Below are 112,013 nucleotides of genomic sequence, written 5' to 3'. Positions count from 1 at the left end.
AGTGAAGGTTAAACAAATATAATTATGAAATATTGTATATGAAACAGTAAAAATTAGAAGTTTGATGTCCAAGAATGCCATGTTTATTATTGTAATTATTATTATTATTATTATTATTATTATTATTATTATTATTATTATTATTATTATGCATAACATGAATTTGAATAAAATATAGATATAGGGATGAGGTTCAGCAGTTACCATAGATATGTGGTGAATCTCTGGGATTCCGAAAGTTTGGGAATCACAAACTTTTGGCTAAATTATTTTCAGGTTCACCACAAAACACAAGGAATGGATGAAGGAATAGATGAAGGAATGGATGAAGGAATAGATGAAGGAATAGATTAAGGAATAGATGAAGGAATTGATGAATTATCGATGGATGGGTGGGGGTCACAGCAGTTTTATTATCTGTGTTGTTAGAGACAGCTGATAATTCTGTGTAGAGAGAGATTATTATTTTTATTTATTTTTCATCAATATGTCTCCCATGGCGGTGCATAAATCAGAACAATCATGTGTTACTGCCAATCTGCTCTTCAAGCTGACTTTCGTTTGAAGTTGCAACTGGATCATTTGAAAGACTAAGTGCAAGAACAGTGTGCACGTAAACCATCGCCAATCATTCACCAAACCCCCTATCCCAACTGATAAGATAAAAGTTGGAATATACCATTTAGGCCTATTATCCCTGATTAAAACTATCCTCCTGCTGGGCAATTTTACATTCCTAATGAGAATTTGACAATTTTAAATCAATATAGAAACCTTTCTATGTGAAACGCCAAGGTTTCCATATTGATGTCTGACTGTTTGTGTCTTCTACGTTTTTTTTTTTTTATTTCATATCACATTGTGTAGTGGGACAAGGTCCACAAGCTGAAATGTTCTGCTGCAGAGGCAGAAACGAGCCGCAATACGTGATCGGCTCGACTTGTTGACCAAAAAAAGATCTGTCGAAAAGTTTCCCCAGGATTCGACCGAACCAATAAAAATTATCACCTCATTTGGATCACAATGGGAATTGGTTTGCTCCATCCTTGACAAAAACTGGGCTATTTTGACCATCACACCAACCCTGGCCACCATAGTCGGTGACTCACCCAAACTAGTGGCACGTCGTGCCAGAAGTATTGGCGACATGCTGATAAAGTCGGAATTTATACGCGAACCCGACACCACCTGGCTTTCTAACTACCCGCGAACTCTTGGGATGTACCCATATAATAAGTTCCAGATTTGCCCTTATGTTCATCGAACTTCCACATTCACTGATGCTCTAGAAAAAGAATCCTATGAGATCAGAGACTTGATCAATTGTTCATCCACACGTATAATCGACGTCATCACTTGTCCATGCCCAAAAATGTATGTAGGGAAAACAAAACGTTCACTTAAAATTCGAATAGGGGAACATCTTAGGGAAATTAATGAAAAAGAAAAAACTCCTGAAAAACCGTTAGCAAAACATTTTGCACAGTACCACCACAGGTGCTCAGAGGGCCTGACTGTTAAAGGCATATATGCCCTCAAGTTACCCACAAGACGTGGCGACTTTGATTGCATTCTCCTCCAAAAGGAGAAATGGTGGGTGTACCGCTTAAAATCTTTAGTACCCACCGGCCTCAACACCGAGCTTAATTTACAGATTTTTCTTGACCCTTGATTTTTTCCATCTACTTTTTCATTTATATATACTAAAAATAAACTTTTCTTTTCCCCCCCTCCCCCTGCTCCCTACTAACTACGCACTTTGCGTTATCACATTACTGTATGTGCTCTCCTCTGTGTAACTAACCGATTAACTATAGAGTATCAAGCACAACATGACAAGTACTGATATATCAGACCCAATACTGCACATCATAAATATGAGTGATCCACTTTTATCATGTGCATTGGTTGATGCATAGTACTCATTGGCGAAATCCATACTGCTAGTAGTGTTTATCAGATATGTGTTCCCCCTGTCTTCCCTCCATGTAATCTCCCCTTGTGTTTCCCTGTATTTCAAGTATGAGCTAAAATCTCTCTATCTGAACTAATAGGAATGAACTTTAAATGTCCTCATTACATAGTCCCAATAGCCCTGTTGAAATCAGCAGTGACAGCTTGGAACTTAACAAACTACCTTTTCTCCCCTTCTTTCCCTCCTGGATTGTCTCCCCGCCTTAAACGGATCTATTATTACTCTGAACTTTAAAGGAGGAGAGTAAAGAACCTTTACTACGGAGTACTTAGGCTACTCCCACGACAGGACACAATAAACCTTTTCACAATAAATCACCCATCTCCTTTTCTGGTGATAATTACTGACCGCCCAGTGTGTATATATACGTATGGTCACTGGGGGCCAGTATATCGTCCGAGATGAAGCTACGCTATCTGCCAAGCGAAACGCGTTGACGTCACCACCCGGCCTCGTCACGTGACATCCACTGTGTGTGAGAGGAACGACGAGGAACGACAAAGTCAAGCGTGGGGCTCCGAGGATTCAAACTAACATCGAAAAGCCGCCCAGGTGTCAGTGTATGGTGTGCTCTCACATCCACCATACGGACGCCATTACAGGCCATCCATCCCTAATTGTGGATCTTCTAGATCGGGTGACTGACTGACAAGCCTAGGAATCCATCTACCGTCATCCCAACTAAGATGACAGGAATTTGATTACAAGCAAGGAGTTGGTAATGTACAAACATTGGCTATAAGTTGTAGCCTGCTATTACTTGTGCTTTAGGATGCTTAACCATTTGTGGTCAGACTCATACCTAGCGCCAGCACACAACTAAAATACCTTCATTGTTTTGTACATGCTTACCAAATTAACTTTATACCAACATAGGCAATTTCCTATGTTATACCAGCACAAGCTGTCACATACTAATCATCTCACCTTGCTCCTTGCTAATCAATTCATCTACTTGGATTCAGCATAATTGCTCCAATCAGTACCTCCTCAAAAAAAAAACCATACAGGACTTCATATCTCCAAGTGGCTCCACCATCTTTTTCCTTTTTTTGGAACTACATACATTTTTTACAGCTGTACTGCCCCCTTTTTTTCATAAACATTGTTTATGATCGATCAATCTCCAATTCAGGCACTGTTGTAACTTTCCGTTGCCACTTGTCATTCCTCCCACCGTTCCTTCACCCTCCATCCCTCACACCCTGTATTCAGCCCTCCCTAACCAGCATCTATTCGGCATTAACTATTAGGGGGCATCTAGATAGTTGAGACATGACTATCTTCCCCCTTTCTTTATTTAAAATAGCCACAATTTGATTACCATGCAGGATTGTTGGTGCTGAATACAAGAATGTCCGGACTTGTGCCTTGAGTTTTCTGTTTTTGTTTTTGTCTAATTGTTTGTCCTGTCTGTCATGCTGTATGTCTTTTCAGTGATAATTAGATTATTGTATATAATTATCCACCTCCTCTTAAAAGTTCACTTGATCACTGTACTCTTTTATACATATGTTCTTGATATTAATATTAATTAATAAATAATTTTGTATATTTATACCATCTGAACATCTCTTCACTCTCTGCTGCTAGTAGTAACCTCTTCTGGTCAGCCCTTGGCCATCCTCCCTTTCTTTCCCCACCCCACCTTTTAAACAATATACCATTTAGCAATTTTACATTCCTAATGAGAATTTGACAATTTTAAATCAATATAGAAACCTTTCTATGTGAAACGCCAAGGTTTCCATATTGATGTCTGAATGTTTGTGTCTTCTACGTTTTTTTTTTTTTTATTTCATATCACATTGTGTAGTGGGACAAGGCAAGGTCCACAAGCTGAAATCTTCTGCTGCAGAGGCAGAAAAACATATTAATGCCAAAATAAAAAATCTCTCCTTACACAGAATTCACTCAAAGGTCCCTAACAATTCTGACACACACTGACAATATGGCTGCTGTAAGGCCATCCTTATATAAGAAGAGGTCTGGGTCAGATGAGAGGCTTTACACACTTTCCCTCCATCCGGTAACAGTTGCATGCTGATTTGCCAAGCGTATCCCTGACTGTCATTAAGGGAAAGGCAGGACTATAACAATATGCCCAATTCCAATTTACCTGCTTGAACAGCTTACCCCTCCAGATCGGATACCACAATACTCAATGCCTTCTCCCCTACATACACGTACAACCTGCATGCAGCAAAAGACACACCACAATTCCGAATCCTCATACAGCATGGTTCCTGGAAATAACTTTCTTCCATAATACCCGACATGTATAATTTAAGCACCCGCTATCTGGAAGGAACACACGATAGGCAGAAACAACCAAACATAAAATATACATCTTCCTCTGAAAGATTAAATTTTCATACCCCTCCGGACATCATATGACTGTAAAGTTATATCTCTCTCCACCTGTTGCACTTGATGTTGGCGTGGAACATGTAATCCACAACGTCACTTGAAGGGTATCTTCCTTTCATCTCCCATCATACAGGAGTTTTCTCCAATTCAATTCGACACGCCTCCGTGCATCCGCAATGAACCCGGAGTCCTCCCTCTCTTCAATATTTTAGAACTGTTTTGTTTCGATCGGAGGAAGAACCAAACCCACACGAGACCCCCAATAGTCCTCTCACTATTATTTAGAAAATTCGTTCATCAATTGTTATATGTTTATGTTGTACTCTTTAACATGGCTGTATGATCCATGACTTTAACACTGCTTAGACACCCTGTCACCATTCTGGTCTACCCATGCCGATATACGGTGCTCCAGCATTGAGACAAACACCACAGGAATGCAATTGAACCAAATCTGTAATATGTACAGCACACCCGTATCAGCTCAGGCATTTCTTTAGCTCACCCATCCCCTTACCTGATATATTCAAGTTTCGCACTGTATATCCCCCTTCCCTTTTCTCTACCAGGGGATGTACATCTTCTTTAACCAAATAGGTCAACTTGGGGTGGCGGGCCACCTCACATATCTTTGGATATTCTTTATAGCTCACACAGTAGCGTATAGTGTTGCTGGTGCTCTGGCAGGTGTGCGAATACCCTCTACGCTCTGTACCTCTCCGATTTGAACCCCTCTTTGAGGAAGTTGGATGAATTCCTCCCCCTCATCGGTATATCCTTTGCAACTACAATACACTACTGATTCCCAACGTACCCATAGTTGCCCTCCCTTTCCTGACTCAGCCCCCCCTCTATCCCCTTCCCTTAACCATGATGGATAACACCAACCCTTCCATTTTAAGTCAACAGCATACGCAAATTCCAATATAAATTAAACTATACTCATTAAACATTTTCAGACTCAACACCCCTGAAAACGATCACAGTTGCTGTTTACTAGACATGTGCACTGCCAAAAAATTCGTTTTTTTCGTTTATGTTATTTTCGTTTTTTTTATTTTTTCGTAAATTCGTAAATTCGGGAAATTCGAAAAAAAAAATTTCCGTTTTTGTTTCATTCGTTTTTTTTTATTTTTTCGGAAATTCGTAAATTTTGAATTTTTTTTTTTCGTTTTTTTGCTTTTTTCGTAAATTCGTAAATTCGGGAAATTTTCGGATTTCCGAAAAAGCAAAAAAACGAAAAAAACGAATGAAACGAAAAAAACGAATGAAACGAAAAAAAAAAAGAATTTTCGGAAATTCGGAAAAATTTCTAATTTTTTCAATTTTCGTAATTTCGAAATTTTGTATTTTCGAAATTTCGAAATTTCGTATTTTTCGTTTTCGAATTTTTCAATTTTTGAATTTCGAATTTTCCAATTTTCGAAATTTCGAATTTTTCAATTTTCGAAATTTCGATTTTCGAATTTTTCAATTTTCGAAATTTCGATTTTTGACATTTCGAATTTTTCAATTTTCAAATTTCGAATTTTTCCATTTTCGAAATTTCGAAATGTATTTTCGAAATTTCGTATTTCGAATTTTTCAGTTTTCGAATTTTCTAATTTTCTAATTTTTCGAATTTTTCAATTTTTGAATTTCGAATTTTTCAATTTTCGAATTTTTCAATTTTTGACATTTCGAACTTTTCAATTTTCGAAATTTCGAATTTTCGAAATTTGAAAAATTCCACATTTCGAAATTTCTGAAAAATTCGAAATTGGAAAAGTGATTGTTAAAATTCGAAAATGGAGAAATTTCGAAATTTTGTATTTTCGAAATTTCGAAATGTCATAATTTCGTATTTCGAATTTTTCAATTTTCGAATTTTCGAATTTTTCAGTTTTCGAAATTTCGAATTTCGAATTTGTCAATTTTCGAAATTTCGAATTTCGAATTTTTCGAAATTTCGAATTCTTCGAAATTTCGAATTTCAAATTTTTCAATTTCAAATTTTTCAATTTTCGAAATACGAAAATTCGGAAATACGAAAATATTCGGAAATACGAAAATTCGGAAATACGAATTTCGAATTTCGAAAATTGGAAAATTCGAAATTCGAAATTTCTGAAAAATTCGAAAATGGAGAAATTGGAAATTTAAAAAAAATAAATTGAAAAAATCGAAGTTCGAAAATTGAAAAAATTGAAGTTCGAAAATTGTAAAATTTTTCAATTTTAGCATTTTTAAATTTTCGAATTTTTCGGAAATACGAAAATTCGAAAATTCGAAATTCGGAAATTGAAAAATTCGAAATTTGAAACATTTTTCAATTTCCGAAATTTCGAATTTTCGAAATTCGGAAATACGAAAATTCGAAATTTGAAAAATTCGAAATTTGGAAAATTCGAAATTTGGAAAATTCGAAAATTGAAACATTGAAAATTCGAAAATTGAAAATTTCGAAAATTCGAAAATTCAAAAATTCGAAAATTCAAAAATTCGAAAATTCAAAAATTCGAAAATTCAAAAATTCGAAAATTCAAAAATTCGAAAATTCAAAAATTCGAAATTGGAAAATTCGAAATTCAAAAATTCGAAAATTGAAAAATTCGAAAATTGAAAAATTCGAAAATTGAAAAATTCGAAAATTGAAAAATTGAAAAATTGAAAAATTGAAAAATTTGAATTTTCGAATTTTCGAATTTTCTAATTTTCTAAAATTCGAAAATTCAAAAATTCGAAATTCAAAAATTCGAAATTGAAAAATTCGAAAATTGAAAAATTCGAAAATTGAAAAATTCGAAAATTCTAAAAATTCTAAAATTGAAAAATTGAAAAATTCGAAAATTCGAAAATTGAAAAATTCGAACATTCGAAAATTGAAAAATTCGAAAATTCGAAAAAATCTAAAATTGAAAAATTGAAAAATTCGAAAATTCGAAAATTCGAAAATTGAAAAATTGAAAAATTGAAAAATTGAAAAATTCGAAAATTCGAAAATTCGAAAATTGAAAAATTCGAAAAATTCGAAAATTCGAAAATTCAGAATTTCGAAAATTCTAAAATTCAGAATTTCCGAAAATACGAATTTCCGAAATTCGTAAAAAAAACGGAAATACGAAAATTCGTAAATTCGTAAATTCGAATTTTCGGAAATACGAAAATTCGTAAATTCGTAAATTCAAAATTTTCGGAAATACGAAAATTCGTAAATTCAAAATTTTCGGAAGTCCGAAAATTCGTAAATAAAAAATTCGTAAATACGAAAATTCGTAATTCACGAATTTCCGAATTTTCGTAAAAAAAGAATTAGAAACAGAACGAATTGCACATGTCTACTGTTTACTATACAGAAAACCAAGACACACATTGCTCTTATGCAAGAAACTCACTTCCGAACGGATAGTATCCCCAAGCTCCATAACCATCATTTCCCGACGGTTTATCACGCTCCCAATGAGGCAGCAAAATCTAAAGGTGTCTCTATCTTGATCTCGAAGCACTGCCCTAGTCAGATCTCAAAGAGACGTCCAGGGTAGATATCTCTTCCTTAAAGGAACATTTCATGACAGACCCATCACCATCACAAACATACTGCATATGCCTCAAACTCGCAACAAGTAACCTTATTTCGCAAAACCTTTCATCAACTTACCGCCTTTCAATCAGGCACTCTAATTGTAGGCAGGGATTTCAATGTTCCACTGACACCCTCCCAAGACACATCCAACAGGTCCTCCTGTCTAACGTACAGTAGGTGTTTGCGATATTGTGTTTTTAGCATGACAGCATCGCGCTGATTCTCGGCGACATGGTGCCGAGATCTCGCCGACATCTCGCACTCACTGGAATAGTGACAGCACATTCCAACGTGCGTGTCATAGAAGCGACGGGAGATCCGACTTGGATTCCCACCAATTCTACACATGAATGAATGAATGAATGAAAAACTTATAAAGCGCGGCGCATGCGAACTGAATCGCTTCTGGGCGCTAGTTGTTCGTGTCTCATGTCATCAAAAGAGCAGAGTTTTGATTCGTCTTCTGAAAGTCAGGTGGTTTTCCTCCAACCGAATGCTGGTTGGTAAAGCGTTCCATAGTCTAGGACCCTGAAAAGCAAACCTTCTTTCTCCTTTGGACTTGTATTTGGTTTTTGGTACCCTGACCAGATTTTGGTCGGTGGATCGCAGAACGCGATTCGAATTGTGAGGTTCTATCTTGTCGCAAAGATATTGGGGAGCCTTCCCATGGATGCACTTATGTGTCAGGCAGAGTGCTTTAAATGCAATTCTGTCTTTTACTGGCAGCCAGTGAAGGGTTCTCAACGAAGGTGAGATTGATTCCCATTTTTTTTTCCCAGTCACAAGTCTGGCGGCCGTATTCTGTACGACTTGCAGACGAGAGATTTGGTACTTTGGGAGTCCGAGGTAAAGGGCATTTGCATAGTCCAGTCTGGAATTCACGATTGTTCCCACCACGACTGCTACGTCTTCTTTGGATGCGGCGGCGTTTGTTATGAATCCTGAGGGGGAAGTCCCCGCCGGATTTTAAATAAAAATTTGGCATGGGTTCCCCCCTCAGGAGCATACCGGGCCCTTAGGTCTGTTATGGGTTGTAAGGAGAGCCCCCCCTACGCGTCAAAGAAGAAGCCCCCCCTGGTAAAGAGCTAAAGAAGACAGGGGGCGGCCTCCGGAGCAGACTAATAAAATATTTTAATACCCTGTGTTTTTTATTTGTGTTTTTACCACTTTTCCTCCAGGTGAATGGGTAGGGGTACGATGTACCCCATATCCATTCACTTAGGGTGGGGGGCCGGTATCTGGGGGCCCCTTATTAAAGGGGGCTCCCAGATTCCGATAAGCCTCCCGCCCGCATACCCCGACAACCAACGGCCAGGGTTGTCGGGAAGGGGCCCTGTCCTCATCAACATGGGGACAGGGTGCTCTGGGGTGGGGGGGCCGCAGTGCGCCCCCCTGCCCCAGAGCACCCAACCCCCCCCATGTTGAGGGCATGCAGCCTGGTACGGCTCAGGAGGGGGGGGGCGCTCGCTCGTCCCCACTCCCTTCCTGACCGGCCGGGTAGCGTGCTTTGGATACGGGTCTGGTATGGATTGTAGGGGGACCCCCTATGCCGTTTTTTTCGGCATAGGGGGGGCTCTCCTTACAACCCATAACAGACCTAAGGGCCCGGTATGCTCCTGAGGGGGGAACCCATGCCGAATTTTTATTTAAAATCCGGCGGGGACTTCCCCCTCAGGATTCATAACAAACGCCGCACACGTGTAGAATTGGCGGGAATCCAAGTCGGATCTCCCGTCGCTTCTATGACGGCTCTGTCTCCATCGCGGCAAGCCAGCTCGGCGCTGGCTCCCGCGATGGGGCTCGTAGGTGCTCAATCTCGCCGAGAAAGGGAGCGAGATTGACACAATATCGCATTCACCTACTGTATAGAGCCCTCCGCGCAATAAAATCCCAACTTAGCACCTTGATCCTCCATGATACTTGGTGCACACTATACCTGAACGTAAAAGATTTCACCTTTTTCCCCCCTCCGCATAAAAAATATTCCAGAATTGATAATTTCTTCATTACACAAGACGACCTTACATTACTCACATAGGCCACAATTGAACCCATGTTACTCTCGGACCATCACCTCATAACAATGACTCTGACACTCCTGTTGAGGCGCATTAGATCTAAGATCTGGCGCCTAGATGATTCCATACTGTTAGATATGGAAAATACCCCAAAGTTACCTGAACGCCTTTCTCAATATTTCACAGAAAATGTCACTGGGGATACCTAACCTACTGTTACATGGGCCGCACATAAATGTGTCATTAGAGGCAAACTTATCTCCTTATCATCCAAAATAAACAAATTCATAAAGGCCCGTATTAAGGAAATTGCCCAAACATATAAAATCACTCGAACATGCGCACACACTATCCCTAGCTAATAATTGTCTCACTGACCTTTTGAAAGCAAGGGAAGAATTATTAGAGGAACTTTAAAAGACACTGAAATGTAAATACACTCTAACCAAAAAATGATTTTATTAATTTGGCAATAAGGCTGGAAAATTACTGGCGAGAGCCCTACAAAAGAAAAAAAATGGCTTACACCATACATGCTATCAAGACCCCATCCGTAAATAATATAGCCAATACAGAAGACATAGCTAGCCACTTTGTGACTCATTTTTCCAAATTGTATAATTTACCCAAAGCACATTCAAGTGACCCCTCCCCTGACCAATCCAGGATCATAAATACATTTTTTATCCAGATATAGCCCATCTCCACTTAACTCAGACAAACTGACAGACTTAGACCTATCTATCTCAACAGAGGAGGCCCTCAGGGCATTGAAACAGTTAAAGGCAGACAAGAGCCCGGGCCCGGATGGTCTATCGACAAGTTATTATAAATCTTTCTCTGAAATACTGATCCCTCAATTTGTCAAAGCTTTTAATGATCTACCCTCCTCCCCCCTAAATAAAAACAATATCTTGGAAGCCTACATTTCACTAATTCCGAAACCGGGTAAAGACACCATGGTGGTATCAAATTACCACCCCATCTCCCTACTTAACGTAGACGTGAAGCTCTACACAAAATTCTTGGCAAACCATCTATTCCCCCTGTTCCCCAGATTAATCTCAGTTGACCAAGTTGGCTTTATCCCTGGCAGAGAAGCCAGGGATAACTCCACAAAGGCCATAAACATACACCATTGGCAAACATCCACTGCAACTAAAGGTTTCTTTTGTTCCCTTGATACAGAGAAGGTGATCAAAAGGGTGGCCTGGGACTATATGTCCGCTGCATTACAAGCACTAGGACTTCACTAGGACTTCTACAAATGATCATGGCTCTATACTCGTCAAAATGTTCGCTCTATTTTTGTTTATAGCACAAAAATTAAAAACCGCAGAGATGATCAAATACCACCAAAAGAAAGTTCTATTTGTGAGAAAAATTCAATTTTGTTTGGAAACCACGTCGCACGACCGTGCAATTGTCAGTGAGCGACGCAGTGCCGAATCGCAAAAAGTGGCCTGGTCATTTAGCAACAAAATGGTCCGGGGCTTAAGTGGTTAAAGACCCCCCAATCCATATCTTTTCTGAAATTACATGACCTGTAGAATAAAAAGAAGGTGCTACTGATTTTAATGCACTTCGATATTTGCGCAAATGTATATCAAAACAATCTATTCGCTATAAATTCTCTAAAATCATTATTAGTGGATGTAAACACAGCAAATTTTACAAACATTCCTGCTACATTCCTACTAAATATAAAAGATAAAACGGTATTGAGTTAACCACTACCGGGCATTTTCACCCCTTCCTGCCCCGCCAATTTTCAGTTTTCAGCACTGTCACGCTTTGAATGACAATTGCGCAGTCGTGCGATGTGGCTCCCAAACAATATCCTTTTTTTCCCACAAATAAAGCTTTTTTTGGTGGTATTTGGTCACCTCTGCAGTTTTTTATTTTTGCGCTATAAACAAAAATAGGGCGACAATTTTGAAAAAAAAAACACAATGGGCCAGATTCACAGAAGAAATCCGCCGGAGTATCTACTAATACTCCGGCGTATTTTCAAATTTGCCGCGTCGTATCTTAATTTGTGATTCACAAACAAGATACAACGGCATTTGGCTAAGATCCAACAGGCTTACGGCTTCGTACGCCTTCGGATCTTAGGATGCAATACTTCGGCCGCCGCTGGGTGTAGTTTGCGTCGTTTTCCTGCGTCGGGTATGCAAATTAGCTTTTATGGCGATCCACAAAGGTACTCGCGTGCGTTACGTTGTCGCAAGTCGTTTTTTCCCATCGCAAAGTTAAGCCTGCTATTTCATGGCTTAACTTTAGATGAGCCATGTTAATGTATGGCCGTCGTTCCCGCGTCAATTTTTTTTTTGCGTAAGTACGTTACGCACGTCGCCATTCACAAACACGTCGGGGCGCCGTAATTTCGCGCAAAGCACGGCGGGAAATTTCCAAACGGAGCATGCGCAGAACATTCGGCGCGGGAACGCACCTAATTTAAATGGTACACGCCTCATGGCTTGCGCCGGACGGCTTTGCGCTACGCCGCCGAAAGTTTACACGCAAGTGCTTGGTGAATCAGGCACCTGCGCTGAAAGATGATACGTTGAGACGTAAAGATGATACGTTACGCCGCCGCTTTTGTACCTGAATCTGGCCCAATATTTTTTACTTTTTGCTATAATAAATATCCCAATTAAAAAAAAAATATATATATATATATATATATATATATATATTTTTTTTTTTCCTTAGTTTAGGTCGATATGTATTCTTCTACATATTTTTGGTAAAAAAAACGCAATAAGTGTATTGGCGAAGAAGAGAACAGAGGGCGCCTCCTGGTTAAGCGTTATAAAGCTTTAATAATACATAGATGACAGTGTAGACTTACATATAAAATAGTAGAATGCAGTGTAGAGATTCGATTGGTAGGTCCTGAGGGGGATGTGACGTCTAGCCGAGCTAGTTGTTAAGCCGATCGTGCTCCCGGGTAGACCTCCTATGTCGGACCGTCCATGTAGGAAGTAGAACCAGCTGGTACAGAGGACTAGTTGGAAACGAGGCCCGGAGCTCAGCGTGAGCCACGGTGACGTCACTGTAGTGCGACGACGTTTCGAAGCGGGCGCTTGCCAATGACTAAAGGTTCGTACACACGGTCGGACATCCAACAAAATTTCCCTTGGATTTTTGTCTTAATTGATTTGTCCGATCACACCCATAGCATACACACGCTCGGACTTTTCTGCAAACTTTTCTAACACTTTCCCAACATCACGTGGTTTTACTTGCTCTTTACCGCCACCCTTTGGTTAACTTCTGCTATTGTTGGTTGAGTTTAACATTGGTTATGAGCATGCGCATTTGTACTTTGTCCAAAAGTCCGATGGTTTGCTGTACACACGGTCGGACAAGGCACCATCGGACTTTTGTTGCCAGAAAGTTGGTCCGTTCGCAGACCCAACTTTTTGTCCGATGAAAGCCAAAAAAGTTGGTCCGATGGAACGTACACACGGTCGGACAAATACGAAAAGTGCCGGATTTTGAAGTTGGTTGGGCAAAAGTCCGACCGTGTGTACGGGGCTTTAGCCCGCTCCTTTCTCAAGCATAGGGGAATGAGAGTGAGACAATGTCTATTTGTAAGCAGAAAACAGTGTGCCATCTAGTGGAAGAAAACAGGAACTGATCCTAAAAATTCAAAAAGAAGAATACACACTCAGGGCTAGGGATAAGGGCTTGTTTCCAAAGGTATAGGGTGAGAATAAAAACTATTTATCTTTAGATTTCTTTGGGAGTACAAAATGACTGATAATAATATGGAAAAATTAATGATTAAAATACTTATATTAAAAAATATTTTTTTGGTTGTAAAAAAGGAAATAGTATATATTTTATAAATATGGGGGATACTGTATATTTTTATATTTTAAGAATTGTTTTAAAAAAATATTATTATTATGGTATCACTAGTGTTGTATAAATATGTGTATATACATGAATATATGCATATACACTCGATACAGAAAACAGATAAAAATCAATATTATATAAAATGGAGGAAATATATAAAAAGAGAAAGAAGGGACTCATAAATATATATCGAATATATATATATATATATATATATATATATATATATATATATATATATATATATATATATATATATGGTACATATGTATACATACGGACATGTACTCATGGGGATGCTCACATACACTTTTTAAAAAAATTGTTGGTATGGATTTAAAGGGCCAGATGCATGGAACTTAATGATGTGGCTACATATATATAGAAGAACTACATGTATGTAGAGGAATTGGAGAAAGGTATAAAAGTATACTAATGGCAAAATTAGAGAAGAGTGGATATTTCTAACATTTCGTTCAAGCTTCCTGGTGAGAGGGTTTCCAAAGTATAGATCCAATATTTTTCACGTTCGCATAGTTTAAAAAACCTTTTGGCCTCGGTAAGATTTTTTGGGATCTGTTCTACTATCCATACTTCAAGGTTATCGGTGCAGCCCTTATGAAATTTAGCAAAATGTTGAGGGACGCTATGTTTGTCTATGCCGCCTTCTATCTTTCTACGGTGCTGCCCAAACCTCTGTCTGAGAGGGCGAATGGTACGGCCTACATAAAGCTGTTGGCAGGGGCAGCAAAGGCAGTAGACGACATGGTCAGAAGAGCAATTGTGGAATTCATTAAAAGTATAGGTTTTTCCTTTTTCAATAAAATTATTTTGGCTGTGTTTCACAAAGCTGCACATTTTACATAAAGCTTTTTTACATTGGAACATGCCTACCAAAGGTATTAGGCAGGACTCATGCAATTTGTCTGTAGAGATAGATTTAGCTTACTGGGAGCTATTTTATTTTTAATATTAGGGGCTCTCCTGTATGTGACTTTGGGCAATTTTGGCAATACAGATTTTAAATGAGCATCTTCCAAAAGGATAGGCCAATGTTTTCTCAGAATGAATTCCATCTTTTTATGATCATGGTGGAACCTAGTAGTGAAGCGAACCGAATGATCAGAACTCAAGGGCTTTTTTCTTTCTTTAGGGGGGTCCTGTGCATATTGGGTATATGCCTCTCTGATTAGGGATTCGGGATACCCTTTTTCCCGTAATTTTTTAGTAAGTGTCTGACTTTGCTCTACATAATCTGTTGTAGTGGTACAATTACGCCGTAAGCGGCAAAATTGGCCCCTTGGTATGTTATTTTTCCATTTTAGGTAATGACAACTTTTGAAATGTAAAAGTGAATTGCCAGCAGTGGGTTTAGAGTAATTTTTTGCGTGGATGGTATTGTCAAGATGCTATAGTTCCAGGTCTATAAATGCCAATGTTTCAGGGTCTGTAACATAGGTAAAGTTTAGACCATACTCATTGGCATTGCAATATTTGACAAAATCTTCGTAATCCCCTTGTGTACCGTTCCATATAATAATTATATCATCTATATACCTGCCATAGAAGACTAGATTTTTTTGAGTGGGGGTTGTTGGTCCAAATATGTCTTTCTTCCCATAGGCCCATTGATAGGTTTGCATAAGAGGGAGTAAAATGTGCTCCCATGGCCGTGCACTTTTGCTGCACATAAAAATGACCATCAAAGGAAAAATAATTATGTGTAAGACAATATTCTGTACAGTCCAAGATGAACGATGCCTGTCTGTTATTCATACAAGGATTTTGGAATAGAAAGTGTTTATGGCAGAAAGGCCAAAAGTGTGGGGTATGGATGTGTAGAGGGAGCTCACATCCAGAGACATCCACATATAGTCTTCCTCCCACAAATAGGGGTTTAGAAGTTCTAAAAAATGAGTGCCATCTCTGATGTATGATGGCAGGGCCTGGGCTAAGGGCTGTAAATAAAAGTCTACATATTGTGACAATCCTGATACTGTCCATGGCAGCTATTATAGGTCTACCAGGTGGATCAGTAAGGTTCTTATGGTAAAAATCCGGAACACAGTAAAAATCTTTGACCAGATAAGAAACTTCTGATTTTTCTAGGATCTGTAAATGGGTGGCATGTTTAATTAGGGTGTTGATTTATATTTTGTAATCTGGGAGAGGATCTCTAGTTAGTTTTTTATATGTAGACTGATCAGCCAATAGGCGATGAGCTTCTTTTAGATAATCTTCATGATTTTGAATAACTATGCCACCCCCTTTATCTGCTGTTTTTATGATTAGATCATCATTAGCAGCAAGAGCAGAGAGAGCTTTTTTCTCAAGGGGGGGCAAAAAACCTAGATTGGTCGAATGAGAGGATGAATGTGCACATAATCTTTTAATATCTGCAAATACCATATTATAGAAAGTAGTAAGGTGAGGACCTTTTGATTGGTATGGATAAAAAGAGGATTTTGCTTTCAAGGTGGAATGTACTACTGGCGGTGATGTGTGAAGGTGTTGTGTGAAATTTTCTAATTGGTCTTGTGTACTTTCACTGTACAGTTCTTCCAATATTTCAATGAGATCACTATCAAAGTCAAAACAACAGTAAACTCTGGTACTATGGGGAGCAATACATCAGGTTGTTTTTTCTTTTGTATTTCAAAAAAACGCTTTAGAGTAAGATTCCTTATGTATTTATTCAAATCTTTAAACAATAAATAGGGATCTGGTTTGTATGAAGGGGCAAAATTTAGTCCTCTACTGAGCAGAGTGGTTTCTTCTGACGTAAGGACATGGTTAGAGAGGTTAAAGATTTTAACTGTTTTCGTGGCTTGGGGTGATTTACCTTTTTGCTGTTTTCTTCCCCCTCTACAGCCTCTCCATCGTGCTTTGTTTTTTGTGCGGCGGCTGTGGAGGGGTTCATTACTAAAAAAGAGGCCTGCATTTGGGAATCTTGACTAGATTCTAGTGGAGACTGGGAACCATATATAAGAGGATGATTATTAATAGGAGACAACATGTTGGGCCTGATTTTGGAAGAGGTTTCTATTTGAATGGGACTGAGAAGGACCTCAGCAACACAATAGGTCGGGAAGGGGGTAGTTTCTACGCCTCCAGAGTCCATAGGTGAAAGGGATGGATTAATAACTGGTGAATTGATTGCTGGGGTAGATGGGGCTGTAGGTGCAGAAAGTGTAATATTGCTCTTACTTCTGTTATAGAATTTCTGAAGATCAGAGTAGGTTTTATTACGAGGGATACTTTGATGGGTGTTAGTCTTAATTTTAGAATTGTTTTTTAGTTGTTGATCTATATATGAATTCTTATTGGAAACAGGAAAAATATTTTTGTTTTTATTTTTATTTTTATGGTCTCTAAAGTAGGAGGTGCTGGGAACTGGACTTAGAACCAGAGAGAGTAAAGATGGAATTTTTTGTATACTCAGACTTGTGGGTATTTTTGTGCCTGGATTAGGTGGCTCCGGGGCACCCGATAAAGACCAGGATAAGGTGTTATATTGTCTCTGGGCTGGCGGAACAGTAGTTTTGGGTTGATGTAGAACAGCAAATTTTTGTATCCACGTGTAGACTCTGTCATTGGTATAATCATTCAGATCACGACTGAATTTTCCTAACTTATTTTTAATAAGGAGAGATTCTTCTCTTTTGGTATTTTTATGTAGGGTATCTAGCCAAGTAGTTGGTACAATTTTATCTGCATTTTGAATTTCTATAGCTAGAGTTGTTACTAAGCTAGTAAGTTTTTCAAGTTTGGCAGTCCTATGTTCAATCAAAATATTGATCCATTTGGCTGTCCCAAACTCTGAAATTTCATGCCATTCTTTTAGTTGGTCAGGAAATCACACTATTTGACATGTGTATACAGATATACATATGTTTTATGTAAGGAACATGGGATGCAATAAAACATTTACCGTAGTAACACTATCAACGGGTGACTTATTACATGCAGTAACAAAACAGCATGAAAAGATTAATATTAATCTGTGTACAAAGGGGTTTTAAAATGTTATTAATATGCTCCCATCAAACACTATTCACATTTTAAAATGAGTATTAAAATGTCGATAATCCCATTAGGGCGGGATGGACAGGTGTTTAATATTTTAATATTTTAATCATTTTTTATGTTGTATATATATATACTGTTTATATATATAATCATGTCATATGTTTTTATACATGCGAATGCTGGTTATATTCTCTATGATTTACAACAAATTGGTGCTCTAAGTAATGATTTTATGATGTAAGGTGCCAGTAATATTGCTCACTGCTTTGCCATAGAAAGTAGGGATGGTGACTGGCCTGATTCACAAATTTGCATACCGTCCTTCTCCCGCCCACTACCATAGGAAGTTAAATGTCTATACTATGGAGGGGTGATGTCGTCGAGCGCACGCGAGTGTGTCTGACGTCACGCAACGGCCGGAAGGGACAGATGCTTAAAGCCGATTGTCATGGTTAATAGTCACGCCCTCAGACAAAGTCAGGAAGTTATGAAACGCATCAGTGCGTGACTACCCATCGGACAACCGTAAGTGACGCGTGTGCTCCACGCACTGGGAACCAGGAAGGCGCTGGAGGAACTAGACACCAGATGTCCTCAGGGTCACGGTCTGAGCGTTCATTATTAATTTTTCTGCATTATTATGATTTATTCATGGTACGCATATTATTAAGGGGGTATCAAGGGTTTGCGGCAATAAACTTTTAAAACGGTACTACTCTATGTGGCCATTTATTCCCTCATATGTACTGCGGATCTGGTATCATTGGTGGATATTGCAGAGTTATCAGCGGAGGTGACATTGATTTGATGAACATTTTATTTACATCTTTGTGGTGAGTGCATCCCCAAAAGGGGATTTTGGATCCCCCCACGTGGTAATCAATCCCCTGGTGAAAGAAGCACTACTTTAAAGACTTTACGATCCATCACAAATCATCCCTTTCTACTGCACAGATTACCTCTGGTTTACACGTTCTGAATCTTTCAAACGATGGTTTGATTGCAGCGCTGCTACAGTGATATTTTCTTGAGTTTTTATGACTGTTTATATGTGCAAATATCACAGTGCTTTAAAAATCAGTAGCACCTTCTTTTTATTCTACTGGCCATGTGCTTTCAGAAAATGTATGGTTTACTGGGTCTTTTACAAACTCTGAAAGCTGTAAATAAAAAAAAGGAAAACCTCCAGATTTTTTGCGAATTTTTTGTATAAGTCCAATTTTCACTAGTTCTCAAAAAGGCAACATTTTTAATTTACAAATATTTGTTATTTATTAACTCAATTCAAGTTTAGCTTTTATAGTTAGAAGGAACTTGGAAGGCATTTTATAAAATGTGCTGTGTTTGTATCTGCTAATAATGATTTTAGTGCATTTTTACAAAAATATTGTTTGGTAAACATTTGCGCAAATATACAGGACCTTAAAAATCAGTAGCAACTCCCTTGTTTCTACTGCTCCTATGCTTTCAGAAAACGTAAAGCTTGGGGGGTCTTTTACAAATTCGGAAAGCTGTAAGTGAAAAATTAAAACCTCCAGATTTTTTGAGAAATTTAGTTATTTATCATGTTGTTCAGTTTTCACCATTTCGCAAAAAGTTTCAATTTAAAATGTACAAATATTTATTATTGATTAACTCAATACAGGTTTAGTTTTTAAATTTAGTAGGAATTTAGCAGGAATTTTGTAAAATTTGCTGTGTTTCTGCTAATAATTATTTTAGTGTCTTTTTAGCAAAAATATTGCTTTGTAAACATTTGCACAAATATCGTGGGGCCTTAAAAGTCAAATCGGTAACCCCTTCTTTATATTCTACTGGTCCTATACTTTCATAAAATATATGTTTTGGTTTTTAATTTACAAACTCTGAAAGCTGTAAAGGTAAAATGAAAACCTTCCGATGTTTTTGAGAAATGTGGTTATTTACATTTTTGCGTACATGAAATTTTCACCATTTTTGGCATCATTTAAAAATTACAAATAATTGTTATTTATTAACCACTTCAATAACGACGTATTGTCAAATTACGTCCACAAGGTGGCTCTGCCATCCTGGGTGGACGTCATAGGGGGTATCCCGCGGGTGACGATACGCATGCCTGGCCGCTGCAATGTCTGCCAGGTACCCGCGATCGCCAGTCACAGAGCCAGGGATGTGGATCTATGTGTGTAAACACAGAGATCCATGTCCTGTCAGGGAGAGGGGAGTGATGGTGTGTCTCTTGTACATACGGACAACGATCGGTCACCTCCCCCAGTCAGTCCCCTTCCCCCACAGTTATAATCACTAACTAGGGAACACATTTAACCCCTTGAGCGCCCTCTGGTGTTAACCCCTTCCCTGCCAGTCACATGTATACAGTTATCAGTGCATATTAATAGCACTGTTCGCTGTATAAATGTGAATGGTCCCAAAATAGTGTCAACAGTGTCTGAACTGTCTGCTACAATATCCCAGTCCTGACAAATATTGCAGATAACTGCCATTACTAGTAAAAAATAAATAAATACAAATCATAAATCTATCCCCTATTTTGTAAGCGCTATAACTTTTGTGCAAACCAATCACTATACGCTTATTGCGTTTTTTTTTTTTTTTTTACCAAAAATATGTAGATGAATAAGTATCAGGCTAAACTAAAAAAAAAAAAATATATATATTTTTTTTTTTATTGAGATATTTATTATAGCAAAAAGTAAAAAATATTGTGTTTTTTTTTTCTAAATTGTCGCCCTATTTTTGCATTTTGTTAGCACAACAATAAAAAAAACTGCAGAGTTGACCAAATACCACCAAAAAAAAGTGGGAAAAAAAGGATGTCAATATTGTTTGAGAGCCACATCGCACAACTGCGCAATTGTCATTCAAAGCATGACAGTGCTGAAAGCTGAAAATTGGCCGAGCAGGAAGGGGTGAAAATGCCCGGTAGTGGTTAACTCAATACAGTTTTATCTTTCATATTTAGTAGGAATGTAGCAGGGATGTTTGTAAAATTTGCTGTGTTTACATCCACTAATAATGATTTTAGAGAATTTTTTGCGAATAGATTGTTTTGATACATTTGCACACATTTTAAAATCAGTAGCACCTTCTTTTTATTCTACAGGTCATGTGATTTCAGAAAATATATGGATTGGAGGGTCTTTAACCACTTAAGCCCTGGACCATTTTGTTGCTAAATGACCAGGCCACTTTTTTGCGATTCGGCACTGCGTCGCTCACTGACAATTGAGCAGTCGTGCGACATGGTTTCCAAACAAAATTGACGTCCTTTTTTTCTCACAAATAGAACTTTCTTTTGGTGGTAATTGATCATCTCTGCATTTTTTTGTGCTATAAACAAAAATAGAGCGACAATTTTGATGAGTATAGAGCCATGATCATTTGTAGAAGACATGTGGGAAGTCCTAGTGCTTGTAATGCAGCGGACATATAGTCCCAGGCCACCCTTTTGATCACCTTCTCTGTATCAAGGGAAAGAAAGAAACCTTTAGTTGCAGTGGATGTTTTCCAATGGTGTATGTTTATGGCCTTTGTGGTGTTATCCCTGGCTTCTCTGCCAGGGATAAAGCCAACTTGGTCAACTGAGATTAATCTGGGGAGCAGGGGGAGTAGACGGTTTGCCAAGAATTTTGTGTAGAGCTTCACGTCTACGTTAAGCAGAGAGATGGGGCGGTAATTTCATACTATCATGGTGTCTTTACCCGGTTTCGTACTTAGTGTAATGTAGGCTTCTAAGATATGTTTATTATTTAGGGAGGAGGAGGGTAGATCATTAAAAGCTTTGACAAATTGAGGGATCGGTATTTTAGAGAAAGATTTATAATAACTTGTCGATAGACCGTCTTGTCTGCCTTTAACTGTTTCAATGCCATGAGGGCCTCCTCTGTTGAGATAGGTAGGTCTAAGTGGAGACGGGCTATATCTGGCTAAAAATGTATTTATGATCCTGGGTTGGTCAGGGGAGGGGGTCACTTGAATGTGCTTTGGGGAAGCTATACAATTTGGAAAAATATGTCACAAAGTGGCTAGCTATGTCTTCTGAGTTGGCTATATTATTTCTGGATGGGGTCTTGATAGCATGTATGGTGTAAGCCATTTTTTTTCTTGTGTAGGGCTCTCGCCAGTAATTTTCCAGCCTTATTACCAAATTAATAAAATCATTTTTGGGTTAGAGCATATTTACATTTCAGTGTCTTTTGAAGTTTCTCTAATAATTCTTCCCTTGCTTTCAAAAGGTCAGGGAGACAATTATTAGCTAGGGATAGTTTGTGCGCATGTTCGAGTGATTTTATACGTTCAGACAATTCCTCAATACGGGCCTTTCTGAATTTGTTTATTTTGGCCGACAAGGAGATAAGTTTGCCTCTAATGACACATTTATGGGCGGCCCATGTAACAGTAGGTGAGGTATCCCCAGTGACATTTTCTGTGAAATATTGAGAAAGGCGTTCAGGTAACTTTGGGGTATTTTACATAGCTAACAGTAGAGAATCATCTAAGCGCCAGATCGTAGATCTAATGCGCCTCAACGGGAGTGTCAGAGTCATTGTTATGAGGTGATGGTCCGAGAGTAATATGGGTTCAATTGTGGCCTCTGTAAGTAATGTAAGGTCGTCTTGTGTAATGAAGAAATTATCAATTCTGGAATATTTTTTATGCGGAGGGGAGAAGAAGGTGAAATATTTTACGTTTGGGTATAGTGTGCACCAGGTATCATGGAGGATCAATGTGCTAAGTTGGGATTTTATTGCGCGGAGGGCTCTATACGTTAGACAGGAGGACCTGTTGGATGTGTCTTGGGAGGGTGTCAGTGGAACATTGAAATCCCTGCCTACAGAGTGCCTGATTGAAAGGCGGTAAGTTGATGAAAGGTTTTGCGAAAGAAGGTTACTTGTTGCGAGTTTGAGGCATATATGTTTGTGATGGTGATGGGTCTGTCATGAAATGTTCCTTTAAGGAAGAGATATCTACCCTGGACGTCTCCTTGAGATCTGACTAGGGCAGTGCTTCGAGATCAAGATAGAGACACCTTTAGATTTTGCTGCCTCATTGGGAGCGTGATAAACCGTCGGGAAATTATGGTTATGGAGCTTGGGGATACTATCCGTTCGGAAGTGAGTTTCTTGTATAAGAGCAATGTGTGTCTTGGTTTTCTGTAGAGTAAACAGCAACTGTGATCGTGTTCAGGGGTGTTGAGTTCGCAAATGTTTAATGAGTATAGTTTAATTTGTATTGGAAGTTGTGTATTCTATTGACTTAAAATGGAAGGGTTGGTGTTGTCCATCATGGTTAAGGGAAGGGGATAGAGGGGGGGCTGAGTCAGGAAAGGGGGGGCAACTATGTAGTGTATTGTAGTTGCAAAGGATATACCGATGAGGGGGAGGAATTCATCCAACTTCCTCAGAGGGGGGTTAAAATTGGAGAGGTACAGAGCATATGGGGGGAATTCGCACACCTGCCAGAGCACCAGCACCACTATACGCTACTGTGTGGGGGTTGACCAGTACCAAGCTATAAAGAATATCCAAATATATGTGAGGTGGCCCGCGACGCCAAGTTGACCTATTTGGTTAAAGAGGAGGTACATCCCGTGGTAGAGATAAGGGAAGGGGGATATACAGTGCGAAACTAGAATATATCAGGTAAGGAGAGGGGTGAGCTAAAGAAATGCCTGAGCTGATATGGTGTGCGGTACATATTACAGATTTGGTTCAATTACATTCCTATGGTGTTTGTCTCAATGCTGGAGCACCGGCCGTATATTAAAGATCTGGATCATAGAACCATGTTAAAGAGTTCAACATAAACATATAAAAGATGATAAACTATGAACAAATAATCTAAATAATAAAGAGTAAAGAGTAACCAAGGTTCCTAACATTCCCTATCAAATATTACGCACAGATTATATACCAACTGAAAAACTCCCTGCTTCAAGAACTGAGAAAGTCTTTGAGCCTGCTTGTCTTGTGTTAACCAATGAGCGGTGATGATCAAGCACCAAAAAGGCAAGTGAGAGGACTATCGGGGGTCTCGTGTGGGTTTGGTTCTGCCTCCGATCGAAACAAAACAGTTCTAGAATATTGAAGAGAGGGAGGACTCCGGGTTCATTGCGGATGCACGGAGGCGTGCCGAATTGAAAGGGAGAAAATTCCTGTACGAAGGGAGATGAAAGGAAGATACCCTTCAAGTGATGTTGTGGATTACATGATCCACACCAACATCTAGTGCAACAGGTGGAGAGAGATATAACTTTAGAGTCCTATGATGTCCGGAGAGGTATGAAAATTTCATCTTTCAGAGGAAGATGTATATTTTATCTTTAGTTGTTTCTGCCTATTGTGTGTTCCTTCCAGATAGCGGGTGCTTAAAGTATCCATGTCGGGTATTATGGAAGAAAGTTATTTCCAGGAACCATGCTGTATGAGGATTCGGAATTGTGGTGTGTCTTTTGCTGCATGCAGGTTGTACGTGTATGTAGGGGAGAAGGCATTGAGTATTGTGGTATGCGATCTGGAGGGGTAAGCTGTTCAAGCAGGTAAATTGGAATTGGGCATATTACTATAGTCCTGCCTTTCCCTTAATGACAGTCAGGGATACGCTTGGCAAATCTGCATGCTACTGTTACCGGATGGAGGGAAAGTGTGTAAAGCCTCTCATCTGACCCAGACCTCTTCTTATATAAGGATGGCCTTACAGCAGCCATATTGTCAGTGTGTGTGTCAGAATTGTTAGGGACCTTTGAGTGAATTCTGTGTAAGGAGGGAATTTTTATTTTGGCATTAATATGTTTTCCTGCCTTTGCAGCAGAACATTTCAGCTTGTGGACCTTGCCTTGTCCCACTACACAATGTGATATGAAATTAAAAAAAAATGTAGAAGACACAAACATTCAGACATCAATATGGAAACCTTGGCGCTTCACATAGAAAGGTTTCTATATTGATTTCAAATTGTCAAATTCTCATTAGGAATGTAAAATTGTCCAGCAGGAGGATAGTTTTAATCAGGGATAATAGGCCTAAATGGTATATTCCAACTTTTATCTTATCAGTTGGGATAGGGGGTTTGGTGAATGGAAGGTGGTGGTTTAGGTGCACACTGTTCTCACACTTAGTCTTTCAAATGATCCAGTTGCAACTTCAAACAAAAGTCAGCTTGAAGAGCAGATTGGCAGTAACACATGAATGGTCTGATTTAACAACACAGACAATAAAACTGCTCCATCGATAGGTCATCCATTCCTTCATCCATTCATTCATCCATTCTTTCATCCATTTCTTCATCTATTCCTTCATCTATTCCTTCATCCATTCCTTGTGTACTGCATTAGAGGTTGTTCTCTATTTTTTGTGGTGAACCTGAAAATATTTTAGCCAAAAGTTTGTGATTTCCAAACTTTTGGAATCCCAGAGATTCACCACATATCTATGGTAACTGCTGAACCTAATCCCTATATCTATATTTTTTTCAAATTCATGTTATGCATAATAATAATAATAATAATAATAATAATAATAATAATAATAATAATAATAATAATAATAATAAACATGACATTCTTGGACATCAAACTTCTAATTTTTACTGTTTCATGTACAATATGTCATAATTATATTTGTTTAATCTTCACTTTTTACAGTGCTGATGGATTCTGTGTATTTTAGGTTTGGCCTTTTTTTTCCTACTCTATAAGCAGATTCATATTCCAGTCTATCAGTAATAAATAACAGAATTATTCTTTATAAACCTGACACTCTCACAGCCTTTGCCTGAGCCATGAAGTCAGTGTCAGGATCCTGGGCTGCTGTCAGTGATGATGAGGTCGGGAGAAGAGGAAGAACTCATTGGAGTCTATCAGAGACTCGGCCATGTTGTCTTCAGATATCTACTTAGAATATTGTGGTTGTTGTCTTTGTGTGTGACCCCCTGCACATCTGACACCCAGAACTCTGCTCACCGCTGTGATATGACTATGAGGAATTATACATTTGAGTACAAGTATTCTCAGGATGGAGACATCATTATAGGAGGGATATTCGCTGTACATTCTGTAGTGTCACGGTGGAGTGAGAAAGGAAGTCTTATTAAAAATCTCATGTGTTCTGCGTAAGTGAAATATGAAGTGTAAAGCTTCCAATCTGATCTACAGAGCTGTGTCTTTAGGAGAGATGTGTGATAATGTGCAGGACTCATTCAGTCTGTTACACGGCATTTATATCAAATCAAAGTATATCCTTCAATGTGTTCATGAAAATCTCGTATGGCCCATTCTATTGCCGGGTGTTAATAGTCACATTCATTCATTATGAATAGCTGCCAATGTAACACAATGGATGAAAAAACATGCAGGATCCTTTTTTAATAAGGCAGCACAGCTTAGAGTTACAATGAATTGGGGGCAATTTACAATGAATGACATCACATTGCACTGCCCATAGAGAAGGTGCTTTGCCATGCATTGTTATGTGTTAAGGTGTGCATTATCACCACAATACACAAGTGTGAATGGGACCTTGAATGACTTTGGCCCTTAATGACTCCATATTGTTTTTTTCACTTTTGAATAGAGTTGGGAAGGATACAGAATCCCTGTCAGGTTTTTACTGATATCTGGGGCTCCATAAAAGAGATTCCCCTCACAGAAATACTATATAATGTTATTGTGGTACCTTAAAATGCATGCCTCGTAAATTTCCAACCACGGCTATAACTCACATAAATTCAGGAACGATTGAATTTCATTATAAGTTTCATGCAGCAATACACACGGCCACCAATCCCACCATAGATCTGTAGTTGAAATGTGTTATACATTTTGCCATAAAGAATTTCTGCTTGAATCCTTGTACTGTAGACCAATTCTAAACTCTCCATTGTCTGCAGGGTTTACCAGAGAGAATACAGACATCTCCTGGCTTTTATATTTGCTATTGATGAAATAAACCGCAGTCCAGACATTCTGCCCAACATAACTCTGGGATATCATGTGTATGATTCTTGTGGACATGTGAATAAAGCTATAAAAGACGTTCTACAGATATTGTCTGGACATACAAAGGGAGCTCCAAATTATTCCTGTATGGAGCGGGGTGCCCTGGCTGGTTTCATTGGAGATCTCAATTCTGACACCACTCTCCAAATGGCCCAGCTGCTGAGTCTATATGGTTACACCCAGGTAAGAAAAGCAGAATTTTCTATATTATGTAACGTCAGGACAGCAAGTCGTCTTATGGTGAGGTGGGTCAAAAGGGTACAAATAACCTTGGTGGTAAAGTATAAGGTTGTTCTAAAAAAAGAAGGCAGTGCTCTGTAGGGATGGACCAATGGTTCAGTCCAATCTTTGGCAGTTATGACATTTGAAAAATGCCTGAACTTTTTTCCCCATTCAGCCCCCTGAAGGTCATTTATAAAATAAATATTTCAGGAAGCTAGAAATCACCAAAGTCACCAATATCATTGGCTTACATGACCTATAATCCCTGGCCATGGTCATACTTGGTCAATGGTGTCATTGCCATCCCCATCCCTTTCCTGTCAAGTGTACCGGGTCTGTTGGGTTTTTAGTGTTGACAATTTCTCAGGCGGCAGACATCATAAATAAGGATGCATTTACAATGAGGAGCTTTTCTTGGGTTCTTTTTTTTTTAAGTAAAAGACTTGTCAAACATTTGTGTGTCTTTATTTATAGGTTACTTTTTTGTCAAAGAGTAGGAGTGCTATGTCCCTCTTACTCATTCACATAGGGGGGCCTGCAGACCCCCCACAACTACCGGGCAAGGGTTGTGGAGATAAGAACTATCTATTGGTAGATCTTAAATCTCACATATAATTGAAAGAGGACTTTTAACACAAGTTTGTTTTGTTATTGAATTATTGTATTATTTTATATTCCATTGAACAGTCGGGGAGATTACTGAGCACATGTTGATGTTATTGATATATTGTACATGTTGAAGCACTGCATAATTCTATCATGTATACTGTATACAGTATATAGAGTATCAAGCCTTATAGGGCTGAATCTTATATGTACTGTAGTTGCTGTCAACGTTGTTTTTGGGGATTGATATAATGTTTGTACACAGTGCGAGGAAGGTACTGAGAAGACTGATCAAAGTAGATAGAAGTGTGTTTTATTTTAGTTTTGTCTATAACTGTAATACAATATTTTTTTGCAAGACAATTTAGCATTTTTTTTGCCCAAAAATTATATATATATATATATATATATACACACAGTATAAAAAGTATATCACAGATTTGTTATCTGAAGAAATGAGAGTTCTGGTTGAATAGACAGACCCATAGTGGAAATGTAAACATTGATCTGGTCTATAAAGGATATACAGGTTCAGGGGCTGAGCTGGTGATTGTGTTTATACTCGGTTGTCCACCTCCAGCTAAAGCCAAAATCAGTCTTGCAGTGGGAGTGTCTGTCCAGAAAACTGATGATCAGGAGACCCCTAGGTGGGATTACAGGAGGAAGAACTCTTAGAGGGGAATTTATCAAAACTGGAGCAGCCAGAATCTGGGCAGTTGTGTATGACAACCAATCAGCTTCCATATTTCATCTTCAAAACTTAACTAAACAAGCTGAAGATAGAGGCTGATTGGTTGCTCCAGATTCTGGCTGCTCCAGTTTTGACAAATCCCCCTTTAATGCCATATTATCAGCCTTCACTGCAGATTCTAATCATTTATGAAATTATACATTTTCTCTTGTATCTTTATCTGATCAGTCTGGTGAAATAAAAGCACCACTAAAATCTGCTTATAGATCTATTATAGACAGATCAGACGACACTTTGTTGCTCTCTAAAAAACATTTAAACTTTTTCTAAGGTTTTTTTCTATCCATTTGGATATTAAGAGTTCCACATTATTTATACAGACTGTTTTCTTTCTTTCTAGATTAGTTATGGAGCCAGAGATACTTTGCTGAGTGATAGAAAGATGTATCCAAACTTTTTCCGGACAGTTCCGGATGATGAGATGCAATATGTGGCCATAGCAAAGTTACTGGAAAGGTTGAAGTGGAACTGGGTCGGGATCCTTACATCTGATGATGAATACGGAGAGAGGGAGATCCGACATCTCAGCAAACATTTATCTGATCATGGAATTTGTATTGAATTCAAGATTCTGGTGTCTATAAAGAATTATAATAAAATTCCTCCAGAGCTGCGGACCTCAACCACGGAAGTTCTTATTATTTGTGGCTCATTTAGTCTGATTTATTACAAGTTTTTGTATCATAATGTCCCTTATTACACGGAGAAAACTTTTATTATACCAGATTCTTGGTCAATGAGTGAAATATTTTTTTCTCTCAGTAACTGCAGCTTGGCGTTTACATTCCCCCCTCTCTACATAAAGGGATTGCTGGAATATTTTTATAGTATTCATCCATCCAGCCGCCCAAATGACCCCCTGATGGAGGATATTCTCATATCTGAATTTCAATGCTTTTCAGAAAACCAAATGAAAAATGTCCTTATTCCAATTATACATAGACGTCCTCTTAGGAACTGCAGTTTGGGGAAAATTCCACTTGATTTATATTTTCCTGATGAGAAAACATCCTATAGAGTGTATATCTCAGTCTACATTTTGGCTCAAGCATTACATGACATGGATTTATGTTTAAAAATAAATAACGGAAAATCTGAAATAAATCCACACACACTAAAGTATAAGGTGAGAGCGTCCAATGAAAGTTTACTCGTATCTTTTTATACTCGGTCAGTTCAGTACTGGAACACAATGGGGGTTATTTACGAAAGGCAAATCCACTTTGCACTACAAGTGCAAACTACAAGTGCAAAGTGCACATGCAATTGCAGTGAAAATGCACTTAGAAGTTGCTGTAAATCTGAGGGGTAGATCTGAAATGAGGGGAAGCTCTGATGATTTTATTATCCAATCATGTGCAAGCTAAAATGCTGTTTTTTATTATCCTTGCATGCCCCCCCGGATCTACAGAAACTGCACTTCCAAGTGCTGTTGCAATTTCACCTTGCACTTGTAGTTTGCACTTGTAGTGCAAAGTGGATTTGCCTTTAGTAAATCACCCCCAATGTGTCTAGACAAAAAATAGGATTTTTATAACAGCTTACCTGTAAAATCATTTTCTTGGAGTACATCATGGGACACAGAGCTGCATAGCCATTACATGTGGGTTATAGAGTCTACCTTCAGGTGATGGACACTGGTGTAATCAATTAAACAGGAAGTTCCCTCCCTATATAACCCCTCCGCTACTGGGAGTACCTCAGTTTTTGTAGCAAAGCAATAAGTGTCCCAATATCCCCAAACAAGAGGGGTGGGAGCTCTGTGTCCCGTGATGTACTCCAAGAAAAGGATTTTACAGGTAAGTTGTTATAAAAATCCTATTTTCTTTATCGTACATCACGGGACACAGAGCTGCATAGCCATTACATGTGGGATGTCCCAAAGCAATGCTTACTGAGGGGAGGGAGACACCAACAACGCAGACCACCATCAGACGTGAGGACCTATAATGCTGCCTGCAGCATACTGCGCCAAAAAGCTGCATCCTCTTGCCGTCTTATGTTCACCTGATAGGAGTTAGTGAACGTAAGCACAGATGACCAAGTTGCGGCCTTGAAAATCTGCGTCATAAAGGCTTGGAAATGCATTGCGCATAAAGCGCTTAGCATCCTGGTAGGGAGCACCCCCACAAAAAAACAGGGGGAATCCTACTCTAACCACAAGCCTGAATAATAACCTGATGAATCAACCTTAAAAACAGTTGATTTTAGACGCTGCATGCCCTTTCCTGGGGCCTCCTGGTAGCGCAACAACATCAGTTTTCCGTATCCGAGCAGCCGCTTCAGATAGGCCTAGACCCTTCTTACTCCAACGAGAGAGAGAGTGTAACCATTTTAATAGCTGACCTGAACACTGCCTGCCCATCTAGGGTCTTCTGGCAGCCCAATAAAAACGTCAGCTTTCTATATCTGAAACCTTCAGATAGGTATTTAACTGCTCTCATCTCAATTGAGAGAAAAGCAATAACTTTTCCTTCCGCGAAACAAGGTTTTGAAAAAAGGGAAGGTAAGAATATCTAGATTCAAATGAATACTAGATCCTTCTAGTAAATAAGGTTGGGTGAGGATGAAAATCACTCTACTTGTAAGAATAATGGAGTATGGCTCTATACCAAGAAAGTTGCCAATACTGAAACTCTCTTGGAGGCTACCACAACCAAGAACACCAATTCCTTGTTAAAGGATGAAGAGAAATATGATGCATCGGCCCAAGGAGCTGACCCTGTAAGCCGACAAAACTAGAGCCAATCCTCCGAGCACAAGGGCGACCCAACTGGTGGACTTATGCACGTCACCCCTTGTATAACAGCCCGGACCAAAGAGTGTGAGTAAGCGACCTTTGGAAGCAAGGCCGAGATCGGATCCTTGATATAACTTAAGGCTAGCTCCGTCTCCTTTCCAAATGTAGGAAGGCAGGAATTTTACCTTTGACAAACTTCCACGGATGCCACCATCTGGTTTCACACCAGGAACATGGGTCTTCCAGACTGTAGGATATCTGGTCCTGGAGGCCAGCTCTCTTGTATGAATCAAGGGAATTGCCGCTGATTCTGAAAGCCCCGATCCTCGAGAATGTGGGCTATAATAGCCAGACCATTAATTCACCTGTTGCAAGGCAGGATGTAATACCCACTGCAAAGTAGGCCTGGACAAGATGTAAGGGACTGTGGGTCCTCTACTACCACCCTTACTGTTCCTGCACCGAGAGGTCGTCAGGGTTATGCCGGAGTAATCAGGCCAGCTTCCGTTCTCCTGTTGCATAGAAGCCACAAAAGTCGCGGCACTGGGGGGAGAGACACAACCAGTGACAACTGGTCCCCCCGGATTACAAACACATCTGCCCCGCATGCGGGTGGATCCTTTATACTTGACCCCAAGCTGTTCAATCTCTTGTTGAGCCTGGACGCCAATACATCTTATGTACAGGGTACTATTTCTGTGACATTTGGTCAGGAAAACAGTCGGGGTGTAGAGGTCATTCTCCCGGAGACACTTGTTGACGGCTCCAGCGAATCGCCTGCCAATTCTGCATTTCATGAAATTACGAATGTCAATAGGCAAGGCACAAGCTCCTCCTTGGTAAATTAAGTAAATCACTAGTATGGCATAGTCTGATTGTACTCTGACAGAACCAACCTGCCACCTGAATGTTCAGGCCCCTAAGCCAGATGCTCCATCGGTAGCTCTAGCTGACAGATAAGGCTCCCTTGGAGCTTGACTACTTCCCCTGGGCCATGGTCTCTTCCTGACCTGGCAAACCCTTTTAGTTAAGAATCACCAAGAGGAATTCCAGCATATCTCTGGGACCGGGTTCTTTGGATAATGCTAGGTCAAGATCCACTCTTTCTAGGCCGACAAAATACTGTTTATAACAGCCCTGAATAAAAGTTAGTATAGGGAACTGTCTTGAATGAAGCCAGCATCTTTCCTAGTGCCTTAATCAAAAGGCCAAAAGTAAGAAACTGTTCCTTGCCGTGACCACATAGACCAGTTTTCTTATAGCGATGGTCTTGTCTGAGGCCAAAAAACTCTCCTTTTTGGACTGTGCCAAACATACCCAGCTTCTTGTCAAATGAAAGAATGTATCTTTAGAGTTCCAGATACTTGACCATGCTGGACACCCTTAGGTCCAGCCATGCTACTGACTGACCCATCAGCAGGAGTTTGCTTCGGTATGCCATTACTGCTATACCCTGGGCCTACAGACCTGCTAGAGGCGGGCCCTAGCACCCTGACAACCCAGGCACGGAGGCTAACCCAAAAGGGCAAGACCACCAACTGGAGATAGTGCTGTTCCCCTGCGAAACGCAGACAACCTCTGCAGACCCAAGTAAATAAACACATATGCAACTGGCTCCCCATGTGTGTATGTGGCAAGTGTTAAAGCCATATGCCTCAATGGAAGTGTGTGTACATGGCAGCGTGTGTTCCTGGAAGCATGAATTCATATAAATATGTTTTAAGCAAAACATGCATATAGCATGTGTGCTCTGGAACAAGCATCCTGCAAGCAAGCATGCGCTATAAACGTGTTATGCAACAATGTGCAACATTAACCCATGCAGACACGTATTTCTATGCAAACACAAGGAATCCTGTATTGCTTAATTAGGCCGCCATGTGCAACTTTAAAGTAATCATGCATCCTTATGCGATTCAGCATCTTCCATGCGATCAACATCTTATGCATTTTACGCACTACTGTGCGGACAAGAACCCTTGTGTTACCAAGGACTCTTGTGTGACCAAGCACCCCTGTGCGATCCAGAATCCTTATGCACTCAAGCATCTTAATGCGACTTTAGGCATTTCTGTGAAACAAGCCTCTCTATGTGATCAAGTATCCTTGGGTAATCCAGGACGCTGTTGATCCGACAACCATGTGTGATCCAGCTTCTTTTTGCATTCAAGCATCTTTAAGCGATCTTTAGGCATTCTTGTAGAAACAAGCCTCTCTGTGCGACCAAAATATCCTCGAGTAATCAAGGACTTGGGTGATCGGGTAATCATGTGTGATTCAGCATTTTTATGCCTTCAAGCCTCTTTATGCGATTCTAGGCCTTTCTGTGGAAACAAGCCTCTTTGTGTGACCAAATATCCTTGGGGAATCAAGGACTTGGGTGATCAGGTAATCATGTGTGATTCCAGCATTTTAATGCATACAAGCATCTTTATGCGAACTTAGGCACTTCTGTGGAAACAAGCCTCTCTGTGTGACCAAATATCCTTGGGTAATCCAGGACGCGGATGATCAGGTAACCATGTGTGATCCAGCATCTTTTTTGCATCCAAGAAACTTTATGCGATTTTAGGCATTTCTGTGGAAACAAACCACTTCTGTGTGACCAAACATCCTTGGGTAATCAAGGATTTGGGTGATCAGGTAACCATGTGTGATCCAGCATTTTTATACATACAAACGTCTTTATGCGATTTTAGGCCTTTCTGTGGAAACAAGTCTCTCTGTGTGACCAAATATCCTTGGGTAATCCAGGACTTGAGTGATCAGGTAACTAGCATCTTTATGCACTCAAGCATTTCTATGCAACTCTAACAAACATGCAACACCATACAGACAGAAACATGTATCCTTATGCGATCCACAATAAAACATGCTCTGTTACTTGTTTTTATCCCACATGCATTCCAAACTCATGTCAACATGCGGACTGGTAAAGAGGAAGTTATCCTCTGTAGATGTGCGTTTCCTCAATTAAGAGACGTTAGCAATGTGTACCAGCAACTGTGCATCCCTCAGATGTGCATTTGGTTAGCCTGAAGCCGACACCAGGCTGATGACCATATGGAGGTCTTACTAGCCACCTATAGGAAAACCTCTCTTTACACTCTAAGGAGAAGATAGAGGCTTTGGCCAAGTAGGCAGAGGGAAGTTATATGCATCATGAATCTCTGAAAAGACTGCTGGTGCAATCAGAACCTGTAGGGCTTTTGATAGCTTCTCCCCGTTAGGCTGCAGCTCCTGTCTCCTGTCCTCTGACAATGAACCTTCATCCCCAGCTCTTCTAATCCCCTTGTTTAAGGATTAAAGCAGGAAAAGGGACACACCCTGCTTTTTTTTTTTTTTTTTGCTTCTTGTGAGGATGCTGCGAACATAGCAGTTAACCTCTTGTAGAACAACAAATGTGATGCAAAAAACAAAACACATGCAGAGTGGCTGCAATGTTGGGGGAGGCTGCATTGATTGCCTGACAGGTCTGATGGCTCAATCTGTGAGCTGTCTCTACAGGGGAGAATAAGGGGCCACCAGGTTCAGGTGGCGATTCCTTTTTATATTCCTACCCCTGACCTTATTCAATGGGGAGACCAAAGTCCTAAGCTAAAAGCAGAGGAGCTTAACCCAGGTGCATCAACAGCTGAACTTAGTCTGGCAGCAACAATGCCTGCTAATCTGCACAGCTAGATGCGGAGTAGGCGTCTTAGATGAATCTGTATCCAACTCACACAAGGTGCTTGCATTTGTGTCCCCCTAGCTTTACAGAGCTCTGACGTCTGGGCCTTTTTGAAGAGCCCTCTCTGCGACTGCACTGAGCCGGTGAGCACGTGCGACATGGTAGAGCCTGAAGCTGAGGAAGTGGGACGCACAATAGACCAGCTAACACTTAAGCTTCTGTCTTTGGAAAGCATGGTAAGCGAAAACATCAGGCATGTCTTTTACTGCCCATAGTAGTGGAAAAACAGATAAGACTTGCAGCTACTCATGGAAGACAATGCTTTGCATAGGATTAAGGGCATTTTTTTTTTTTTTTTATGTACCAGCCCCTTCAAGGGGAGATATATGGGTACTACAGCCATCCTGTCTGAACAGACATAGTGGCCCAGGCTACATGCCGGCTAGGGGAGGTATATGGGTGCCCTGAGCCATCCCGTCTCAGAAGACATCGTGGTTTACATTGCCCATGCATAAAAACATAATATAGGCGAGACCCATAGTCCCCTACAGAAGACCTACTGTCGAACCAAGTCTCGTAGGTCCCTCTCTTACCTTTCCACGCTGCAGGGTATTGCCAAGCAAGAGGCCCAATCTTCCCCCTTCACCGTGGGTATAGTCCTAGACCTTCAGGGACCGGGGTCCATGGCAGGAACACCACACCCCTGGACCTATATAGCACCCTGGCAGCAGAAAAAACATTTGGTCCTTAGAAGGCACAAAGTTCTGGAACCCAGGATCCAGCCCTCCGCAGAGAGGCATTATAGGCTAAACTTCGTTCTTCGTACCGAGGCCCGGGTACCGTCCACTTTGGCTATGAAGCACCTTGGACGGATCCGGATTTATGGAGGCTTTTTACATCCAGCATGGATCCCTCCAGTGGAGCTCCTAAGAGCACATGTTAACTCGTGACCAACACCTTAGACACTGATGAAAAAACTGAGGTACTCCCAGTAGGGGAGGGGTTATATAGGGAGGGAACTTCCTGTTTAATTGATTACACCAGTGTCCATCACCTGAAGGTAGACTCTATAACCCACATGTAATGGCTATGCAGCTCTGTGTCCCGTGATGTACGATAAAGAAATTACACCCAGTGTAGGTTCATGTTTATTTATTTTTTATTATCAAAATTTGTATTAGTTTTTTACCATTTCCATTTAACATTATGTCACATATCAAAACAATAACATGGTACATACATCCTTATCAATATCCTACATCCTTCCCTAATAGAAGAAAAAAAGGTTCTCTCTATTCCCTTCGTCCCCCCTCCCCCTAGAGTTCCCCATGACTCCCCCCCCAAGGAAAGAAAAAAAGCTGTTCCCCTTTAACTGCTTGCCGACTGCCCACCGCCATATTACGGCGGCAAGTCGGCTCTCCTGCGCGAGAGCCCGTAGCTCTACGTCGTCTCTCGCGCCACCAGAGGCGCGCGTGCGCGCCCCGCGCTCGCCCCCGGCTCCTGTGCGCGTACCCTGCGGGTGCGATCGCAGCCAGGCACCGCGATTACTCATTACACAGCGGGGACCGGGAGCTCTGTGTGTAAACACACAGCTCCCGATCCTGTCAGGGGGGAAAATGCTGATCTTCTGTCCATACAATGTATGAACAGCGATCAGTGATTTCCCCTAGTGAGGCCACCCCCTCTACAGTTAAAACACACCCAGGGGCATACTTAACCCCTTTCCCGCCCCCTAGTGTTAACCCCTTCACTGCCAGGGGCATTTTTATAGTAATCCAATGCATTTGTATAGCACTGATCGCTATAAAAATGCCAATGGTCCCACAAATGTGTCAAAAGTGTCCGATGTGTTGGCCATAATGTCGCAGTACCGAAAAAAAAACGCTGATCGCCGCCACTACTAGTAAAAAAATATTAATAAAAATGCCATAAAAATACCCCCTATTTTGTAAACGCTATAACATTTGCGCAAACCAATCAATAAACGCTTATTGCGATTTTTTTTAATGAAAAATATGTAGAAGAATACGTATCGGCCTAAACTGAGGAAAAAAATGTTTTTTTTATATATTTTTGGGGGATATTTATTATAGAAAAAAGTTAAAAATATTCATTTATTTTTCAAAATTGTCGCTCTATTTTTGTTTATAGTGCAAAAACTAAAAACCGCAGAGGTGATCAAAAAAGAAAACTCTGTTTGTGGGAAAAAAAGGATGGCAATTTTGTTTGGGAGCCACGTTCCACGACTGCGCAATTACATAGTTACATAGTTACATAGTTAGTCAGGTTGAAAAAAGACACAAGTCCATCCAGTTCAACCACAAAAAATAAACAAACAAAATAAAAAACACAGTACAATCCCATACACCCAACTCCATACCCACAGTTGATCCAGAAAAAGGCAAAAAAACCCAGCAGAGCATGATCCAATTTGCTACAGCAGGGGAAAAAATTCCTTCCTGATCCCCCGAGAGGCAATCGGATTTACCCTGGATCAACTTTACCTACAAATCTTAGTACTCAATTATTTTATGTACATTTATAAATAAATTCAGTTCCTCTAATCTTTCCTCATAGCTGAGCTCCTCCATGCCTCTTATCAGTTTGGTTGCCCTTCTCTGCACTTTCTCCAGTTCTCCGATATCCTTTTTGAGAACTGGTGCCCAAAACTGAACTGCATATTCCAGATGAGGTCTTACTAATGATTTGTACAGGGGGGCAAAATTATATCTCTGTCTCTGGAATCCATACCTCTCTTAATACAAGAAAGGACTTTGCTCGCTTTGGAAACCGCAGCTTGGCATTGCATGCCATTATTGAGCTTATGATCAACTAAAACCCCCAGATCCTTCTCCACTACAGATCCCCCCAGTTGTACTCCCCCTGGCATGTATGATGCATATTCTTATTCCCCAAGTGCATAATTTTACATTTATCTACATTAAACCTCATCTGCCACATAGTCACCCAATTAGACAGAGCATTGAGGTCGGCTTGTAAATTGGAGACATCCTGCAAGGACGTTATTCCACTGCATAGCTTGGTGTCATCTGCAAAGACAGAAATGTTACTTTTGATCTCAGACCCAATATCATTTATAAATATATTGAAAAGTAAGGGTCCCAGCACTGAACCTTGGGGTACACCACTGATAATCTTGGACCATTCAGAGTAAGAATCATTAACCACGACTCTCTGAATTCTGTCTTTCAGCCAGTTTTCTATCCATTTACAAACTGATATATCCAATCCTGTAGACCTTACCTTACACATGAGCCTTGTGTGCGGAACTGTATCGAACGCTTTTGCAAAATCCAAATATACCACGTCCACAGCCACTCCTCTGTCCAGGGTTTTACTTACCTCTTCATAAAAGGAAATCAGGTTTGTCTGACAACTTCTGTCTTTCATGAATCCATGTTGTCTGCTGCTTAAATAGTTTTTTTTCCAGCAAGAACTCATCCATGTGGTCTTTTATTAAACGTTCCAGTATCTTCCCAACTATAGAAGTTAGACTAACAGGTCTATAGTTACTTGGTAAAGACTTTGTTCCCTTTTTGAATATGGGCACCACATTGGCCCTGCGCCAATCCAGTGGTACTATTCCTGTCATTAATGAGTCCCTAAATATTAGATACAGCAGCTTTGAAATGACAGAGCTCAACTCACCTAGGATCCGTGGATGGATGCCATCAGGTCCAGGTGCTTTATCCACCTTTATTCTGTCTAAATTTTTCTGGACCAGATTACTTTTGAGCCATTGTGGATTTGGGGCTGTGTCACTCCCACCCCCATTTTGGACATGTGCTCCCCCATGCACCATTGTATACACAGAGCTGAAGAAAGCATTTAATACATTTGCCTTCTCTTTGTCTCCAGTCACCCACTCTAGATTATTTTGTAAGGGGCCTACATGCTGAGACTTCACCTTTTTACTATTAATATATATACATTGATGGTATAGCATTGGCATGGATGACCTCATTTCTGCTGGACAGGGTTCAGAGAGTAAGGCTGGGACTGCACTGCTCTTCTGATAGTCCCCTGTTCTGTGGAGTCCCTCAAGGGTCGGCGTTATCGCCGCTCCTGTTCAACATCTATCTGAGGCCTCTGCTATATATCATCCGCCGCCACAACCTATCTTTTCATGTCTACGCTGACGACACCCAGTTCTACATTCCTCTGCCCAGGGATGGGGGGGCACAGATAACTCTGGCCACCTGCCTGGAGGAAATTCAAGCCTGGATGGGGGCCAATTATCTTATGCTCAATGGCTCCAAGACTGAGTGCATGGTTTTATGCAATCGGCCATGGTTGGGCGGTTTCCCTACCTGGCCGGACTCGTTTTCATCGGTCCCAGTTCCAGTCACCCAGGTCAGGGATTTGGGAATCATCTTGGACGAGAGATTGACGCTACAACCACAGGTAAACCAGGTGGTGAGTTCTTGTCACTTCCACTTGAAACTCCTGAGGTCGACTTTTCGCTTCATTGAAGAATCGCATAAGATCTCCGTGGTCAATGCCATTATTGGAAGTCGATTAGATTATTGTAATGCTTTGTACCTGGGTTTACCTAATAACATCATGCACAAATTACAGCTTATTCAGAATGCCGCTGCCAGGCTACTCACGGGTGTTGGTCGTCGTGACCACATCACGCCATCGCTGAGAGCCCTGCATTGGCTACCCGTGAAGGAACGGGTTCTGTTTAAGACTGGATGCATGGTGCACAGGGCTACCCATGGCAAGGGGCCAGTGTACCTGCAGGAAAAATTCACCAAGTATGTGCCCAACCGTACCTTAAGGTCGGCTAATTTGGAAACTTTGGTGATTCCTAAATTTCGTAAGAAAAAATGCGGAGGGAGGACGAGTGCGGTCCAGGGAGCACAGTTTTGGAACTCCCTGCCTCTAAAATTAAGGCTTGAGAATGATCTTTTTAAGTTCAGGAAGCTTTTAAAAACTGAGCTTTTCAGTCTAGCCTACGGAATTACATAGGTTTTTATAGTTCTTTGATCTGCTACTATTTTAAATTTGATCTGTTCCGCTGCCTGTGTGTGTTTTTTTGGTTGTTGCTGTATTGTTGTTCTCGGCGCATCGAGGCCTACGGGTAACTGACTGCGTTTTGTACTTTTTTTGTACTTTTAAGAATTTTAATAAATAAATAAATAAATAATATATTTAAATATTTTTTTGGGGTTTGTCCTACTATCTTTTGCAATCTGTCATTCATTTTGAATTTTTGCATTCTTGATTTCCTTTTTACATATCCTGTTATATTCTTTGTAACATTTAAACAACACTAGTGTTCCTTCATTTTTATATTTTTTAAAAGCTACTTTCTTATTGTTTATAGCTTTTTTAACTTTGACCGTGAGCCACATAGGTTTTATTTTTAGCCTTTTAAACTTATTGCCCATGGGAACATACTTTGCAGTGAGGTTCCACACAGTCTTTATGAAGAATTCCCATTTCTGTTCTGTGTTCATCTGTGCCAATAGTCCCTCCCAGTCCAAGTCCTGGAGAGCAGCCCTCATCCTTGGAAAATTTGCTCTCTTAAAATTTAGTGTTTTAATATTTCCTGTATGTATTTCTATAAGCTTATAGTTAACATTAAATGAAATCATGTTATGATCACTGCTACCCAGGTGTTCCTTTATCTGAACATTAGTAATAAGCTCTGCATGGTTTGAGATTATCAGGTCCAACAGAGCATCATTCCTAGTTGGGGTCTCAATAAACTGCACCATAAAATTGTCCTGCGATAGGTTTTTAAATTTTTGTCCTTTAACTGTCCCAGAAGTGCCATTAATCCAGTCAATTTCTGGGTAGTTAAAATCCCCCATAATTATCACCATCCCAGCCCTTGCAGCCCTTTCCATCTGTGCAAGGAGCTGAGTCTCCACCTCCTCATTAACATTGGGTGGTTTATAACAAACTCCAATGATTAATTTTGAACTACGCACATCTGTATGCAGTTCCACCCATAATGCTTCAGCCTCATCACACTCTCCATCAACCAATTGTCAGTTAAAGCCATGCAGTGCCGAACCGCAAAAAGTGCTCTGGTCTTTGGGCAGCAATATGGTCCGGGGGTTAAGTGGTTAAGAGGCTTCTCCTATGCCTTTCCTCCACCATTCATAAAAAAAAAAACAACAACATTGTGTATGAGGCTTCTAAAAAGTTCTAAAAACCTATAAACCTAAATCTAGATCTTTCCCTGTCCTGCAGGGCAATCCCAAATTTGGGCCTTTGTCCTGCAGGTCACTAAAGCCATAGAGGCAGCTAATTGGAAGACTGGTGTCACGCCTAATCTAAGCCGTAACCTGAGAACAGCCCTCAACACCATTCGCAACAATGATGACCTTGTCATCAAACCCTCTGACAAGGGTGGAAACATTGTGGTAATGGACAGAGCCTGCTATGAAGACATGTGTTATAAAATTCTCAATAACAGAGATTGGTATAGGCCGTTACCGGCTTCAATGATTACACAGAGCATCAAACGATACCGCCAAATCCTGAATTGTGCACAACGTCTGGGTATCATTGATGATACCACCCTACAATTTCTCAACGTCGAAAGCCCTACAACACCGACGTTTTACGCCTCATCCAAAATACATAAGGTCGTCCTACCTCCACCAGGTCGCCCTATTGTGTCTGGATGTGGGTTACTAACTGAAAATATAAGTAGGATAATTGATGAATACCTATACCCTCATGTTCAAAGTCTTTTTTCTCATGTCAAAGATACCATCGAATTATTGAAAATCGTTGATGGACTCACTATTCCACCTAACGCATGGTTGGTTGCAATAGATATTGAGGCACTCTATAATTCCATCCCCCACGGGTTAGGCACACAGGTAGTTAGAAGTTTCCTCAATGAGCATGACAAAAACACATCGAAATACAACAACTTAATCATAGAGATGCTTGAATTTATCTTGATGAATAATATTTTATTCAGTGAGGAATCCAGAAACACCCTGTCGGATAGCGTGCTAACATGGCATCACTATATCGACAACGTGTTTATGTTCTGGGCAGGTTCGAAGGAGGACTTGGTACTCTTTCTGGAAGGTTTACAAACCAATCACTATAACCTAAAATTTACGTATAATGTTAGTCAAAAACGTATCACTTTTTTAGATGTAGAACTCTACATAGACGAAAACGGTCTCCTATGTTCTACACTTTATAGGAAACCTACGGCAGGTAACAGTTTGTTGCATGCCACCAGCTCGCACCCTAAATCACTTATTAACAGCATACCTTACAGTCAATATTTGAGACTGAGGCAAAACTGTTCCCATGAGGAAGATTACAGAAGAGAAGCAGCCCAGTTGTATGGCCGACTCAAAGAGAGGGGCTATAGCAAGACGTGCTTACGTCAAGCTTTCAACAAAGCCAGTACTTTAGAAAGAAATACTCTTATCTATAAATCTAAAGCTGACCCCAAAACAAACACCACTAGAGTAATTACCTGGTTTAACCGTCAACGTGGTCTAATTCGTAACATATATAGTACATTTTGGCATCTCCTTACCTCTGATGACACAATCAATAAGTTTGTGAATCTGACACCTGAGATTACATTTAAACGTTCTCCATCAATCAGAGACAAAGCTGTCTCCAGCCATTACGCGGTACAAACGGTACCAAAACCTACTCAGACTGTCACATTTCCTTGCGGCAAATGCAATTTCTGCCGCTACATTTTGAAAGGGCAGAGTATTTCTCGCCCCAATGGGGAAACCCTATCACCCAAGTTTTGTGCAACCTGTCAAACGATAGGTATAATTTACTTAATGAAATGTAATTGTGGAGCATATTACGTCAGAAAAACTAAACGTAATTTCTTTTGTAGAATAAGGGACCATGTTCGAGCGGTTACTAAAAAACTGATGGAAACACCCATCAGCCGTCATATAGGCCTGTTTCACAATCATAACCATGCAATGCTTGGCTTTTATGCTTTAGCACATATTCCCCTAAATGAACGAGGAGGCGATGCTGACAAACGCTTCCTACAGTCCGAAGCGCGGTGGATTTATACGCTACGGGCCACCCAGCACCCTGGGTTAAATGAGAACATTAGCTATAAACCTTTTCTGCGACTCCTTAACTGGTAGCTTAATGTTCTGGAACCTTGATTGCCATATCTTGTCCCCCATACTTATTAACATCTCGTTTTGGCCCCATTTTACTGCCATCTGGCTTTATTTTGCCATGACAGATTGAATATTAATACCTTAGCCTCTAGAACACCACTTGTGATGTTTGAATGATGGAATGTAGTAAGGGCCATTGGATGCACTTCTACATACTCGTATGTGCCCATTTATATGGGGCTCCATCATTCAGCCATCAGCACACATCATTTTAAAAATGAAATGTATGTTGCAGTTGTTGCTATGTACTGTAATAATAATTAAGTAATTTGTCTGCATGACTGCTACACGATGTATACTAATGCAATTATTTTGTATTCAATTCTATTTGTATTTTCAGTGGACCAGTGCTGTAAGCTGTGGATTTTGTCATAGTCCGACAGATTGCAATTTGCAATACTGTATTCACAATTATATTTATTTCTCCCTTCCCCTCTCTTTCTTCCCGTTTCCCCCTTTTTTCCTTCTCCTTTTCCTTCTTCCTTTTTTCTTCATCCTTCTCTCATCCCCTTTTTCGTATCCACCTATACATGGATGACCCAGCCACCATTCATACACCTAGTGGCGTCTGCCGATCCAGCGCCGTCTATCTGCACCATATTGCGCTCTTTATATATACAGCAGTCCATCCAACATGCTAGCCACAGTGGGCGGTTGGGGGCCTGCACCAGCTAAGCCAAGTGCATTGCTGAATCCGAGCGGAGGCTCGAGTGACAGTCCAGGTCCACCCTGGTGCAGCGCCTATTGGATGTGCACTGGACATCATCACTGATGCCAGTGCTCCTCCCATGTGTGACGTGACGCCTCTCTGCGCTTGCGCAGGATATATATATATTTATATATATATATATATATATATATATATATATATATATATATATATATATATATATATATATATATATATATATATATATATATATATATAAAATTAATTCTCCTTTATGCTATGCAGTACTGACAGAGCTAATCTTGATCGGTCAGCATACCCCATAGATACAAAGTTCTCTTGAGATTATCTAATCATTGAACTAACTCAATCTGTGGCCATGACTCTCATCAGTTAACACTAGTAAGTGAAGATTATTATCCAATTAGTAACTTCCATCTCTTCTGTGTGTTGAATCACTTTACAGTGTGCTATGGTAACTATAATATATATGTTTCTCATTTTCAGTCTCTGCCTACCTCCGGCCCCTCACTTTTTCTTCTGGCTAGCTCCCCCTTCTGGCCTGTTCTCTATATGATAGCTCAGTTTTGGCTGTGCAGAGATCCCTCTTTCCCTATCTGGGAACTACCACACTTGGGACTCTGATCTCGCTACGGTCAACACCTCAGGCCATTCTCTCCATTGTTTTCAGGTAAGGACTGTTTCACAGTCCACAGAATTTACACCTATTTGGTTCACTGATATCCTATTTTGATTTGCATTACTGTATTGTAACAATGTATTTCGCTGCATATACCCTGATATACTTATACCTGTATTCTTGGTTAACAATATTCTTTTTTAAGTCATCTTTCTGCCTTGTAATTGATGGGCTCTTCTTTCCTTTTTCTTTTTGTGATTATATTGGTACACGTTATTTATTTGGCTTTTATGTATGATGATATCTCACTTGCATATTTCTTATTTATGTAGACTATCACCCTCCACGGGTTCCTGATGAAGCCCTTTTGGGCGAAACTATTAGAACCCCTACACGTGGTTTCTGATGAAGATCATTTGCATCATTATGCATGTGCAGTACCATTTCTATACTCTAGTCTGAATGCTTTTAATATGCACTAAATATTTATTATTTATTGTTTATTTTGTATTTTTTCTATTTTTTGTAAGAATACATTTTTGATATAAAATAAAATTGTCGATATGACTTTAATGACTGAGATTTGACCAGGCCTATATATATATATATATCGATATATCTAAGATTCATCCATCAAGCTTCGATTAAAGTCCCACAACCTCTCCTTGCTTCAAGGAAATCTTTCTAAACTATTTCTTTAATTTAGTTGCTCAGACCATGAATCCAGCCTGCCTAGAGGCTCCAAATTTTGAATCACAAGATTTTTGCAACGAATTATCGGATTATTTCATTAATAAAATTTAAAATATCCATGAAATTATTCAGCAAAAGAGAACCTCTACCCACCCCCCTTTAAACCCAAATGGCAATATTCACACAAATATGCCGCAATCAACAAAATTTACACTAAAGTCTATCTCCATCGACACCACCAAAAATATCATTGGTACACTGCGAGACAGTACGTCACCTAATGATATCATTCCCACTAAACTGTTGAAAGAATGTGCCGATATTTTGGCACCGGCTATAACGCACCTCATAAACCAATCTTTTAAGGAAGGCATGGTGCCGACCTCCCTGAAACAAGGCATAATTAAACCCATTCTAAAAAAAACGGGCTCGACCCCAAAGACCCAAACCATCAGCGTCACATAACAGGCCTAAACATCTTCTCCAAGGTAATGGAGAAAGCAGTAGTGCAACAGCTGCATTTAGAAACCCACAAGCTACTGGACCCATTTCAATCGGGTTTCCGTCCTGGTCATGGGACGGAAACAGCACTTCTCAAAATATGGGATGACGCTCTCAAAGCTGCAGATGAAGGAGAATCTTGTCTTCTGGTACTGTTGGACCTGAGTGCAGCTTTTGATACAGTAGACCACAAATTGCTGCTGACTTGCCTAGCTGAAGTAGCTAGAGTGGCAGACTTGGATCTACCCTGGTTCTCCTCCTTTCTGGGAAACCGATCACAGATAGTGAAACTAGGTCCTATCACTTCTGAAAACCGCATTGGTGTCATGCGGAGTCCCTCAGGGGTCACCCTTATCACCTGTACTATTCAATATTTATCTCCGCCCTCTCCTCGAAATCATCAGTAAAAAGAAATTTACTCTACCATTCCTATGCGGATGACACCCAACTCTTTTCGTATCAGCAACAAAAAGGATCATTATCTCGGACTAGAGAAATGCCTTACTCTGATAGAGAATTGGATGATGGAGAGTTACCTTAAACTCAATGGCTCAAAAACAGAACTTCTTCTGCTCCACGCCAACCGAAAGAGACTTGCTACGACAACATGGACACCGCCGCCCATTTTAGGACAAACCATCATCCCCAGCACCAAAGTCAAAAGTCTTGGAGTTACTTTTGACTCCGACATGACAATGGATGCACAAATAAGTTCAGTAATCAGCGGTAGTCAGCGGATCCCACCATTTGCTGCGTCGGCTACGTAGACTGATTCCCTTTATCCCTAAAGAAGACATAGCAGTCGTGGTGGGAACGATAATCAACTCCAGACTTGACTACGCAAGCGCTCTTTACCTCGGACTCCCAAAGTACCAAATTGCTCGTCTACAAGTCATACAAAATATGGCGGCACAACTTGTAACAGGTAAAAAAATGGGAATCAATCTCTCCCTCCCTTAGGTCCCTCCACTGGATGCCTGTAAAAGATGGAAACACGTTTAAGACATTCTGCCTGACGCCCAAATGTGTACAAAACAGTGCACCCCAATATCTATGCGAAAAATTAAAATGTCACAACCCAAATCGTGTCCTCTGATCTACCAACCAAAATCTACTCCAAATACCCAAGGCCCGCTACAAGTCCAAAGGAGAACGAAGATTTGCAGTCCAAGGACCTTGACTATGAAACGCTTTACCGACCAGCATCCGAACTGAAGGGAATCACCAGGCCTTCAGAAAAAAACTCAAAGCCCATCTATTCTGAAGGCAAAAAATAGTAGGAAATGGATAGCAAGTGCCTTGAGGCGATTCAGTTTGCATATGTACAGTAGGTGCACGCGATCGAGTGCCCCCCCCTCCTGAGCCGTACCAGGCTGCATGCCCTCAACATGGGGGGGTTGGGTGCTCTGGGGCAGGGGGCGCACTGCGGGGCCCCCCCACCCCAGAGCACCCTGTCCCCATGTTGATGAGGACAGGGCCCCTTCCCGACAACCCTGGCCGTTGGTTGTCGGGGTATGCGGGCGGGAGGCTTATCGGAATCTGGGAGCCCCCTTTAATAAGGGGGCCCCCAGATACCGGCCCCCCACCCTAAGTGAATGGATATGGGGTACATCGTACCCCTAACCATTCACCTGTAGGAAAAATGTCAAAGTTAATAAACACACCACACAAGGGTTTTTAAAATAATTTATTTTTCTGCTCCGGAGGCTCCCCCTGTCTTCTTTATTAGCTCTTCTACCAGGGGGAGCTTCTTCTTTGACGTCTTCGGGTGGGTGGGGGCCGCCGTCTGGTTCTCTTCCACCGCCGGGGGGGTCACTTTTAAAAAGCCCCCACCCCCCGGCGGGTTTCCTCCGGCGTCTTCGGCGGGGGGCTTCTTCTTCTGCTATCCCGACGGGTCTTCTCCGCTATCCGGGGGGTCTTCTCAACTCTCCGGGGGTCTCCTTCTATGTTCGCCGCTCTCCGCTGTTGACTCGGCGCACCCCGGTTCTTCCTCCAGCTGTCCGGTGCCTTCTCCTTCAGCGCTGAACGTCTATCTTCTTCTTCCATGCTGTGACGTATTCTTCTTCTTCCGGGCTGTGACGTCATCTTCTTCTTCCGGGCTGTGACGTCATCTTCTTCACTTCTCCAGATGTTGACACGCCGGCTCTTCTCGCTGAAATGGCAGGTGCGCTGCTTTCATCGGACCTATATAGGCCTCACAGTCCCATCATGCTCTGTACCTACCCATGTGATACCTACCCACGTTTGTAGGTATCACATGGGTAGGTACCAGAGCATGATGGGATTGTGAGGTCTATATAGGTCCGATGCAAGCCGCGCACACATCATTGCAGCGAGGAAAGGCGACGTGTCAACATCGGGAGAAGAAGAGAAGTGAAGAACATGATGTCACAGCACGGAAGAAGAACTCACAGCACGGAAGGAGAAGAAGACGTACAGCACGGAAGAAGAAGGCACCGGACAGCGAGAGGAAGAACCGGGGTGCGCCGAGTCAACAGCGGAGAGCGGCGAACATAGAAGGAGACCCCCGGATAGTTGAGAAGACCCCCCGGATAGCGGAGAAGACCCGTCGGGATAGCGGTAGAAGAAGCCCCCCCGCCGAAGACGCCGGAGGAAACCCGCCGGGGGGTGGGGGCTTTTTTAAAAGCGACCCCCCCGCCGGTGGAAGAGAACCAGACGGCAGCCCCCACCTACCCGAAGACGTCAAAGAAGAAGCTCCCCCTGGTAGAAGAGCTAATAAAGAAGACAGGGGGAGCCTCCGGAGCAGAAAAATAAATTATTTAAAAAACCCTTGTGTGGTGTGTTTATTAACTTTGACATTTTTCCTACAGGTGAATGGTTAGGGGTACGATGTACCCCATATCCATTCACTTAGGGTGGGGGGCCGGTATCTGGGGGCCCCCTTATTAAAGGGGGCTCCCAGATTCCGATAAGCCTCCCGCCCGCATACCCCGACAACCAACGGCCAGGGTTGTCGGGAAGGGGCCCTGTCCTCATCAACATGGGGACAGGGTGCTCTGAGGTGGGGGGGCCGCAGTGCGCCCCCCTGCCCCAGAGCACCCAACCCCCCCATGTTGAGGGCATGCAGCCTGGTACGGCTCAGGAGGGGGCGCTTGCTCGTCCCCACTCCCTTCCTGGTCGGCCGGGTAGCGTGCTTTGGATACAGGTCTGTTATGGATTGTAGGGGGACCTCCTACGTCGTTTTTTTCGGCGTAGGGGGGCTCTCCTTACAACCCATAACAGACCTAAGGGCCCGGTATGCTCCTGAGGGGGAACCCATGCGGGATTTTTATTTAAAATCCTGCGGGGACTTCCCCCTCAGGATTCATTACAAACGCCGCACACGTGTAGAATTGGCGGGAATCCAAGTCGGATCTCCCGTCGCTTCTACTGTATGACGCGCTTGCTGGGATGTGCTGTCACTATTCCAGTGAGGGCGAGATGTTGGCGAGATCCCGGCACCATGTCGCCGAGAATCAGCGCGATGCTGTCGTGCTAAAAACACAATATCACAAACACCTACTGTAGCGCTATACAAGTTTCTCACTCACTCACTTCAGCAGAGGAAGGTTTTACCCCCTTTCTGACCAGGCCAGTCTTTTGTGATAGGGCAGAAAGTTGCTTTAACTGACAATTGCGCAATCATGTGATGCTGTACCCAAATAAAAATGTCCTTTTTTCCCACAAATAGAGTTTTTTTTTGTGGTATTTGATCACCTCTGCGTTTTTTTTTTTGCTATAACCAAAAAAAGACCAACAATTTATTAAAAAAATGTTTTACTTTCTGCTATAAAACATACAATAAAAAAATATTAAAAAATATAAAAAATATAATTTCTTTATCAGTTTAGGCCAATTTGCATTCTGCTACATATTTTTGGTAAAAAATCCCAAAAAGTGTATATTGATTGGTCTTACATAAAAGTTATAGGGTCTATGGGATAGATTTATGGCCTTTTTTGTAGTAATGGCGGTCATCAGCGATTTTTAGCAAGACTGTGACATTGCGACGGACAAATCTGTCACTAATGTCTGATGGACCGTTTTCATCAGACTAACCGATCGTGTGTGGGCCCCATCGGTTTTTTAACCATTGGTTAAAAAACTAGGAACTTGTTTTAAAATTATCTGATGGTTAAAAAACAGATATAGAAAAAAAACGATCGTCTGTGGGGAAATCCATTGGTTAAAAATCAACACATGCTTAGAATCAAGTCGACGCATGCTCGGAAGCATTGAACTTCATTTTTCTCAGCACGTCGTTGTGTTTTACGTCACCGTGTTCTGACACGATTGTTTTTTTAACCGATGGTGTGTAGGCACGACTGATCATCAGTCAGCTTCATCGAATAACTGATGGAAAAATCCATCAGAGCGTTTTCATCGGATGGACCGATCGTGTGTGCAGGGCATAAGTGACACTTTTTGGGGACCAGTGACACTAATACAGTGACCAGTGCTAAAAAATGCACTCTCACTGTATAAATGACTCTGGCAGGGAAGAGGTTAACATCAGGAACGATTACAGGGTTAAATTTGTTCCCTAGGTGTGCTTTCTAACTGTGTGGGGGATGGACTGACTGCAGGAAGAGAGACATATGTGTTCCTGATTAGCAGGAATCATAGATCTCTCTCTTCCTGTCTGACAGAACAACAGTCTGCCTTGTTTACATAGGCAGACTGCCATACTGTTATTCCTGCAAACAATCATGGGTGGCAGTTGCAGCCACTGGACCCATTTATTGGCACCCACTCTGTCCAATCAGGTACAAGTATGTGATTTTGTGCTTAAGGGCCTGTTTGACGGGAGTCACTTTAGGCAGCGGGCTTGTGGAACCCAGCTTATCTTAGAGAGGTCACAAAACTCCTTGTCCAGCTCCCCCGGCCTCTCTTATGTGTAAGTAACCCTGTGGCTATTAGGGGCACAGGGTGACCGAGAACCCCAGTCTGGTCTGCCTTAACCAGACTCACCGTACAACCACACCGGACTCTGCATTTCGTGTTACCCCTGTTATCCCGGGTTCTATATGTGTGTCTTGTGCTGAAAGAATGAAGGGGTCCTTTCACTTGGGACAGTAATATTTCTGTACAATCTCACTCAAGAAATATATATGAAGAAAAATGTATTCCACCTTTATGACTGCTGGAATATTGTATGAGCTTGGTCTCATAGACTGTTGTAGACTTTTTACCAGATCATTTGGAATATATATGTGGATGTGGATTAGCTGCTAGAGGGGAGAGATGATTTCTCCTGAAGCCCTTCCTAAAGGCGGTCTGTGTGTCATGTTACTGGAGGAGGTGAAGTTTACCCCGCCCTGTGTCATTATGCAAAGAAGGGGGTATTGTCCCTGAGTGTATATCTCTTTGTACCTGCGTGAGAATAAACAGTCTTATGCTTCTTACTATCCTACACTGATGTATCAACAAGGGAAGCTTATACGGCGGTCATACTTCTGTTGAGCACATGGGTCCATTATAGGCCGCCCTGCCACAGTAAATATACGTGGGCTGGTCCTTAAGTGGTTAAAAGTTCCCATAGCCTCATACATTCTGCTTTCTGAGGAGGATATCTAAAAGTTTTTTGAAGTTTTCATCACTCTCAGCTTGTACCACTTCCTAGGGAAGGGAATTGCACATTTTTACTTCTCTAGCAGTAAAGATCCCTTTTCACAATCTAAGGTTACGCCTCCTCTTCAGGGACAGTTTATCACAGTTACTGAAGTCACTTTTAAACAATATTTGTACATTATATTCATGTCCTCTCTTAAAAAGTAATTCCACTTTTGTTGAGAAAAAACACTACCTACTGGGGGATCTATGTACATTGCATGGATTTTTACCAAACTCTGTTGAAGACTCCTACCTGTTGTTACTCTGAAGAAATAGCTGTTTGTTTCTCTATGTGCATGTGCTGGGTGAATGTGAATGGGAGTGGTTTAATAATTGTAGCACCCTCTAGTGTGCTAGAGTAGGATTTGTGTAGTGTAGTGTAGGAACATTTTTTTTCAGGCTTGGCTGGCAGCCAAGCCTGTATTGTATTATCTGGGATGGTTGAGTGACTCAGGGAGGGCTGGATGACTCACACACAGCATCTCTGAGACCTCCTCCTACTTGAAGAAACGTGCAAAAGATTATATAAGAATGGGTGAGGAGGAGCTGCCTGGAGTATTCATGAGGGCCCTGACCAATCCCCAACAGATGGTTTGGCAGGGGGCAGGTTCCCTTAAAATACTTAGGTTTAGTCCAGCTGGGCCAGGAAAGTTTGTGTGGAAGCTGGAGATGGAGTGTTAGGCTGTCAGTGGCCCTTGAGTGTGCCCCATAGTCGGGGGTGACCCCGGGCCTGGGCTTGGGTGTGAAGGGACCCTCTTCATGTCACACAGAGGTGCTCTGACCCAATAAAATGTATCTGATTATAAATGCTCAGAAAACAGGTCATCTCATCCTGATGACATTCTCTAAATGATATATAACTAGATAAACAATTTATAGTTAAACATGTATAAATGTTCTATATATTTGTTACCTATAATCCTTTCTGTCTTTTGTTAAGCTGTCCCGCTATGTAAAAGAAGTCCAGTACAAGGATCAGGATGGTGATGTCATGATTTTTAATGGAAAAGGAGAACTGCCCAGCCCATTGGACATTGTAAATTGGGTTACAAGAATTAAAGATATAAATATCACTGAGTGTATGCTTGTGGGTCACTTTGATGGGTTCCTTTCAGAGGGTCAGCAACTTACACTAGAAACAAAGCAAATATCATGGAATGGAGACAAGGTGAGTTACACTGGGAAAGCTGATCCAGAACGTATACAAGAAACATTCTAGTTTTGTCCCTAAACCCATCTCCAGACAAAACCTAACCCCCTCCCCCATCCTGTTCATAGACAGCCAACATCTGCCCTGACTCATTCCATGGTGATTAGATGAAAGTGTCAGGTCTAGATGTGTGGATATAAATGCCGGAATATGTTCCCATCACTCATTATACCTGAAGAAGTGGATGAACTACAAAAAATCTTCTACATTACAGAACAAGTCCAGCTAAATGTGACTGACTACTAATACCTCCCCCCTCCTCATCACACAGACCGGGACATAGACACTCATAGAAGGAGAGCGAGAGATAGAGAGAGGGGGAGAGAGCGAGGGGGAGGGAGAGAAAGAGTGCACCCATGTCCCAGTCTGCAGTCCCTGTCTATGGGGAGTTGTATGTAAAACTTGATATGGCATCTTTCATGGCAGCAGGATTTTTATGATGGCTAGCATCAGGCAGAGTCCGTTCTCGTTCTGGGTGGGGACAGTTCTCTGCTCCTTCCAGAGGATATGTTTGCTGTGAGATGGAGTGGTCCCTGGCTGCCTGCACCTCCTGCCCATCCTCGTTTTCTGGCCCCAGTCAGCCTGTCCTCTGGTCCCGGGAGGTCTTCAGAGCTCTTCTCGCTCCAGGTATATTGGCCCTTGCCGCCCTCGCTGCTCAACTTCCCTGCCACATTTCTGGAGCATTTCCTTATTGCTACATATGGTAGAGAGGCCTTCTCGCAAACTTTTGTAGTGACCATACTACCTATTCCAGAGGTGTATCCAAACAAAAACAAAAAACATAACCTTCACAGTGTAAAAAAGTACGAGAAGCCGTAGACAAGCAAAGCATTAGGCTTAACATCATTGAGTAGTGTAAGTTGCTGACCCTACCACCACCACAAAGAATGCCTCCACAGGTCTTTATTGCCAAGATCCTTAACTATAAAGACTGAGATGCCATCCTTCACTTATCCAGGGAAAAAAATATTATACCCTTTTATAACACCCAGATTCTGGCATTTTCAGACTTTTCTGCGGAGGTCCATCGACAGCGCATCTGCTTCACAGAAGTCAGTCAGCGCCTACGGGTTCACCAAGTTTGCAATGCCTCTATGCTGTTGGAGAAGATCAAGTTCACTTTTTCGAGGAACACGAGGCAGCTACTGCATGGTTGGATCGACTAGACACCCCCCCCCCCGAGCTGTGAGCACTTTGAGGATTTCTACCCCTTTCATCTCCCTCCCATGTGCAGGGAGGCTGCCTATGGCATGCGATTATTCTTCCTCTCATATTCACCTATAAAGAGACATGGTGGTTGTTTTATGTTCTTACACATTTGGATACCTAGCCATAAGGAAATGGCCCTCTTATGAGGGCCTTTGTTGTTTTCATAACCGGTTTTGAAGGTCTGTATCAGGATGCCACTGCTACTATTACTGGAATTACACCTTGTTATACTTATGCTGACGGGGCTGATGCTGTTTGATGCTCAGACTTGTGTCATCTCTAACGAACACTTGCAGCAAGCAGCCTAAGTCGTTCTATATCCACTGCCCTTCTTAGTATTTTTGCCCTCCTAGTGGAGTAATAAAGACAAAGAGTTTTCCTCTTTTTCAAGTATAATGCCCCAGCTAGTGCTTTGTTGTCATTCCCTACTTCAGACATCATGCTGATGTATGTTTATTGCTACTTTGACTAGAACACAGTTTGGGACTTATGCTCACAAAAGTCGGGGTGTATGTAGAGCTGGGTGGGTTAGTTTTTTGTTTTCTTTTTTTTTACTGGGGGCTTTTGCTTATGTACAACCCAGGCATTTGAGTCATAATGTAATTGCATTGATTTTTACAATCACCTTAGTTACTTATGCTGTTTTATTTTTATTACATGTCTATGTTGGTTATGCCTGAGGATTCCACCTCCACTGATCCCATATACTATTCCCTGTTTTTCCAATGGCCCCCTATTTTTTTTTTATTTGGAAACGTCCGTGGTCTCATAGATGAGTAATTTCTGAAATGTCAACGTATTGATGTCATCTTCCTGGTAGAAACACATGTTGTAGGATCCTTGTAGAATTGAAGAAACTCTGGATTGGGTGGGCTTTTCATTCTACCCATACTACCTATTCCAGAGGTGTATCCAAACAAAAACAAAAAACATAACCTTCACAGTGTAAAATAGTACGAGAAGTCATAGACAAGACAAAGCATTAGGCTTAACATCATTAAGTAGATGCAGAACAACTGATATCATAGTGTCAGGCTTAAGAAAGGTACCTGATGGTGGATTCTACCAAAGGAATAACCTGATGAGTGGAAGCAGGTATACATTATAACCGGAGAGGGAGATAAAGGTTAGCAAGGTTATAATCATATGTATATTTCAAGTCAAGTAAGGTAGTGATGGAACATATAAACTAGATGGAATGCTTGTTGGGGGGTATGATAGGTCTAAGAGCTAGAAGTGTCTCGGATCCCAAGTTTTCTCAGGGTGTTGGTTATTTCTGAACGCAGATACCAGTCCATAAAACAGAAGGACATCACGTGAAGGGAGATTTTTTCTGGAATAAAGGAATTTTCCATAAAGCAACGTCACCTCGAAAAAAAACATTTTAAGGTTTTGATGTTTTGAGTGACAGTGTCCATTTTCTCCATAAAAAAAAAAAGTTTGAAGTGCTTGTGTCACTGAGGCAATTTGAGGTGGGGTGGGGTGGATCCAAGCCTGCATGAGGATTCTGTGAGCTGTGAGGAGACAGATGTGAATCCATTGAGGGAGAGAGACACTATGATGAGCCAGCAGAGTGTCACAGCTGAAAAGGCATAGCATAGGGTCTTTGGGCAGAGTAAAATGCTGAATCTTGTCAATATAGGTTGGTATCTGATTCTAAAATGTAGAAGTTGATTGGCAGGTCCACAGCCTATGGAAAAGAGATGGGCAGGTGGTGTTACGCCAGGGGAATAAGTAGAGAGAGGCGTCAACTTTGCTGTGTCAAAATGGGAAATATTCATTGTGGGCAATTTTGAATTGAGTTTCCCACCACATTTCACAGATTACCAGAGAGCGGTATTTTTGGTATCCTGCCAGGATCTTCTTTGCGGCATTCTTGTTGTCAAGAATCAAAGCTCAGTGACTGAACGAGGTGGTATTTGGTAGCCTGCTGTGTAATAAGGTTAGAGTATATTTCTGACTTTGAGTACTAACCCCGGTGCACCATGACGTCAATGAACGAGTGCTGGCAGGGGTTTTGATGTGGGCTAAAGAAAGTTTTGAGAAAGCTGGTTAACTGGTGGTAGTAAAATGCCTGTTATGATGGAAGAAAGCATTGATTAGCCAGCCCTTAGTGGTGTTTGAAAGTTCCTAGACCAGATCGATGAAATTGGTTATAGTCAGGGCAGAGGAGGACCATTGAGCGAAGGCTTTGTGTTCTGATAAAGGGGGAACATTGGTTTACCAAGTATGGAAAGGTGGGATGAGATGGTGTAGAGCAGGAGTCTCTGTACCTCCCTCCAGGTAATAACTGTGTCCCTGATTAACAGGTTAGATCTTAGGGAGTGGCGCAGGGAGCATAAGCTAGAGTGAAGGATAGCCTGGAGATTGAATGGGGGCACAAGGGTGCCCTCCAGCATATGGTTGCAATAACAATAATTTTTGGTCAGCCAATCAATACCCTGCCTTAATATGCATGAGAGATTATAGAATCTAATATTGGGCAGAACTGCTCCTCCTTCACTCTTTGGGAGACATCATTTTTGAAGTGTGATTCAAGGCCATCTGCCGTGTCAAAAAAATGCCAAAGAAATACAAGCAGGGCCATGTGAATTTTTTGGACATCTTTATGTTTAAGCAGTAAGGGTCTGAAAAGCGTACATTATTATTGCAAATAAGACCATTTTGAAGAGATGATATCTCCCAAATAGTGAAAGGGGATGGGCCGCCCATGCTTCCAACTCCTTGACAATCTTGACTATCACCAGGGGATAATTCAGAGTATACCTACAGTAGGTAGGTAATATCTTGCTTTGCCGCTATAAATGGAGATGAGTCGATCCAGCCTTAGTCGTGGATTAAGCTCTAAGATTTCACTTTTGTCAAAAATAATACGTAGTCCCAAGCAGGTCCGGAAGGTTGCAAACAATTCCTAAAGGAGGAAAATTTCAGAGGAAGGAGTAGTAGAGAAAAAGAGAATGTTGTCAGCAAATAGAGCTGAGCGAAATACTTGATTGCCTATCGTGACATCGCTAATCTCGGATGGAGAATTCAGAATTGTGTAGAGTGGATTTATGGCGATGTTGAAAAGCAGAGGGGAAAGAGGATAATCTTGGCGTGTACTTTTGGTGAGTGGAATGTCAGGGGAAATAAAATCAGGGCTAACGAGGTGAGCAGTCAGAGAGGCGTTAATTTTTTTTAAAAAAGTGTAGAATGGGTCCTGACATGCCAAACACCCTCATGACCATGAACAGTCCAAGAGAAGCTAATGCTGTTGAATTCCTTCTCAGGATCCAGTGAAATAATAGACTTTAATGGTAAATATTTGGTCTGTTTTATAAGGTGAGCACACTGAACAAATTGTTTTTAGAAAAATATAAATTTATTAATGATAACATTAAAATACAGTTCATATACATAGACCATAAATTGCTGTTTGATGTATGAAACAAGATACTTCATGGTGCGATCAGCCAACATGTTTCACACAAGTGCTTTGTCAGGGCCTTGCACACATCTTTAGTTTCATCTGATTTGTACAGAACACAAAAATATGTCATTAGTACAGTGTCAAACAGGAAACTTTAAACAATAAAGAAAAATACATACATAAAAGTTTTGTCATAGTAGTTATTATATAGTGACAGTAGAGACTGCCCCGTGCTCACCTGGTCTTTGAAGTTGAATAACCTACAAACTGCTTAGCACAGGCACCGGCACCGGTAAGGCACATCCCGCGGGTGTCCCGGTGGAAGCCAGATCCAGCACGGGAGGTATATGAGGATGTTGGATCGTTTCATCAAATCAAGAGATGTATCGTGAATGTCTATAAATTTAATAAAATCTATACTAATGTAGTGCTTATAATACGCTATAATAGCTGCATTTTGGTATAGAGTAGAATGCCTAGTTAGAATTACATACTTTGTAATGACAATATTAGTACTCATAAATTGTTATAGAAAACAAACTTTATAGACTAGATTGTAAGGCAAACATAGTTAAGGATAGTTACGCCGCTAGTAAGAGGGTGTACTATTTAGGCCAAGGAAAATTATTTATGTCATCAATGGAGATGAGGGAGTTTAAGGTCTCCAACTGTTCAGGAGATAAAGCAGACAGGTGTATTCCTGCAAGTAATTTATGTGCTGCTTCCATGTCAATGGAGACTTCCGAGTAGAGGGATGTATAGTAGTTAGTAAGAAGGGTGCTAATCTCAGAGGGCGCAATAACAATACCACCCTTAGGACATCGTAGGGCTCCAATATGGGTAGGTGGGTGGCAGTCAGAGAATAGTTTTGCCAGAAGTGTAATCTCCTGTTCCACAGAATAATGGTCAAAAGTGTTTTTAGCTGCTTGCCAGGTAAGTGTATTGGCTGTAGTATGGTTTAAAGTTAAGGTACATTGGGCCAATCATAGAGACTCAATGGCCTGCAGATATTGGAGGCAAGTTTGTTTTTTGAGCTGGCATGTGTAAGAGATAATGTGTCCTCTGAGAAAAGCTTTCACCGCTTCCCAAAACAAATTATGGGTGGTCAGATGGGACCCATTGGTTTTGGCAAATTCAGCCCAAGCACAGCGAAGAACATTAAAGTCATCGTTGCTAGCCAGATAAGAGGGGAAACGCCAAGTGCCTGTGCCAAAAGAGCACGTGATACCAGAAACTGGACACTAGCGGGGAAGTGATTAGAGATGACCACGTTCTCGATAGTCGGTGAGGACACCAAAGGGAAAGCAATGTATGAGCAAAAAAGGTAGTCAGTACGACAGAAAGAGTGGTGCGGATGGGAAAAAAAGGTGTATTCTTGATCAGTGGGATGAGAAGTATGCCAGATATCCGTGAGGTGGAGCGAGGAGATCAAATGAGCTATCATAGTGGGTGTGTTGGCTGAGGGGATTTATTTGCAAAGCCCTGGGGTGCGATCCTCAGATAGGTGCATGACTGAATTAAAGTCCCCACCAATAATATGGAGGTGTTCAGTAACATGCAGGACCCAAGAGGTAAAGTATTGAAAAAAATAATGTCCCAGGGAATTGGGGGCATAGACATTAGAAATACCAATGTCACAAGAGGCAATAGTTAGATGAAAGGTAAGTCTGTGACTGACCAAGTCTGTTTCAATGAAGCTGATTGTGTGGTGGAGGTTCTTATGAAGAAGAATAGCAACCCCAGCTTTGCGTCCAACAGCTGGGGAGCCAAAGACCTTGCCTACCCACAGTTTACAAAAGCAAGAGAGATTATCGGCTGTCAGGTGAGTCTCCTGTAAGGGAGCCACAACTGCCTGCAAGTGCTTGAGGTGTCTCAAAATTTGCATACGCTTACTAGGGGAGCGTAACCCCTTGAAATTCCATGATATTACCTTTAGGTGAACCCCAACATCCAAAGGAGCCATGGCTGTTGTGACAGATAGACATGAGGAAGCCCAAACAGAGATGGTATCACCACAGACATTGTCCCATCAGATCCGACATCACTAGAGCTTTGGTAGAATCCTAGAGATAAAACAAGAAAATATAGCACAATAAAACACAAATTGTGAACAACAAAAAAGGAAGGTAATCCTCCAGAAAATGAACAGGGACTTCACTCTTTTACCTATGGTGCACACTCCCAACATACCCCGTCCAAGAGTGCATCCTCTGTATTCGTAGACATGAAACATCTCCGGAAGAGGGGGGTCTATAGAAGGTGGGATGATTAGGGAGAATGGGCAGAGGTAGGGTCAGGAAGGGGAGGTAAGGGCTGGTGACGGAAGGAGAGGGGGGAAGCCAATAAGCAAGTGGGGATAACAATCTTGTGCATTAAGTAAATCAGAGTAGGCTTTAGGTGGCAGCTAATAAGGTCCGCTAGATGAGGCAAAGTAACAGCAGGTGGTGAGGACTTAACATAGAAAGAGGGTCTCCCCTGCAAATGATGTTCCAGATGATCGGTTCTCAAGATGTATGAGATAGCACAGGCTAGGCAGCTATAAAAAGACAATAGGCACAAACTGTATTGATTATCAGGAATGCGTGATCAGCGGTGTAGGGAGGTTTCTCAGGACTTTGCTGGTTTATGGTTGATAGAGAAGATCTTCCAGGGGAGGAAGAATCGATGGCTGAAGGTTGTGTGATGTTAAGGTAGTGCTCAGCTTTAGATGCAAAAGGGAATGTGACCCGCTCACCCGTGGTAGGTTGTATATGCAGAATAGCTGGGTACGCCAGTGTAAATTTGATGTGGCTGTTGTAGAGGAATAGACCACGGAGAAGGCCTTGTGCTGGGGCATGACTTTGATGGAGTAATCTGCAAAGAGGAGCAGTGGCTGATCATTAATGGTCAGAGTGCGGGCTTGGTGGGATTTTTGAAGTAGTGCATGCTTGTCCGTGTAAGTAAGATATCTGACAGGTACAGACCGGGGCTTGAATCACGATTCAGATGGATGACCAATACGATGGGCCCGTTCCACAAGGCATGGGGTGCATAGCCCTAACTGTTATTGGTCGAGCAGAAGGTGGTGAGCGTGGAAGAAGAGTAGAATTCTGGAAGTACTTTTATGCGCAGGTTGTTGCACCTGGAACAATTTTCCAAGTCATTCACTTTATCCTGGAGCACCTTTTGCATTGTGGATAGCCTGGCAAGAGCCGCAGACACTGTGGCAGTATCATCTTCTATAGAGGAGATACACTTTTTGATTCTCTGGACCTGAAGCTCATTATGAAGGTGCTCTAGTCATTTAAGAACAGCTTAATCCATGTCCTCAGCTATAATGTGGGTCAGGAGAGTCATCACTGCCTGTGCAATGCTTGCTAAAGAGTCAGGGTCCATTTGTTAGAGCTTAAAAGGTGCTGGATGCAGCACAGAAGATTCTGCAGCAGAGGCCTCAGGACGAGGAACGGGTGCCATGTTGGCTGCAGCATGTGCTGTGTCTCCTATGTCCGTGCAGGGAGCAGGGGACGCTCAAGGCCACGGATCACTCCAAGTAGTGTTACCCAGGCCGGGGAGGAGGGAGGTAGAGGAGGGGGACAATTTTTCCTAGATCGTCTCTATGCGGTGTACTCTACCATCTTAAGTGAAGGTTTTAATTTTATGTCCCAACACCCATCTGTCACGGCTTTGTGATTGAGCGATTTTAATATGGTAGCCAATCCTAGTCTGGATAGAATGGGCTTAGAGCCACAAGCACCACAGCAAAATCATGAGACCGTATTTAGTTGACTATTGGTGGACTTTGCCCTTATAGATACATAGAGACATCTCTATCCCAGTCGAAAGGCTTACTCCTGTTTTTCTACCCCTCATTCCACTTTGTCTCAAATTGACTTTATTCTGTTCTTCCAGCAGCTAATCTCAAGACTACAGAAGGCTGGATTCTGCTCCTGTTTTTTATCAGATCATGCCCCATATTGGGTCACCCTAACTCCTTTTACTAGTTCCTCTACAGCAAACTGGAGGCTGAATCCATTCTGGTTATCTATATTACCGGATACAGATGAATTGAATACAGAATGGAAGTTTTTCTTTAACTTTAATTCCGGCACAGCAATTCCGCTGGTGGTATGGGAAGCATTTAAAAAATATGCGCGTCTACTACTAACAGAGCATATCTCTAGATATAAGCAGTCTTCTAAATCTTCCTATGTTCAGGCAGTGGCTCAGGTAACCTCTTTGGAGGTGCCATATGAAACTGTACCCTCTGCAGATTCTCTTACTAGACTCAAAATTAGAGTTGTATACCAGATGTGTTATGAGTGGTCTAGACATCATATTTTTTTCAATAAGCAAAGAATTTTTAAACATGGACCTCACCCAGGAAAATCTATAGCTCATCTGGCTCATATAGATTTGAGACCCCCAGTGGTTATTGCATTAAGATCACCTCCACATGGTTTCATTACAGACCCAGAAATGATTACAAGAGAGTTTGCCACTTTTTTGGGGACATTTGTACATTTAAAGTCGATTACACTGCCCAAAATCTACATGACTTTTTGGATGCTCTTACCTTCTCTAAATTGACAAAGGCACAGAAACTTAAATTGGAGGCTCATATTTCAGTAGATGATACATAGCTCCGGGATCAGATGGCTTGCTTGCCTATAGGGTTCTATACCCTCTTCTCTGACACATTAGTACCTAAATCATTGGCTCCTTATCATGCTATATATGAGGCTTCTACCCTTTCTGATTCCATACGTGAATCTCTTATAGTGCTAATACCCAAACCCAGAAAGGATCCCCTTCAACCTGAGTCATATAGGTTGATATCAGTTTGCTCCCTATTGCAAACTGATATCAAAATACTAGCCAAGATCCTAGCCCTTTTTCTAAACAAGGTAATGTTTTCTTTAATTCATCAAGATCAGACAGGTTTTATGCAGGCCAAGAACACAGCCTTTAACACCAGACGTCTATTTAAGAATCTTCAGGCCTCTCACAATTAAACTGGCTCCTTGGTGGTAGTCACACTTGATGCTGCCAAAGCTTTCGATTCCCCAGACTGTCATTTAGGTCCCACCCTGGAATTCAAGGTCTGTGTTCTGGTTCCTTAGTGGAAAAAGTGGGGCTCAATGCTGATTATATTATTTTATATATTTTTTACTCAGGTCCCTGTTTATCATTGGCACTTCATATCATTGAACAATTTTCTAGGTTCTCAGGTCTTAAAATCAACTGGGGTAAATCCCAAATCCTCCCGACTGATGTTTTCCCTCCATCAATGGAACAGGCAACCCTGCCCTCAGTCAGAGTCAATTCCTTTAACCACTTAACCCCCGGATCATATTGCTGCCCAAAGACCAGAGCACTTTTTGCGATTCGGCACTGTGTCGCTTTAACTGACAATTGCGTGGTCGTGCGACGTGGCTCCCAAACAAAATTGCCGTTCTTTTTTCCCCACAAATAGAGATTTCTTTTGGTGGTATTTGATCACCTCTGCGGTTTTTAGTTTTTGCACTATAAACAAAAATGGAGCGACAATTTTGAAAAAAAATATTATTTTTTACTTTTTGCTATAATAAATATCCCCCAAAAATATATAAAACAACAATTTTTTCCTCAGTTTAGGCCGATACATATTCTTCTACATGTTTTTCGTAAAACAAAATCGCAATAAGCGTTTATTGATTGGTTTGCACAAAAGCTATAGTGTTTACAAAATAGGGGGTATTTTTATGGCATGTTTATTAAATATTATTTTTTACGAGTCTGCTCTCACTCGTAGGATCACCAGGAGGAATCAATTGTCATTTGCCCTTCTTATGCTTGCAGTGAGGTTTGAAGCACCTGCTGCCAGAGGAAGGTTAGGTAGTCCAGCCAGCGATATTCCAGCCTCCTACATCCAGCTGGACATCCAGCAGGACTCTGCACCCCCAGCGCCGACTCCTAACTCTCACTCCTAGGGCCAGACAGGCAGGGGTCTCCTCAGCCAGGATCCAGGACAGCTACTCTTCCTCCACCTTTGGCCTCCCTCTTTCCTCCCCAACATCAAGGTAAGGCCTTTTTTCATTCAGGCCTATCCACCTCCCCTTGGGCTAATTTGCGACCGTCCTTTTCAGGATAAGCCGCGGCTGCGGCCCAACAAAGGGGATAACGGATAGATCTTCCATCCCCCACACTCCCAGCCATGATCGTGGCATCCCCGCTGCCTCCATTCCTCAATCCCACCTCAGTCTGAACAATTCCGTGGCTAACTTGCGGCGACCGCGGTGCGCCGCGCTTGCTCCTCAAAAACCCCCTCAAACTTCACTAAACCACCCCTGCCCCTGGAGGATCTCTACCATCACCCCTTGGTGCCCCAAAGCGCCCTCCTCCCTACAACCGGGCCTCACCCAGCTGCACAGCCCCCGGCTCGGGCCTAGTCCCGGTCGGCGGCCATCTTGCAACACCCGAGCAACTGTGATATCACAGTTGCTGGGACATAGCCCCACTCCCCTTCCCCAGCCCTAAAGCTCCCACCCCCACATCCTCAGGTTCAACAGCTCCAATTCCAGGGTCCGCCACCACTAAGTGTTTGATCCAGGGCTCCCCCGATCACCCTTGTGGGATCAGGAAGGAATTTTTTTCCAAGGTCACGGCAGATTGGCATAGCACGGCCAGGGTTTTTTCGCCTTCCTCTGGATCAAAAGGGGAGGAAGATTTGCCGAGTGATTTGCGATTTGGAAATCGCCCTTCCCATCATCATTGAATACCTCCCCGATCAATTATCACTTTCCCCAGTGTTTTTCTGCGATTATGTCTAATCTGAGATACTCTGCAGAAATCATTTGGGGTCTAAAGCCATTCGCCTCAATATTACCAGCCGTCACCAAAAAAGCTCTAAGGAATGAGCAACTGTTAAGAATCAATCGACGATCGACAGTCAAAAATTACACGCATTTACCACAACCTAAGCACATGTAATGCGCTTTGGTCAATACAAGGTCGGCAGTAAAACACCGACAAGAAATCCATGATTTCATTCTACAAAACGATTTAGACTGCCTTTTTATCACAGAAAGCTGGCTCACAGCCGACTGTAACACCATTCTAGGAGAATTGGTGCCAGAGAATTATCGCATTTTAACAGAAAACAGAGTGGGGCAAAGAGGAGGAGGCCTGGCGGTGATCCACAAGACTTACCTCTTGATCACTAAACCAGGCCTTCAGTACTCACTTCCATTTATGGAAGCCCTCACTCTGCAACTGCAAACAAATTCCCAGGACACTGTTCACATACTCCTGTGCTATAGACCACCGGGTCCAAAAATGCACCTGCTCATGTCATTGACAGAGTTCATTTCCACCTATACCCTAAACACCAAACATCTCCTGCTGCTCAGGGATTTTAACCTCTGGGCCAACTCCTCACAGGACTCCGTCGCCGATGCCTGCATTGACCACTTGGAATGATTAGGTCTGCAGCAACTAGTATGTGGTCCCACACATGCTTCAGGTCACACGCTCAATCTCATTTTCAGACAAGATCTGGAAATCAATATTCTGGAAAATGAGCCGCAACCTTGGACTGATCACCATGCCATTAAATTCACAATTAACATAAATGCCCCCTCAAAAAAAACGGTAAAACCGGTGACAACACACTGGACTAGATCTCAGAAGAAGCTCCACTCGGAACTCTTCAAAACTACATTAGGGAACAAAATAAAAACAATCCAACTACATCAAACAGCCACAGAAACTCTTGATGCTATAAACAAGGCTCTGCTGCAGTCAGCCGACTTAGTAGTGCCAAAATGCACAACGTGCATCCGGAAAAACAACTCCGGCTGGTTTAACGACCAGCTGTCGTTGCTAAAGCAAGAGCGCAGAAGAGCTGAAGCAGCCTGGAAAAGAAGCTCTTCAGAGGAAAACCACACCATTTATAAGATAATAACCAACAAATACCATAAAGAAATCTTTATTGCCAAAAAAAATCATTTTTCCAACATTATCACCAATGCCCTAAACCGCCCCCGTGAACTCTTCAATCTAGTTACCAAGACCATGAACCCAGTCTGTCTAGAAGCCCCTAATTCTGATTCACAATTTTGCAACGAATTATCGGATTATTTCATCAACAAAATTGAAAGAATCCGTGAAAGTATTCAGCAAAATACAACCTCCATCTTCCCCCCTAAATTACAAACCTAATACCCACATAATTCCGCCACAATCACCTAACTTCACTCTAAAACCCATTTCCATTGATGCCACTAAAAATATCATCAGGCGAAATAGCACAGCGCCCAATGATATCATCCCCACCAAACTGCTGAAAGAATGTGCCAATATTTTGGCTCCAGCTATCATGCAGCTCATAGACCAGTCATTCAAGGAGGGCATGGTGCCATCCTTGCTGAAACAAGGCATAATCAAACCAATTCTAAAAAAAAACACCCTCGACCCCAAAAACCCTAACCACCGTCGCCCCATAACAGGCCTAAATGTCTTCTCCAAGGTAATGGATAAAGAAGTTGTACAACAGCTACAACATCACTTAGACACCCATAAATTACTTGACCCATTTCAGTCCGGTTTCCGTCCGGAACACGGGACAGAAACAGCACTGCTCAAAATATGGGATGACGCTCTAGAGGCCGCAGACGAAGGAGAATATTGTCTTCTAGTACTGCTGGACCTAAGCACAGCTTTTGATACGGTAGACCACAAATTATTGCTGACACGGCTAGTCGAAGTAGCCGGAGTTGCGGAATGTGATTTATCGTGGTTCTCCTCCTTCTTGGAAAACCAATCACAAATAGTGAAACTGGGGTCTTTCACTTCTGAAAAGCGCACAATGTCATGCAGAGTCCCCCAGGGATCCCCTCTGTCGCCTGTTCTTTTCAATATCTATCTTCGCCCTCTTTTTGAAATCGTCAGCAACCAGAAGTTACTTTACCACTCTTATGTAGATGACACACAACTATATTTTTGCATCTGCAACAAAAAGGATCATTATCTTGGACTAGAGAAATGCCTTACTTTGATAGAAAAGTGGATGACAAAGAGTTACCTTAAACTCAATGGCTCAAAAACAGAACTTCTCCTGTTTCAGGCCAATCGGAAGATTCATCCCGCAACAGCATGGACGCCCCCGCCCATTCTGGGTCAATCCATCACCCCCAGGACCAAAGTCAAAAGTCTTGGAGTCATCTTCGACACCTACATGACAATGGATGCACAAATAGGGTCAGTAGTCAGCGGACCGCACCATCTGCTGCGCCTTCTATGCAGACTCACTCCCTTTATCCCAAAAAAAGACATAGCAGTCGTGGTGGGGACACTTATCAACTCCAGACTTGACTATGCAAATGCCCTCTATCTTGGACTCCCAAAATACCAAATCACTCGTCTGCAAGTCGTTCAAAATACAGCCGCTCGACTTGTGACTGGGAAAAAAACATGGGAATCAATCTCACCTTCGTTGAGATCCCTTCATTGGTTGCTCGTAAAAGACAGAATCACTTTCAAAGCACTCTGTCTAACACATAAGTGTATTCTGGGAAATGCGCCCCAATATATATGCGAGAAACTAAAAGCTCACAACACCAATCGCATTCTGCGATCCACCAACCAAAACCTACTCCAGATACCCAAAGCCAGATACAAGTCCAAAGGAGAACGAAGATTTGCGGTCCAAGGACCCAGACTATGGAACGCTCTACCAACCACCATCCGATTGAAGGTAAACCACCTGGCCTTCAGGAGAAAGATCAAGACCCATCTCTTCTGAGGGCCCAGGGAATGGATACCAAGCGCCCAGAGGCGTTTCAGTTCGCATGTGTTGTGCTATATAAGTTTCTCACTCACTCACTCACTAGTAATGGCATCGATCAGTGTTTTTTTTTTGGTACTGCGACATTATGGAAGACACGTCGGACTCTTTTGACACATTTTTGGGACCATTGGCATTTTTATAGAGATCAGTGCTATAAAAATGCATTGGATTACTATAAAAATGCCACTGGCAGTGAAGGGATTAACACTAGGGGGTGGGGAAGGGGTTAAGTCAGGGGTGGACTGACAACTCATGGGGCCCCCGGGCAATAGAAGACTATGGGGCCCCTGGGCTTACAGATGGCCACCACGCCAGGAGGCAGTGCAGAGGCTGGGCAGCTAAAATCTTGGGATTTTCACATCAGAAGCATGTTGGATTCAGACATATCAGGGACAGATGTAAAAAAAAACATAGATTTTTACATACTGTCCCTGGTTTTACTGAGCCTGGCAACCCTGGTGGGGCCCCCTAGTGACATGGGGCCCTCGGGCAGTGCCCGAGTGACTCAATGGTCAGTCTGCCCCTGGGTTAAGTATGTTCCCTTGGTGTGTTCTAACTGTAGGGGGGTGGCCTCACTAGGGGAAATGACTGATCTTCTGTTCATACATTGTGCCGCTAGTGGCCTGCGCGAGAGCCGATGTTATATTTTGTGCTCTCGCGCAGGGGAGCCGACTTGTCACCGTAAAACGACGGTTGGCGAACGGCAAGCAGTTAAATATTTGGGTATCCGGGTCTCTAGGACCATATCAGACTTCATCTATCGAATGTGGAGCCCCTAAGGCCTTGTACTCACGACCGGATCTGTGCGCTGGAAACTGTCTGCCCGACAGTTTCCGGCGTACAAGGCTGATTTGTGTTTTGTTCCGCTGGCGTGTACACACCAGCGGACCAAATTCCCGTCGTACCGGAACGCGTGCACGTAAACTACGTACGACGTCACTATAAAGGGGAAGACCAAAGTTAATGGCGCCGCCCTCTGTTCCTCTTTTGCTAGTTACGTGTTTGCTCGTGTTAGTGAAGGTTTGGTTAGAGCTGATTCGCGCTTCTCGGTCTCCAGGCTTTGACAGCGTGTATTCACGGGTTCAGTGCGTGTGCTTGCGGTAACGTAGTTGTCATTCGGCTATAGGCAAGCAGGTTGTTTCTGCTTTAGCAGTTGCATCCTGTGCGCTCGTATCTGTTTGTCGCGCGTTTGTCGCAGGTAGTGCTGGATTTGCGAGTGCTTTCTGTTTCAGTGTGTTCTTGACTGACCAGCCGGCCGGTTTGAAGCCATGATGGAGCAGCAGCGTCAATTTTCGCGAGTTGGTGCTGTTTATGGGATGGCTGCTGGATATGTTCATTTGTCCAGTACTTTGGCCAGAAACAGGGGGCGGAGGCGTTTCTGGACCAAGAATTGGTTGCGCCAGCGTGACCAGTTCTCACATATGCCTCTGCTTAGGGAACTCCAGGAGAATAATCCTAATGACTTTAGGAATTTTCTCCGCATGACGGACCCCGTATTCAACCGTCTGCTGGATCTTCTGTCCCCCTATATCACGAGGCAGGACACTGTGATGCGCCAAGCCATCACGGCCGAGCAGAGGCTTATTGCCACGTTGCGGTACCTGGCGACTGGGAGGAGCCTGCAGGACCTCAAGTTCTCGACAGGCATCTCTCCGCAGGCGCTTGGGGTCATCATACCGGACACGTGTGCTGCCATCATCAAAGTTATGCATGAGGAGTATATTAAGGTAAGTTTCCTGGCTCTAATAATGTGGCCAACTAACTTTATTTTTATTTTCCCAGATATGCTGTGTGTTTAACTAACGTTAGCTTTTCTCCCTATGCATGTTGATATCAGCTTTACATGTTTTATTCTTGGCCTACCTGCATATTTGTCCCTTACCCAATATTAACCTGTCCAGCATGCTATCCTAGGGACAAACCCACCTTGCCATTTTTTCAAACAGGACTTTTTGGGGTTTTTCCCCCCCCCCCCCCCCCCCTTCAAACTTTTATTGTCCCCATCAGAGGGCTGTGGAGTCTCTTAATGAAGTGGCCCTATATATTTCATTTTCCAAATTCTCCATGCACATTTTTCTAATGCAATTTTAATACTGTGAACTGTCACAAGGATGCTTGTAGGATGTATTTGTTACAAAGTACTAAATCTCTAATTTTGTTTGTCCCCACAGCTACCCTCCACACCACAGGAATGGCAGTCTGTGGCTTCCCAATTTGCCCAGCGGTGTGATTTTCCAAACTGCGGTGGAGCAATAGATGGGAAACACGTCCGCATTGTGCCCCCACCCCGCTCGGGGTCCTACTATTATAATTACAAGGGTTATCATAGTATTGTGTTGATGGCGGTGGTGTCGGCACAGTATGAGTTTCTATATGTGGACGTGGGGAAGAATGGCCGGATGTCTGATGGGGGAGTGTTCGCACGGACTGATTTCTATGATCGTCTCCAAGCTGGTGGTCTGGCATTGCCACCAGATGAAGATAATGTGGAAGGACTTCCGTTTGTGTTCCTAGCGGACGAGGCTTTCGGGCTTGGTCCTCACCTCATGCGGCCTTTTCCCCAGAGGACCCTCACCTCAGAGAGGAGTGTGTTTAATTTTCGGTTGGCCAGGGCTCGGAGGGTAGTCGAGAATGCCTTTGGGATACTCACCAACCGGTTCCGCCTGTTCAGGACATCGATACATCTGGCGGAATATAAATTGGACACCGTTGTATTTGCCTGCTGCATTTTGCACAACTTTTTACGCAGGCACTCCCAGACGTACCTACCCGACATCGGTTCTGAGGCAAGACTACCCTCAGATCCCCTTCCCGGGCTGGACACTGGTCGCGCTGGCTTGGCCCCCCAATCAGCTCGTGAGGTACGCGACAAATATGTTGAGTACTTCATGGGTCGGGGGGCCATTGCTATGCCAGATCATATTTCTTTCTAATTCGGCCCCCAAAGAAAGGAATATTCTAAAAAATAATAAATAATTAGACCATTGGACTTTATACAGTTGTTTGTCATTAATGCTTTTTCTCTTTTTCTGTCTTCCTGGTTCTCTAACTAACTTCTTCAATTGTAATGCATAATTGATTTCTCCACTTTTAGTAACTAACCACATTTTGCACAGTATTCACTCATCTACAAACAGGGTATTGAGTCTAGAAATAAGAAGCAACTCCATTTGTAAATGTTGAGGTCAATTTTTTTTTATTTTTGCTTGTTCATGACCCCAAAAAAATTTTTTGATTTTTTTCATTACTCCCTGCTTTTGTACTTAGGAGTCTTCAAAATTTTTTAAAAAATTTTTTTTTTTTTCACGTAATTCAACCAAAAATATTATGCAGATTATACATTTATTAACAAGTTCACTTTTTTTTTCCTCAAATATAGTTAGATTTATTGTTTACATATATATATATATATATAGATTATATTTGGTGGGGTGTTTACCGCCTTAAATTTATTTTTGGCCATATTTTTTAGGTAAAAAAAACAATAATTTTGTAACCATTTTTCTTGTTTTTGGTGTGTTTTTCTAAAACAAAATTTTTGGGTGAGAATTTTGAGTCAAATCTCTACTTCACTAAATTCAGTGATTAGAGAGATTTATAATTCTATATATATATTGAAAATAATTTTTGGCGTTGTTTATTCTTTATGGTCTAAACTTTATAGTATCCCAAAATGTTCAACATGGTCAAAAAGTAACAAAATCAAATTCAAAAAATATAAAAACTCACAACAGCAGTCAGTCATGGTGTGCTTTCACACTGGAACACGCCAAAATTGGAAGATACACACATTCAGTGCAAACTCGCCAAATGTCATTGGTTCAACAGACAAATGGCCACATGTGCTATCTGACATCATGGGTGATCAATGTCTGTGTTTTGTGGGAGCAAACCCTTCCTCTCAACTACTTGAGGATGGAGGAGGGGGTTGGACCCACAAAGCACAGACATTAGATATTCTGTGATGGCAGATAGCACATGTTGGCACACTGTGTGTGTATCTTCAAATTTTGGCGTATTCATTATTCAAACTGTTAAAATGTTTGTGGGGGCGGGGGATGGGCGGGGGGTGTTTCAGTCTTTGACACGGCCCATCATGTCAATAATGTTCTTAAAATTTGCTTCGATTACCATCATTCTTTGCCGCATATTGTCCATTTCCGTGCTGCATTCCAAAAGGACATTTGTTACATTCTGTTCCATGAGAAACATCCTTTCACGCATATTGTGCATTTCAGTGCTGCACTCCATTACCTGCTGAATAATTATAGCAGCACTTGCACGTGAAAATCTTGGCACACCATCCTCCTCCCCTAAACCAACAAAAAAAAAATGGCATTTACAATATTATTTTTCAATGAGGCCTATCTACATATGTTTTTTGGAATCAAGCTAGGGTGACACTGACCTGATGGGCTTCTCCTTTCCACCTCTTCGACATCTTCTATCACTCCTCCTTCTTCCACCACCTCCCCATCATCTTCAATCACTCCTCCTTCTTCCACCACTTCCCCATCATCTTGGACTCCTCCTTCATCCATCAATCCACCTTCTTTCAAATCGCAAAATTGTTCTTCCGCCACTTGCCCTTCATCTGCTATGACTTCTAAGTCCAAAATTACTTCTTCCTCCTCTCTTCCTTCCTCCTTTCTTCCTTCCTCCTCTCCTTCCACATCCTCCTCTCCTTCCACATCCTCCTCTCCTTCCACATCCTCCTCTCCTTCCACATCCTCTTCTCCTTCCACATCCTCCTCCTCCTCCACATGTTGAGATGGCAGATTTTGGCCTTGTCTGGCCCTCTCTGCCTCCTCCAAATGCTGGCGACTTCTTTCCCCTGAAATAAACCAAAAAAAATGTAGACTCATCAGCACACAGATATTGGAGAGCATAAATCGCACACATTGCTTAGAAGATGCTTTCATTTAGTTACTTTTATCTTTCACCAAACCTACATTTTGCAATTACTTCTATATGGCAAGCTCTGATCCTGCCCCTTTTTAGCAAAGTGACACACATGGATGTCCCCCCTAAACTGTATTTCTGGGATACCCTACCAAAACCCATTTTTGATTTGGGGAGACACAGGTGCTCTGCATTGCAGATGTGAAAACATCTGCTTTATTACCACTGTTTTTAGAATGAATCCTGTTTGCCTTTCCCATTCTCCTTCTTTTTTTTTATAGAACTAGCTTTTACACAATGTTTACAAACAAAGTTTTTGGCCAGTGAGCCATGTCCAGGTGTGTTGTTCCTGGAATAACCGAGCCTTTCTGATAAACTATGTGATGTTACGTTGTTTACTAAGAACACTGTTTGTAAATATGTAGTTATTTATGTTCTAAAAAATAAATAACAACATGTCTTTAAAATTACAAGCAGGCCAAGGAGGCAGATGGTGAAATATACATGGCAACACATTATTGCAGACAATCACCACCCCCCCCCCCCCAAACCCAATATATATTTACTTACTTTTACGCAGAATTTTAAGTATTTTCTTCATCTGATGTGGCTCCCTCAATTTTAAGTCTGACCATCGTTTCCTCAGCTGTTCCTTGGACCTGGTGATCCCAAACATCCTCTGCATTCTCCTCGCCACCTTGTCCATAATATGTGCCTTTCGGCGGTTAGGGGTCTTGTATGGCCCTAATTCACCATCATAGTCCTTTTTTCGCATGATGTAAACTAACTCCACCATTTCCTGGAACCGCATATTAGTGGCTTTATATCTTCTTTTCCTTGATCGGGACGTCCCTGCCTCTGTCCCTTCACTTGTGGCATGAGAGCATCGTGCCCGCTCGTGTGACATCGCCATCTTTCCTTTCCCACAGAGATTATGGGCGTGGAAAAGATGAATTCTTACGCCATGGGCGGAGAAGAGGGCGGCGTTTAATACATACGCGGAGTGTAGAGAATGCAAACAACGTGTTTACGTCCGTTACGCGGAGAATCTTCGAGCGCATCCAGAACATACACAGTTAACGCCATATTTCCTAAAATCATTGATTAGGGGCCTCGCAAAGGTGACGAGGGCGGGGTTTCATAAATACGCGGAGTGTTAAAAAGGTTTACGCCGTGATTACGCATCTTACGCGGTAATTAGGCGAGCGTGAGAAACGAGGAGCGAGAGACAGGAAGGTAAGGAATTTAAAAATGTGATCAGCAGAGGCCTTGAAAATGTAGACACATGGGATGGGGGTTTGGGCTGTTGGTTGCACCCTTTTTAAGCTATTCTGTCTATGGGGTACCACAATGTTATTTTGGTATCCAAATGCTTTTGGACACCTCACAAAATAGAGATGTGAACAATGCTGTACCTCATTGACAAGTTTTTGAATGGTGTATTCAGATCAGGCAAAGTATTGTTCAAGTGTTGGTTGTACAGAGGTCATTAGGAAGTGTCTTTTATGTCATCCATTGTCAGGGGTATGAGATTTACACATGAAAGAGTGCCTAGATGAAAACTGTCATTTGTAAGCATTGTTTAATTTAATATATTTAAAATATTTACTGCAATGTGAACAATGGCTCTGCATCTAGCAAATCAATGTTTGGTACAAGCAATGCGGCCGAGCTGCCAATCATTGTTTAAACAAGAGAGACTGTGTTTGGAATTAGATATAGGTAATAAATTTGAAGACACATATTAGATCAAGGTCAACGCTGATCCTTTGGAATATTTATTTTTCTGTGGTTTATGTTTTTGTAATCTAGACTCAAAAAGAAATATAATTTTTCAAAAATTGAAATGGACCTCCTACAAAGCAAGGAATCTATAGAGGCCTTACTTCAAAAATACCAGGACACGCCCATCCTGTGGAATTCAAAACACTCGTTATATTGCAATAAAGAGGTACGAGCGGCAGCACTAGAAGAGCTAGCAAATTATATGCAAACTTGGGTGCCAGGATGCACTGCCAACATGGTGAAGGATAAACTTGCCAACCTCAGAAGCACATACAGGAGAGCATACAAAGCTAATAAAATCAAAAAATCGGGAGCAGCAGCAAGACAAGCAAAGGAACCCAAACTGTGGTATTATAAACAGATGGCTTTTTTGCGGGACGAAATGGAAGGCAGGAAAACGATGTCCAGTCTTTCTTCCAACCTTTCCTCCATGCTACCTTCCAGCGGACATTCCCCAGATGACCACAGCCCTGCAGAGTCGGAGGAAGAGGGCCTGGCTGACAGAGATGCAGATCTGCCACCCTTCGATGAGGAGGTATAGTAGTTTCCTCTATATTTATGGCCTAAATAATTCTTGGTGGATTAATGATTAGATATTGAAAAAAAAAAACCAAGCTGGAAAAAAACAAACAAAAAGGTGTACAGACAAATAGGTGTCAGGGATGACAACTGCAGGGGTCAGAAGTAGAGTGTATTCAAGTAATAATGAACAGAAAATACTGAACGAAAAACTTGAAAATGAGTGTGGTTTTATTTAGCGAAATTGTAAAAAAATTCCTTTTTTTTACACACAGGAAGAAGAGATCAGCCAGGAGGTGGCAGATCCTCAGGTGTCTGTCAGCCAGGAGGAGGCCGGGGTCAGTGGCAGCCAGGAGGAGGCCGGGGTCAGTGGCAGCCAGGAGGAGGCCGGGGTCAGTGGCAGCCAGGAGGAGGCCGGGGTCAGTGGCAGCCAGGAGGAGGCTGGGCCCAGTGGCCTGCAGCAGGTCCACCCGGCCAGGAGAACCACCACCAGCCAGTCTTCTCCCCCCCAGGTGAGGCCATCAGGCCGAAGGAGGCAGTTGAGGCCTGTGGAGGAGGCAAGCCTCCGCATGATCCAGGAGGCAAGCGCCATCATGAGGGCCCCCCTCAACCCCACAGAGGCCTTCAGTGCCTCATTGGCCCATGATTTAAATGAAGGGGAGGAGGACCAGAGAAGACTGGCAAAGGCCCTGATGAACCAGGTACTTTGGTGGATGCAGAGGGGCCTGCTGACCCCAGACACTGGGCTATGTGACCCGGCCCGGCTTGCGGAACACCATCCTCCTGCTGCCACATCAACCCCACCTGCAAGACCCCGTGTTCGATCCGCTGGAAGGCTGCCTGGAGGGAAGGCTGGAAAGAGGAGGAAACGTTGATTTTCTGCCTTCCATTTCCTTCCACATAAAGGACATCTTGTTTGTACTACCACAGTTTGGGTTCCTTTGTTTGTGTGCTGCTGCTTAATATTTTTGTGTTTGGCTCCTGAGGCTTGGAAGTTTATCCTTCACCATGTTGGAAATGCAAGTTTGCATATAGTTTGCTATCTATTCTAGTGCTGCCGTTCTTTTTATTTTTTTGTGATGACATTTGCCAGAATAAAAGGCCTTTTGCTTTCATTTGAAAACATGTCTATTGTTTGATATACTGTGGGGATTATTAGGCAGCAAACCTTTAATAAATATACAATGGGTAATTTACAAAGGACACACTCCTTGGGGGGGGGGGGGGACATTTGGTGTGCCAACATGGTTTAATATTCTCTAATGAAACACCAAAAAAAAAAAAAAAAAATTAAAAATACATGTAAAAAAAAAATAGTTTAAATGGTGACATAACTAGAAACAAAAAAAGAAATTAAAAAAATGCACATTCCTTTACAAAAATGAATACTCTAAATTATGGAGGACCACCAACCAAAACACACGTCTGGCATAGAAAACATTATTAAAGGATTACATCACAAGCAAGAAATGTGACATTTCAGTATGGGACAACTCTATTGAAATTGCATCAGCAAGAGAACGGGGTTATTCTAGCAAGAGAAGAATTAATCAAACGAGGCTTTAAAATGTGGTTTAGTGCGCCTTTTTAAGACATTGTTCTCTTGCTAGAATAAAAGGTTTCTAATGACGAATGTGCCATATCCCAAAGAAACGCGAGTTTTACCTGAACGAGCGCTCCCGTCTCCTCATTTGGACTGAGCATGCGCGGGGTTTTTGTACGCTGCTTTTGTGTACAGACGACCGAACATGTCTGACGGACACGATTCCAGCAGACTGTTTTAAAGCAAGACCAGGAAACAGTTGTTCGTTGGAAAACGGTCTGGCCGACGATTGTTTGCTGGAATTCTGTACGTTACTGCCTACACACGAACGAACATGTCCGCTGAAACTGGTCCGCGGACCAGTTTCAGCAGACATGTTTGGTCGTGAGTACGAGGCCTAATACTATTTCTTATATGTAAAACTCAGATATGGCCAAAATTGCCATTGGGAGTTGTGGGTCGAATAAGCCTTGAAAAAGAATATCTTACTGCCTAAAATCTTATATGTCCTCTGGCACTCTCCAGTGTATATTCCACTAAAATACTTAAAAATCATGGATATTTTGTTACAGTCCTTTATCTGGGGTGCCCGTAGACATAAGCTGTCATGAAATGTCCTCAAAAACTCAATGTCTCTCGGTGGATTGGCAATCCCTGACTTTGGTTTATATTACCTGGAGGCACAACTCTCCCACTTTTGCTATTTTGATAAATATGATAACCATAGTTACCTCTCTCTGGTCTGTCAAGTCCCTGAGTCACATCTCTTGCATCCGTTCTGTGATTTGCTGAGGGGTCTGGGTAGCTCCCTTGTTTCTTCAAGCCACTCTGGCCTCCTTTTCCAGCACAGACGGTACCTGGCCGTGTCTAAAATTAACTGCTCTATGTTACATAACAATACTCCATTGTGGTATATTAAATACCTGGGTGCAATTCCACAGATTCCCTACCCAAAGGTCTGGCTCTCAAAGGGTATATATATATGCTTTCACATGTCTTTCATTATGGTAGACTCAAAGCCTTTGACCAACTAAAATCAGTCACTTTTCTGAACCACATGCTGTTTAGGTACCTCCAGCTGCATCATGCATTGCATGTGCAGTTTGGAGGTAAATACCCAGTTCTGTCTACTCTAGATGCCTTGGCCATGATAAGCAGTGATGAGTCCCGTAAGTTGATATCAGAATTCTAAGATATGCTAATCACCCCATCTGCATCCCAATGTGCTTACTCCCTCAAACCTAGATGGGAAGCTGAGGCAGGTGAACTGGATGATGAAGAATGGAGTGATTTGTTGGAGGTTGGTAAATGAGTGTCTCCTAAAATGTCAGATAGACTTACTCAAATATACATTAGTCCTAGATCATATCTTACCCCAGAACGTATGATTAAGTTTTGTCCCTCCCCAAGCCCCAAATGTCTAATCTCCACTGGTACCTTTGGGCATTTACTCTGGCATTGTCCTCACATTCAGGGATTTTGGGCGCAAGTTGTCCAATTCCTTCATGGTCAGATGGGCTCACCAGTGACAATGAATCCTAGACAATGCTTGTTGGGTCTATTCTTGGACTCTGATATGGATAAACACACTCCTGGATTAATGTAATAAATAACAATTTACCTTACAAAAGGGTTATTTATACAAATAGGGGCTGTCAGGGCAAATAAAACAAAATCTTAATGCCGCGTGCACACGATCGCAATTTCCGATGAAAAAAGTCAGATGGACTATTTTCATCAGAATTTCCAATCATGTGTGGGCCCTATCTGCCTTTTTTCCGTCGGTGTTTAGAAATAGAACATGTTTTATTTTTTTCAGATAAAAAAAAAAAAACGATAGGAAATTCCTATTGTCTGTGTGCAACTCTGACGAAGAAAAAACCCACGCATGCTCAGAATCAAGTCAACACATGCTCGGAAGCATTGAAGTTTTCTTGGCTTGTTGTCGTGTTTTACGCCACCGCGTTTTGGACGGTCGGAATTTGGTCTGACAGTGTGTATGCAAGACAGCTTGAACGGAATTTCGGCGAAAAATTCCATCGGATTTTAAGCCATCAGAAATTCCGATCGTGTGTACGGGGCATTAGACAGATGGCTATAGCCTCCATTGACTTGTACTTTGTAGTGGTAACTTAGACTCCTACTCCCTCCATTGTATAAATTAACACTTAGGTTGTCCCCAATATATCACTGAGGCTAATTGTGATATTGCTTCTTTAATAATTTATACTGCTGATTGTGACTCTGTCTCTCGCCCGAGAGGCCCCCCTCTGTGTCAATATTATTATTTTCTGTTATTTTTCTTTTTGTGTCGCTTTGTGAATTGGTGCTGCTGCATAAATCAATGTCTTCAATTTGTTCTTTGCTATTGGGTTTTATGTTAATGTCTAGTATGCTACTTATACCTATATATTGTATTTTGTGTGGAACACAATAAAGCTTAGTTTGTTAAAAAAAATCACGTGGTAGTGATTTAAAATACTGTGGTCCACATTCAGATCATTCCCTTTTTTGTCATATAGAATTATTGGCCCAGATTCAAGAAGCACTTGCGCCCGCGCAACCATAGGTTGCGCGGCGCAAGGGCTTACTTGCTACGGTGTAACGAGTGCTCCTGATTCAGGAACCTCGTTACACCGACTGCAGCCTAACATATGACAGACATAAGCCTCCTTGGCCCAGATTCAAGAAGCACTTGCGCCCGCGCAACCATAGGTTGCGCGGCGCAAGTGCTTACTTGCTCCGGTGTAACGAGTGCTCCTGATTCAGGAACCTCGTTACACCGAATGCAGCCTAAGATATGACAGACATAAGCCTCCTTATGCCTTCATATCTCAGGCTGCATTCTTGCGTTGGCCGCTAGGGGGCGCGGCCATTGTGATCGGCGTATAGTATGCAAATTGCATACTACCACCGATTCACAAAAGTTGCGCGGGCCCTGGGCACGCAAGGTACGGAGTTTACGTACGGCAACTTTAGCGCAAGGTTGCTCCTGCTAATAGCAGGGGCAGCCAATGCTAAAGTATAGCTGCGCTTCCCGCTCGTGAAATTTAAATTTCACGTCGTTTACGTAAGTGATTCGTGAATGGCGCTGGACGCCATTCACGTTCACTTAGAAGCAAATGACGTCCTTGCGACGTCATTTGCCGCAATGCACGTCGGGAAAGTTTCCCGATGGAGCATGCGCTGTTCGCTCGGCGCGGGAGCGCGCCTAATTTAAATGATTCCCGCCCCCGGCGGGATCATTTACATTAGGCGTCCTTACGCAGGGCTAATTAGCATAGCGCCCGCGCAATTTACGGAGCTACTGCTCCGTGAATCGCGGGCAAATCGAAATATTTGCGTGGGCGCAGAGAAAAATCTTTGCTCTTTGCCCACGCAAATATTGCCCCGATCTACCTGAATCTGGGCCCTTATGCCTCCATATCTCAGGCTGCATTCTTGCGTTGGCCGCTAGGGGGCGTGGCCATTGTGATCGGCGTATAGTATGCAAATTGCATACTACCACCGGTTCACAAAAGTTGCGCGGGCCCTGGGCACGCAAGGTACGGAGTTTCCGTACAGCAACTTTAGCGCAAGGTTGCTCCTGCTAATAGCAGGGGCAGCCAATGCTAAAGTATAGCTGCGCTTCCCGCTCGTGAAATTTAAATTTCACGTTGTTTACGTACTACCTGAATCTGGGCCCTTATTCACAGTTAAAAGGTTTTAATTTCCTGAGTATTTTTATAAAAAGTTCCTTTAGTAACCAAAATTTCCATGGAATGGTCCGGTTGTGGGAAATTATGTCCCACATGTGCTCAGTAATCCTCTTCTTTATGTTCTTTTATTGTATCTATAAAGATTCATTCTTTTGTTGTAACAACTGTCCTGTCTCACCAATGTATGACCCATGCTTGCACTGAATGAAGTACATCCCATTACTGGAGGCCAAGCTGTATGATTCTGTAATACTGAAGGCTCCTTTTGTTTGTGTGACAATGTTTAATACATTTATGTGGCTGCATAGTTTGCAACATTTGCAGCACTTGTTGTTGTTTTTTTTCCCTTACTTGAGTCCCGGTCCTCAGAATGAAGCTGTGCGCTGATTAATTGGTGTCTGAGGTTGGGTGGTTGCCTGAAGGTCAGCACTGGGGTTTGTTGGAATATTCCTTTCAGGCCTTGTACTCACGACCGGATCTGTGCGCTGGAAACTGTCTGCCCGACAGTTTCCGGCGTACAAGGCTGATTTGTGTTTTGTTCCGCTGGCGTGTACACACCAGCGGACCAAATTCCCGTCGTACCGGAACGCGTGCACGTAAACTACGTACGACGTCACTATAAAGGGGAAGACCAAAGTTAATGGCGCCGCCCTCTGTTCCTCTTTTGCTAGTTACGTGTTTGCTCGTGTTAGTGAAGGTTTGGTTAGAGCTGATTCGCGCTTCTCGGTCTCCAGGCTTTGACAGCGTGTATTCACGGGTTCAGTGCGTGTGCTTGCGGTAACGTAGTTGTCATTCGGCTATAGGCAAGCAGGTTGTTTCTGCTTTAGCAGTTGCATCCTGTGCGCTCGTATCTGTTTGTCACGCGTTTGTCGCAGGTAGTGCTGGATTTGCGAGTGCTTTCTGTTTCAGTGTGTTCTTGACTGACCAGCCGGCCGGTTTGAAGCCATGATGGAGCAGCAGCGTCAATTTTCGCGAGTTGGTGCTGTTTATGGGATGGCTGCTGGATATGTTCATTTGTCCAGTACTTTGGCCAGAAACAGGGGGCGGAGGCGTTTCTGGACCAAGAATTGGTTGCGCCAGCGTGACCAGTTCTCACATATGCCTCTGCTTAGGGAACTCCAGGAGAATAATCCTAATGACTTTAGGAATTTTCTCCGCATGACGGACCCCGTATTCAACCGTCTGCTGGATCTTCTGTCCCCCTATATCACGAGGCAGGACACTGTGATGCGCCAAGCCATCACGGCCGAGCAGAGGCTTATTGCCACGTTGCGGTACCTGGCGACTGGGAGGAGCCTGCAGGACCTCAAGTTCTCGACAGGCATCTCTCCGCAGGCGCTTGGGGTCATCATACCGGACACGTGTGCTGCCATCATCAAAGTTATGCATGAGGAGTATATTAAGGTAAGTTTCCTGGCTCTAATAATGTGGCCAACTAACTTTATTTTTATTTTCCCAGATATGCTGTGTGTTTAACTAACGTTACCTTTTCTCCCTATGCATGTTGATATCAGCTTTACATGTTTTATTCTTGGCCTACCTGCATATTTGTCCCTTACCCAATATTAACCTGTCCAGCATGCTATCCTAGGGACAAACCCACCTTGCCATTTTTTCAAACAGGACTTTTTGGTTTTTGTGTCCCCCCCTTCAAACTTTTATTGTCCCCATCAGAGGGCTGTGGAGTCTCTTAATGAAGTGGCCCTATATATTTCATTTCCCAAATTCTCCATGCACATTTTTCTAATGCAATTTTAATACTGTGAACTGTCACAAGGATGCTTGTAGGATGTATTTGTTACAAAGTACTAAATCTCTAATTTTGTTTGTCCCCACAGCTACCCTCCACACCACAGGAATGGCAGTCTGTGGCTTCCCAATTTGCCCAGCGGTGTGATTTTCCAAACTGCGGTGGAGCAATAGATGGGAAACACGTCCGCATTGTGCCCCCACCCCGCTCGGGGTCCTACTATTATAATTACAAGGGTTATCATAGTATTGTGTTGATGGCGGTGGTGTCGGCACAGTATGAGTTTCTATATGTGGACGTGGGGAAGAACGGCCGGATGTCTGATGGGGGAGTGTTCGCACGGACTGATTTCTATGATCGTCTCCAAGCTGGTGGTCTGGCATTGCCACCAGATGAAGATAATGTGGAAGGACTTCCGTTTGTGTTCCTAGCGGACGAGGCTTTCGGGCTTGGTCCTCACCTCATGCGGCCTTTTCCCCAGAGGACCCTCACCTCAGAGAGGAGTGTGTTTAATTTTCGGTTGGCCAGGGCTCGGAGGGTAGTCGAGAATGCCTTTGGGATACTCACCAACCGGTTCCGCCTGTTCAGGACATCGATACATCTGGCGGAATATAAATTGGACACCGTTGTATTTGCCTGCTGCATTTTGCACAACTTTTTACGCAGGCACTCCCAGACGTACCTACCCGACATCGGTTCTGAGGCAAGACTACCCTCAGATCCCCTTCCCGGGCTGGACACTGGTCGCGCTGGCTTGGCCCCCCAATCAGCTCGTGAGGTACGCGACAAATATGTTGAGTACTTCATGGGTCGGGGGGCCATTGCTATGCCAGATCATATTTCTTTCTAATTCGGCCCCCAAAGAAAGGAATATTCTAAAAAATAATAAATAATTAGACCATTGGACTTTATACAGTTGTTTGTCATTAATGCTTTTTCTCTTTTTCTGTCTTCCTGGTTCTCTAACTAACTTCTTCAATTGTAATGCATAATTGATTTCTCCACTTTTAGTAACTAACCACATTTTGCACAGTATTCACTCATCTACAAACAGGGTATTGAGTCTAGAAATAAGAAGCAACTCCATTTGTAAATGTTGAGGTCAAGTTTTTTTAATTTTTGCTTGTTCATGACCCCAAAAATAATTTTATATTTTTTTCATTACTCCCTGCTTTTGTACTTAGGAGTCTTCAAAAATTTTTTAAACTTTTTTTTTTTTTTCAGGTAATTCAACCAAAAATATTATGCAGATTATACATTTATTAACAAGTTCACTTTTTTTTTACTCAAATATAGTTAGATTTATTGTTTACATATATATATATATATAGATTATATTTGGTGGGGTGTTTACCGCCTTAAATTTTTTTTTGGCCATATTTTTTAGGCACAAAAAACAATAATTTTTTAACCATTTTTTTTGTTTTTGGTGTGTTTTTCTCAAAGAAAATTTTTAGGTGAGAATTTGGAGTCAAATCTCTACTTCACTAAATTCAGTGATTAGAGAGATTTATAATTCTATATATATATTTTTAAAAATTTTTGGCGTTGTTTATTCTTTATGGTCTAAACTTTATAGTATCCCAAAATGTTCAACATGGTCAAAAAGTAACAAAATCCAATTCCAAAAATATAAAAACTCACAACAGCAGTCAGTCATGGTGTGCTTTCACACTGGAACACGCCAAAATTGGAAGATACACACATTCAGTGCAAACTCGCCAAATGTCATTGGTTCAACAGACAAATGGCCACATGTGCTATCTGACATCATGGGTGATCAATGTCTGTGTTTTGTGGGAGCAAACCCTTCCTCTCAACTACTTGAGGATGGAGGAGGGGGTTGGACCCACAAAGCACAGACATTAGATATTCTGTGATGGCAGATAGCACATGTTGGCACACTGTGTGTGTATCTTCAAATTTTGGCGTATTCATTATTCAAACTGTAAAAATGTTTGTGGGGGCGGGGGATGGGCGGGGGGTGTTTCAGTCTTTGACACGGCCCATCATGTCAATAATGTTCTTAAAATTAGATTCGATGACCATCATTCTTTGCCGCATATTGTCCATTTCCGTGCTGCATTCCAAAAGGACATTTGTTACATTCTGTTCCATGAGAAACATCCTTTCACGCATATTGTGCATTTCAGTGCTGCACTCCATTACCTGCTGAATAATTATAGCAGCACTTGCACGTGAAAATATTGGCACACCATCCTCCTCCCCTAAAACAAAAAAAAAAAATGGCATTTACAATATTATTTTTCAATGAGGCCTATCTACATATGTTTTTTTGAATCAAGCTAGGGTGACACTGACCTGATGGGCTTCTCCTTTCCACCTCTTCGACATCTTCTATCACTCCTCCTTCTTCCACCACCTCCCCATCATCTTCAATCACTCCTCCTTCTTCCACCACTTCCCCATCATCTTGGACTCCTCCTTCATCCATCAATCCACCTTCTTTCAATTCGCCAAATTGTTCTTCCGCCACTTGCCCTTCATCTGCTATGACTTCTAAGTCCAAAATTACTTCTTCCTCCTCTCTTCCTTCCTCCTTTCTTCCTTCCTCCTCTCCTTCCACATCCTCCTCTCCTTCCACATCCTCCTCTCCTTCCACATCCTCTTCTCCTTCCACATTCTCCTCTCCTTCCACATCCTCCTCTCCTTCCACATCCTCCTCTCCTTCCACATCCTCCTCTCCTTCCACATCCTCTTCTCCTTCCACATCCTCCTCCTCCTCCACATGTTGAGATGGCAGATTTTGGCCTTGTCTGGCCCTCTCTGCCTCCTCCAAATGCTGGCGACTTCTTTCCCCTGAAATAAACCAAAAAAAATGTAGACTCATCAGCACACAGATATTGGAGAGCATAAATCGCACACATTGCTTAGAAGATGCTTTCATTTAGTTACTTTTATCTTTCACCAAACCTACATTTTGCAATTACTTCTATATGGCAAGCTCTGATCCTGCCCCTTTTTAGCAAAGTGACACACATGGATGTCCCCCCTAAACTGTATTTCTGGGAGACCCTACCAAAACCCATTTTTGATTTGGGGAGACACAGGTGCTCTGCATTGCAGATGTGAAAACATCTGCTTTATTACCATATTATTTCTAGAACTAGCTTTTACACAATGTTTACAAACAAAGTTTTTGGCCAGTGAGCCATGTCCAGGTGTGTTGTTCCTGGAATAACCGAGCCTTTCTGATAAACTATGTGATGTTACGTTGTTTACTAAGAACACTGTTTGTAAATATGTAGTTATTTATGTTCTAAAAAATAAATAACAACATGTCTTTAAAATTACAAGCAGGCCAAGGAGGCAGATGGTGAAATATACATGGCAACACATTATTGCAGACAATCACCACCCCCCCCCCCCCCCAACCCCAATATATATTTACTTACTTTTACGCAGAATTTTAAGTATTTTCTTCATCTGATGTGGCTCCCTCAATTTTAAGTCTGACCAGCGTTTCCTCAGCTGTTCCTTGGACCTGGTGATCCCAAACATCCTCTGCATTCTCCTCGCCACCTTGTCCATAATATGTGCCTTTCGGCGGTTAGGGGTCTTGTATGGCCCTAATTCACCATCATAGTCCTTTTTTCGCATGATGTAAACTAACTCCACCATTTCCTGGAACCGCATATTAGTGGCTTTATATCTTCTTTTCCTTGATCGGGACGTCCCTGCCTCTGTCCCTTCACTTGTGGCATGAGAGCATCGTGCCCGCTCGTGTGACATCGCCATCTTTCCTTTCCCACAGAGATTATGGGCGTGGAAAAGATGAATTCTTACGCCATGGGCGGAGAAGAGGGCGGCGTTTAATACATACGCGGAGTGTAGAGAATGCAAACAACGTGTTTACGTCCGTTACGCGGAGAATCTTCGAGCGCATCCAGAACATACACAGTTAACGCCATATTTCCTAAACTCATTGATTAGGGGCCTCGCAAAGGTGACGAGGGCGGGGTTTCATAAATACGCGGAGTGTTTAAAAGGTTTACGCCGTGATTACGCATCTTACGCGGTAATTAGGCGAGCGTGAGAAACGAGGAGCGAGAGACAGGAAGGTAAGGAAATTAAAAATGTGATCAGCAGAGGCCTTGAAAATGTAGACACATGGGATGGGGGTTTGGGCTGTTGGTTGCACCCTTTTTAAGCTATTCTGTCTATGGGGTACCACAATGTTATTTTGGTATCCAAATGCTTTTGGACACCTCACAAAATAGAGATGTGAACAATGCTGTACCTCATTGACAAGTTTTTGAATGGTGTATTCAGATCAGGCAAAGTATTGTTCAAGTGTTGGTTGTACAGAGGTCATTAGGAAGTGTCTTTTATGTCATCCATTGTCAGGGGTATGAGATTTACACATGAAAGAGTGCCTAGATGAAAACTGTCATTTGTAAGCATTGTTTAATTTAATATATTTAAAATATTTACTGCAATGTGAACAATGGCTCTGCATCTAGCAAATCAATGTTTGGTACAAGCAATGCGGCCGAGCTGCCAATCATTGTTTAAACAAGAGAGACTGTGTTTGGAATTAGATATAGGTAATAAATTTGAAGACACATATTAGATCAAGGTCAACGCTGATCCTTTGGAATATTTATTTTTCTGTGGTTTATGTTTTTGTAATCTAGACTCAAAAAGAAATATAATTTTGCAAAAATTGCAATGGACCTCCTACAAAGCAAGGAATCTATAGAGGCCTTACTTCAAAAATACCAGGACACGCCCATCCTGTGGAATTCAAAACACTCGTTATATTGCAATAAAGAGGTACGAGCGGCAGCACTAGAAGAGCTAGCAAATTATATGCAAACTTGGGTGCCAGGATGCACTGCCAACATGGTGAAGGATAAACTTGCCAACCTCAGAAGCACATACAGGAGAGCATACAAAGCTAATAAAATCAAAAAATCGGGAGCAGCAGCAAGACAAGCAAAGGAACCCAAACTGTGGTATTATAAACAGATGGCTTTTTTGCGGGACGAAATGGAAGGCAGGAAAACGATGTCCAGTCTTTCTTCCAACCTTTCCTCCATGCTACCTTCCAGCGGACATTCCCCAGATGACCACAGCCCTGCAGAGTCGGAGGAAGAGGGCCTGGCTGACAGAGATGCAGATCTGCCACCCTTCGATGAGGAGGTATAGTAGTTTCCTCTATATTTATGGCGTAAATAATTCTTGGTGGATTAATGATTAGATATTGTAAAAAAAAAACCAAGCTGGAAAAAAGCAAACAAAAAGGTGTACAGACAAATAGGTGTCAGGGATGACAACTGCAGGGGTCAGAAGTAGAGTGTATTCAAGTAATAATGAACAGAAAATACTGAACGAAAAACATGAAAATGAGTGTGGTTTTATTTAGCGAAATTGTAAAAAAATTCTTTTTTTTTCCACACAGGAAGAAGAGATCAGCCAGGAGGTGGCAGATCCTCAGGTGTCTGTCAGCCAGGAGGAGGCCGGGGTCAGTGGCAGCCAGGAGGAGGCCGGGGTCAGTGGCAGCCAGGAGGAGGCCGGGGTCAGTGGCAGCCAGGAGGAGGCCGGGGTCAGTGGCAGCCAGGAGGAGGCTGGGCCCAGTGGCCTGCAGCAGGTCCACCCGGCCAGGAGAACCACCACCAGCCAGTCTTCTCCCCCCCAGGTGAGGCCATCAGGCCGAAGGAGGCAGTTGAGGCCTGTGGAGGAGGCAAGCCTCCGCATGATCCAGGAGGCAAGCGCCATCATGAGGGCCCCCCTCAACCCCACAGAGGCCTTCAGTGCCTCATTGGCCCATGATTTAAATGAAGGGGAGGAGGACCAGAGAAGACTGGCAAAGGCCCTGATGAACCAGGTCCTTTGGTGGATGCAGAGGGGCCTGCTGACCCCAGACACTGGGCTATGTGACCCGGCCCGGCTTGCGGAACACCATCCTCCTGCTGCCACATCAACCCCACCTGCAAGACCCCGTGTTCGATCCGCTGGAAGGCTGCCTGGAGGGAAGGCTGGAAAGAGGAGGAAACGTTGATTTTCTGCCTTCCATTTCCTTCCACATAAAGGACATCTTGTTTGTACTACCACAGTTTGGGTTCCTTTGTTTGTGTGCTGCTGCTTCATATTTTTGTGTTTGGCTCCTGAGGCTTGGAAGTTTATCCTTCACCATGTTGGAAATGCAAGTTTGCATATAGTTTGCTATCTATTCTAGTGCTGCTGTTCTTTTTATTTTTTGTGATGACATTTGCCTGAATAAAAGGCCTTTTGCTTTCATTTGAAAACATGTCTATTGTTTGATATACTGTGGGGATTATTAGGCAGCAAACCTTTAATAAATATACAATGGGTAATTTACAAAGGACACACTCCTTGGGGGGGGGGGGGGGACATTTGGTGTGCCAACATGGTTTAATATTCTCTAATGAAACACCAACAAAAAAAAAAAAAATTTAAAAAAACATGTAAAAAAAAAAAAGTTTAAATGGTGACATAACTAGAAACAAAAAAAGAAATTAAAAAAATGCACATTCCTTTACAAAAATGACTACTCTAAATTATGGAGGACCACCAACCAAAACACACGTCTGGCATAGAAAACATTATTAAAGGATTACATCACAAGCAAGAAATGTGACATTTCAGTATGGGACAACTCTATTGAAATTGCATCAGCAAGAGAACGGGGTTATTCTAGCAAGAGAAGAATTAATAAAACGAGGCTTTAAAATGTGGTTTAGTGCGCCTTTTTAAGACATTGTTCTCTTGCTAGAATAAAAGGTTTCTAATGACGAATGTGCCATATCCCAAAGAAACGCGAGTTTTACCTGAACGAGCGCTCCCGTCTCCTCATTTGGACTGAGCATGCGCGGGGTTTTTGTACGCTGCTTTTGTGTACAGACGACCGAACATGTCTGACGGACACGATTCCAGCAGACTGTTTTAAAGCAAGACCAGGAAACAGTTGTTCGTTGGAAAACGGTCTGGCCGACGATTGTTTGCTGGAATTCTGTACGTTACTGCCTACACACGAACGAACATGTCCGCTGAAACTGGTCCGCGGACCAGTTTCAGCAGACATGTTTGGTCGTGAGTACGAGGCCTCAGGGTTCTGTCCTCTGTTATGATGGGTTCCATCTATTTCATTATCTCTCTCATCCCTTCTAGTGCCGGATTGTATGTGATTACTAGAGGTACACGGCTATTTGTTTTCTTCTCTTTGTATTGTAGGAGATTTTCTCTTTGGGTTTCTAAGGCAGCGTTTATACTGTACTGATAGTTTTGTTGGTGTAACTTTTCTAATGAAAGGATTCTGCTAGTACTCCTAGATGTCTATTTCTGTCTTCTGGATCAGAACATATTCTGTGGTATCCAGACTAATGAAGGGCCACCTTTCATTAATGGTCCATGTGTTTCCACCAAGGTATGCATTCTACATCATTGTATACAACAGAAGCTTGGCTTACTTATACTATTATATATGTACTTTTGCTCTTGAATAGATCATATCCTTCTATATTATCCCAGGTCCCAAGAGGTCAATGCTCCGAGGAATGTCTTCCGGGGTTCAGAAAATCTGTAAGAGAAGGATATCACCCATGTTGTTATAATTGTGCTCCATGTTCAGAAGGAGACATATCAAACCAATCTGGTAAGCTTTATAGTTACATAGTTACATAGTTAGTCAGGTTGAAAAAAGACACAAGTCCATCCAGTTCAACCACAAAAAATAAATAAATAAATAAACAAACAAAATAAAAACACAATGCAATCCCATACACCCAACTCCATACCCACAGTTGATCCAGAGATCCTTTATGTTAATTTAAGTAAATTTAAGTATAAATTCTGATATTAAATTAGAAAATAAAAACGTTTAACCACTAGCCGACCAGCCGGGGTCATTATACGGCAGCAGGTTGGCTCTCCTGTGCTAATCTTTGTAGCTGTACATTGGCTTGTGCAGGAGCGTGCCCGCGGCTCGGGTGGACTCGATGTCTGAAAGCGACCTGCGATCGCCTAGTACAAAGGCAGATTGGGGATCTGCCTTTGTAAACAGGGCGTATCCCCATTCTGATAGGAGACATGACAGAGATCTACTGTTACAGTGATCGGGAACAGTGATCTCTGTCATGTCCCTGGCGGTCCACCCCCTACAGTTAGAACACAAGAAAAGAATGAAAAATACAGTTAACCCTTTGAGTAACCCCTACTGTTAACCCCTTCCCTGTCAGTGTAATTTTTACATTGATCAGTGCATTTTCATAGCACTGATTAATGTAATACTGTCACTGGTCTTCAAAAAGTATAATTTGGGGACAGATTTGTCCATTGCAATGTCGCAGTCCCGCTAAAAAATGCAGATCGTCGCCATTACCAGTAAAAACATTTAAAAAATAACAGTCTCTAAATCGACCCCATAGTTTGTAGACACAATACGTTTTGCACAAACCAATCAATATACGCATATTGCAATTTTTTTTTACCAAAACTATGTAGAAGAATATAAATTGGCCTAAGAATGATAATTTTTAAAACATTTTTTTTTTTACTTTTTGCTATCATACATATTCAAATATATATATATATATTTGAATATGTATGATAGCAAAAAGTAAAAAAAAAATGTTTTCAAAATTATCATTCTTTGTTTATAGCGCAAAAAATAAAAACCGCAGAGGTGATCAAATACCACCAAAAGAAAGCTCTATTTGTGGGGAAAAAGGACGTATGATTACTAAAGAGTAATCGTCTGGAAAATTATTACACTGAAGAGGCTAAAACTGTCAAATAGTTGCATTCTCAGTATACCGTGCCTAATGTTATTTTCACTTCTTTTTACTCTACAGACAGTGAACTCTGCAAGAAGTGTCCTGAAAATGAATGGCCTAACAAAGCTAAAACTATTTGTAGTGACAAGGTCATAAAGTATTTATCATACGAGGAGGACATTCTAGTTTTATTTTTTTCTATAACTTCAGTCATATTTGCTACAACATCTCTCCTTCTACTTGGACTATTTGTTTGGTTTCGGATCACTCCCATAGTCAGAGCCAATAACCGGAACCTCAGCTTCATTCTGCTCCTCTCCCTCATACTGAGCTTCCTTTCTGTATTCCTGTTCCTTGGCCGTCCTGTGGATATTACCTGTATGCTGCAACAAGTCACTTTTGGAATTCCCTTCACCATCTCAGCATCTTCTATCCTCGCCAAAACCATCATGGTCTTCATTGCTTTTAAAGCCACCAGACCTGGAAGCTCTTGTAGAAAATGGGTGGGAGTCAAACTTCCCAATACAGTCATGTTATTCTGCTCATCCATTCAGGTTATGAATTGCATTCTCTGGTTGTTCATCTCTCCACCATTTCAGGAGTATGACATGGACTCCTATCCTGGGAAGATCCTCATTCAGTGTAATGAAGGGTCAGTTATCGGCTTCTACTCTATGTTGGGTTATATGGGGTTTCTGGCAGCTGTGAGTTTTCTTCTGGCTTTCATGGTGAGGACATTACCGGACAGTTTTAATGAGGCCAAGTACATCACCTTCAGCATGCTGGTGTTCTGCAGTGTCTGGATTGCCATGATCCCGGCCTATCTGAGCACCAGAGGGAAATACATGGTGGCTGTGGAGGTATTCGCCATACTGACCTCCAGTGCTGGAATATTATTGTGTATGTTTTCTCCAAAACTCTACATTTTACTTTTCAAACCTGAACTGAACACAAGAGGGACAATGCTGGGGAAGAGAATGATGGAAATGTAACACATTGATTCAATGTATAATGTTGTAGATCAGATTAAACAAATTCAGTCATATTGTTTCCATCATCATCATTATGAGTGACATCATCATCAGAATTATGATTTTTGGGGACATTGACTGCCTTCTGTCTGCCTATTGTACATAAGTGGATGGAAGGTGGATGTCACAGGATTGGATGATATTTTAGAGCTTCATTTTTTTCTTGCTCTTACATGCCCCCCAGCATGCACAAGCAAAGTACTCTCACTGCATTGTCTATTGGACAGTGCTGATCACAAATAATATCCTGTGACCAATCAAAGCATCACACAATGTAACCAACACCTGAAGATATCAGCTTGCCCCCACTTTGCCCTCACACACTTATTAGAGAGTGATAGAAAATAAAGATTCCAGATCACCAGCCAGTACAAGTGCAATCCAGTACCAGCAGTACCAGAAACAGCTTCAGTCTTCCTTCTATTATCATTCATCCCTCTACAGCATAGATATCAAACACAAGGCCCACGGGCTGAATACGGCTCGCCAGGCCCTGACATGTGACCCTCCAACCCAGTTTTGTAGCCGGAATGTGGAACTCCATTCTAGTTCTCACCCTCCGCTCCTCACTGTCACTTGTAAACACAAAAGCCTTCTATGTTTACAAGGGACATCTTTGCTCTCAGTGGTTCCTGGAAATAACAGATCCCTGTACACACTCACAGTGGGGCCCAGCGGGGACAGATCTCCAGAATCTGAGAGAGAAAACGATCTCCCTGCAGGGTGAGGCAGAACCACCTACACAGGGAGGTACTAGAGTCAGGCCAGGTAGGAGAGAGAGATGTGAGGAAGCTTTGGAGAGGGGTGAGGTTGCACACAGTGCATAGTGTTCCCCTGAACCCTGCACTCTGTACATAGTGCACTCCTGAATTCTACACTCTGTGCATAGTGTAATTCTGAATTCTACACTCTGTACATAGTGCACTCCTGAACTCTGCATTCTCTATGCAACACACTTTTTACACCTTAACTCTGTACATAGCACACCCCAGATACAACTGGACCTCTAAAGGCAACCATACTGCTGATGCTTCCCAAAATGAAATTGAGTTTGACATTCCTGCTCTACAGTATATGTAGGCGATTGTTTTCTTTCAAACTTTTCTCTTCCAGCATGACTTTCCCCCTGGGCACAAATCAATCCAGCTCCATAAAGACATGGATTGATAAGTTTGGTGTGGAGAAACTCAAATGTCTTGAACACAGTCCTGACCTCAGCCTGATTGTAAGTCAGGTCTTCTCATCCAACATCAGTACCTGACCTCACTAAGGTTCTTTTGGTTAAATCGGCAAAACTACCAACAGATACATTCCAAAATCTTGTGAAGTCTTCCCAGAGAAGTGGAGACAGTTATAGGCACAGGGGTGGGGGGGCGACTCCATATTTATGACCATCATTTTGAAATGGGATGCCCAATCAGCCCATATAGGTGTGAAGCTCAGGTGACTTCACATATTTGGCCATTAACCCCTTCAGCTCCGGAAGGTTCACGCCCCTTCCTGACCAGCCCATTTTTTGCGATTCGGCACTGTGTTGCTTTAACTGACAATAGTGCGGGTGTGCGACGCTGTACCCAAATACAATAGTTTTTCCTTTTTCCCACAAATAGCTTTCTTTTGGTGATATTCGATCACCTCTGCGGTTGTTATTTTTTGTGCTATAGACAAAAACAAAGATAATTTAGAAAAAAATGAATACTGCTATAAAACACATCCAATAAAAAAAAATATTTCTTCATCAATTTAGGCCAATATGTTTTCCGTTACATACTTTTGGTAAAAAATCCCAGTAAGCGCATATTGATTGGTTTGTGCAAAAGTTATATCGTCTACAAGCTATGGGATAGATATATGCATTTTTTTATTTATTTATTTTCACTAGTAATGGCAGAGATCAGTGATTTTAAGCGGGAATACAACATTGTGGTGGAAAACCTGACACTTTTTGGGGACCAGTGACACCAATACATGCACTGTCACTGTACTAATGACACTGGCAGGAAAGGAGTTAACATCAGAGAAGATCAAAGGGTTAAATGTGTTCCCTGGGAGTGTTTTTTTTTACTGTGTGGGGGATGGTTCGACTGTACAAAGATAGAGATCTGTGTCTCTCACAAAATCTATGTCTTCCTTACTAGCAGAACGGCAGTCTGCCTTGAAGAGTCATCGGTTGTTAGGGACACGGTGTTCGGATTCCCGGCCCGCTGCTTAACAACCAGCTATTCTTTACACAGGATTAGAATTGGACGATCATTTTTCAACTTGTAATCATTCTGAAAATTTGGAATTCATAAAAAAATGAAAAATAATGAATTTCAACAAAATGTGTTACTATTTGTTACAATTTTATTCAGAGATTCAGATACAACCGAATCTCTGAATAACCAAAAACTTGTCAGAATTTGTATTCACACCGAAACAAATCTCACATGTGTAATGAGCACTGCTTGGTTTCCTCCGGACATAACATTTAGAATTGAGGCCAAACATTTCCATTTTGGTTTCATCAGATGAGAGAATCTCGGTCCTCACAGTCTGAGATTTCTTCAGGGGATTGTTTTGTGAACTCCAAAAGAACCTTTATGTGTTTTGCACTGAGGAGAGTCTTCCATGTAGACACTAGACATGTGCAATTCATTTATTTACACATCAAAATTCAGACAAAATTTGAGATTCGAATTTCTGAATCACAATCATAACAAATGTCAGCTAATAAATTATAACAAAATGAATTATACAAATTTGCAAATGAAATTGAATTTTAAATAGAAACATATTACAATAACACTGGACTACAAAGAGTAGAAAGGAAATGAAATGAAAGTAGCAAAATGTTACCAGAATTGTGTCACTAATAAAGGAAAACAAAGTCCTGAGTATTCATTGGCTCCAGTTTCCAAGATACAACTTCAGGTCAAAATTGCATCAAAATAATTCAAAATTATGAGGGGGATGTGCGATTATACACCATGGGGTAAAAGACGCAGTGCGGAGGGAATGTTTGGATATTCTTTTTTAAAATCCCTTTTACAATTGGGGGAACCATGAAAACATATCAGTCACTACTATGATTGGTGGGTTCCTGGTGGGGACTGGGAAAGACATGGAATTTTTCTTCTTTTTTAGCCAATGACTCAGATAAGTTGTACATGTAATGCAACAACAATGAGGGGCCCGACTCTTATCCTGATCCCCTGATTTTGCATCCAAAATAAAGGTGTTATGTCTTTTTTACCACTGCTGTCACTTTTGGGGTGCAAATGTAACATTTTCACAAATGTTTCAGAAGTTATCTGTGTTGTTTACACAGTTTGGAGGCGTCTTGTCTAGACATGTGCTCTGCCGGAAAATCAGTTTGTTTTTGTTTCATTCATTTTTTGTAGTTTTTGCGGGTCATTCCTTATGATCGTAATTCATAAATTTGTAAATTTTCTAAATTCAAAAATTCATAAATTAGAAAATTAGGGAATCTGAAAATCCTAAAGAATAACTAACTACCGTTAACCAATAATAACTAACTATTCAATTACAGGCATTGATATTTCCTTTCAAATTTGGCTGTTAGTGAACGTAAGAAATACAAATTTATCCCGAGTCAAAAATGATCCAAAACAATGAATGCCGCATCTAAACTAATGGAACGTAGCTAATTAATAATGAATAATAATAATAACAATAATAAAAAGTTTTTTTTATCATTATTATTGTTTTGTTATAAATAATTAGCTATGTTTCATTAGTTTAGATGCGGCATTCATTGTTTTGGATCATTTTTGACTCGGGATAAATTTGTATTTCTTACGTTCACTAACAGCCAAATTTGAAAGGAAATTTCAATACCTATAATTTATTAGTTAGTAATGGTTAAGTTATTATTAGTTAGTTATTATTTCAGATTTTCACATTTTCAGGTTTTCCAATATTTGCATTTCGAATTTCAAAATTTTCTAATTTTCTAATTTCCACATTTTTGTATATATGTATCTGTGTATAAATCTTTATTGTGAAATATCTTGAACACTTTTGGCTAACCAGCACCTTCATCATCTGTTTTCTGATTCATCTAATCACAATATGTAAGAATTATCACATTTCATCTCAGAGGGTGATACTTTTCCAAAATGTATAGACCAATGTAATAACAAATAATGTTTAAAAGAAAAAAAAACAATGATGATTCCTACCTGGGCTGCTTTATAAAATAGAACAGGATATAAATTGAAAATAATAGAGCAAAACAGAAGAAAATAGAATATAATGGACACAAATAGAATAGAATAAACACAATAGAATAGAATACAAAAGTCTTGAATAGAACATAATAGAAAATACAAAAGAATAGAATGGAAAAAAAAATATATAATAGAATATAATACAACAGAAATTGTATAAAGAATAAAATAGAATACAAAATAATAGCATAGAACAGAATATAATAGAATAGAATATAAAATAATAGAATAGAATAGACAAGAATAGAATGGAAAATAAAAGAATGTAATAGAATGTGATAGAATAGGATATAATAGAACAAAAATTATCGAAAGATAAAATTGAATTTTAAATAATAGTATAAAACAGAATATAATAGAAAATAAAAAAGAATAGAAAAAAAGAACAGAATAGTATAGAATAGACAATAGAATAGAATAAAATCTAAGAATATAACTGTCTTCCAATATTTGAATTTCTAATTTTGAATATAATTAAATTATATAGAAAGAATATAGCTGTCTTCTGAAAATCTAAATTTGAATGGATTAGAAAAGAATGGAATAGAACAAAATAGAAAGAATATAGCCGTCTTTCCAAATTGGAATTTTGAATAGAATATAATAAAATAGAAAGAATATAGCCGTCTTCCCAAATTAGAATTTTGAATAGAATAGAATAAAACAAAGAATATAGCCATTTTCTGAAATTTGAATTTCAAATATAAAATAATAAATAAAAGCTGTCTTCGGAGATTTACATTTTGAAACAGGAATTGTGAATAGAATTGAATAAAATAGAACAAATATAAACTTCTTCCGAAATTTGAATTTCAAATTTAGAAAATAATTGAACAGAATAAAATAGAAAAAATATAGTTTCCGTTCAAAATTTGAATTTTGAAGTTCAAAGTTTGAATTTTGAAGTTCAAAGTTTGAATTTTGAATTGAATAGAATAGAGTAACATGGAAAAAATATAGCCACCTTTCAAAAATCTAATTTAGAAAATCAGATTTAGAATAGAATCAAAAGAATATAGCCTTCTTCCAAAATTCAAATTTCAAATAAAATAGAATAAAATATAAAAGTATATAGGTGACTTTAAAGATTTAAATTTAGAAATTAAAATTTCGAATTTTGAGTATTATAGAATAGAATAAAATAGACAGAATGTAGATGGTTTCCAAAATTAGCATTTCAAATAGAATTAACCGCTTGCCGACCGACGCACGAACATATACGTAGACAGAATGGCACGGACAGGCAAATTTAAGAATTTGAATTTCAAATTTTGAATAGGATAAAATAGAAAGAATATAGCTGTCATCCAAAATCCAATTTCAAATATCAAAATTAAAATTTTGAAAAAAAAAATGACTAAAATAGAAATAATATAGCCGTCTTCCCAAATTTGAAATTTGAAAAGAATAGAATAAAATAGAATGAATGTAGCCATTTTCCAAAATGTCTATTTCAAATATAATAAAATATAAAAATGTATATCTGTGTTATAAAATTCAAATTTTTCAATTAGAATTTTGAATAGAAACAATAAGATTTGGGTAAGCAAGAAGGAAAATATCTTCTTAAATGCAAATTTCAGACAGAATAAATTAAAATAGAAAAAATACATAACTAACGTTCAAAATACAATTTTTAAGTTCATATTTTGAATAGAAAAGAAAAAGTAGAAAGAATGTAGCCGGTTTCCAATATTAGTATTTCAAATAGAATAAAAAAAAGAAAAAAAATATCTGTCTTTCAACGTTGACATTTTTAATTTCAGAATTTGAATTTTGAATAGAAAACAATGGAATAAAATAAAATAGAAAGAATATATCCATATATTCAAATTTTGAATATAATAAAACAAAATAATATAATAATATAATATAACACAAAAAGAATATAGCATCTTTCAAAATTCAAATTCTCAATAGAAAAAAAAATGAATAGAAGAGAATAAATAGAAAGAATATGGCAACCTTCTGAAATTCAAATTTTGAAATTTGAGTTTCAAATTTTGAATACAATAGAATAGAAACTATGGGGCAGATCCACATAGAATTAGATCCGTGTAGCGTATCAGAGATACGCTACGCCGCCGTACCTCACCTGGCGGATCTTCAAATCCTCAACGAATTTGCGCCTTAAGTTACGGCGGCGTAGTGTATTTCTGGCGGCGGAATTCAAATCGATTCATTTAAATGAAGCGTGTCCCCGCGCCGATTGAACTGCGCATGCTCCGTTTCGAAATTTCCCGCCGTGCATTGCGCGAAATGACATCGCAACAATGTCATTTTTTGAACTTAAACGTGACTTACGTCCATCCCTATTCATGGACGACTTACGCAAAAACAAAAATCAAATTTTGACGCGGGAACGACGGCCATACTTAACATGGCAAGTCTATCTATACGCCGCAAAACACCAGCTTTAACTATACGCCGGAAAAAGCCGACTAGAGACGACGTAAGAGAATGCGACGGCCGCGCGTACATTCGTGGATTGTCGGAAAAAGTTAATTTGCATACCCGATGCGGAAAACGACGCAAACTCCACCCAGCAGGCGCCGAAGTATTACATCCTAAGATTCGAAGGCGTACGAAGCTGTACGGCTGTCGGATCAAACCCAGATGCCGTTGTATCTTGGTTTGAGGATTCAAACTAAAGATATGATGCAGGAAATTTGAAAGTATGCCGGCGTATCAGTAGATATCAGTAGATACGCCGGCGTACTCGCTATGTGGATCTGGCCCAATATTTAACGGATGTCCAAAATTAGAATTTAAAATCAGTTTGAAAATAGCGAATATACAAAACAAATTCCAAGAACAAATGATTGTAAGATAAGAAATATGAAGAAATTAAATGAGGAATCTAATGAAGGAATCAGAAATGAAAGAAAACAAATGTTTGGGTTGTGTAGATCTCTACTAGCCCCTCCCCCATAAAGCCCAGATCGGGGGAGGGGCTGCAGTGATGGAACTTCATCCAATCACCACACAGGATCTCTGGAGCTTAGTCTGAGTGACCCTGAACGATGTTAGAGCCTTTCTATTGCATTCTATTCTAATTAAGATTAAAATTTCAACATTTGAATTTCCATCGCATTCTCTTGCGTCGTCGCTAGTCGGCTTTTTCTGGCGTATAGTTAAAGCTGGTATTATTCGGCGTATAGATAGACTTGCCATGTTAAGTATGACCGTCATTCCCGCGTCGAAATTCGAATACTTTTTTTTGCTTAAGTCGTCCGTGAATAGGGATGGACGTAAGTCACGTCTAAGTTCAAAAAATTACGTTGTTGCGACGTCATTTCGCGCAAAGCACAGCTTCATTTAAATGAATCACGCCCCCTACCTGCCGATTTGAATTCCACCGCCAGAAATACACTACGCAGCCGTAACTTACGGTGCAAAATCTTTGAGGATTTGAAAGTACGCCAGGTAAGGTACGGTGGCGTAGCGTATCTCTGATACACGGCGCAAGTGCAATTGTATGTGGATCTGGCCCTATATTGTTTCTATTATATTGTATTCAAAATTTGAAACTACATTTTCAAAATTAGAATTTCAGAATGTTGCCATATTCTTTATATTCTATTTTATTCTATTTTTTTTTCTATTCAAAAATAGAATTTTGAAAGATGGCTGTATTATTTTACAATTCATATTTCTAAATTGTCATTTTTTTTTTTAGAGATAGCTATATTATTTCTTTTTTCTTGTGTTTTATTATATTCAAAATTTGAAGATTACATTTCAAAAGATGGTTATATTGGGCCAGATTCAGGTATAATCGCTGCATCTCTGCGGCGGCGTAACGTATCACATTTACGTTACACTGCCGCAAGTTTTACAGGCAAGTGCTTGATTCCCAAAGCACTTGCTGTAAAGTTGCGGCAAGGTAGCGTAAATCCGCCCGGCACAAGCCCGCCTAATTCAAATGATCCGGGTAGGGGGCGTGGATCATTTAAATTAGGCGCGCTCCCGCACCGATCGTACTGCACATGCGCCGTCCCTAAAATATCCAGACGTGCATTGCGCTAAATGACGTCGCAAGGACGTCATTGGTTTTAACGTTAACGTAAATGGCGTCCAGCGCCATTCACGGACGACTTACGCAAACAACGTTAAATTTTCGAATTTCGACGCGGGAACGACGGCCATACTTAACATTGGCTACGCCACCTAGGGGGCAGCTTTATCTTTACGCCGCATATATCTTACGGAAACGGCGTAAATTTACTGCGACGGGCAAGCGTACGTTCGTGAATCGGCGTAACGACTCATTTGCATATTCTACGCCGACCGCAATGGAATCGCCACCTAGCGGCCGGCCTAGAATTGCAGCCTAAGATCCGACGGTGTAAGTTACACCTGTCGGATCTTAGGGAAATCTATGCGTAACCTCATTCTAAGAATCAGGCACATAGATACGACCGGCCAGACTCAGAGATACGCCGTCATATCTTCTTTATGAATCCGGCCCCGTGGGGCAGATTCATGTAGCACTTACACCGTTTTTTTGGGAGATGCGCGGCGTAAGTGCAGATTTGCGCCGGCGGATCGCTGCGCCGTACCCAGAGACCCAGATTACGCCTCCAAATAGACTTCATCGCCTCGGTGTAACATTTCCACGCCGGCAGATTTACGCTGGTCCGATCTGGTTTTTGTGTTTTAAATATGCAAATGAGGTTTTTGGGCCGATTCATCAACCTAAGCTTGACCGGCGCAGGCTACTCCCGGTGCGCGGAACTGAAATTTCCGGCGCCACGTTACCCCTCATAAAAGCAGGGGTAACTTTGCACCAGACTTGCACAGGTCAGCTGGAGAGCAGCTAAAGCAGCAGCGTTACAGACGAGCTGAGCAACAACACTTGCTGGACAACACATCAAGTGACCTAGCTTGGAAAAAAAAAGCTTCAGTACATTTGCACCTGCAGGGCGGAAGTCTGGGCTGATTTATGGACTGGGCATTGGTAGTGGGCTGGCGTAGCTCAGGGGTCACGCCAGGGCGCAGTTCTGAGCATGTGCAGATTGGGGCATTTACCCCTGGATGTCACTGAGCATGTGCGGTCTAAGATGCGCCCCGGCGTGACCCCTGCACCACAGTCAGCACTTTATTAGCATAGGGTGACTCCCATTTGGCCTTACCCCGCCTTACGCCATCTAAAATCCGCCCCGCTGGGGCATCGTAGACAAAAAAAGTTTCTTGAATCACCTAACTGCCGCTCCGTGCTGGACCGGTGTAGTCTAAAAATGATGCACCACGCCGGTGCAAATCTGCACCATTGTACATGAATCTGCAAAATCCAAAAGCAAGAGAAGAAGGAAAATCACCGCTCAAGGTGGGTCTGCTATAGGGTCATACACAGGTGTAGGATTCCAAGGGTGCTGGCAGTGCACTAGGCAAGCATGGGCGTAAAATGAAGGATGGATGGCCGCACTCCAAACCAAACAGGTTGTCTTTATTTAAACGAACAGCAAAACATACCAGATCACAGCAACAGAAACAGGAGGATAACCGACGTTTCGCACTGACTTAGTGCTTATTCATGGCTTGTACATGAATCTGGCCCACTGTTTCTATTTTATTCTATTCCATTCTTTTCGAAGAATAGGGATGAGCCAACTATTTGTCTGAACTTATATTTGGACTGACCTGTGGCTGGTTGGGCAATTGTCCAAATATCTGAACCTTTTCCCATTCAGCCTCCTGTATGGTGAGAGCCGAGCATCACATATAGAAGTGGTACTTCTACCGCTACTATACATTTATCCCGGAGTACGGCTTTAAGTTTGGCTACTTTTCTGTCTATGGCAATATCAGCAATAAAAGTATTTTTTTGCTCTAAGAGAAATTATATATGTATTACTTTGTTATATATTTTGTTACTGCATCATTGAGTTCATAGAGAAATGTAAACGTTGCTCTGGTCCATATGTGGGGGTACAGGTGTGAGAGAGGAAGGGGTTAAAAAAAATCAAGAGGGGTGGTGCTCAATCCACCATATATATTACATAATATTTCTTCATAAATAATAATACTAATAATAATAATTATTATTATTATTATTATTATTATTATTATTAGTAGTAGTAGTAGTAGTAGTAGTAGTAGTAGTAGTAGTATTTATATATTATTGAACAGTACATTTATCATTTAATTATAATATACATTTTCTTAATATTTTTCATGCTAATAACAATTACATTATTTTGTAATCTTGCATCTATATTTTACATTTAATATATACTGAATATCCAGCAAAAGAAACAACTAAACTGTATAACTTTTATTTCTCGGCATTGCTGATACTGGAAAGCAGTAAAGTATTATTGGACGTCTTCTTCAGGGAAGAGCCGGAGTTTCTTCTATTGGGTGAAAGTTTAGAGTCACATTTAGAATCATGTGACAATATCTCACACATGGCAGCAGATTGTAGAGAATAGTAAAGCCGGTGACTTCATTCTCCATTATTAGAGTGATTGTAAACCTTCTGTGTGCCGTTCTCCCGGGACCTCTGACACCTGAGCTGAGCGCTCAATAGAGACACCACATGACCGGCACATGATTACAGTGGTGGGACAGCTCCATTCACAATAGAACAAAAGTCACCAAAGAACAACAAACCTGATAATTTATTGGATGAAAGTTTCTGCCGGATTCCCCCAGGAAACAGACGCTGAATTAACTGATCACCATCTGCTTTCCAACACAAACTGTCATCATACAAGTCTTACTATGTCTCCTTCACTTTAACTATTCATTCACCCATTTAGATTAGGTGAATAGCAATAAAATACAAATAAAAATGTTAAATAATCATAATATTAAATACATGATACATTAAATAAATGACATTTAAATTAAAATAAATTAAATAAATTAATTTTTAATTAAACTCATATAAATGACATTAAAAAATAAATTTTAAGTACCAACATTATTATTATTATTATTATTATTATTATTATTATTATTATTATTATTATTATTTTTGTTATTGTTGTTATTATTATTTTTTTTTGTAACTATAAACAAATTAATAAATTCTACAGGGATATTTAACCACTTGCTTACTGGGCACATACACCCCTTTTTTTTTTTTTTTTTTTAAATACACCCCCTTCCTGCCCAGGCTAAATTTCAGCTTCCAGCACTGCGTTGCTTTAACTGACAATTGCGCGGTCGTGCGACATGGCTTCCAAACAAAATTTACGTATTTTTTTCCCCACAAATAGAGCTTTCTTTTGGTGGTATTTGATTGCCTGTGCGGTTTTTATTTGTTGTGCTAAAAACAAAAACAGAGCGTCAATTTTGAAAAAAAAAACATAATATTTTTTACTTTTTGCTATAATATCACAGCATCACATTTGGACTTCCGTTTCCGGGGGCGTGTCAGGAGCATGGCGGAGTGAACGCGCTCGCTAGGAGAGTCTAGAGGAGCCCGAGGAGTGCCCGGAAGGAGAGCGGCAGAGATTGTACCCCCCTCTTCCCCCCCGTGAGTGGCTAGAACGTGACATGCGTGTGGGCTGGTTGTGAGAGAGCCGCTAACCGCGAGTCAGCAGCCGCTGTGAGACAGCGGATGTCTTGGCGAGGACGGAGCGCTGGGAGAAGTAACAGGGGAGAAGCCAGCCAGCCCAGCCACGCGTACATCACCAGGTTTATGACGGTGAGAAGGGGAGAGCAGGTGGAAGCTGGTGATCTAAGGAGGCAATCACTTACAGAAAGTACCCTTAAGGTGGCGGTGATTTCACCCAGGATACCTAAAGGTCTGTCGGCAGAGGTGAGCGTAACACAGATTAGAAGAGTGGTGCCGGTGATAGAACAGGAGGGTGCTGCACTAAGCCCAGCAATACCACAAATACCACAAACAGCTCAAATAGACCTAGCAATGACGCTAGCGGAGGCTGAGACCTTTGAGCATCAGAATCAGCATAAGCACCTGGATACCAACACACAACCTGCGATAAAGGTACTGTCTATTTTTAACTCTACATTAGGAGCACTACACACACCCGGGGGGTCAATACAGCTGCCAGTGAGGTCACAAAATATATCAAACATGGAGAAAAAGTGTTCTGACCAAGGTAAAGAGAAGCCCCACCCCCGGGAGGTTGAGCGAGAAGCTCTCCCTGATATACAACAACTCAGTAGACTTATCCAGGCCTTACCGACTAAAGAAGACATACAGGAAATAGTAGCAAATATAACAGACATAATGAGGGCGGAGATTGAAGAAGTACGTACAAAAATGTTGATGGTGGAACACAAAGTAGGAGGGGTGGAGAAGCAACAAAATTCTACAAACAACAGACTGGTAGCTTTGGAGGAAAAAGCAATGGCCCAACATCAACATGTGATCAGGCTGCAGTTACCTTCAGAAGAGGCTGATAACAGAAGTAGGAGGAACAATATACGGATTAAGGGGGTACCAGAGGAGCTGGAGGGCCCGGCACTAAGAGAAGCGGTTACCACTATTTTGAATAGATTACTAAAAAACCCGCCAGATACGCCGCTTGAATTGGACAGAATACACAAAGTCCCTACATTTCGACAACCTGATCAGATTAACCCCAGAGACGTGCTGTGCAGGGTCCATTTTTATAGAATCAAGGAGGAGATATTAAGAGCGGCATGGAAAGAGGGCCTGGCAGGGGTCTGGGAGGGTGCTGACATACAGGTATTCCCAGACCTGTGCTGGCAAACAAAATCCAGAAGGCGCATGTTAAAGCCCCTGTTGGACCACATACAAAGTAAAGGAGCCACATATCGGTGGGGGTTTCCATTGGCATTAATTGTGAAAAGGGAAGGAAGGTGTTTCCATTTGAGCGAGCCATCTCAGCTACCTACACTTTTTGAATTTTTAAACTCAGATCCAATCGAGGTGTCTAATTGGCTGGAACTACCAATAGCAAAAGGGGGGAGCCCCTAGAGTCCATAGAGTCCCCATAGAGTCCCCCAGGGAGAAGAGACTGGAAGGACCCCCAATAGAGGCCCTTTTTTTTATTATTGTGCCGCGCCTCCGCCGTCTCTCCTGGTTTTTCTGTTTTTGTTTTTGCTCGATTTTTTTTCCTTCTTCCCATTTTTTGGGATAACGTGTGATTAATTCTCTGCTTCGTTTAAGTATAAATATTTAGATCTGGGCAGTAATGCTATGAAGAAAATTTGCCTATTGCTATTTGCTGGAATTTTTTATTTTTTTTCTTCATTCTCCAGCTGGACTCAGCACAATGCTAATGCTAATTATTGTGAATTATAATATTATTTTTTTAGAGTGAAGTATATATACCTAAGTCCTAGGGGGGGGGTGGGGGAGATGGGACCGAGGAGGGGGGAGGAAGTGGAGTGGGGAGGGAGGTGGGGGGGAGGGAAGGTACGGGAGAGGGTTGTTTTTTTTTAAATTACGGGGAAGAGGGGATGGGGGGGAGGCAGGGGAAGGAAAGGGGAATCTCTTTATTTTTTTTTATTTTTTTACACTAGGGACGAATATGAAGTTTCACTTTTTACTATACATATTTATACACTATAGACTCATAGTACTTATAGTACTTAACACAGGTAGTTAATATAAGATATGCAACACTTATTTTCTCAGTAGTAGGGTCATATACATATACATAACACATTTAATATGGGAGTTATCACTTAAATATTTGACACTAGGGCTTAGTACGAGGTCTTAACAGGACCCCCCCCCTTTTTTTTTCACATAGTATAATAATACAATATATATTCTTTTTCTTTTTCTCTTTTTCACTTCACTGCAATTCCCCTTTTCAGCCCTTGGAGCTGAGCGGTGTTTTTTTGGGGGGGGTTTTACTTTTTTTTACAATAAATTGGGAGGGGGGGGGGGGGGGGGGGGAGGTTGAAGGAGGGAGGGGAGTAGGGAAGAGGGGGACTTAGGAAAAGGAAGCAAGGAATGGAATAGTCAGAAGACCTATATGCCAAATACTAAGATGTGCAAGGGGGGAGAGAGAGGAGGAGATCAAGGGACGAAGAGATGGTAGAGGAAGAGGGAGATAAGAGAGAAGAGACAGGGAGGACTGCCTGGCTATCTGAGCAACAAAGAAGTCAGGAATATATTTTTGAGGAAAGAGAAGATTCATAGGACATTTCACAACGGGGTCTGTTTGGAGGGTTCTATGGGACAATAGTGGTGGGATTCTTCTTTATTTGTGTAATATATATGTTTTATTGCCATATGACAAGCCTGTAGATATTATTGTGATGTTTGCCGGGGTAATGGATTTGTCTCCAAACTGTAGAGGTGCTTTGGGGGGGGTTACCCCCCTTCCTATGTGGGGGCAGGGGGGGACCCAGGGGGGGGGGGAAAAAGAATTATCAATTATTGAAGTGGCACTCCCGGACGGGCAGAAGGCGTGACTCTCCGCAATGCTCTTATACGTTTCCCCATTAGAGCGCCTCTCCTCCTGGTGGAGGGAAGTCAGAGACGCTCAGGGGTGGGGTTTTTGTATTTGGTTTCTTTTTTTTTTTTTTCATACTAACCAAGGGACGGCCCTAATTTAAGGGACACCACGGAGGTGGGAAGTAAGGATAAACCCAGATACTTGAACAGAGGACTAGAATCTGGGCTACTAGGGGGGTTCTCTTTTTCTCTCTCTCTCTCTTTCCCTCTGGGTCTCCCTCTGTCTCTCTCCCTCGCTCCCCTCTTCGTTGGAGTCCGCTACGTGTAGCAGAAGCTATAGGAGAGAATACGAGGGGGGTGGAGAGGAAGAGGCAGGATGGATAGAATAAACATTACTACTTATAATGTGAAAGGGTTAAATATCCCAGAAAAAAGATCAAAAATAATAATGGAAATAGGGAGACTAAAATCACAAATTGTGTTTCTGCAAGAAACACACTTTAGGAAAGATAAGATCCCAAAGATAAAGAGCCAAAAATTTCCAGTAGTGTATATGGGGGCCTTTTAGACTTCAAAAGCTAATGGAGTTGCTATTTTGTTAGCTAAAAGTATAAGATGGAATGAATCAAAAGTAGAGGCCGACGAGGAAGGAAGATTTCTTCTGGTAAAGGGGACATTAAACGAGCAAAAGGTCACTTTAGTAAATATCTACCTCCCAAATGAAGACCCGGTTTTGGCGCTGGAAAAATTTGCGGAGATTGTAATTCAAAAGAAAGAGGGGGTCTTGATTTTGGGGGGATATATGAATATGGTCCTAGACCCTAGACTGGACTCCTGTAAGGGATACTATAATATATCTAACATAAAACTGAGAAAAGCAAGAAAAATACTACAAGATCTACACTTAATAGATACTTGGAGGAAACTACATACTCATGAGAGAGATTACAGCTTCTACTCATCAAAACATACACTAGGATCGATTAAATATTCCTGGAACAAAGTATATTGTTAAATTTAAGAGAAACTTCATTGGGTTATTTTTCAACATCAGACCATGCCCCAGTCAGTTGCGCAATGGAGTGGGGGATAGCAGTTTCCAGGGAATGGAATTGGAGGCTCAATGAAACATTAATTAAAGACCCAGAATACGAGGGTAAGATAAAGCAGGAGTTAGAAATGTTTTTTACATTAAACAAAGATGAAGATACATCACCGTTATGTAATTGGGAGGCGCACAAGTGCTATCTAATCCTCATTTCACTAGGAGCTCAGAGAAAGAGATCCCTCAATGCAAAGCTAGACCTCCTGCTTGGGGAGATCCGAATATTAGAAAACAAACATAAGAGGTCGCAAAAGGAACAGACCGAAGAGAGATTAACGCTTCTTCGAGATAAATTAAATCTGATACTCATGGATAAAGCGAAGGCTAAATTAAGTAGATGCCGGAGGGCTTACTACGAATATGGGAACAAACCAAGCAGGATGCTGGCGAACGCACTGAGAGAAACAAGAGCTAAAAACCACATTGAAAAAATAAAAATACAAGGAGATAAATTAGTTAGCTCATCACAGATAATAGCAAACGCCTTTAGAGAATATTATAGTGGACTGTACCAGCTGGAGAGTGAACCGACAGTGGAGAGGAATCAGAGTAGGGAGAAGAGAGTAAAGGAATACTTAAAAGAATCAGGCATGTCAAAAATGTCAGAAGAAACTTCTGCCAGTATGGAGGGGTCGATAACACCAGAGTAACTCTTAGAAGTAATTAAAGAAATGAAACCAGGCAAATCCCCGGGTCCAGATGGATACACATTACTATACTACAAAACTTTTTTTGAAAAACTGGCACCCAAATTCTTGGAGGCCTTTAATTCATTAAAAGAAGGATGACCGATGCTCAGAGAAACACTGGGGGCACACATAGCCATAATTCCTAAGGAAGGGAAGGATCCGACACTATGCCCTAGCTACCGACCAATATCCTTATTGAACACAGATCTAAAGATCTTTTCAAAAATAATTGCTAACAGATTGGTGACCCATATACCCTCCCTAATACACCCAGATCAGGTTGGTTTCACTCCTGGAAGAGAAGGGAGGGAGAATACACAACGAGTGTTAAGCACCATCTACATGTCCCAACTCTATCAAAATCCTCTTGTATTAATATCAACCGATGCAGAGAAAGCTTTTGATAGGGTGGACTGGGGATTTTTGAGAGCCACATTACAATATATAGGGCTGGGAGGAGGGATGCTAAATTGGATTGCAGCCCTCTACTCATGCCCGACGGCAAGGGTAAAGGTGAACGATGTAAGGTCTGACCCCTTCCCAATAAGAAATGGGACAAGGCAAGGATGTCCACTCTCTCCGATTATCTTCATCCTCACCTTAGAACCATTTCTGAGAACCATCCGTGCAAACAGAGATATAAGAGGACTCAGGGTTAAAGGAGTAGAGTACAAAGTCGCTGCATTCGCAGACAATCTGCTATTTTCGTTAACGACCCCAGAATTATCGCTACCATCCCTACTGAAGGAGATAAAGCAATATGGAGAGCTTTCCAACTTCAAGGTGAATTATAGCAAATCGGAGGCGATGGGAGTAGAGGTAAATAGGCAGAAGCAATTAGCGGCTAATTTTCCTTTAAGGTGGACAGACTCCCACATACTTTACTTGGGAACAAAAATACCGAAAAACTTAAAAAGAACCTATGAGTTAAATTTTGTACCCCTGTAAAGGCAGATCAAGGCAGACTTCCAACGATGGGACAAGGAAATCTTTACGTGGTTCGGAAGAATTAATATTATAAAAATGAACGTAATGCCAAGACTATTTTATGTATTTCAGACCCTACCGGTAAAGATTCCATCAGGGTTTTTGAGAGACTTAAGAACTAGATTTGCTAAGTTTATCTGGGCAGGAAAAGTACCTAGAATAAGGCGGGACATCCTGACGATGCCAAAGGAAAAAGGAGGGGTGGGCCTCCCTGACCCAATGGGATACCACAACGCTTCTCATATGGCAAGGGTAGTAGAGTGGTGTGCCCACCAGAAGATTAAGCCATGGATCCTCATGGAGAAAAAAATCACGAACATTCCCCTGGAGGGAATGGCGTGGATCCATGAGGTAGACATCCCACAAGAGGTGAAAAAACATCCTACAATAGGAGCCACATTACGAGTCATAAAAAAGATATTTAAGAAAACCAAAATCTCGGAATACCCAAGTCCATTACTAGGTAATCCTAGATTTCAGGTTGGCCTCACAGATTTACATTTTAATAATCTAAGACGTTCAGGAATGAGCAGGCTAATACATTTTGAAGAAGAGAACCGAAGGATGAGTGGGGGAGAGATGGAAGAGGTATTCAGTAGAGAAATAGACCCAATGAGACTAAATCAATTAAAAGCAGCTATTAGAGCAATGAACCCACAAGGTAACGCGGCTAGGGATCTTTCAAGATATGAGGAATTATTCATGAAGGGTGATTTGCTGAGACACGGTCTGTCGTTAGTGTATATCCTTTTGGGAGAGGCAGTAGCCCCAAAAGAACTACCATTTATACAAGCTTGGGAAAAAGAATTGGGGATTAAACTCTCAGAGACACAGACAAACTGGAATCTTCAATTTTACACACAAAGCCTCTCTTGCTACTAGATACCAGGAGGGGGGTTATAAGATCTTAACTAGATGGTACAAAACCCCTGTCGCATTAAAACGGATATTCCCTGAATTATCAGACCGTTGCTGGCGGTGCAGAGAAGGGGAGGGTACCATGTTACATGTATTTTGGGAGTGTGCAAAGTTGAAAGATTTCTGGAAAATGGTCACTGACACGGTAAAATAAATTACAGAGGTGGATCTGGGAGATAATCCTGCTACTTATTTACTATTTGACTTCCCAATTTCCCTGGCAAAGTTTAAAAATTCCCTGATTAGACATCTACAGACAGCAGCAAGGGCATGCATTCCAATTCTGTGGAAAAGCACATCTATGCCGACCAGACAACAATGGCTAGGTAGATTAACAGAAATTCAGCAGATGGAGCATCTGACGATGGGAATAAGAGAACAAGAGGAGAAGTATAGACAGGTGTGGACCCCATATATAAGATTTAGAGAACGAGACCTCTGAGGGGGGAGATGGGGGGAGGGGAGGGGGAGGGGCCGGGAGAGAGTTTTTTTTTTTTTTTTTTGGGAGGAGGTATATGGGGGGGGGGGGGGGGGGAAGAGGGATTTATAAGGAAGGGTAGATTCGGGGGAACAGGGAGTTTACTATGATATAGCTACAAACAGTGGATATGAAGGTAGATTCTTGAAATCCTGTTAAGAGGCACAACGATTAATGAGAAAATGTTTAAAGGAAAGTGTTAAATTGTGTACAGTTAGCTATATACAGTATGTGTGTATAAGGAGAAATTAAGTGTGAAAAAAAACATATAAAATAAAGAATTAAAAAAAAAAAACTACAATTTTTTTCAGCAGTGCACATGTCTAATTTCAGGGACACACAAAATGTTATATAGTGACATGTTGGGTATTTACTCAACACAATCTCATATTTTATATTTTATTAACAATTGGGGAATGTATTTAATCTGTGTGCACTAAGATCTAATTTACTGTGTTTTTTTTAATATGTATTGGATAAACTGTTTTATTAAAAACATAAAGTGACATAAAACCACCAACATTTTATTCTCCGGGGTCTCTGCTATCACACAATATAGAATGTTTAGGGGGGTAACTAATCTTCAGTAAAAGTGATGAAGGTGATATTGTAGAAGAAATGGTAGGATGAATGTTTTATTTCTATATTATGGAGGTGTGATGTGATTGGTCAGGAAATGGTCAGGTGGTGTGCGGTGATGACGTCACAAGGAATCTCATTCTGTACTATTTTATGGAATGAAATCTCTTTTGATGTCCTAATCATTAGAGGTGAACCTTGAGTGAATGAATTCTGATAAGATGGAGATGGTGATTTCCAGAATAGGTAATACACGGTCACATGACAAAGGTCACATGACAAAGGATAACACTTTCCACTGACAAACATCACCTGATATTACAAAGTTCAATCGCATTACAACTTTATCAGACAAGACATGAAATGACATGGAGTTGGGTAAAAGGTTTTCCTAATGACACGTCAGCCTTACATTACATAGACATATTATAATAAGAAAAGATACAATTAATAATTATCTTATCATTTCATAAATTCTTCCTCATTACCTCTATGACATTCAGGAAGGGATTCCATCTACTTTATCAGATCCGCCGATCCCTACAATCCCTCCACTAATCTCTCCCTGTGCACTTTATATCTTCCCTATCACAGATACATCACATGTCACTATGGCCACTGTGACCGCACCCTATTATAGAGGGGGAGGGGCCATCCAAAACCAACGAATTAGCGCCGTAAGTTACGGTGGCGTAGTGCATCTTTTGCGGCGTAAGGGCGCGGAATTCAATTGGAAGTGATGGGGCGTGTTTTTTTTTTTTTTCCTTGTCAAAATTATTTTATTTAGTAATTGCAACATGAAATTATACAAGTAGCATTTGATTGATACAATGTTTAAAAAGGAATAACATTTCGTCTTCTTGACATTTTATAATCGCTATAATCACTATTAGTATGTAAAATTAAGGAGAAAAGAATTTAATCAACATATTTTGGCAACAACAGGAAGGATTTACGCTGTTATAACTTGTTATACAGGGGTTCTACCTGTGTTGCCAAGTAAACATATTAGCAGTTTCTTAACATCAACTAGTGTCTTATTTAATGCATTTTTTAAACACGTAGGAATACAGGATCTAAAGTATGCTACTTTATCTGTATCATTCATATAAAATGTAGTGAGGAAAACGATTCACACATATGAACTTACGGGGGTGGGGGGGGCAGAAAAAAGGGGGGAGGAGGGGGGTAAAAATAAAAAAAGGTCTGCAGGAATGGGCCAGGATCCATTATCATTAATTGTACCGTACAATGGTTGAGTACAATGGGCAAGCTACCATGGCATCATTACCCCGTCATTAAAACTATCAGGTATTGTATACGAAATCCACGGTTTCCAAAGTTTTTCAAAATTGATAATCGTGTCCGAATCTAGCGTCTACATTTTGGCATGTGTCATCGCATTGCTCATTCTATTCTTTACTTCTTTGACTGACAGGTTTGGGGTTTTCCATGCTTTAGCAAGGGTCTGTTTTGCAGCTTTAACAAGTTGCATTAGTAGTTTGAATTGTAGGCGTGTTGTAGTAATGGGTTTCAAATTCAATAGGGCTAATTTAGGGTCCTTAGGGATTTTTAATTTTGTTAATTTATTTGCTATGTTAAAAATCCCTGTCCAGAATGTTTGCGCTTTCGGACATGTCCACCAAGTATGATAGTATTTACCAATTTTAGAGCATCCTCTGTAGCATTGTCCTGAGTAATTTGGTACATATTTTGCTATTTTGGCAGGCACCATCTAGTTAACACTTTATAGTTTGTTTCCAACGCTGTTATGTTTGAGGAGGCTGCTTTGGTATTTAGCCATATTTGGTTCCAATCGGCAGTATTGAGCTCTGCATTTAAGTCTTCCTCCCATTTCTGGACATATGATAGTTTCGCCGTGCTAGTATGGGTTAGAGACTGCAAATACAGAGCCGATATTATTCCTCTTGCATGCGGGTCTTTTCTGC

General features: G+C 41.4%; 1 protein-coding gene across 1 annotated transcript; it reads left to right on the top strand.

The window, feature by feature from the left end:
• Positions 1 to 26,614: 26,614 nt before the first annotated feature.
• On the top strand, positions 26,615 to 90,724 carry LOC120921130 (extracellular calcium-sensing receptor-like). The gene is made up of 7 exons (XM_040334014.1): positions 26,615 to 27,005; positions 28,742 to 29,599; positions 41,072 to 42,469; positions 52,043 to 52,270; positions 88,275 to 88,343; positions 88,448 to 88,498; positions 89,727 to 90,724. Exons 1-7 carry the CDS (start codon positions 26,910 to 26,912, stop codon positions 90,681 to 90,683), a joined length of 3,657 nt encoding a protein of 1,218 aa, XP_040189948.1. The 5' UTR covers positions 26,615 to 26,909; the 3' UTR covers positions 90,684 to 90,724.
• The last annotated feature ends 21,289 nt before the right edge of the window (positions 90,725 to 112,013 follow it).

This window comes from Rana temporaria, chromosome 1 (genome assembly GCF_905171775.1).
Source record: "Rana temporaria chromosome 1, aRanTem1.1, whole genome shotgun sequence".
Classification (NCBI taxonomy): Eukaryota; Metazoa; Chordata; class Amphibia; order Anura; family Ranidae; genus Rana; species Rana temporaria.
The sequence above is the reverse complement of the archived record's forward strand: the minus strand, read 5'-3'. Positions and strand labels throughout refer to the sequence as shown.

Bases quoted from the DNA above. Each gene is read 5' to 3' on its own strand.
- LOC120921130 (XM_040334014.1), top strand. From the start codon at position 26,910: ATGGAGCGGGGTGCCCTGGCTGGTTTCATTGGAGATCTCAATTCTGAC. The intron at 27,006-28,741 runs GTAAGAAAAGCA...CTTTCTTTCTAG, and splicing joins GTCTATATGGTTACACCCAG to ATTAGTTATGGAGCCAGAGA. The intron at 42,470-52,042 runs GTACCAAAACCT...TCTTTTGTTAAG, and splicing joins GCCATTACGCGGTACAAACG to CTGTCCCGCTATGTAAAAGA.